Genomic DNA, 144,179 nt, shown 5'->3' with positions numbered 1-144,179 from the left:
GAGTGGTGAGAACGTCTGTGCGACGTTCGAAAGAACGTAGGTTCGACACAGCTCCAGAGCACGCGGCTGTGTCTCGGCAAAGACACTTAATGGCAAGCCAAAATAAGGGGAGCAGCTGACTCGAAGACTATATGTCACTTCTCTGCTTCCTGTCGTCTGTTGTATCGCATCTGTGATCGCAGTGTGCTGTATGTTATCGCAATGAGCACAAATAAAAACACCATTATTATTATTATATTTCATTGCAAAACTTGTTCTTCTGTTTTAGGCCACAGCATTCTCAAAGTGTATGCACACATTATTTGAGATGATGACTCGTCTTGCTGAAAAAAAACTCTTCTTCTTTGGTCTTCTCAAATGTGTTGCATAATACACTGTTAATAAAAGTACAAATAAACTCTTAACGAACACCTTTACTACCCAGATGCTTAGTTCTATGTCTTCAAATATGTTATTTTTTCACTGTTACTTCACAGTTAATCTATTTCATTACAAAATCAATCAAATTTCTTCACCTTTCACTTCATCGTTTACCATCCAAGCAGCCATCAGTTACATTCTTTTGTAATCCCCACATTGAAGAGCGTGTATAGGTTATCGAAGAGCGTTTCTCTGGCTGTGTTTGACAAAATGCTCCGTTGTGTTTAGACGTTTAACTTTTCCTTGTTGGTATAATCTTTCTTGTGAACATTTTCTCTTCTTATCCTACACAGCCACATATTGGATGCTTGTATTCTAAATACTTTATTGGGCTTGTGCCTATATTTTTAAAGTTTTCTCTTTCTTCAGTTCTTGTTCTTATCGCTTGCTCTTTTTCTTCATTGTGTGCACTGTGCAGTAGGGTGTCCGATTTTTGGCGACGTTTCAGGAAATACAAACTTGGGTCATATTCTGAATGGATTATTAAAAATGAAGTTTTTTTTCATTATGACGTCATCTTGAGGTGCCACCAAACGAATTTATGCAATTTTGACTGTATCTCGAGAACGGTAAAAAATAGAGAGCTCAAACTTGTAGCTAAATAACCGGAAGGCTCGGCTTTCTATCTGCTTCCAATACGTTGTTAAGCGCTAACTGCAACAAAAAACGAGTTATTAAGAAAAAATTGCCTTTTGTTCATTTCCATCTAAAAATAGCATTCAACCGACTAATCTGATTTACGACTCTATTTGGCATCACTGTGCGACGCATAAAGTATTAGTCTTAAAAGCTGGTACTAGACCACTGAAGAGAATTATTGCACAGGCGCTTAAGAGCTGGCCTTTTGGTAAGAGTCCTCATAGGCCCATACAGACGAAGACCTAGCCAGTTTTTCTGCACTTTAAACTACTGCAGCCTAATTTATGTTGAAATGAAATAGATGATATTCATTTCAAGGTTCACTATGATATTCATCGTGTTTATATGCAGTAGTATGTCAACCAAGACTGCGATTTGTAGTCTATTGTTTATTTCCATTGGGTAGTTGTGTCTTGTGTTTGATGTTATATCACGTAGGTAGGTAGGCCTATAGGCTATAAAATATAAAGTTTTTTTGGATTTAGAGCTAAAATCTTTCCAGGATAAATCTGGTAAACTATTCACACTTTTAATATACATTTTATCAAATTTAGGAGTAGGGGAAAGGTGACCATAGTTGTGCAGGTTCCATAGTTGTGCATGTGCCATTTCCCACCATTTCATGCATGGTTCAATGGTTGATCAAACATGACACCACTTCTGTGATGCCTCTAAGTCAGGGGTTCTTAAACTGAGGTCCGTGGACCCCCAAGCGGTACGTGGACTAGTTTTTGGGGGTCCATTAGGGTGTTGCAGCCACCACATAAAATATAAATCTTAGTTTCACTATACTTACCTTTTTTTGTGGTATTGTGTTTAGATCAGTATACCACAAATATGAAGTTTCATAAATTTTCATCGACGTTTAACTTCACCGCCGAGGCCATTTTGAGGCCCACTGTTTGAATTTTTTCATGTTTTTTGCCACAAGAGGGCAGTGTATAAGTTTTGAAATATTGGGAGTATATTTGAAAGATGCCCTATGATGTTCAGAATTGTTAAAAAAAAGATGTCTAAATTCAAATAGAATATTAATTGAACTATCATAAACATAATTATTACAGAATTAAACGCTATAACTTAGAATGAAAATCTTTAACAAAACTGCTCTGCAAAATAACTGCCACTGCTCACTACTCTACGACTTCAGATGAACAATTGAAATGAAACCAGCAGTGAGACAGAACTACCAAAGGCACACACGCGCATACAATTATGACGTAACCAATTATGCAGGGTTTCGACCAGACAGCAGTTCAAATACATCACATTCGCCCTTCCAAAAAAAATGAGGATTAAAAGAGTGATGATGAATGAAATAAGAACGAGTACTACAGTATTAACGCAGCAGTATCTTAACTATTACAAGGGCTTACGAAATATACACCACGCAGGGTAGCCTACCACAAATAAAACACAAGGTTCGAGTTTTGTACGCTCAGCATTCAATGAGCCAGGAGTTCAACTCAATGAGGCACCAAGTCACTATTTCTGTCTGGTGCTTTTCTCTCTCTTTTGGAACGCCTCAGCGGCACATTCTCAGTGGTCTCGGTGGATAAATTCATTGAATTCTCAGATGTCTCAGAATCCGGGCCAGGAGGTATCAACAACTCTTTACTGACTTCATCTTCGGACGTAGGCTACTTTGTGGACAGTTTATGATGTTAGGTGGGCAGGGAGCTAAATCTTTCAATGAAACGGTAGATTCACGGCCATCTTTATAGCGAATCTCTGCAAAGTTCGGATTTACGTCAAGCATGGCCACCTAAAGATACGGCCTGATTTGTCACATTTTGCAGAAATTTCCAGGTTTTTCTAACTTTCGGCAAACGTTTAAATAATTTTTTCTAAAAATTAGATTTTTACGCTTTCTTTAGTCTTTTCCCCAGATGACACAATAGGTTTTAACACCCTCACATGTTGAAAAACAAAGAAAATTTGATTTCGAAGATTTTAGTCAGACTGTTAATTTTCAATAACAGTCTGATTTTGCGTTTTTCAACTTACTTTTTCTCATTTGCTACTGCTTCCCCAAGGCAACAAAAAGTTTTATATCATTAGGAAACCGCAAAAAGTAAAAACATCTCAAAAAATGTCAGTCAAGCACTAGCAGTAGCTGTAATCAAAATCTGCAAAATGTGACAAATCAGGCCGCATCTCCAGGTGGCCATGCGTCAAGTAATTCTACCTCATCGCATAAAAGATCACTTTTATTTCTAACAAACCGGCGCAACATGACCGGACCAGGGGAAAGTAGCCAAGTTGGCAAAGCTTTTCCCAACATTGATCTTCTGGGAAATCCAAAAAACCTTTCGTGTGGTGTTGCGTTGGTAGCAGTGCATAACAAGGATCTTATGGCATGCAAGGCATCAAGTAAGCTATCTGCCCACGATTCTTCAGATAATATTCTCGTTTTGAGAATGAGCTTGATTGTTCTCCACAAGGTTTGATTTAGACGTTCACACTGTGAGTTTCCTGTTGGATGGTACGGGGTCGTTCTGCTGGTTGCCACACCTCTTGTGTGCAGGTAATCTTTCAATTTAGTTGAAGTGAATGCGGTTCCTCTGTCGCTGTGGACGTAGCCGGGTAAACCAAAAATGCTGAACAATTGAGACAAGCAACAGATGATTGTTTTTGCTGAAGTGTTGCTACAAGCAAAAGCAAGTGGGAATCGACTATATTCGTCCACTATCACCAGCATATATGGAGATTTAGATGATTTTAGGGGACCTTTGAAGTCTACACTGATTCTTTCCCATGCTTGAGTAGCTTTAATGAGGTTGCCTTCTTCTTGTTTGTAGAACTGTGGTTTTACTTCAGCACAGGTGCGACATTGCTGACAGGCACGGCGGATATCTTCCATGGAGAAAGGTAAATTCTTTGACTTCACAAAGTGATTTAGCCTGATGATTCCTGGGTGTCCCAAGCAGCTGTGAATATCAGCAAGGCTCGTTAGTGATGCAGCAGCACCACGGTACTTCTTCTGACAATTTCTCGAAAGTGCATCAGGCACTACATTTTCAACTTCTGGACGATGGACAATGTCATATGAAAATTGTCCCAATTCAATCCGCCATAACTGAATCTTAGCGTTTTTAATTTTTCCTTTTAGTTTGGCATCAAACATAAAAGCGACGGATTTCTGATCAGTTACTAATGTAAATTTTTGCCCATGTAGATAGTGGAACCATTTTCTGACAGCTGCCATTATTGAAGAGGCTTCCATTTCCACTGAAGGATATCTTTTTTCGCTGGTTGATAACGTTCTAGACATGAAAGCCACAGGACGCCCTCTCTGGCTCAGTACGGCCGCTATGGCAAAGTCAGAAGCATCGCACTCTACTGTAAAATGAGAGCTTTCATCAATACTGCCTAGGCAAGCTGCGAGTAGGTCCTTCTTCAGGGTTTCATAAGATCGCAGGGCTTCAGCATTTAGTGGGAAACTCTTCGTTTCTGATAACAGATGAAGCTTGTCTGAAAATTTTGGAATCCATTTTGCATAGTATGCAAACATTCCAATTACACGACGCAGTTCCTTTTTGGTTGATAGGTGGAAGAAGTTCTACCAAAGGCTTCAACCTTTCTGGATCCGGTTGGATGAATCCATGCGACACATTGTATCCCAACAAGTTCGATTCCGTGGTTGAAATTACAGACTTCGCTTCGTTAAAAGTCAGTTGTTTTTCGCCTGCAGCAGCTAAAAACTTTTTGAGATTATCATCATGATTTTGCTGTGAATGTCCGGCAATTGTTATGTTGTCCAAGTATGCAAACGTACCTTTCAGTTTCTTTCTTTTATTAGGCCGTCGATTATCCGCTGGAATGTTGATACACCATTCGTGAGCCCAAAAGGAAGACGACTATATTGGTACAGTTTTCCATTTGCTTGGAATGCGGTATATTTGCGATCATCATTCGCTAGAGGTATTTGGTAATACGCAGATTTTAAATCAAGTGCACTGAACACTTTGAAATGGGATATTTCGTTGATTTGATCATTAATTCTAGGTAAAGGATAAGCGTCCAAGAGCGTAGATCTGCTTACCCTTTGTGAGTAATCGATCACCATTCTTTTCTTGTGTCGCTCGTCTTTTGTTACCAAGACTTGTGCCCTCCAGGGTGATGAAGATTTCTCAATAATACCATCTTTTAACAACTTCTGCACTTCTTCCTTTATGAATGTTTGATCAGCTTTGCTATATTGGCGAGACTTGACAGCAATTGGCCGGCACTTTGGTGACATGTTTTCAAATAAGCGTGGGGGTGACACTAAGGCTTGCGCAACTCCACAGTGTCTTTTACTGTTGACAACGATTGCTTCTTTAGATCCACCCATCTGAAACGTTACTTGCTTATGAAGTTTCAGGAAGTCTTGCCCCAAAACAATGTCTGCGCATAACTCATGCATTACTCCCAGGGAAAAACCATCATACTCTAAATCTGCGTATTTCAGTTTGGCATAGATTTTACCTTTCACTTGAGCAGAAAAGTTAGTAGAAGCCATACTGATTTTAATTGATAAGGAGATGGTGTAATTCCAAGCTCCGAAACAAACTTTTTGTTGATGAAACTTTCTGATGCTCCTGTATCCAATAGAGCTTGCGCTGAAGCATCGTTGATAAAAACTTGGACTGTTGTGCTTTTGAGACATGAAGGAGCTCCACAGACGAAACTGGACGTGAGACTTGGGAATGCAGTTGCTGCAGATTTGTCTTCTTCAGTTGGTTTCTTTTTGCTTTTGCAAACTTTAGCAAAGTGGCCGGTTTTACCCCAGTTATAGCATTCTGTCTTCTGAGCTGGGCAGTTGATTCTTCTGTGCATTGATCCACCACAGAAAAAGCATTTTCTAGGATTACGTTGTGATTTGGAAACGGGAGCTGCAAACGGTTCTTCCTCCTTGACGAGACAATCGGGAAGATTATCTGAACACTGTGGCGCTTCTGATGCCGTAACAGATGAACCAACATCATAGATACTTGAATTTTTCTGGGCAAGGTCTAAAGAGCGTGCTTTGCTGGACGCTGCTTGTAGAGTTAATTGACCTTCTTCTAAAAGGCGTTGTCTTATAAAACCTGACTTCAGCCCAGTGATAAAGGCATCACGAATTGAGACCTCTTTATGTTGTTCAGCAGAGACTTGTCTGAAGTAGCAGTCCTTTGATAAAATTCTCAAAGCCTGCAGAAATTTGTCTATAGATTCGCTTGTCTGTTGGCGACGAGTAGCTAAGAGATGTCTAGCAAATATTTCATTTTTGGCTTTAACATATGTAGCTTCAAGTACCGCGATGGCCTCGTCATAAGTTGCAACGTCCTCTATGTAGTTGAACACAGATGCTGACACGAGATTTTCAAGTATAGGCTACTCAGCTTGTCTAGAAGACGATTGGCTTCGACATCTATTATTCTGATGAAGTTACGGAATGTCTTTAGCCAGTGCTTAAAATCTGTGCTTGCTGTCAGTGAATGCGGGTCCACCTCTAAACGATCAGGTTTCAGGAACCTGTCCATATCAATGAATTAAATTGTGATGAATGTATTGATAAATATTCATACACTTTAAGAAGGTTTTAGTTCATTGAACCATCGCTATGTCTAAATTCAAATAGAATATTAATTGAACTATCATAAACATAATTATTACAAAATTAAACGCTATAACTTAGAATGAAAATCTTTAACAAAACTGCTCTGCAAAATAACTGCCACTGCTCACTACTCTACGACTTCAGATGAACAATTGAAATGAAACCAGCAGTGAGACAGAACTACCAAATGCACACACGCGCATACAATTATGACGTAACCAATTATGCAGGGTTTCGACCAGACAGCAGTTCAAATACATCACAACCCCCCATTTTTGTGGGTAAGGATTTTGATTTTAGCAATATTTTTTCAAAATGTTACCACTAGAGGGCGATAATTCTAATTTTGAACTATTTTTCTGTAAATAGGTGATATTGTTGCATTTCTTGACAGGGGCGTAGACAGGGGGGTGTAGGTGGTACTTTTGGACTCGGGCCCGGAATATATTTGAAGGGCCAGGATTTAAAATATTCCCTGCGACAGTAGCGCACCCAGAACAAAAATTAGGAGGGGCTAATTTAAAAATGTCGGCCGAGTGATTTGCGACAATAGTGACAGTGACAATAGGCCAATACCCATCCATTTGAATATTTAAAGGCACTCACGGCCCACAACCCACCGGTTGCCGATACATCAAGATATGTTCTCTCAATCAGATTACAAGTTGGCCTAGTGAACCCCATGCTAGTAGCACTTTCAGCATCCTCATTCCTACGTCTACTCTTGCAATCTTCTATAGATCTCGACTTTTTCCTCATGTATGACAAAATAGAATTAGCTTTCACACAAACAAGTGCGAAAACAGTTTGAAACAAAACATTAATTTTGTAAACAGTAAATTTGATGTGGACGTTTTTCCTACTTACAAAACATTAAAAATTAGTTCGTATTTTCAACTAAAGTCCCAGACGCTTTCGTGTCTCTGCTCAAATGTCGTACCGGTATACAGTTTGACATGTCCGTGTGATTCGGCATTGACGTAGGCTACGGTACATCGGTATGTCCACCAGGCATTTGACCACGAGAGCATCGGAACTTTAAAAGTGTCATCAAAGACCATATCATGGAGTGTTCTTTTAGTACAGATCGAAACTTCTCTGCTGGCTCATTTAAAATTTTACGCAAATGCAAGTCCCAATTTGACACCAAAATTCAGGAGGCAGTGTTAATCAAATGCTACAACTCAAATGTAAACAAACAATTAGGTTATTTGCTGGAGGCGTGTCTATTCTCCTCAACATTTACTTGATTTGATGTAGGTATCACGTTCTCTGTGGTGCGAATTTTTTTGTAGTTATTCATGTAGTTGCCTTTTTTCAATGTAATTTTACCTTCAAGAAGTTTAAATTTATTGCATTTTTATCAATATTTTCAGGTTTCTGATGAGGACTTAAGTTAAGCCGAAAACGTTCGACTGTTAAAACTATTTTTAAATATGTAAAATATATTGTTATAATGCTCAGCCCTGTTGTATTGTTGTGTCTTATTCATACATCCCCTGTAAGAAAAATGTAGAATGGAGACCATACAAAAACTTCGTTTTTGGTGGCCGGTTTGGGGAGGCTTGAGCCCCCTGAGCCCCATGCTGGGTGCGCTACAGCTCTGCGACTTCAAACATTATCAAGATCTTAATATAATCAGATCTAAAGCAGTGGCGTAGCCAAGGGGGGGGGGGGGTTGGGGGTTACAACCCCCCTTTGGCACGCGTGTGACGTCACAATATTAAGAATGATGCTTTCAGTCTCTTTATGCTTGAGAATGATGCTTTCAGTCTAAAAAATTGCCTAATTTTAAACAAAATTGCATTAAAAGAACGAGTTTTGCCATTACCAAACATCTCAGCCAGGAATTAGCAACAAGAAAACATAGAGACTTAGCTTTATTTCCGAAAAATGCCGAAGAAAACATGATCTTATTCTTTTGCTATGCCACCTGACAGCACCATTTTACAGGAATATTCATATCCACATTTTTGTTGAAAATGCTCTCAGAATGCACCAACTTCAAAGTAATTTTTCAAAATTCGACTTCGGCGAACACGCAGCACCCCCATTTCTAGAACTCACCAGCCGCCACTAGGTAGGTGGTCACAGCGGTAAACCATAATCTCTTCGTGGAAAAATTGTAACATAAGATTCCCAAATCCGTTCGTCTGTATGTAATGACCGAAAAGAAACACTCTCCAGGAAACGTCTATTCGAGAATTGTATTTCTGTAAAAATAGCCTCAAAGCTGTCGAAATTGGGGTGCAACGCGATACATCACTAAACACTTGTCACTACAGAACAGATTACTTGGATAAAAGACGGAAATTTTCGTCCAGCTGACAAGCACTAAGCAAACCAGTTAAACATGCGACCAACCTCTTCAAGCAACAATTTTAAAATGAATGACCAGAATTGATATCAATATCTCAAACTCACGTACGCAGTACTGTGACGTAATAGTGAAAGACATTGTCACGCAATTCAAACAAATGTTCAAAGGTGATGATGCAATATTTCATGTTTAAACAGGTTTGACACAAGTCTTACGAACGATGGTGAAATTTTGGCTCATTTTTAGGAAAAATTCCATGACGTAAGATTCAGTAGACCTGAACGGTTTTATATGACGTTTGATTAAATGAACAATTGTCTGGAACATAGCGGCCCCTAGTTATGACAGTCTGACATGGCATAACTAAAAAAGAATTGACGACAGTTGTGAGTCAATGAATAAAAACACATGATACACAAATTGTTTGAGTCACTCACGTTTAAGTTAATACGCAAATACAAAGGGCATGCAAAGAATGAACAGCAATACGAATAATACACGACGATTCATGAAATTGGTACCATAGGTAAGGGGAAGGTGGGGTAAAGCGGACCAACGGGGTAAAGTGGAACCCCGCCTTTTTTTGCTGTTAAAGTTTCACTATTGTGCGGATACCATTAAGTTTAGTAAAGCATGACGAAAAGTAGCTGCACACGCCATTATTCAAGGTTTCATGGTTTATAAGACACAAAAAAGCGCCGAAATTAGGCTACTTTTGGCACCCTCTGATCTATTGAAAGGTGTGTATGGTAACTTAAATTGTATCTTATGTACATAAGGTAGAAGTTTTTTTGAATAATAAAAATGAGCCTCACTATATCACGTACGCATGACGTAGATTCACTCTTGTTGCTGACTAGCTTAAATTTGACCAACAGTTAAATTAGTAGTAATGTAGAGGTGGGGTAAAGTGGACCAGTGGTGATCCACTTTACCCCGTCATAAATATTTTTTCTTGTTTATGATTTCTTGACCGAATTAGGTGCTGCTGTGTTACTTATAATCTTGTAGCTTGTTTTACACAACAGCTGTGTAGGCCTAATTAACACTCAAGTGGATAGTTGTGCTGATATGGTTGGTTGGTTATTGAATTTTTATCCTCGGACTGACAAAGCCTTGATAGGCTATTCCTGGTAGTTTCGCATAGCCTACTTGTAGAAGCTCTTGACGCAGGGCCGGTTAACGAGATTGGCTGAGTGAAGTTTCCGATTGCTGAGGTGTTGTTGCCTGAAATTATTGCATCCATTAAGTGCCGCAAAATGGAGAGCACTCCTGAAATGCGTTGCTCAAGCGCATACCCCGAGAGTCGAACCAGCGCCGCGTAATCTTGAGCCGGGCTCGTAACCACTGAGCTAACGGGGCGGAATATCCCACCAATCATGATCGAGTAGACGGGCTGGTTTTTAACTTAGTTATATTTTTGTTTTTCAGAATACCTCGTTATCACCAAAGGACATCCTGTGGGCGCATGAAGCCTGCGCTGGTTGCAATGAGAGGATGACAACTTTATCTGTGAACTCCGTTTTTAAAAAAATTCTTCAAAGTTTGATTCGTAATGGACTTATGAACTGCAGTTGTGAAGTTTCATAATGACTTCCCTAATGATGCTAGTTGTAAATAATTTGATTGCGTGGAAAAAAAATACGGAATTTGCTCAAAACTTACAACGGTCCAGTTTACCCCACATATGCGGGGTAAAGTGGACTATTGGAGGTAATTTTAAAATTAAAAAAATTTATATAAAAAAGCTGGCAGTCATCAAAAGTGCACTTTAAAAATTGTCGAAATATGTTAGAATTAACGCTCAAATAAAAAAAGTTAAATTTTTTGGCAAAATCAGTGAACTGTACTGAATTAACCCTTAGGTATTCCACTTTACCCCACCTTCCCCTACACGCTAAAATGACGCTATGTACAATGGTTGCGATAATAACCGACTGTTCTGAACTCAGACAAGTGTCGGCCACCGCAGACAAAACCAGGCTCAAACACTAACACTTAGGTGTTCTTTACGAGGGCGAGGAACGAAATATCTCTCAACACGTAGTCTACTTTCACTTTCCCCGTACTCTCATCATAGTTGCAGAGGACAACTTTGGCTCTACGAACCACAGGCTTCCCTTTCCTAATTTGTGGAACTACCTCATGCACCCTCCCAAGTTGATACTTCCCACGTTTACCAATGTCTTGGAGAGAACTCACCACTACAAGTTCACCAGGCTCCAAATTCTCGGCAATTTTTAGCCATTTTTTCCGGCCCTGAAGACCTGGCAAGTAAAAATCGATCCATTTGCTCCAAAACTGCTGAGAAAGTGACAAATTGAACCGATAATCTCTTTTCCCTTGATTCTTACGATAGCTGTTATTGATGAAAAGGCTCTACCGGTATATTATGAAGTAAGCGGGGAATTGAAAAAGGACAAGCATTCGAAATTTGACTAGCAAAACGAACGGACTGTATTTTAGAACAAGAAGGTTAAATTCACGACTGGGGAATGTCGCTCTTCTGACACCGGTCGCACTAAATTATATTGATTAGAGATATTTTTCAATTCCCGAATAGCAAATTTAAAACTTTGATTTAATAAAAAATGATTCATTCTATTTAATTCGTTTGCTTTTTTGTAGGAAGTCATACCCCTAGACTAGACAGCCAGAAGCCTAAATTATCCTTTTTACTATCCTTTTTAATTAGAGACAGAGAGCCTCAATATCCTTTTAATATATTCTTGTAAATTCTCCTTTTATTTCCTTTTTATAAACAAAAAATACGACAACTAGACAGCCAAACCCTACACTGGGGAACTAAGTTAAGCAAAACCCTACACTAGGGGCTTCAGACACGTAAAAACCCTACACTAAAGGGGACATAAGAAAGCTAAAAACCCTACACTGGGGGCTCGTCCGGGATATCTTTTAAATTATCCTTTTAAATTTTACTTTTATAAACAAAAAAATATAACAATTAGAACGTGAAAAACCCTACATTGGGGGTCGTCCAAACAAAGTAAAAACTTTTTGGTTGTGAAAAATTTTTAGGGTAGTCAAAAGATATAGAAGTTTATGAGATAGTTAGACAGTCTTAATATAATTAATTAAATTATAAAACCATTAAATAATATAAATGTTACCACATTTGGTGACCTTTGAACTTAAGTCTTGTTGAAAATGAATAAAAGCTTAATAAATAATTTGCGTCCCACTTTGGCGCCACTCAGACAAGTAAGTTTAGAAAGATTTTCTCCAAACTAGCTATGACAAATCTGGTAAGTACGCTATGCTACAATGTTTTATTTCTAAGGTAAAAAAGCACGTACTGATGACTATATTTTAAAATAATGTAACTTGATAATATTTCACACGTTGGTTCGCCAATAGATTTTGTCAGATTTTGTGTAGCCTACTGTACTTTTTAAGCGCAACGCCAGCAATTTATTGCTTGTCAAACATAACCGATTTTTTGTTGTTCGCTCATGGGAAGTAATTAAGAGAATTGTTCAGCGGCAGACCGCTCATTTAGACGCCGATGTCAACAATTTTATTTTCATACCGAAGCGCTATTTGCTACTTTTTATATTTTTAAATGATCACGTTAGAATAAATAGATTTACTAATTGACAACAAGTTGCCTTTTCAGGGAAACATAACCATGTAATTTTTTGTTGAAAAATCGCAGTGTCAAATGAAACTTGAATTTTTAGCTCATTTTAATATTCCTTTTATTTTTGCCTTACTCGGCATCACAGATTGCAGGACACCTCGTCCCAATCTTATTTTATACAGACGTGCAGGCACCGCTCTGCAAAGCGTTGTGGTTTCGCTCCCGAGCAACCATCGTAATTTTTGTGCGTCTTTTTACTCCGGCTAGGAGACACTTTGGTACCCTTATACGTTCTCAGCTGAAGCCATCAGTTCGTGTAACTCCATGGGGCAAAGGAAAGGGGAAATCATGCGAAGCCGCCTTCGCCATAGAGGTTGTTATCGTTCTTCCCATTTTTTTAGTATTATTAGGAGCTAACATGATTTGAGAAACTTTGTTTAGTTATTTTAGCCGCTGTTTTTCTTTTGTTTGGAATTGCAGTATATGCACAGTTATTTACCCTGAATATGGAACTTTGTGTGTAAAAGCTTGGTTGGCATTTGGCCATGTAAATTCTCTTATCTCTTGATAACGCAAAAGCGCTGCCACGTAGCTTACTTAGATCAATAAAACAGTACCATTCATCACACGTCGTTCAAACGTTGATTAACCACTAAAAAACATACTAGCCAGGCCTAACGATTTATCTCGGTATGTTCTATTGAACCATTACTGTTTCCTGTTACATACACCCTATTAGCCGTAAGCTTAGCCTACGCCATGACACTGTCATGTTACGTAGTATTCCCATTTATCCTATGTTATTATTTACCGCTTTTACATATCGTACTTTAAGCTACGCCATGTCTCACTGGCATTGTTCATTCACTGATATATCGTATCACCACCTGTTTTTCACTGCATTTTAATTACAATTTTAGGTGCTCATCATTTCACCTTGCCTACGTTAACTAAGCTATTCGTTCTCAACGACTTCGCTCATTCACTGACACTGCATCCCCTGTATTGTATCACATTGTACATACTTACAGTCTACCGATTTTTCCTGCCTGTTTTCACACTTGAACAGCTTCTAGAACCTCATAAGCTGGCATCTGCCGCCATGATTAAATCATGTCGCCTAGTGGTTTCAACAATTTTATGCTTTATTTTTTGTTATTGTGTTATACTACCGTCTACGTACTTTACTTATTATACCGTAATTATGTATCTTGCGGATGCTACTCTGTATCGAATTTTGCAGATGCACTACCTCACCGCATGGTTGCTGCTAGATGAGATGCGAGAGACCTTGAGAGACTACAGCACTACGACGGATGACACGACAGAGTTCTCTATCGCCACCACACGATGACTCTCATCAACTTACTTCCACGTGAGATGCCTCTATTCAGAGATGCCTTTACTTAAAGAAGCTCTGCGCAGACGACGTCAACTCGGCTAACCTCATAGCCGCCAACCTGCACCGAAGCTGCATAGTTACCTTTCAACATGGTCAATCCCATGTCCACTGCTACATTGCGACACCACGCGTAGTTGCATTGTTACGCACTCAAGCCTTCTTCACACAAGAAGCACTGTTGCTTGCGACACACCGACGTGCACCACAGTTGCACTGTCTATCCAGCATCCAGCTGCTCAAGACGTCTGCTTTACAGCTTGCGACCTTACAAGCTGACCACTCATTCATGTCGTGCTCACTGCTCATCATCCGTCAACAGACATAAACTGAACTGCTCATCAGCACTGCTTGTCATAGTCTCAAACTCAACATGCTTGAACTGTATAGCATAACTGGTCCTCAAAGACATTACTCTCATAAACGCCATCTTTGTCTAGCTAGTACAACCTTCGCGCACGCGACGCTATTTTATTATTATTATGGTTGTTTCTATGAGTGTTAAGCCTTATCTCCCCGGACGCGGGGCATGAACAATCAAGGACACTCACCTGCCTATATAGCCTACTATATTTGTGTATTTTATTTTTAAAATGATTCGTAATGCTTAATCAAGAATGACGCAGCAACGTAGCAGCTGCAACCCATAAATCCTCCTGAGCATGAGGTGAAACTGCATCCCTCCTGGACAAGAGGTAAAACTGTACCCAAGCCATTAGTTAAGCCACTGCTGCCTTGCCTAAATAAGCCAAAATGGCTCCCAGGGAACTTAAGACATCGCCTTATCTCTTATGATAAACGACTGTTACCCCTGTAACCGCAATTACTGTAGCCTATTACAGTCCTGCAATTATTGTATATCGTAGCCTACTAAGCCAAAATGGCTCCCAGGGAACTTAAGACATCGCCTTATCTCTTATGATAAACGACTGTTACCCCTGTAACCGCAATTACTGTAGCCTATTACAGCCCTGCAATTATTGTATATCGTAGCATACTAAGCCAAAATGGCTCCCAGGGAACTTAAGACATCGCCTTATCTCTTATGATAAACGACTGTTACCCCTCAACCGCAATTACTGTAGCCTATTACAGTCCTGCAATTATTGTATATCGTAGCCTACTAAGCCAAAATGGCTCCCAGGGAACTTAAGACATCGCCTTATCTCTTATGATAAACGACTGTTATCCCTGCAATCACGTTACCGACTACTTGTTAACTTATGTGTGCGTCCAATCTCCTCATCCCACGAAAGGAGGGGGGTCATGTGTCTTCCCCTAGCAATTGTTAGCCTACTGTGATGCTGAGCAATGACTGCTGAGCAATGACTGCAACTTTCAGGCAGTCACAGCAATTCAGTATAGACAGGCAGCGATACGAGATGCTTTCATCGCGGGAATATACTCGACTTCGATTCGTCAAAGACTACTCGAGGGCGAAAACCTGGAGCTGCAACATTTGTTTGACAAGGCGCGAGCCTTAGAAAGTGCTCGTAAGAACGCCGAGCAAATCGACAGTAGTCTTCAATCAACAGCATCAATTGTAAGCAATCCTCATGCTCGTTCTACCGCAACTGGAAAGTCTACAACTAATAACAGCGAGATGAGTATTGGTAGCGACATTGCAACAGCAGTGGCCGTCATGAAGTGCTTTTTCTGCGGAAACAAGAAGCATGCGCGCCGAAACTGTCCTGCCAAAGATGTTACGTGCTTTAAATGCGCCAAAAAAGGGCACTTTGCAAAAATGTGTCGCTCTAAGATCCCTGACACCGAAAGTACTTCAGCAGCATTGCTAGGTTCTAAAGTCATGGGAATTTCTTCCGGTCTCAAACTTGACAACAAAACTATACTTCGCATCAAGCTAAATGGTACACCTGTCAATGCTCTTTTGGATACTGGATCCACCAACAGTCATGTAAATGAAAACATTGCAAAGCGGTTAAAACTAAAGATTTTTGAACAATCGAACTGTGTTGGTCTTGCTGTAAAAGGTTTCACTTCTAATAGCCTGGGAACATGTAGTTCTTCAATCGAGTTAGTAGGAAGAACATACGAAGGCGTGTTATTGTCCGTACTACCAGGACTGTTGACAGATGTTGTGTTGGGTCAGGATTTCATGCAACAGCATGCAAGCGTCAACATCCATTTTGGAGGCGTTGAACCAGCCCTAGATCTTGGGGCCTTGCAACCACTGAAAACCTTGTCACAGCCGATGCTATTTGAACATTTGTCTTCTGATTGCCATCCAGTAATCACAAAGTCAAGAAGATATTCCACCTCCGACTGTGCTTTCATTAAACAAGAAATTACACGCCTCCTGGAAGAAGGAATTATAGAGCCAAGTTTTTCTTCATGGAGAGCCCAAATCGTGGTAGCAAACAATCCAAACCAAAAGAAACGATTATGTGTTGACTATAGCCAAACGATTAACAAATTTACTCAGTTAGACGGATACCCTTTACCTCGGATGCAGGATATCATAAATCAAGTTTCACAGTATGACATCTATTCAACGTTGGACTTGAAAAGCGCATATCACCAAATAGATTTGCCAGCAGCCGATAGGGATTATACTGCTTTTGAAGCAGACGGTCAACTCTTCCAATTTACAAGAATGCCTTTCGGTTTGAAAAATGCAGTCCCTTGCTTTCAGCGAATCATCAATGACATTATTACAAAGAACGATTGCAAAGGAACGTTTGCGTACCTCGACAGTGTTACGGTGGGAGGAAAAACGCAAGAAGAGCACGACAGAAACTTACAAAAGTTCCTCGATGTAGCAAAACAACACAATGTTACTTTTAATGAAAATAAATGCTCGTATTCCACAGATACTATAGACCTTTTAGGATACCGCATTTCAAAAGGAACTTTACAACCTGATCCGGACAGAGTGAAGCCACTCCTTGAACTTCCAGCTCCCCACAACACCAAGTCTTTGAAAAGAGCAATGGGTATGTTCGCATATTATGCACAGTGGGTACCTCAATTTTCTGATACTATAAAACCTCTTGTAGACACTAAAGTATTCCCGTTGTCTTCAACTGCTGTGCAAGCATTTATGCTTCTCAAAGAAAAGTTGGCAAAGGTCACGTTGGCGGTTATGGACGAAAATGCACCTTTTACTATCGAGACGGATGCGTCGGATATAGCGATTTCAGCAACGTTAAATCAAGACAAACGACCTGTTGCATTTTATTCACGAACCTTGAATCGTAGTGAAATTCGGCATTCCAGTGTGGAAAAGGAGGCAACCGCCATTATAGACGCCATCAGACACTGGAGTCATTTTCTGCAGGGCCGCCATTTTAACTTAATTACAAATCAAAAATCTGTAGCTTTTATGTACGACAACAAAAAGCATAGCAAGATCAAGAATAGCAAAGTCTTGAGATGGCGCATGGAACTTGCTGAGTACGATTACGACATAATTTACCGTGCGGGAAAGTATAATGCTGCTGCGGACACTCTTTCTAGAGCTTATTGCGCAAGCTTAACTGGTGGAGCACTGAGTGAAATACATGCGTCTCTTTGTCACCCAGGAGTGACTCGGCTCAATCACTTTGTGAAAACTAAAACTTGCCGTTTTCTTTGTCGGAAATACGACAAACAATCGCTAACTGCCGCGTCTGCGCCGAACTTAAACCTAAGTTTTATAAACCCATGCAAGCACACATGATAAAAGCAACACAGCCGTTTGAACGGCTAAATATCGACTTTAAAGGACCTCTGCCGTCGTGCTCTAAAAACAACTATATGCTGACAGTCGTTGACGAATTTTCTCGGTTTCCCTTTGCCTTTGCATGTCCTAACATGGAAGCTAGAACTGTAATTCAGTGTTTAAATCAATTGTTCACTATCTTTGGTTTACCATCCTATATCCACTCGGACCAAGGCAAAACTTTTCTATCTGCAGATTTAGTAAAATATCTGAACGATCGAGGAGTTTCAACTAGCAACACGTCAATATACAACCCTCGTGGCAACGGTCAGTGCGAGAGATACAACGGTATCATATGGAATGCAGTAAAACTCGCATTGAAATCTCGAGAACTCTCCATAAAACATTGGCATCAAATTCTCCCAGACGCTCTTCATTCTGTACGTTCATTATTATGTACATCCACAAATTGTACACCTCACGAGCGCATGTTCAACTTTCAACGCCGATCGTCCACTGGTACGGCTTTCCCCACGTGGCTCAGTCAACCCGGCCCAGTTTTGTTGCGACGTCATGTGAGGTCCAGCAAAAATGACCCCATAGTTGAAGAAGTCGAGTTGGTCCATGCAACGCCTAACTACGCTCAAGTTCGATTTCAAACAGGCAGAGAAGCCACAGTTTCTCTAAGAGACATTGCTCCTGCTGCTGCTGGAAATGAACAGAAACTGTATGAAAACTGTGTTGCTCCTGAAGACGTATCGGAGGAGGTCGTGGTTGACAGCGAACATTTCGACAACTCACCTATACAATCATCCTCACCAGATAAAAACAGTAACTTAGAACTTCAATCTCCTAAAAAGTGTTCAACCCCAGACAGTATGGTGGAACTGCGCCGCTCCAGCAGAGAACGACGCAAACCCGATTGGTTTCAAAGTACATAGAAAAACATTGTCGCATTAAGAACTATTCTATGAACCGATACTATGTTAATTCATAACAAGGGGGGAAGAATGTTGTGAAATCTCTTTTGTTGTTACGTATGACGTTTTAGTTTGGTGCCCGCATTCACCTCAAGGCGGCGGCGCACTGCAAATACTTGTTTCTGTTCTTAAAGTTCTTTCATTTCACAATGCATAGTTGGTGTAAGGTAGCGGATGTTTGAGGTAGTGGCTCTTGTGTTTAGAACAGTACATTTAGAGTTGTATTAACTATTGATTTGTTTCTTATAGTTTCTTCGCATTCTTAGTTTGTTAAACCTTACAATAAGGTTTTGTTATGTAGTTTATAACACCTACAATTGTCAATTTTCTTTGTAAAAAACATATCTTGTAACCACACACCTATATATTATTGCATCATGTATAACCGAGTTATTGTAATATTACTTATCTGTTATTTTTGCCGTAAGGAGGGAAGTGTGTAACATGTACCATGTTTTTAACTAACAAATTTATATTTTAACATTTAACCGAAATTTATCATTATTGCAAAATGCATTTCAATGCTGCAAATTCAAAACCTATCGTTCTCACAGAACATAAGTCAAGCTTCCTGTAACAAACGCCACTCACACAGAATCTAGCTCAACACATCTGTATTTCTAATGCGACATAACTATGAAACCGGTATAGCTTTTCCCTTGATTCTTACGATAGCTGTTATTGATGAAAAGGCTCTACCGGTATATTATGAAGTAAGCGGGGAATTGAAAAAGGACAAGCATTCGAAATTTGACTAGCAAAACGAACGGACTGTATTTTAGAACAAGAAGGTTAAATTCACGACTGGGGAATGTCGCTCTTCTGACACCGGTCGGACTAAATTATATTGATTAGAGATATTTTTCAATTCCCGAATAGCAAATTTAAAACTTTGATTTAATAAAAAATGATTCATTCTATTTAATTCGTTTGCTTTTTTGTAGGAAGTCATACCCCTAGACTAGACAGCCAGAAGCCTAAATTATCCTTTTTACTATCCTTTTTAATTAGAGACAGAGAGCCTCAATATCCTTTTAATATATTCTTGTAAATTCTCCTTTTATCTCCTTTTTATAAACAAAAAATACGACAACTAGACAGCCAAACCCTACACTGGGGAACTAAGTTAAGCAAAACCCTACACTAGGGGCTTCAGACACGTAAAAACCCTACACTAAAAGGGACATAAGAAAGCTAAAAACCCTACAATATCACAAAACAGTTCATCTGTCTCTAACAACTGGATGTTGAGTTTGACAAGGTCAGCACAAGTAGCTTTCTGACCAGCCAGGGTATCCATTTTAAACGACGCTTTATCGTACGGTTTAAGACCAAGTTCGCACACCAAATCACTCGAAACAAACGTCAACTGCGAACCAGGATCATGCTGACAATACACCAACTTCGATTTGCCAGTCATTGGATTCAAAACACGAGCAGCAGTAACGCGGTTAAAAGCTGCTTTAACATTTCCAATCTTAACATTACGCACAGGAACTCTGGCACCAGCATCATCTTTGCCAATCGAATCCAGAGAATCACGTGACGTCACATAAAAATCATGCAGAAGAAACTAGTGTTTCCTATCCTTGTTAGGCCCACACTTACGACAGTTATTTGCATGAACGCAATCCCTAACCATATGCTGGCGCAAACAATTCAAGCATTTGCCAGCTTTCACAATAACATCTCTCCGATCTTTAGGTGTCAAGCGCAAAAATTCTTTACAATTAGACAAAAAATGATATTCAACTTGACCACGTGACGAACAACAAATGCATGCCGGCATGTCTCTACGTCTGGCCACACCACCGCGCGGTGCGCCAACAGCAGTCGAGTACTGCGAACTCCCTGACATCACATCATCATGGGGTTTTACCGACGTCTGCCTAACCGGACATGAAGGCAATTTTCCTTTGCCAAACTTTTTAAAATGCTGCGACTCACCAGAATTGCCCATTAGCATAATGCTAAAATCAGTCGACTTACGCGTTTCCTCCCGTACAACAAAATCAAACAAACTCTGAAAAGTAGGCTCATTAGTGCCACCATACTGATCACCTAAAAAATCAAGATAACGCTGCTTAGCGTCAAACGGGAGTCGCTTAGCCAAATCCAAAACAAAACGCCCTTCCAATTTGTCACGCTGACCATAAGCTTGCGCGTAAAGCAGACACTGCGACAATTCATCTTTAAACTCTTTCAAATCACTGGAAAAGATCGAACTTTCTAATTTCCGGTTCGGCAAAAAGACCTCCACGAACCCCAAAATGCTGGGACAAGCGAGCTAACGACATTTCTATCCTGTCTTCTTCTGACAAGCCAGGAGTGTCGGAAACCAAATTAGCAATCGTTTGCGCAGCTGTTCTAACACAAGCTGCTTGTAACAAAGTCAAATGAGTTCCTTTAAAGGGCGAAACTGCCATTAAGGCCGTAAAACGATTTTTAAAGAAGATAAATGGCATATTATTACCATCGTAACCAATCAAGGCCGCCTTATCGAAAAACGTCCTACTATTTTGGTATTCAAAAAAGCTATCCTGTTGTTGAGAACTCGATTTAGCGGGAGAAGACAAGCTATATCACTTAAGGGGCTGAGGGGGCTCAGTCACATGCACAGCCCGATCACGATCCTCACACATGTTAAAATCAGGAGACGCGATACGCCTCTCACAACCACCCAAATTACGTGTAGCTGGGCGATCAAAAACTAGCGGCGCAGAAAACTGTGAAGGGGGCAAAGCATTACTGCTATCAGCGGCCCCGTGACCTGTACGCTCTGGGGGAAGAGTTCGGCTAAAATTCGCAGGCTTTGGCTTTAGATCCTTCGGAAGACCTTTAGCAGCGGCCCCGAGACCTCCTGAAACAGCTGGAAAACGTGTGGATTGCACTGGTCCACTCACGGACTGAACAGGCGTCTGGAAAAGGTTATGTAAATTAAACTGCGATTGATGTTCACTTCTGGAATGGCTAGAAGAGCCCTTTTTAGAACTACGCCGGGAGCCCACCTCTGATCGATATTCAGCCAAAGCTACCTCTTTACGTTGTTCAGCCCTCAACTGTGCGTCTTTGAGTGCGAACTCAGCAGCTCTCGCTTCAGCTTTCGCGGCAGCCTCAGCAGCTCTCGCTTCGGCCTCAGCTTGGATCTGGAGCTCCTTTCGTCTTAGCTGTAGGTTAATTTGTGCAACTATCCGAGACGAACTCCTAGACATCCTAGTGCTTACATTTGAGGCGCTATCCTCAGGATGTATGTCAGCATCCAACATATCTGAGAACTCACTTACTTTTTGTTCGAAGTTATTTTTTAACGAGTTAAATTCGGGATCTACCCTATCACGAAGTTCTGCCAAGATTGCAGAGTTAAAAATTTTACTCAAAAGAGCTTGGAAATGCCGTAAATCCTTTTCCAAAGTAGATAAGTGAGATCGAAAAATTAACAGTTCCTGCTTATCACTCAAAGAACCTAGGGCTACAGAAAGTTCCCCAATTTGAGTCAAAATATCCCTTCTAAGATGCCGGGCCTCTCGAACTGACTTAGCCTCATCGTTACTGGGTCCCTCCCCAGAATGGCCTGCCCGACCGCAAAGAACATCATCAGGCTTAAACTCATTCGAGTCTACGGCGGTCGAGTCCTTGTCGCCACCGATTGTAGACATATTAAATGTTGGGGCTAAATTAACAATTAAAAAAAAATTAAGTTACACAAACACACAAAATTATTACAGTAGTTATAAAAAATTAACTGCAATGACCGTAAAAAATATAAAAAGGAATTAAAATGCACAATACCGTAGTTGTACTGGTATATGAAGTCCTAAAGTTCCACAAAACTTGCTTGGATTCTTCGACTTGAATCTTCAAGCACAGATCGATTGTCTTTAATCTTTTATCTTGCCAATGAATGTCAATGTAGATTTTTCTTCAGAACCGACAAAGAAACGCCTTTAATTTTTAGCTTGAAGTTCTTCAGTACCAACTGAGAAGAAATGTCTTTAATTTTATTTTGTTTCTGCACCAAACACTAGACAGAGTAACGTCTTTTATTCTTTATGTGCTTCTAGTGCTTCTTGGCCTACCAGCTAACAAGTCACGTCCTTTATTTTTTATGGTCACAGTGATAAACCATAATCTCTTCGTGGGAAAATTGTAACATAAGATTCCCAAATCCGTTCGTCTGTATGTAATGACCGAAAAGAAACACTCTTCAGGAAACGTCTATTCGAGAATTGTATTTCTGTAAAAATAGCCTCAAAGCTGTCGAAAATGGGGTGCAACGCGATACACCACTAAAAACGTGTCACTACAGAACAGATTACTTGGATAAAAGACGGAAATTTTCGTCCAGCTGACAAGCACTAAGCAAACCAGTTAAACATGCGACCAACCTCTTCAAGCAACAATTTTAAAATGAATGACCAGAATAGATATCAATATCTCAAACTCACGTACGCAGTCAGGGGTGCCGGAAGTGGGGGGGCAGGGGGGGCGGATGCCCCCCTGCCCTCAATTTTTCTGCAGATGGAGGGGCAGGGGGGGCAATGGTGCCCTTTTAAAGTAATGTAAGTTACTGCACATTTTGCAATATAGCAATTTCTGCTATTCGCTTTTAGCATATTTATAATCTTTCATTTTTCCTCAAAATAATATTTACGGCACAAAATTTTGCAACTGCAACACAGTAGGCTACAGGCCTTAAAACTCGTTTTTTTTTCGGCCGGCTACGTAGCCTGCCGGGAGCTCCTTCTCGGCTGCCAAAGCTGCGTGATTGGAGGCCAAAATATAAAATAACGATAGCACAAGTAAATAAAATTAAACTGGCAACAATGCTAAAATGATCACATTAGCGTTGTTGAAGTCTGGGCCTGGGCGACGTCCTACAATAGAATCGTTGCATCACGCAGTAACTGCTTTATCGGGATTGTAATCCAGTACTGCGGGACCATCTAACGACACTCGCACGAGTGTCTCCAATGTAGCTGATTTTAAAGAAGTTCGCCACTCCCCTAGAATTCTTTTTAGCAACGAAAAATAACGTTCGACATGTGTTGACGATGACGGCAAGGTAATAAAAAAGTATTTCAATGATGTGAAAGACATTACTAAAAGAAGCATAATTTTTACGGATGTCAACTAACCTAGTTCTCCTTTTTAACAACGATTCAATGTCCGACAACATCAAATCGACATAAAAACGACAATATTGCCAGTCGATGTAAATTAGCACTCCGAATTAAGACTTTGTTAAAAAAAAACGCCGGGCCGATTGAGGAGGTAGCACCGGCGGTCATTCAAGCACTACTTTGCGGCCATGGCCGCAGGCTGCTTTAAGGCTTCACAGTAGGTTGCATGATTATAACATAGCATGATGCCCTTCTTTGTATACCGGACACTTGTAGGCTATCACATGGCCACCTAAAGATACGGCCTGATTTGTCACATTTTGCAGAAATTTTCATGTTTTTCTAACTTTGAGCGAACGTTTAAATAAATTTTTCTAAAAATTATATTCTTACGCTTTCTTTATTCTTTTCCCCAGATGACACAATAGGTTTGAACATTCTCACATGTTGAAAAACAAAGAAAATTTTATTTCGAAAATTTTAGTCAGACTGTTAATTTTCAATAACAGTCTGATTTTGCGTTTTTCAACTTACTTTTTCTCATTTACTACTGCTTCCTCAAGGCAACAAAAAAGTTTTATGTCATTTGGAAACCGCAAAAAGTAAAAACATCTCAAAAAATTTCAGTCAAGCACTAGCAGTAGCTGTAATCAAAATTTGCAAAATGTGACAAATCAGGCCGCATCTCCAGGTGGCCATGGCTATCATTACTCAATAGCCTACATAGCGAGCTGATAGATTAGCATTATCGCTATATCTTATCTTAAAACTTGAAAAAATTGGCGTTTTAGTAAACAAAAGTGCCCTTTTTTCGTAATCTTGCCCCCCCCCAGTCAAAAATCGTTCCGGCGCCCCTGTACGCAGTACTGTGACGTAATAGTGAAAGACATTGTCACGCAATTCAAACAAATGTTCAAAGGTGATAATGCAATATTTCATGTTTAAACAGGTTTGACACAAGTCTTACGAACGATGGTGCAATTTTGGCTCATTTTTAGGAAAAATTCCATCACGTAAGATTCAGTAGACCTGAACGGTTTTTATATGACGTTTGATTAGGTGAACAATTGTCTGGAACAGTAGGCACACATGGTATGTAACTGGGGAGCTGATCTCCTTAGCTCTATGGGACAAACAAGTCACTGTGGACGAAAAGGAAGCTTGGGCTGGAACTCGGCTGCGTTTAAATGCAAGTTTCCATGGCCAGGTTACAAACAAATTTGGCAATACAGTAGATACGGTAAGCCAGAGCTGCCAGACAGTGTTAATGAAAACTCATTGTCATTGTGCCCCAATGCAAATGCCAGCAGCAAAATGTTTTTGAACTTTTGCACATTCAACAACTTTTCTTGCCAAACACCCGAAAGAGAGGGAAATAGATGACGGCTATACTTCTGCTAATGGTATCATAAGTGCACTCAGAGTCTGTATGGTTCAGCAGAGAAGGGGGTAAAACTGGTATCCAACTTTCTTCATCTTGCAAAGCAAGAAAAAAATCTGCAAAACTATTCAAGTGGTGGAGGAGGATCGAAGAAAGATATCAAATCTTAGAAAACGTCGTTTATCAACACAATGAAGATGCACAACTGCCTTTGCGGAAATTGTGTTAACTAAGACTCACATTGCCTGTTTGGATTTATTGATATAGTGCATGCATGCATGCATGCAGTTTCTTTACAATTGAATAAATTTTGTTGTGCATAAGCCATGAAACCACAGACCAATAGAGTACGCGGACGAGAAAGCTTTTTCTATCGTAAGCGAGAAGTGACATTAGTAGTCTCGTTCCTTTGCTCGTCTTTGTCTAGCGCGCAATCGCAAGAAAAGCAAGTCTTTTGCAAGGTTCTTTACGCAGCGTAAGCTATGTTTTTGCTTTGGAATGAATATTGATTGGTTTTTGTCATTAGTTGACCTGTTTGATTTAGACAGGCTTAAGGCTTGGAAAGTGAGTTTTAAATAAGTCTTCAAAAGGCCTTTGTTTTAAATCGCTAAACAAGTAGGATAGGCTACGGTATTTTGCAACGTAAAAGTTTAGATAACATTGTGAAATAAAGACAGGCAAGACACAACAATACAGCAGGGTTGAGCATTATTGCAATATATTTTACATATTTACAAATAGTTTTAACAATCAAACTGTAAAATATATTGTTATAATATAGTGATAATGCTCAACCCTGTTGTATTGTTGTGTCTTGCCTGTCTTTGGTAGGCTACAAGAACGCAAACTCTCTCCCGAAACTGTATTGTGCCATAACGTGAACAAAAGACATTCAATTCAGTTGGTTTTGTTATAGAAGCATGGCAGCTAGCATGGTCTTCGGATAGGTTTTCTGTGTCTTAATTTTTTACCTGGAGTAGCCTGGTCAGGCAGTATTTATTGTATAAAGAGTTTCAGTTATTTTTAAGGTTGACTTGTTTCAGGGGGTGCAGCAGGTGCATTCTGGTGAATTTTTTGGCTAATACGATGGTAATGTGATTTGAAGTAGCCCTCCTGTCTACTGAACGGAAAGTTTGACTGTGGGCCTGGCCTATAGCTAGGGTAGGCATGCCCGAGTTATATGCCATGAAAAATGTCACATGTTGAAGTAAAGAATTACTTTGAAACATTTTTTTAAATATGCAGAGATTCTTATTAACCACTGCGCGTCGGCGTTTTCGCTAACCTACGCAGCGGCGTTTTTTTGGGGGGGAAAATTTTTGCCGGCTTTTGGGCTGTACCAAGGTCTTGTAAACCGATATAAAACTACTTCAAATGGCAGATATTGTTCTTCAAACAGTAAATCAGCCTCTTTTACATAGATTCAACGTATTCAGGCCTTCAATCAACGTAAAATGACTTGTTTAAAACCAGTTGTGAACAAACAAGCTTTCTTCAATTTTGAGACTCCTCAAAAGCATGTGAACTCATGTGAAACGATTTCCGCTGATTAATCTAGCCGTCGTGGAGTAATCAGCATTTTTTTACATGGATTCAACGTGTCCAGGCCTTGAATCAATGTGAAAAGGCTCATTGAATGTGAATAGCCAGTTTGAACAGACTTTTCTCGAAACTGCTTGTAAGCAGACCTTCTTTTCGCTGAGAAAACAGAATCATAACGATGATTTATTGAAGCCAAACTATTTCTGATATAGATAACAGAAGCTTCAGGGAATTCACCAAATCATACAAGCTGTATACGACCAATAACGCTGTTCCAACGTTAAGCAACAAAAAGTTGCGTCGTGCTTACCGTACTGAAAACCGCGCCTCGTCGATCAGCGCTTGCGGGGGCAAAGTGGTTGATATAAGCCAGTGGTTCCCAAACTTTTTTGAGCGCGACCCAAATATGAGTTTGGTGAACATCTCGCGACCCAAGACGCAGAAAATCTGTATAAACAATTTCAGCAGTCTATTCTGTTTTTGCAATGTTTGCCTGCTTCTTCTTCTTCTCTCGTTTGACTTGTAGTAGCTTAGATTGGCAATGCCTCATCGTGCAGCCATGATACGGTAGTTGGGTCCGGTTGTCAAATACGGTACCGATGTTTCCACTTGGAGGCCGTAAGATGGGACATTCGTGGAGTATGTGTAGCATTGTTTGTTCTACCGCTCCGCAGACACATATCGGCGTATTGTGCAACCCCCACCTAAACAGATTAGCTCCAGTGCAGCCAACGTCACATCTGATCCTGTTCACTGTGACCCATGCCTTTCTTGAGAGGTCTGCTCCAGGAGGGATGGAGAGTGCTGGTATAACTGAAAACTGGGGAGGGATATGTGGCAGCTCGTTCCATTCCTGGTCCCATGTCTCCATGCAGCTGAAGTTCTTATCCACAAGTTGTATAGCATATCGATGAAATGGGCGCCTTGATGACAGGCGTTGAAGTCTGATTGGTCCATATCTTTGGGAGTGACTGTGGAGAAGGTGTTGAGGATCGAGTCTTGCATGCAAAGCCAGTTTGTGAGAGGCTTCTTCCCTACGGACATGAGCAGGAGCAATGCCAGCCAAAGTTGGTAGATAAGCAGTAGGTGTGGGGCGGAGACACCCAGTGATGATGCGCAAGGTGTCGTTAATGCATACATCCATCTTTTTTGTGTTTCTGCTACGGTTCCACACAGCTGTGGCATATTTGGCTGAGCTGTAGACCAAGGCTAGTGCACTTGTACGCAAGGTTGATGCTCGGGCTCCCCATCCTGTTCCTGCAAGGCTTCTCAAGAAGTTATTTCTCGAGGTAACCTTGGCACGGAGTGACTCGATGTGGGGTCTGTAGGCCAACTGCCAGTCAAGTTTTACTCCAAGGTAAGTTGGGTTTGCAGTATAATATGGTAAAGGATTTCCGTTTAGCGAGACAGACATTTGACGCTGGGATTCCCGATTATTTAAATGCCTGCTATAAACAAGACACAGACAACCAGTTGTAGAGTGGTAGCTCCTCTTGCTCAGAGGGTAAGTAAAAGTGCTGGATTCGTTGGAGAGTCAAACCGGTTTGGCTTCAGTGCCTCTTCTTGGTGCTTAAAAATAGCCTACGCACATTTTTTTGCACATGTCGGATGTCTCTTCTTGTTCTTCTTTGTATTCGTTTGACAACATTTTATAACACAGCCTAAGTAGCGGCTTTCCTGCAACCAGGGTCGCAGATAAAAATTAACTTCAAATTAAAAAAATAGTTCAGAAATCTTAAATTGTCAACTTAGAGAATAATCTACGTTTAACGTGATTTCTTGAAGGAAGTGACTTGAATGCCGGTAAAACTGTTGGCCATAATTGATTGATAGAAGAGAAGCCATATAAAAGTGTATATAAAAGTGCCATATAAAAGATGCAATGATACTGTCGATGTTGGGATTAAAACAACTCAATAGAAGAAAAAAAAGTTTCTTTATAAATTAATTTACAAACAGTCCTATTTTGGCAGATTTATATCGTCTCTGCACGACCCATTTTCTGACCCTTCGCGACCCATGTTTGGGTCGCGACCCATACTTTGGGAACCACTGGCATTGAAATGAAAGAGAAATAAATTGCCAGCGATTAACCAGCTTAGTGGCTGAGTGGTTTCGCCTTCGGCTCTGGTGCTGGTAGATCTGAGATCGATTCCAGGTCGGGTCAAACCGAAGACTTGAAAAACGGTACCGAGTGTGTTCTATCCTGCATAGCGCAGTGAGAATGAATCGGGTAATAATGTGATAACATCGTAAACCTGATACAAATTAAAAATGAGCCCTGTCGCTAAAAGACCTTAGCTGTTGTAGAGCGACAATAAATAAAACCATAACATTATTATTATTGCCAGCGATCATGCTACGATACACATAGAAGCATACAAACTGGTATGGTAACCTAGTGGCAAGGGCGGACTGGAACTTCAAATTGGCCCTGCACTAAAAAGAAAAACCGAGTTAAATAATTTTATCGGCCAACATTGCGAAAGCAACTGCCCACAATTGTGATTAAGCGGCACATTTTGGCCAATAAGCACCCATTTCAGCATTTTACTAATTGGATGTCATTTTACTCACTGGTGGCATCCAGTTTAGATTAGGTGCTCCGACACAACTGATAGGATTAAGTTTTTCTATGTGACTTTCAGGGTCTGAAAGACACATATGAACAATTTTACATATAATAATTAGTAGTATGTACATTTTATTTCTTTCAGGCTAATACTTTACTGCAAGTAAAATTTCATACTCTACTTTGAAAACAACACCTTCCTTCTGAGACTATGGGGTTTAAATGTTATGTGCCTGGTTGCAAGGCTGGTTACTTCTCTACTATGAAAGTTGATACCACTAAAACAACATTATTTGGATTTACCAAAGATGCAGCATTACGAGAAAGTTGGGTTAAAGCTATTCCTCGTAAGGATTGGATTGTGTCAGATACACATAAAGTGTGTGCAAAACATTTCACGAAGAGGATTTTATACCGGTTTCTTCAGATATTTGCAAGAATAGACGTCTTGCCAGAGACACGCAAGAGTTAACACTTTGCTCCTCAAAGGGAGGCCGGATTTGGCCCCCCCCTCATATTTCCTTTAATTATTTGAAGCACAGTAACGCCATGCACTTGGTTTTTCTTGACTTTTCCTAAAATTGCCAGGCGGATCTGATGATATTAAATTTGATGCTAAAAGTTGTGTAGTTTTCTTGTAAATTCAAGATTTTGGTGAATTTTTGCTATTTCTAGCTAACTTCCAGCAAAGCGTGAAATGGATTACATTGCGATGACAAGCCATAAGCTCATAATTGCTTCGTGCATCGATATGCGCGAGCAGAGAGAAGCATTCTCTTGCTTTCTTTTGTTTGGTTTGACCTCAATAATACAAAGCGCGTTATTTCTTATGCTACAAAGAAAAGCCAGTGATCGCAAAGCTGTTAATTAGAAACAATAATAGCAAACGTTTTTTGCGTTATCAGCTCTACAAAGAAGAATAGCAATCCACGATCAAAATAGTAGACTATGGAGGCCACAAACTATTCAAAACAGTTGTTTCAAGCAGATAATATTCATTGACGAATAAAAAACGTTACAATAAGAAATCTTCTCTTGGATAAAGACACGAAAACTTGGTTTCGAAATAAACGTTCTATGGAAATGCTCTCATTGACAAAACTTGCAATTGAGGAAATGTATCACTGCAAATGCTTTTGGGAGAAGCCGGAGAAATAGCGTTTTTGCAAACAGTAATTGTGAGATACTCAAAATTATGAGATAGGCTTCATTTACACGTAGCAGCTAACTCGATGGCGTCCCTTCACTGATTTATGTCGCCTACTTGTTGTTATGTCCTGTATTTTTGTTTCACAGTGCACTGTGTTTTGTTCCAAAGAGCGCAAAATAAAGATGATAATGCTTCATCTACATTACAAAATATTTTGTAATGTAGGCCTACAAACAAAATGTACAATGTACACAATGTACATTACAAAATATTTTGTACTGTAGACGAGGCATAAAGTTAGGCGTCACATAAGACAAACAACAAATCAGCTTTCTTCATCATTGATTCAACATCTGAATACGTTGCGCCAATGTATAAGAGGCCGGCTATTGTGAAGACCCGCCATTTAGGCTATAAACGATCCGATTATACCAAAAGTGGGACAAACTAGTGGATCAAAGAATGAATAAACAATGCTGAGAAAACTAAATCTAAGTGACGAACAATACCGATGTCTTCATTTATCTTGGAAAAATGCTGCCCAAACTTATCAACAAAAAATACCGTAAATAACGGCAAGGATCCCGAAAGCAGAATTTGCTCAACTTTGGCATGAATTTAGTCAGACATCTAATAATTCCACACATACAATAACGGGCTCTCAACTGCTGTAAGATAACACGATGGTTCTGGTTCTGGGCGATTTGTGTAACAGTTTAGGGGAAGACACTACTTGAAATGATGCACCACACAAAAGATTTTCAATGAAGACTGAGTCTAAAAACCGGTGTGGATTGTGCTGCACAATGACTTCAAGTTCAGGACAGACAAGGCACAAAAATATCACGATAAAAATAAAGACCTTGTGGGAGATTTTCGAGAATCATAACACGATGCAAATACCAAAAACGCATGGTTTGCATGCTGCTCTAAGCTGGCCGGCAACCACAAAGGTAGACAATACAGGCAGTTTATAATTCGATAACAGCGCAATAAACATTATAAATACGTAAACCGACAATTTTCTTTTACAAACGTTTTACGTCTAATAGTAAATTTTCCCTCAACAATTTTTTGTGAAGCACTTGCAAACCACGGTTTTATAAAATAATTCATCATTATTATTTTTTACTTCTCGGATATTGTAAAACGTCATCAGCAAAATCACAAAAAAAATTTCATTACTTCAATGTAGTAGGCCTAAGAATTTCTTATAGAATTGTAGCCACGTTGTTTCAACAAAGAAGCCATTTTTTAGCAATATAGAGTTATAGAAAATAATTTGCAATCATGCAAATGGTTGGAAAGAATCTAGGAAGTCTTCTCACAATCTGGCACAAAATGATTATGTTTATTGTATCTCTGTAAAATGTTTTACGACAAACTTTGAAGCTTCGTTATAATCATTTTTATCTTTGAAGTCAAAAGTTATTTTTTTTTTTTTGGCCAGAAACATAATCACTGCCTTGCTGATGTTGTCGATATTACGCGTATTTTTAGTGCTTCAAACAATAAGGACCCAGTCAGCAATCCAGTCCTTTTACATTGATTCAACATTTGTAAACGTTAAATTTATGTAGATTTGCTGACTGTGGGTTATTTCACATTTCCTTTGTTTACGCACGTTCCTCAATTCGCTGTTGCATTATTTCGACGCTGGCGGCAATTCGCTGTTGCATTATTTCGAATTGATTGACACAATCTTCAATAAAAAGTGAGCTTCGAACTTAGCTTTGTTGATATAAATGCTGTATTTTTTGTGGATGTAATTTATGAGTCATGTTTATAAACACCCGTAAGCGAAATGACTTATGATGTGGCCTGCATGATATTTGTGATGCGACTTGACACAAATCCACAATTTCAAAAGCACCTAATTTGAACTTAGAAATTTCAGATAATTTCAACAACTTGTTCAACTGTCTTCTCTCTACTAAAAATATTCATACTACAAACTCAATTGTAGACCTAAATACACAAACGAAGATGTAAACAGCTATTCAAGCAGGCTAAGGTGTTACTTATGAGAAATTTGGTTCCATAAAACTAGAAGCTAGCCATGAGTTTGGGAATGCATTAGTTTAGGATAAAAATGTAAGACAACAAACGCAGTTTTGTTTTTTTTTCAAATTCGTGTAACAATGTTACTTTGATTGTAACTATTTTAGAATCAGTGAGTAGCTTACAATAAGATTTGCTCGCAAGTCGTAAATTCTAATCAATGCAATGATTCGGCACACCGCACACACACTTCGTGCGTTCGATCGAGCTCTTTGTTATTCAGAAGTTTGCATGAAATCGGATTAGCACGGTAATTAAATAGCGGCAAGTTAAATCAAAATTGTCGTTTTTGGGTACCTTTGCAAAAATTGAAATATCAAGTTTAACATATAAAATTTTAAAATAATGACTTTTCAAACTTATATACAAATGATTTGCTTTCACACCAGTGCAACTTCTGTTCAAATAGCATCAGCGGATAACACGTAACAGCTGATTGAATTTGATCCAAAAACGGCCCCCCCTTGAGCAGTTAACTTCCAAAAAAACGTTGAAAAGCAAAGGGTTAAAGCGCTTACGCATAAAGTCCACTGCTGTTTCAAAAGTATTTCCAGAATTGCCAGGATACATTTCGAAACCATCTTCTTCAGCCGTGCTACTTTTGTTAGTACTGCGCCAGCAAGGCGATATGTGGAAAATGAAAGAATCCGGCAGCAAAATCAGCGCTTGCTTCAGCAAGACGTTTTTGATAACTTTGCATCACTTACAGCCAAACTGAAAGATGCGCATCTTCATCTACCTTCTGGATTTGTAACTGTTTTTAAAGAAACCACAGTTGTCTTTCATTATGTAAAATATGCTGAGGATTTTGCAAGTGCCCCCAGCTGCTTGGATCTGTTATAGTGACTGAGAGCTTGAAAGTTGCTGCATTTGTTTCTTTGGCTGTAGTGCCACCACATTTGTATAGGCATTTTCTGCAGTCTCAATCATTGAAAACCACCTCTAAATTGGCGAATATTCTAGCTTTCTGCAAATCTATTATGGATAAACAAGGTTCTAAAAATACCAGCAATCGTATAAATTTTGTCAGCATTGCTGTATCTGCATTACAAAACTATCTATCAGCGGAGACACTGCCTGACTGCGGAGATAATGGCCATTCAGATGCATCACTAATTCTGTTTATATGTGAACAGCTTAACCTGCTTCTAATGGCAAAACAAGGACGCCGTTACTCCAGCAACTTAATAACTGTGTCTTACATTTGGCAGCTGACGAGCACTTCTTTGTACAAGATATTAAAGAATTTTTTTATTTTGCCTTCTATAAGACGACTTCAACAGCTTTCTGTTTCAAACACTGTGAATGGTGGACAAATTGATGTGCAGTACATAAAGCAACGCACTGCTTCCCTACGGAACGAAGAGCGAATTGTCACTTTGATGATAGATGAGGTTTATACAGTGCAAAGAATAGAGTACAGTAATGGAGCCTTTGTTGGACTTACTGAAGATGGGACTTCTGCAAAGACGGTTCTCACATTTATGGTGCAGTCAAAATGTGGAAAATATAAGGACAGGCCTCGAAATTCACGGCGGACACGGCGGACATGTCCGCCGTCACAGCATGTGATGTCCGCGGGAAGTACCCTCTAGATCGGTCATATTTGTCCGCCGAGAAATATCGCAGAAACTGGCGATACAAATCGTCATTGCATAGCACGAACAACTGTTGCAAGAATATAATTTGCGCTGGGAATGCGAAATTATCGCATTCCAAGCGCGCATCTAGAAAAAGTTAATACTGTATCTCTTATCTTCCATTCAAGCAGAAAAACTTTCGAATTTTACGTTGCTTCAACGATTGATGACATTGAATCAGCGTAACAGAGGTGAATTCTTAGCTAAGAATTGATGGGAGTACCGGTACTTCTACACTAATCACGCGCAACTTAGTTCAAGTCTTATGTCACAATGTCTGGCTTTGATCTCCGAGTAATATTGATAATGCAAGGTTGGTTACAAAGTTAGATTATAAGAGTATAGGCTACTACAGCAAGATGCCGCAAAACTTAAGTTTTGGTATTACAGTAAGAAAGAAGAGGCCCAGGGAAATTTCTGAAAGTGAGAATGAGGGCGATGAACCTACTACTAGGAATTTTAGTGGTGATAGACGCATATATTAAAGGAACAACAAATGTAAGGATTAGCTCTGTCAAAGATCACAACACATCGTTTACCCCAAGCCATCAATTTCCAGTCATCAAGGCCATCGACAATATGAGTGACAAAAAAAAAAATCAAAATTAAGAGGTTGTTTAAAATCGCATATTTTATCGCTAAAGAAGAGCTCGCATTTACGCTTTTCCCTCAACTAGCCGGTCTGGAGAAAAGACACGGAAAAGATCTCGGTATCACGTATCTTAACGACAAGCAGTGATCTCGTGGAGATTGGCGCACGTCTTTGAAGATCGATGTTATTGAAGCTCTAATCATGCGCATATGTTTGAATGGCCTTGACTGCGCTGATTATAACTCCGAGCCTGCCGTGGTCTCGTGGAATACTGATACCGGTACTATTTTGGAGAGGCGACCGCATCACGGAGAGGGGAAAAAATAATTGTGCTTTTTCTAATGTTTTGTTTATTCTTTTCGTCACTTTCGCTCACATAACACGCAAAAATAAACCTAAAGAAAAAAGCCTAGTGAAACTTTGCACATCAGAAAATAGTAGCGTTACGCGTTAGTGTAGAAGTTTTGCGACTTGTGCCCAGAGCATTGTGACGCAAGAAGCCACACGACCTCGTTCGGTGGAAGTTAATCAGTTATGCGGCTGATTATTTTTTTTATTATTTATTTGCATCAGACACAAAAAGTCCATAGAATTTAAATTTTTAACAATCATCATATTATCATCATCATCATATTTAGTAGCTACACGGCGTCAAGCGCACGTTGTTGGTCTGATGAAAGCCTTTCAGAGTGACTTCGCTGAAATTTTAAAAAGCCTAAACTGTAGCTATGGTTCTCAAATGGCGAAGACTTATCAAGATAAAGGGATTAAGAATGACGATCGACGTTAAAACTGGTGTGTCCGCCGTAAGACTTAATTTGTCCGCCGAGATAGCTGCTCAGACCGGACACGTTTGTCCGCCGTCAACAAAAACGAATTTCGAGGCCTGTAAGGATGTCATCTGCTTGATACCTGTCAACAAATTGGACACTAAGTTGCAGCGCTTCTGGTTCAACAAGATAATGGTGGCACTGCATGACATTTTGGTCGTGATAGCTGTATCTGTTGACAATCATGTTTGTAATAGGTATGTAAATTAATTAGGCCTACTGTATATATAATAGTTAATAATATAATAGGTACATTAACTTTGTTGGTTGAACTACAATGCATGTGAATTAAGTAGACTAGACCAGTGGACAACATTAAAATATTATCAAATATCCTCTATGGTATGAACTTTTGAACGGGTAATTCCATCTTTGATTTAGATTTTTTTTTAATTTGACATTAAATATGTGCCATAATTGTTTGATTTTTTGAACAAGGAAAAAAATTAAGATTTCTATTGTATGGTTTTTGCGGATGCTAAATTGTTGCGGCAGTTTTATTTTTTCTACAACTTCCTCAATTGTTATGTACCGTATAGTAGCCTATAGTACCAATATAACCGTAATAGTTGTGCTTTGCTGCTATTTTACAGTATATTATTTGTTTGAACAATCTGTCATGGGTTGTATTAATTAGACTGTCACAATTTACTAGTGCTGTTGATAAAGTACCGTTACTAAATGGAAAATGGTAGGAGGGTGCACATTTTAAAGATACATGTAATGTAACATCTAACCATCAATGGTTGGATGCATCCGTCGTCGCATGGTGTATACCTTGACTGGTAAGAAACAGTGGTTGTGGAGCACTAATTGCAATTCATTTGTTTTAGGAAGATGTTCATGGACTTGTGTGGAGGCAAACTTTCACACAGTATTGTCCACCCAACAAAGCCGGACGAACGCCTCTTTCTACTTTTTGATTTTACCCACAATTTCAAAAACATATTCAACAATTTTGTCAACAAAAATCGCACGCATATTCCTACTGCTGGTCATGAGAACATTCTTGGAGAAATCTGCACACCACTGTTTGATCACGTGAAAAGATTGTATTCTATAGAAGAGCACAAAACATTAAAGATTGCTCACACACTGAAAAAAGCATCTTTAAATCCAAGCAATCTTGCAAAGATGCGCCTGCCACACTGTCAAGTAACCGTAAAATTCGCAAATTGACAGGAAAAGGTTCTGTTAGAAAAGAATCTTTGTAATGCCTTTTGTTGTTTTCTGTTTTATTTTTGTATGTTGGAAGAATTTTTGGCTGTAGCGCCTGTTTTGAAAGTTATAAGCTTTCGATTTCTTGCAGTAAGTTGTCTACTGCTGGTCTACTTATGCTGTTTATTGACAAGAGGTTCATCCTCTGATGTTTCTACATACTTTACTTTTGTCGCGTCTTACCCCTACCTGGTATTTTTTGAACATTTTTTTGTCTAAATATTCCCCGATAAACTTCAAACAAAGTCAGAAGATATCAGCTTCTTGCATGAACCGTTTTTACGTGGTAAAACATTTATCGCAAAAGGAGGGCCAGTATGCGCGCCGGGTGGGTAGCCTATGTATTAACCTCCGATGAACCTTTTATGTTTTACCAATTTACAACGTCCAGGCTGCTATTATTATGCGTTTAATATACTTTTGTGTTGCTTTGTGAAGCACCATAGAGCTACCATAAATGCTGTGTTTTCCACTGTGTAGATCTGGTTGCAATACTGCATGACATCATTGACTTAGGATCTATGCTGTGATATCCATTTGTTTAGTCACGGTTATTGTCCTACTACTATGCTTAGTACTGGCATGATTTACCTATACCAGTATCAAGTTATTGATGCCTTTTGTTTTTGGTGTATAAAACGTCTTAGTTTTTGTTTACCATACTGTCACTTGTCAGGTTTGGTAGTTTATCAAGCATGAATCTTGCTTTGTTGGGTTTAATGTTGTTAAGAAACTGATCTTTTTAAGATCTTCTTACGTTGATTTAACGTTTAGTGACATTGAATTGATGGGAAATATGACGATTAGCTGTTAGGTTTGTATAGCGTACACTTCTGAAACATAGATCAAGCTTTACTGCAAGCTATACTGTACATGGATTTCATTGTACATATTAAATTTTACGTTGAAATTACGAAAATAAACGTTTAATTAACGTTGATATAAGTCTAATTTGTATTCACCTGGTGACCATTATGCTCAAAACCAGGTGTAGAAGAAAGAATTGCTTTGGTTTTACTCAAATACTATTTTGACTAAGTAGGACTACTAATGACAGGGCAAAAAAAGCTTTCGCGTCCGCCTGTGCATGAAACTGTATTCTTCAGATAGCACAGCTCGAGAAATGCAACTTTACAGAAGAATTGTTGGATATGCTGAAGAATTGTTGGATAGGACTGAAGAATTGTTGGATATGCTAGAGATGAGAGAGACCATAGACCAACTGGCAAGGGCAAATGGAGTAAGATGGTATGGACATGTGATAAGGAGGGAGGAAGGAAGTTTTCTTAGAAAGGCACTAGATCTAAAGGTGGATGGGAAGAGGAAACGCGGTCGTCCAAGAAGAACGTGGAAACAACAAGTGAAGGATGAGTTTAAAAAAGTCGGACTGAAGGAGGAAGATGCAAGGGACAGGGTGAAATGGAGAAAAGGGATTAAGACAATTGCTGCGCGGAAACAATCGGCCACCCCCACTAGTGGAGAACAAACCGACGATGGATTATGATGATGATGATGACAGAAACTTTTTACAGAAAAATAGTTCAAAATTAGAATTACCGCCCTCTAGTGGTAATATTTTGAAAAAATATTCCTAAAATCAAATTCCTTACCCACGAAAATGGGGGGTGCATGCAAGTTTCATAACAATATGATCAGTGGTTTTTAAGATATTTTAATGTTTCTTTTCACCTCTAGGGGCAGTATTGTGAAAAAATTAGTGACAAAACTTGAATATTTTTTGATATAGCCTACTTACGACATTTCTCCAAATTTTTTTTTAACAATTTAGAACATCATTTATACACTGCCCTGTAGTGGGAAAAAAACATGAAAAAATTCAAAAATAGGCCTCAAAATGGCCTCGGCGGTGGAGGTAAACGTCGATGAAAATTTATGAAACTTCATATTTGTGGTCTACTGATCTAAACACAGTAGCCTACCACAAAAAAGGTAAGCCAAATCCGAGAGGGTCGGGGCGCCTACAACACCCTAGGGTCCATGAAGGTCCAATGGAAATCTTAGTGTATAATTTCAAAAATGGAATAAATTTTTCAAAAGAAAAGAGATTAATAAGTTCAAACAAAGCTGATGATTTTTAGTTTGGTGTTTGCAGATAATTGTTATCGCATTGCACTGTTTTTTGTCACACTCACATACGTTTATTACGTCACTTTCCACATTGTTGTTTTTGCCGCTATTTGAACATTGCAAAATTTTATCAGTTGCAGCAGGGTTACCAGATTGGCCTTTTTAAGGCCAAATTTCTCGAATTTGGCTTTTTTTAGAGTCTGTTGGCCTTAGAAATTTTACATTTGGCCTTTTTCTAGATTTGGCCTTTTTTTTAAATTATTTTTCAAAATGTATAGGCCTAATAATCAATATTTTCCATATATCGTAACCTTACCAGATGAAAACCATATTCACCATTGTTCAATGCATGTTCTATAGGCCTACTGTCTTGTTCAATACTCGTAATGTGACGCCGGCGCCGAGTCAGTCTGCGCTCATTCTCTAAGCCAGCTAGTGGTGCCAGATGTCACCACTGCAGCGGATTAAAACTCATCCTCTACAGTTCTTTTATACAATTGTTATTCTTCGGGCTACTTTCAGAAATATTTTTTCTACAATTTATTAAAATCCGCTATCAATAAATATGAATAGCCTATAATAGATATTACTTTGATAGAAACAGGTAAATATCCATTTGGCCTTTTTTACCGTTCCATCGCTTTAAAAAAAATGTCAAAAACCAACCGTTAGGCTACATGGATATACAATATACATGCCAACATGCGTACCTTAAGTGCTCATTACAAAGGATAACGTACCTTTACAGTACGGTACTGAATAGTGTATATCATCGTATCGTACTTCTTAATCTTTGTTCTCTTCAATAGTATCAAATTGTCCTGTTTTTGTATGTTCTACATAATAATTGTTGCAATTCGGTGGTGGTATTCAAGTTTATTCCCGTTATTTCAGGAAAGCTTTCGCAAGTGCTGTAGCCTATTCTAGCACACAATCACATATTAGTGGTTGGTTAATTGTTGGTCGCTGGTTTGAGTCTTCAACCTCGGCTTACTCAGTCTGAGAATGGAGATTCAAACCAAAAGCAGAACTTTGTTTCTCAATCTCAGTGGCAAACCTTTTTTATTCATTGAAGTAGTGTGCCTGCCTCTGCACATTATAGTGTGTATGAATGTGTAGTTAGATTTACTGTTATGGGGTGCTGACTGACTAGATGACTGCATGTGGTCTTTCGCTACCATCCTGATTGCGCCATAATCTAACCAACAGTTGTACAATGCATTGTTTTGACAATTACATTTACTCTGCTTGTTTGTTAATATATGGTACTGTTGAAACAAAATAACTTGACTTGACTTATCTAATATTTTCCTTGTTTGGCCCATTTTTGTATTGCTGATATTCAAAAAAAAATCCAAGCTCGGATTCTGGCACATTGAGTCACGACTTACAATGCTTATTGGAAGTGGCTATTTTTCCACACTTAATGCCATGGTTACAATCAGGTGTTGCCAGAGTTAGGATTAAAGTTAGGAAGGGTTAAGTTAAGGGTTAGAGTTGCCCAGGACTAAAACAAATTTCCAAAATACAAGTTTTTGTTATCAACAGCTTTAAATTTTTCTCAAATTAAGGCAAAATTCCTTATCTGGCAATACTGTTGAGGCTATTATTACACTATATAGTGTAAATATAGCCACAGCCATGCTTATTTTATCTTGTTTGAGTTTGGCTTATTTTTGGCCTTTTTTCTACCTATTTGGCCTCAAGTTGGCCTCTTTTTTTGGTGAATTTGGCCTTTTTTGCAAATTTCAATCTGGCAACCCTGAGTTGCAGGCTTGCAGCTAAGCTATTTAGACGCAGTGAATGGCGTACCTATGCAAAATGACGCCCATGGCAAAGTTTAAATGTGCGCCATTTTTAACAATGTAAGTTAAATATCGCATACAAGTGTTTTATGAATAAATCACGATGAAAATAAATGTGTTAATGCCGTTTTATTATGTTCAAATGCAGTACGGTAACGTGAGATTGTTTCGTCGTGCAAGTTTTGGTTTGTCTGCGGAGCTAATCAATTTGATAGAATGTTGCGCTTTGTGCCTTCTTTCCAAGCTATTTCCGACATAAAAACTAGCTAATGCGGCTTCCCTTTCTATTTCATCTGACGATGTATACTGTAGCAGTGTAGCCTACTACCAAGTGAAGTATTGGACATAATCGGACATAAGTTTGGTATGACCTTCTAGTTACTACTGTTTGCAAATATCGTTGGTTTGTCGTATGCACTAACGTACGCAGGGGGGCATTAGGCCATGCCCTCCCCCTTTAAAAATGTTTTAGTAGTTAACGACGTAGATTAAGGCATTTAATATGTTTTAGATTGCACTGTCAAAGCAATTAACAATGTTGTTCTATAGACTAAGCCAGTGGTTCTCAACAGGGACGGTAGGCTACCGCCCTCCAGGGGACGTTTTGATTTTGCAGGGGGGGGCGGTATGATTACCTCGGTTTAAGGGAGGCGTTTTGATCATTTGGGGGCATTCTGGTTTATCCCATCTACAGACCAGCGTAACGATGTCGTCACATCATTGTCTGGAAAATCTACTCTACATGCTCGCACGATAGCCAAACAATTTCTCTTACACCAGGGTGGTCCAAGACTGCAAACATGAAGGGCCACATTAGGGTCTGAGAAATACTTCACGGGCCGCATAGTGAGAAACTTACTGTTCGCAGGCTATAAACATTAACAAATCTTGTCGCTGACAAAATACAGTTGCAGTGAAAGGACTGAGTTTTCTGTTCTGATCGACCTAATGTTTTGCTGCACACCTAACTCACTTTTTAATCTCTGCTTGCGACTCAAAAAGGAATTTTCAGCCAGTAAAAGATACGATACATAACACGTCAACAAATTAGCAAACCAAAACAATTTATTGTTTTTTGCTTTTGCATATAGTGTCGATCCCTGGTTTAAATTCAGTGGTCGACAGACGTAAGATGGCATCCAGGGTTTCATCAGCCATTCTGTTCCGTGTGTCGCTTTTTAATCGCTTCATAACGGAGAAAGTGCCTTCATAACGGAGAAAGTGCTAGCAACAAAAGCAAAATATCAACGCACGTTTGTGTCGTCACAAGCCGACATTGTTCCCTCATAGTTACCCATTGACCCGATCATGCGCGACTTATTTAGGGTTGTGGCAAATGTAATATATTTATAAAACGTAGGTGTATTTTTAAACCTTAGATTTAGCACTGATAATTCCGGCATGCACAAAGTGTTCGCGGGCCGCATGCGGCCCGCGTGCCAGGGTTTGGACCACCCTGTCTTACACCATCGTCACATTTGATTGACCAACCGTTTTGTTCACAAACGCTCATCATCATTTTGTTCCTTCCTCGTCTGGAGGGTTGGATACAATGCGCCATTGTTCTCGACCATGAGCTGTGCGTACTGCACATTCATAAGTTAATTTTGTCCATTTTGTGATGTTTGTTGTCCAAATCATTCTTGGTCTGCCTTTACTTCTTTTACCGTTTATCTTCCCTTCTATTAATGATCTTTGTAATGAATTTTGCCTTATTGTGTGTCCGAAATACTTCAATTTTCTTCTTTTGACTGTTTGTAAGAGCATTTTGCTTGAATTGAATTTGGAGAGTACTTCATCGTTAGTGATTTTTTGTTTCCATGAAATTTTTAACATTTGCCTGTATGTCCAGAGCTCGAAGGCATCGATCCGTTTCTCCATTTTTTGTGATATTGTCCAAGTTTCAGAACTGTATAATAGGGTCGACCAGATATAGCATTTTAAGATCCTGAGACGAGTTGATAAATTTAAACGTTGATTGGTTAAAATATTTTTCATTTTTCCAAATGTAGTTCTTGCAATTTCTATCCGTCTAAGAATTTCATGGTCACACCTCCCATCTTCAGTTATTAAATGACCAAGATATGAAAAAGATTTTACTTTTTGTATAATTTTATTGTCAATTATAATTTGGAGTACTGTGGTGTCTGGTGATTTTGAGATTATCATTGATTTGGTCTTTTTAGCGTTAATTTTCATATTAAATTCTTTACCAATTGAGTTAACATTGTCCAATATTTCTTGAAGATCTTCTTGTGATTCAGCCAACAGAACAGTATCATCAGCATAGCGTAAATTTGTTACATTCAAGCCACCAACTTTTACTCCTTTCATATCATCAATGTATCGAAAAATCATTTCTGTATATAAATTAAAAAGACATGGAGAAAGTACACATCCTTGGCGTACTCCACGCTTGATATCAATCCCTTTAGATAAATCTTTTTCCATGCGAATAAATGCTTTTTGATTCCAGTACAAATTAATAATAAAACGTAAGTCTTTGCCATTCATACCAATATTGGACAAACAATGAATCAGTTTCTCATGGTTAACTCTATCAAATGCTTTCTGATAATCAATAAAACATGCATATACATCTTTATTTACTGCATTGTAACTCTCACAAATTGTTCTGAAGTTAAGTATACCCTCTCGTGTTCCTTTACCAGTTATAAATCCACTTTGCGTCATGCTAACCTCATTCTCAATAGATTTTCGATTTCTTAATAAAATTATTCTCAACAAAATTTTCAGTACATGACTGATCAAACTTAATGTTCTAAAGTCACTGCAGTTCTTTGCTTTGGATTTCTTTGGTAGTCTGACAAAAACAGTTTCATTCATTTCTTTAGGTATAAATCCAGTCATATATATTTCATTACATAATTTGTGTATGCGTTTTAAACTTATGCCATTGAGTGCTTTTAGCATTTCTGGATAAATGTTATCCTTTCCTGCAGCTTTATTACATTTCAGATCTTGAATGGCTTTCTCAACTTCAGATATCAATACTTCTTCTCCTTCGTTATTGGTAATTTCAGGCATACATGTTCTATCATCATCATATAATTCTGTTACATACTCTTCCCATCTACTCTTTATATCCTCTTCCTGAAATAACATTTTTCCTCCACTATCCATGATGCAGCTGTTTGCTTGTTCAACTTTCTTCAAACATGTTAGTTGTTTAACTTTATTGTGTAATTCAAGTGACTTATGAGATGCTTCTAGATGTTCTATTTCACTGCATTGAGTTTCCCACCACCTTTGTTTAGCATCTTTGCATAATTGGGATATTTCCTTATTTAAAGCTTTATATTTCTTGTGATTATTGAATTTGTTTTTCTTTCTCTGTTGCATTAAGTCAAGTATCTTCTCAGTAATCCAAGGCTGTTTAATATTTTTCCTCTTTGATGGTAGAATATTGGCAGCTGCATCATTTAAGGTTTCTTTAATTTCATTCCAACTTCTATCTATAGTTTCTTGTGTGATTACTTGAGGAATTTCTGTTTGCTGTAATAATTCAAATTTATTGTTTACTGTAATACTGAATTTTTCTCGATATTGTTCATTTTTAAGCATGTTCATGTCCATATGTTCTGACATATTTGTTCTTTTCACTCTTTTTAGCTTTATTTGGATTTTCATAACAACTGGATTGTGGTCAGACATTATGTCACATCCTGGATACGTTTTAACTTGTCTTACTGCATTTCTGAACCTATGGTTTATCATAACATAGTCAATTTGATTCCGAAATTGATAACCTGGACTTTGCCATGTATACAACCGCCTAGCAGGATGTTGAAAAAGAGTGTTCGCTATTACTAAATCATTAAGTTTACAAAACTCCAGCAACCTTCTTCCACGTTCATTTAAATTGCCAAATCCATAACGACCAGTTGTGGGATATTCATGATGATCACCCACTATTGCATTAAAATCGCCCATTACTATATTAACTTCTCCACTTTTAGTATATTTAAGTACATCCTTTATTGACTCATAAAACAACTCAATCTCTTCATCGGTATGTTCTTGGGTTGGTGCATAGATTTGTAATATATTTACATTAAATGGTGCTGCAGACAATTTAATCATCATAACTCTGTTAGAAATTGGCCAAAATCCAATGACTGAGTTAGCTATTTCTTTTTTCATTATCATACCGACGCCGTACATATGCTGTTCTCCTCCTGAATATACAAAAACAAATCTATCTTCTGTCACTTTACCATCACCTATCCATCTAGTTTCACTTATCCCAATTAAATCAAAGTTCATGACCGACATCTCTTGTTTTAAATTTTCGTATCGACCTGCTTTATAAAGGGTTCTTACATTCCATGTTCCTATCTTGAGTGCCCTTTTTCTAGTATTCAGCAGTCTACCATCAGACTTATGCCTTCCAGAGGGATTTGGGCATAAGCCATCATCACGAGCAGCTGTGCACATAGAAGAGGTTCCTCCTTCCCTGTAGCTTTTAGGGGACTTCACAGCAGGGGGCCCTGATCAGTCTCCATGACTCATTTTCGTTTTAATAGCTAACATTGTTTACTATGGAATATATACTTGGTAAGGCTCCAATCTTTTCCAAGGTGACCAGCCACTGTACTCTAAACGTCAAAAGTGTGCCTAAACGGGTCACATCGTTTTGCTATCATGCCTTCCAAGCCATTGACTACTTATGGTTCTTCTGCCTTTTCAGCCATTCTAGACTTTATGCACTTAAAGGGATTGACTTCCCTGCCATGTTAAAGCTGTTCTAACATGCGCCTCATTTAGTTTAGCCAGCATTATGCCGTTACCAGGGTGTGGCCGTTGGTGTGCATTACCAACTTCGTGGAGCCATAAATGAGACTTGGGGTTTATATGAAGGACCAATGTTACCATTACTCTCATATGAGAAAATGGAAGAACTAGAGGTGCTACTTTTCACACAAACCCCCATAAACCCCCACAAACGCTATCTATTTATAATTTAAATTCAGTAATTTTTCAGTATATCACAAAATCTGGTGAGTTCCATTATGACGTAACAACTACTACTAGTATACTGTTTTCACGCTCGTAAATATATATTTGTTTTTTGTAAATAATCGTTTTTGTTGGGGGGCGGTAAAATATCGCCAGTTTATAAAGGGAGCGTTGGGCCAAAAAAGGTTGAGAAACACTGGACTAAGCCAATACGAAATACATGGCCCAATCCACCTACCCCACCCCAGGTAGGCCAATGTAGAATAGCGTTCTGTACGCCTATTATAGTGAGAAAAAAATGGATAAAGTCTAAACTAAAACCATACTGGGATATTAAGAAGACGTCTGGGATATCAATGGCCAGTGGCGTAGTCAAGGGGGGGTTTGGGGGTTACAACCCCCCTTTGGCACGCGTGTGACGTCACGATATTGAGAATCATGCTTTCAGTCTCTTTATGCTTGGGAATGATGCTTTCAGTCTAAAAAAAACTTGCCTAATTTTAAACAAAACTGCATTAAAAGAGCGAGTTTTGCCAATACCAAACATTCAAACATCTCAGCCAGGAATCAGCAACAAGAAAACATAGAGACTTAGCTTTATTTCCGAAAAATGCCGAAGAAAACATGATCTTATCCTTTTGCTATGCCACCTGACAGCACCATTTTACAGGAATATTCATACCCACATTTTTGTTGAAAATGCTCTCAGAATGCACCAAATTCATAGTAATTTTTCAAAATTTTCTGGGGGAGGCCTCCCAGACCCCCCGCCGCTGGGTTTCCTCTTAGACGAAAACGCCGTCGGGATTCGCCCGCCGGTCGTCAACACCCCCCTTTCAAAATCCCTGGCTACGCTACTGTCAATGGTCCCCCCCTTGAGAAAATCCTGCGTACGCCACTGGTCGTATGTATCGTTAATGTCAATTGTTTGCTATAGTGTCTCATACTGGTCACGTTTCAAATATAGATTAGGCCCTACCGCTACAAACCAACTAAAGCGCGTCGATCTACTTGTCTCTCAAACAAAGGGTTTAACAAACCATGACAAAATTTTCCACACGTTGGGCCACACATAGATCTATTTGGAACAGTTTTAATTACTTTGATAAATCCGGTGACAAAGCAGCATTATTGAAACATTATGCGAAACTCCACAATATTGAACTCAAAAAGAAACCAGCTCTGGCAGACTGCTTTGTCGTTACTTTCGCCGAACAACCCAGCAAACATTATTTAGACATCGCTGAAGATAAATGGTTACATACAATCAAAGCCACCATAAACATACAGAAATTGATTCGACCAACCACTTAAATCCCATGTCATAAGCAACCTCCGACCCCTGTGGTGTAGATTCTTCAACTTTGCCCATTTAAACGTATTCTTTTTTGACGCTTTGTCTATGTAAGCTTATAGGAATGGACTGAAATTAAATTGCGTTTTTCTTTGTATTCGTCTTGTTGAACTGTTGTAATTTACTAGATGGATGCCCATTTACACTTATTCTTTATTGACGCTTTATCGATATAAACTTACGGCAATGGACTGAAACTAAATTGCGTTTTTTCTTTGTATTCGCCTTCTTAAACTGTTGTAATTTACTAGACGGATGATCAGGTTAATGTATTTCTTGAATTTTGTACCAGTATATTGTTGGAAATCGTGGAGAACACCAGTTAAGATTTAGGCTTGCAGGTTTTGATGTTAATATTATGTAACCACCTATTTAAAATATAATTTTTATGCGTGTTGATAACATCGGAGTTTGCTTTATTTGTTCGTTTTACGTATTTTTCAAAATTTCTTCTTTTTTTACATGTGCTAGCTGAAGATGCTATTACTATAGCGAAATCGATTCTTAACTTAATAAATTACACTAAGAGGTTAGATTGTTGTGCAAGTGCCAGCATTTGATGAATGCAAATTAACGGTACCATTGTATAAAATATTCATAAGGACTACAACATCTGAGATTGGGATATATAGGCTACGTTATATAGATTATAGGATATATAATCTACCAAAACGCGCTAGTTCTTATGCTTGACCCGCCATCTCCTAGACTGCTCCAAAATCAGCAAGAGAAAAGTCGAGACAGGCAGATCAGCTTGAGGCAGCCAATAACCTTTAATTTACATCCACAGATCACCATCTACCGCGGTGGGTCCCTTCGGTCGTAGTGAGTCCCTCGCCTCCCTGGTAGGTATCTTCCATGTAAGTATGGTGTGCCTGCTGAGTGTTTGGGTGTGTGGACGGCTCCCGGAGCGGACGCACTAATGATGAGACAGGAAACAAATCCATTTCATATGGAAAATTGTAAACCTGCAAGATGTAGTGGTATCCATCTTAAACTTTGAACGTTGCGCAAAAAATGAAAAAAAAAAAAATATATATACATGTTGGCATTTTCTATTTTCATGCTCTAAACATGACAATCCTCACCACATAACTTAGAATCTCTACTGTTATCTTTGTCCATCATGCTCCTTTTTTCTGTTGCCTCATTGTTTCTATCATTATTCGCAGGTTTACCGGAAGTCGCTTTCTCTTCGCCTTGTGGTGCATTATCTTGTGAAGAACCTGCTTGACTTTTCAGCTTCTGCTGCTTGCAACTTTCGTCTCTTTCGCCCTTCAGCCCCACTTTCCTTTTTCTTTGTATTGGTTTGTTTTATGGTTTGCTTTTATAATTATTTGGAATTAAAAATGGAAAGTAAAAGTTAAGTTAAGAAAATAGGCTTGGTCTATAATTATAATATACAGGCCTACATGGACAAAGTGTTTTCATAGTCATTTACGTATAGGCCTACTTAAAACTCATCTCTATAGATGGCTGTCGGCTGCGGAGCCGAGTGGTGAGAGCCCTGGAGCGGCAATCGAAAGGGCGCCGGTTCGACACCGCTCAAGAGACTACGGCTGTGTCTTTGGCAGGACACTTAGGGTCGAATGCACCAACAGTGATTAAACTGCAATTGACTTAATCTTGAATTAAACTACAATTAAGTGAGACTTTCGTATGCACCAACACCAAGGGCTGTTTAATCCATGATCAAACTGTGATTAACTAGGCGAGTTAAGTAACAGAGTTAATACAGCTCCAGAGTAGGTTTAAAGCTTGATTAACTTACCAGAAAAGGTTTCTAGTACTGGTATTGTATAAGCTCTTGGTAATTGCAACATCAGGCTGCACCTTCTGAACTAGGGAAGGTGTGATGTGTGGGTGGATTAGAATGACCAAAATGTAATTGTAAAGGGTTCTTCACTTTTCATGGACAGCAACTGATTTAAAATTGTACCATAGTTGAGATTATGGGTTGCTTACCAAAATTTGGCTATTGTAGCCAGGGGCGCCGGAACAATTTTTGACTGGGGGGGGGCAAGATTATGAAAAAAGGGCATTTTTGCTCCTGAAAGGCACATTTTTTTTTAAGTTTTAACATAAGATATAGCGATAATGCTCATCTATCAGTTTACTATCGAGTAATGATGCAAGCAGTGGCGTAGCCAAATCAACTTGGGGTTACAACATGCGGTTGGGGGTTACAACCCCCCTCCTCTTTGGCACGAGTGTGACGTCACGATATTGAGAATGATGCTTTCAGTCTAAAAAAAATTGCCTAATTTTAAACAAAATTGCATTAAAAGAGCAAGTTTTGCCAATACCAAACATCTCAGCCAGGAATTAGCAACAAGAAAACATAGAGACTTTAGCTTTATTTCCGAAAAATGCCGAAGAAAACATGATCTTATCCTTTTGCTATGCCACCAGACACCACCATTTTACAGGAATATTTGTAGCCTAACCACATTTTTGTTGAAAATGCTCTCAGAATGCACCAAATTCATAGTAATTTTTCAAATTTTTTTGGGGGAGGCCCCCCAGACCCCCCACCGCTGGGTCGTCAAAACCCCCCCTTTCAAAATTCCTGGCTACGCTACTGGATGCAAGTGTCCGGTATACAAAGAAGGGCATCATGCTATGTTATAATGATGTAACCTACTGTGTTGCAGAATATTGTGCCGTGAATATTAGTTTGAGGCAAAAATGGAAGGTCATAATTAGGTTAAAAGCGAATAGCAGAAATTGTTATATTGCAATATGTGCAGTAGGGTGCAGTGAAAAAAGAAAATTTTGATTGCATATTGCATAGCCTAATGCAAGGCTACTCAACTGGCGGACCGCGGGCCGAATCCGGACCTTCTGGAGTTCTGGGTGTTGGTGGACCTTGAGCTTTTGGAAGAGTAACTTTATTGCCACGTTCCAGGGCTTCCTTAAACAGATTTCTACTCGGAGGAAGCAATTTTTACTGTGATTATTCTAGTTGCTGGGGTGCTTTGACTCCCAGACTCCCCAAAACTTTCTCAGAAATCCAATTCGAGTTACATTTTACCTAAAAAACGTGGTTTGGTACAGATAATTTAACTTTCGTGGTTGCGTGTGAAATAACTTATTCACCGGACCGCTAAAAATATTCAACTTATCAAACTGGACCTTTGGATTAGATGAGTAACCCTGGGCCTGGCCTAATGCATAATTATGATTCATTTGAAAGTACTAATTCGAATCATAACGTTTTAAACTCTTTGTTGAAATTGTGGGAAGGAATATAATCTGTCCAGCTCGAACATAAATGAAGTAAGGTGCTCAAGAAAGATTCCACCGATGCTCTTCAAATCAAATTCTTCTTCTTCCAAAAATGCGTTTAAAGCAGGAAAAGCAGCTATCTTTCCACTTTCCATTCGATGCATGCACATTTTCATTTTACCTTTAAATGCGACAATGTCTTCCGATACATCCAAAAAAAAATTATTTCTTCCCTGCATGGTAGTGTTCAGTCAGCTCTCTGTCTACCGAAAAAAAAAATGAAAGTTTTACCGTTGGGGTCCATTGGACCCCAAATTTCAAAGTACTTGTTTTGGACAAAAAAAAATCAGCTCCGATAATGAAATGAAAGCTCAGTAGGAAAAAACGTAACAGACTACAAAAATCATAACTTATAAACGCTTTAGAAAAACCAAAAATACTCGAAACTTAACAAAGAAGTCATACAGTAGCCCATGCACAAACCAAACTGATAAGGAATTGGCCTATTTTTGAGCAATGCTCAAACTATTGAGAGATTTGGCTAAAAAGCGAATATTAGGCCTACATATTAGTTCACAAGAAATATTGTGAGTTTATATATTATCGCAATTCATTGCAAATGAATTGCGAATGTTCTCGGCAAACGTTGAGTTTGTAAGTAGTAAAGAATTGTCTGCATTTTTGGTCTTTCGCAAAGATAGCATCTCGCCTTATTTGATTTTGGCGTTTGATCTTCAACAGCAGCTGTTTCTTTTATTTTGTTGCGGATTTAGATGACTGTCTTGTTGATATTGAAGTCGAAACTGGTAATCCAGCAAGCTCTTTTCCTAGTTGGATCTAAAATTTTCTTCTCTTTCATGCATGCATGCTTCAATCTTGTGCTGCTATTTTCGCCTTGCAATAATTGATGCCATATCACAAAAGCATTGACAGTACTGAGTGATATCGATCATGTTGTAAAATAGAGCTATCGGCTATCTTCTCGTCATTCTTTTGGAAGTTCTGTCAATAGTGTCGACTCCTCTTTTAGTGCTGTTGTAATACAAGATTACTTCGAATGCAGCAGGCTTGGGGTCCGTTGGACCCCACGGTACAAGATGCTATTATTTTTTTCTATGCTACCAACTTTTGTTTGAGATCAATAATTGTTATGTTGTCCAAAAGATCAAGCAAAGCTGTGAAAAGTCAAAGTATATCAATATCGCATCTGCTATATGTCCTGAGAAATTGCAGAGCGAAATTTGTTTTGGGGTCCATTGGACCCCATGGTAGACAGAGGATTAAATGGCTGAAAAAATCAGATAACAGCAATTTGGCAATCCACTCGTCGCTGAATCGCTTGGCAAGTTTATGATTCTGCTCTTTTAAAAAAGCACCGATTTCATTGCGTAGGCTAGCCACTCTCTGTAACACTTTTCCGCGTGACAGCCAACGGATGTTCGAATGAAATAAAAGCCCAGTGTGCGAATATGCGTAATTAAACAAACAATTCCGTTGAGTTACGTCAGAGTTGCATTAAAACACCTATTGCTTACATATATGATCTTAGTTGATGTGCTCGCGGACTCACCCAGAGCCTTCCGCGGACTCATTTGAGTCCGCGGACTCGGGTTGGGAAACACTGGGTTAGGCCTACTTATTTTTGGTCATCAACGCTCTTACTAGTAGGTTACTGTAGTCTTAACTGGATTTTTGGAAACAAACTGGGTGTAGAAATTGTAAGTAGCCTACAGTACCCAAAAGCAACGATTAAATGTGAGAAAATGATAGTTTCTTCACAAAATAATAGAAAGACTATAGTAGACCTTTGGGTTGTTAGGCTACACAGTAACTCGCCTTTTATGATGGTTATTGTCAAAGTGGATTTTTTTTCGCAGATTTATTTTCTTTTCTCGTAAATTTAATAACGCACGATAATCATATTTGAAGTTCTTTCAAACAGACTTAGACTATTACTAAAGAAATTTTGTTTGAAATATTGTTTGCAGAAACTATTTCTGTCTTTTTACTAAATAGCCAACAACTTAAAATTTTGGCTAATTATATTACGAATGTAAGGTTCAAATATAATTTTCTTGTGCAGAGTAGGATACCACAGACAGGCTATAGGTTATTTTGTATACATTTAATCTTTACTCAAATACAAGAAAGGCAACGCTGCTCAAATAGGCCTGTATCTGACGGTAACGACTATAACATCACACGCCCAGGGTGAAAGGGAAAATTGAATTGAGTCCTCTCTTTGTCATGAGTTATCATGGGGGGGGACAGGTTATACCTGGGACTGGTATATAAGTCCCCCCCACCCCCCTTGGTAACTCATGACAAAGACAGGACTCAATTCAATTTTCTCTTTCGCCCTGGACGTGTGATGTTCTAGTCTTTTCCGTATCTGACGGGCATCCATTGAGACTTGAGAGCTAGCTGGCTGTAACTACCGACATGTATAGACAAGCCCTCCGTCGTAGTAAGATTTGTTTTGTCAATTAGACAATAGACTGAATTTCCGTCACAGAGACTTTTTGATTGTGACGATTGTACGATAAGCGTCTTTCTCCGCTTCAGAGTATCGTAAGCGTAGAAACTTCCATAAAAGACTACAAAGAAAATTGATTTGAGAGACGCCACCACAATGACAATTGAGCTGAACCATTCAAACTATATAGTGTGCACTGTTGGTAGTTTGTTGCTTGGCGACATAAGCCTACTATATTACTTAATTATACGCCCAGTCCATGTCAACGTGCGAGCTTCTAACTTGACTAGATGCCGATCTGTTACGCTTGCTAGCAGCCAGAATCGCTAAAATACGTTGATAGTTTGAGTAGTAGTTGATGAATATAGTGTTTGTGTATGTTTTGAGTTATCTGGACTATTTTTAGGCTGCAACACAAATTTTGAACTAGATTTTTGCCCTTGTGTTGAATTGAAAACCTAAAAAACATCTGGCAACACTAGTAACAGGAAATAAGTCATTAAAAAAATAAAGCTAAGTTTTACAGTGATTTGAGATTCCGTAATCACACTTTGATATGTTGATCAGTGACGTTCGGTGGCTTAAACCATTGGGAAAGCAACTTGGAAATATGTTGCAGCAAGGTAGTAGGCACGAGGGGCGTAACCGTCGGGCGAAGCCCGAAGGCGTGTTGCCGAAGGCAACACTTCCAGCGGGGGGTCTGGGGGGCCTCCCCCAGAAAATTTTGAAAAACACTTCCAATTTGGTGCGCTCTGAGAGCATTTCCAAAACAAAATCTTCGGACTTTCCCAGCCCGAGGATAAAGATTCAATCAATCAATCAAACTGGGACTAGTCTAGAATGTTGGCTGCTTTTTTAGACTGAGCACAAAAACTTATTGTCAATGTCATCTGTAAGCATTTACAACATGCATTGGACTGGTGCACTAGTAAAGAGCAAATAATTAGCCTATAAATTAAGCTAGTCCATTCTTGAAGAACACAAGTATGTTTGCTCTGAACTTGTGATGTCAGTCTATTGACCCAAAGAATTTAAAAAACACTTGTGCTGTTTCAGTACTGGTTGGTTAATGTACCCTTTGGAATTGCATGTCTTATTGTAGAATCTATGTTTTTTTTGTTAAGAGAACCAGCTTTATTTTCAGCGTACTCAGTAGCCTATAGTTACAAGCCCGAAAATCACTCATGCGTAGAGGCTGTATTCCTTTCGCCTGTTGAGATACGCATTGACGTCACTGGGAAAGCAAGTTTAACCATAACACCAGATAACACATCTGATTGGCTAAGCAGCTGGTGTCGTTTTGCAAAACGATTGAGGATTGGATAAAACGAAGGCGTTTTTCAATGTAAGGTAAGCACTTTTGAAAGTTGATTTCCCTGGAGCTTCAGTGATGGTTTCTGACAAAAGCGTTTGCGTTAATTGGCATTTATAGGCAAGAAATGCGGTTTGGTGAGGACTTAGATACTCACAAGAGTTACGAGTAATTCTAGTCACGAACACAGTAATTTTCAAGTTAAAATAGACTTGATAAAAATAATAAGAAGTTAAACCTAGAATTCAGTCATTATATTTTGCATAGTTTTCGCTCAGGTAAGCACTGCTTTCCTTGCTTTCCCTCACCGATCGTCACTGAATTGTTGATTGATTGAATCTTTATCCTCGGACTGAGAAAGCTTCTTTGAGAGGTTAATTCTAACTATGTCGCACTTGTAGCGGCATTAAACCACTGACGCAGGCCGGTGGTCACCGAGTTTTGACAGAGCGAAGTTTCCGATTGGTTTTAGTGGATTATTCTATTCACTTGGTACCGCTGAGTGCTCAAGCGCACAAGCCGAGAGTCGAACTAGCTTGATCTTACAGATTTTTCGTTCGTAAAGTCAGGCGCTTCAACAACTGAGCTATCCGGGCGTGGGCTACATGGAATTTGGATTGTCATAACTATTGTTTCAAAAAGATTAAGTACTTTTTAGCTTAAATTTAGAGTAAAAAATTAAAATATCATAATATAGGCCTTCAGTCATCATTGTACTATAGGTTCGCACGTGACTAGGCCTGTGTATTATACTAAGGTCGTTATTTTTTGTTGTTGCCAGACACCACTAGACAAAATTGCCAACAAAAGATAAGTTTTGATTATGGGAATCTCCCATGTTGTGTGTGCGCGTGTGTGTGTGTGGGTGCGTGTGTGAGTGACAAAACGCGGATAAATAGCGCCTCTTTGGCAATCAACAGGGTCGGCGCGATCATTGAACATAGCCTACAATGAAAAAATACGTTTACTAAACGTTTAACAAAAAAAAAGGGCAAACAGGAACATCTTACATGGCCTGAAGTTGCTATCAAAACTCTTAACTTGTCAATCTTTCAGATACAAGAAAATTACAGTATCATCAACAGTGGTAGATCGACAACAAATGATTATTTGCAGTTAACGAATTAAGCTGTTTCCACATTGATTCCACATCTGCAGACGTTGAATCAGTTAAGAAAAATCTAACATATTGGTTGAATTAATATTGGGTTTGTTAACATTTTCAATAATTTTTGCATGACGCAAACATGACGTAATTGGTAGATCATGGAGCCTATTCAGGGGTGCCGGAACGGTTTTTGACTGGGGGAGCAGGATTATGAAAAAAGGGCACTTTTGTTGCTAAAAGGCCAATTTTTTAAAGTTTTAAGATAAGATATAGCGATAATGCTCATCCATCAGTTCATTATTGAGTAATGATACAAGTGTCCGGTATACAAAGAACAATGGCAAGGAAGGGCATCATGCTATGTTATAATGATGTATAGGCTAACCTACTGTGATACAGAATTTTGTGTCGTGAATATTATATTTCGTCGTCATTATAATAAATACTATGTATGCTGTTACCTAGTCTTGATGGCTGCCATGGCTGAAAGATATCAATACCGGGTAGTCATCGTTTGATAACGTTAATTTTTACTGGTTGGTTGTCTGATCAAAATGAGCTCGTATTTTCATTTTGCTTTTGCGTTGCTGCTATTTGTAGGCTATGCCTCTTATTTTTCTACTTTCTTTGTGCTGTTTCTTTTGTAATTCGAATATGGATATGGGCAATGGGCATTCTTGTCTGATACAAATAAATAATTAAAAATAAATTTAGGAAAAACATGTATTTGCTTATCAACCGTTGCATTCACTCCTCAAATCGCTTTATATCAGACCTGATGTTATCTGATTGTTTGTATCATTCTGAATAAGTTACTTTCAATTCTTCTAACTTGTAACACTACCGTACCATTGTAGTATGTAAACTTGTAACAGTAGATAGCCTGCTTAGTGAGAGTTTAAACTGACGACATCCAAAGTTGCTCTCTGTGACCTTTGTGCATTTGCAGTTTGTGTATTATTTTGTTGTTTTGTTTTGGATATGGACAGCTTTGTCTGACACAAATAAATAATAAGTAAATAAAAATAATTTGAGGCAGAAATGAAAGATTATAATTAGGCTAAAAGCGAATAGCTGAAATTGTTATATCGTATCGCAAAATGTGCAGTATAGCTTACATGACCTTAAAAGGGCACCATTGCCCCCCCTGCCCCCCATCCACAGAAAAATTGAGGGCAGGAGAGGCATCCGCCCAACGTTCACAACGTCACTCAAAGTTGACAAAATCTCAGCTACGATGACGAGACGAAGGGCTTCCCTCTGAGCATGAAGCTTGGTTGAAATCTTCCTTAGGGAAGATTCAGTCCTTGATGAGTATTCTTATAGTTGACCAGGACGAGGGAAGCTCGTTCTGAGTAGTTGCTCAATTTCTAATCAAACATAAAAATTAATAAACATGATCGGTAAAGTTAGCAAATGTATGCTTAGGAATGTGAAGTTTGACATTGCTTGCTTTATGTTTATTTAAATTGCAAAACAGTAACAGTGTTGTGTGAGAGAGCCGTCACGTATTTGCAAGAATTAATACTAACGCAACATCGATCTTCAATCAAATTCATGTATACATGCTGTCAGAAATTATGAAACCATTTAAATTTTTTAGAATATTTGACGTTTACAAACATTCTTTTATGATTGGGGGTATCACGAACTTGATTTGTTATATGTTAATGGACGCAGTGTGTTACTGTTTAGGGGTTAGCTGTTTACTTTTTAAAATACGTAGGCCTAACACAAAATTAATTTGTGAAAGTAGAATACCGTTATAAGCTTTCTCAGAACAAGCCAAATGCTCGGATTGGTTCTTGTTGTTGCGTGGGTAGGCTACGTCACAAAAGCTTCATGTCTATTACCGGTATTGGTGTTGAATGGTCACTTGCAACACTCATAAAAAAGTAGACCATGGTGCTGGATACTTTGACTCTTCGTTTCATTTCAACAACGATTCGTACTTTCATAGGAAACGATTCATACTTTTAAAGGAATATCAGTGGCACACATTCGCCTTCATTGATATTTGATAAGAAGGTACATTTCTTGGAAAGTGGGCTATTTCGTTCGTATTGAAAACTGAACTTACAGCTTCCATTAGTTTTAACACAGTAACTGCCGAGATTTTTCACAACTTAAAAAGACCATGCGGTTACTTGAAGTTGTGACCGCTGTTTCAAAATATTGATTTTATTTATTACCTACAACATGCCAGTCCATAGTTTGTTTTTTTTTAAACAGACGAAATATCATTTACTTGTAAACGAAAACATCGAACATGATTGAGTACTTCTAGTATAGAGTAAAATCTACAGCAAAAAATATCTATCCTAACAATTGAATTATTTTACTAAGGAGTAAGGATTGACCTCCTTCTGATGCCAAAGTAGAATGATTCCTTGTTTGTAGAAGTCTAACTTACAGCAAAAAAGAGGCCAAAGAAGCAAATTGCACAACAACAGAATACAAAGTAAAACAGAGGTCAAAAGTGACAGTTTGATATTTATAGTAATTAACGTAAGTATAAGCTACCACACAAACTCTAGATTAATTAAGCTTTTATCTTGCATTGCTTGGAAGTTATTCGGTGTAATCAACATGCGAATGTATTTCACAGAGAAGTTGACTGTCCAGTCGGCGATGGGTTAGCCACACGCAGTGCCGGTCTTAGGGTATTTCGGGCCCTGTGCGGAATATGCTTTGCGGGCCCCCAATGACAATGATCCAATTCAATAGCGTAGCTAGGTATTTTGAAAGGGGAGGAGGGTGGTTTGACGGTCAGCGGGCGTTGCCTGATGGTGTGTTCGCCGAAGGCGACACCCAGCGGCTGGGGGTCAGGGAGGACTTCCCGCAGAAAATTTTGAACAATTATTAATCTGGGGCATTCTGAGGGCATGTTCAACAAAAATTTGCGTATGAATACTACGGTAAAATGGTGCTGTCCGCTGTCAACAAAATCGAATTTCAATCTATTTCGTCCCCTGAAAAGATCAAGAGAAATTTTGAAATGTTTGCGGCAACTCCGATCAGCGACTTCGGCTCCGTTGTTTTTTTCTCTCGATCTTTTCAGGGTATGAAATGTTCAGGGAACGAAATAGGTTGTGTCTCTATGTTTTCTTGTTGCTAATTCTTTTGTTGAATTTTTCCATTGGAAATGACAAAAATTACTGCATTTTCTGAGTAAATTGCGGGCCCCCTAATTTGCGAGCCCTGTGCGATCGCACGGTTTGCACACCCCAAAGACCGGCACTGCCACACGTATACGGAGTGGTGTCTTAGCCACACGTATACACGGAGTGGTGACTTTCCTTGCTGCAAAAGTGCGCTCCGCCGTCAGTGCGTAGTTGAGTCGTCAACAAGGGGATTTCCCTCCAAAACCACCTGAACGTATACATAAAAACTCAATCCTGTGCTTTGTGGACTTACATGTGCGGTTGGTTGTGGAATGCGTTGGTTTCAGACAGTGGAGAGAAACTGACAAGTAAAGAAATCAATAATGAACTCGATAGACCTGTATTTTGTAACAAATAGCCCAAGATGGCTTCAGCTGAAATGCATACTCAGGCGTTGGAACGTCTAGTAGCCTACTGTAGTAAATCTAATAAAAATTAGAGCCCAAAATGTTGATACTAAACTAATGTTTAGCAAACATTTCGAAAAATAATAGTAATGATATGGTTTTATTTATTATCGCTTTACAATAGTTAAGGTTTTTTAGCGACAGAGCTCATTTTTTATATCAGGTTTACGGTATCATCACATTATTACCAGAATTATTCTCTCTGTGTTGTGCAAGACAGAACACAACCGGAATCGATCTCAGATCTACCAGCACCAGAGCTCGCTCGGTCATTGAGCTGGTTTTCGAAAACTGAACTGTCTTCATTTTCAGTGCTACGAATGTAAGCAATGCCTTGTGCCCTAACTCTTAATAATTGCGGCTGACGTCACAAGGATGATTTTGTTTAAACTCCTTCATGTAATTTTAGCCCTTGTGGCGTGAGCCGCAATTCGATTCAAAACTTAGGGATTGCTCACATTTATAGCAATGAAGATGAAAATAGTTTAGTTTTCGAAACGTTTGCTGTATAGGCTATGTGTTTAGTATTTGCATTTTGGGCTTTTTAGTTTTTGATTAGATTAACCAGGCCTTATTTTAATCTCTTTTTACGTTGAAGAACCGGCTCGGTGGTTTAGTGGTTAGTGCGTCCGCTTCTGAATTGGTAGGCATGGGTTCGATACCTTGTCGGGTAATACCAAAGATTTTTTTAAAATGGTACTGAATCTAATTTCTGCTTGGCACTGAGCAACGGAATGGATTCAGGTAATGATGTATTCAGTTGCTGCGCCCAGAGATGGGCAAGATCACCAGTATTGGTGATCTTGAAGATCAAGATCACCAAGAATAGGTGATCTTGAAGATCAAGATCACCAAACTAAGTGATCTTGAAGATCAAGATCGTGATCTTGAAGATCAAGATCACTTTCAAGATCACTTTTTGTGTACTTGAAAAAAAATGAAGTTTTTGGTCAATGATGTTGCAAAAAATAGTTACTATACTGTATATAAGCAACCCGGGTAAAGGTATATAGTTGGTATTGCCATAGATATCTTATATATAGATATGCAACTCAGTGGTGCGTAACGATGTTTGAAGGCTAACAGCGTAGCTATGGCTGTATGCATTGACTTCAAACTTGGCACAGCAAAACAACTTTATTTTTAATATATTTTTTTGGTTTTTGTTTAAATAAAACTTTCTTCGTTTTCAAGTTGACGTATGGATTGCTTGTGATGACGTCACATTCTCGTTCCGCATGGACTGCTTTATGGAGATTCTGGCGATTGAAAACAAATCACAGAGGGTACCTCGATTATAAAATACCCATTGTCTGGCATTGTAGGCATTGTCGGGCATTGTCAGGCATTGTCGGCTTTTTGGGGGGTCGTGGAGCATTTTCAGGGGTTGTCGAACATTTTCAGGGGTTTCAGGTATTGTACAGTAGGCTAACTACTTTCAGGCATTGTTGGGAATTTCTAAGCATTGTGTAGGATTTACAGGCATTGTCGATCATTATCAGTGGTTGACAGGCTTGTGAGGCATTGTCGAACATTTTTAGGCATTATCGAACATATTCAGGGATTGTCGAGCATTTTCAGGGGTTGTCAGGCATTGTAGAGTAGCTACTTTTAGGCATTGTTGGGAATTTCCAGGCATTGTCTAGGATTTCCAGGCATTGTCGATCAATATCAGTGTTTGACAGGTTTGGCAGTCATTATGGAACATTTTCAGGCATTGCTGAACATTTTCAGGGATTGTCGAGCATTTTCAGGGGTTGTCAGGCATTGTAGAGTAGCTACTTTCAGACATTTGTTGGGAATTTCCAGGCATTGTCTAGGATTTCCAGGTATTGTCGATCAATATCAGTGTTTGACAGGTTTGGTAGTCATTATGGAACATTTTCAGGGATTGTCGAGCATTTTCAGGGGTTGTCAGGCATTGTAGAGTAGCTACTTTCAGGCATTGTTGGGAATTTCCAGGCATTGTCTAGGATTTCCAGGCATTGTTGATCATTATTAGTGGTTGATGGGTTTGTCAGGCATTGTCGAACATTTTCAGGGGTTGTCTAGCATTTTCAGGGGTAGTCAGGCATTCTAGATTAAGCTACTTTCAGGCATTGTTGGGCATTTCCTAGCATGTCTAGGATTTCCAGGCATTGTCGATCATTATTGGTTTTTGACACGTTTGTAAGGCATTGTCGAACATTTTCATGCATTTTTATTCCCAGCTCTGCATGCGCAGCAGAATGATCCCTTTCTATTTTGCGTAGGTTGTAAACGTATTTACGGTATACACAAACACAGCAGCGTTTAAATGACCTGGCTATCATTAGTATCGACAATGCCTGACAAACCTGTCAAAACCTGGTAATGATCGACAACCCAAGAAAACGTTCGACAATGCCTAACAAACCTATCTACCACTGAATATGTTCGACAATGCCTGGAAATCCTAGACAATGCCTGAAGATGTCCGACAATCAGTGGCGTAGCTAGGGGGGGAAGGAGGGGCGGACCGCCCCGGGCGGCACTTTCAGACTACGATATTTGATTTTGATTATAATTTGATAAAAAACGCCGGATTTAACAGATGGGGGGCCCGGGGCACTTTTAGATCAGGGGCCCCCGTGAAAAAAAATTCGCCTATGGCGCAAAACACTCCCTCGACGTCTACAGTAGCATCAATCCAGCACTGCACAGCATTTTGCAGAAACCACCAAAACTAAAAGACAAAAATAACACAAAATTACATTTTTTTCCCTTTAAAAGTCGGGGGTCCGGGGTACCTGCACCCTCTGCCACCCCTAAATCCTAGACAATGCCTTGAAATTACCGACAATGCCTGAAAGTAGCTACTCTACAATGCCTGACAACCTCTGAAAATGCCTGACAACCCCTGAAAATGTTCGACAATCCCTGAAAATGTTCGACAATGCCTGAAAATGTTCCATAATGACTACCAAACCTGTCAACCACTGATATTGATCAACAATGCCTGGAAATCCTTGACAATGCCTGGAAATTCCCAACAATGCTTGAAAGTAGCTACTCTACAATGCCTGACAACTCCTGAAAATCCTCGACAACCCCTGAAAATGTTTGGTAATGCCTGAAAATGTTCTATAATGCCTAACAAACCCGTCAACCACTGATAATGATCGACAATGCCTGGAAATCCTAGACAATGCCTAAAAGTAGCTATTCTACAATGCCTGACAACCCCTGAAAATGCTTGAAAATTTCCGACAATGCCTAACAACAAGCCTGTCAACCATTGATAAGTAGGTAAAGACCTTTTTTGGAGCTGTAGTTCCAGGACAAGCTGAAGTTTTATTCAATTAATCTACTGAGTGTTACCAAAATGAAAGTTACTGCTGGCTACCGAAAGCTGTGCTATAGCATTTGGTAGCCTAGTTATGGTGTGTACCAAACATTAAAATTGTCTTGGTTTGGCGGTTGGATCCGTGATGCTAATGAAGCTGTCTCAGCAGGGGGGAGGATGCCCCCTACCCTCAAATTTTCTCTGGATGGGGGGCAATGGTGCCCTTTTAAGGTCATGTAAGCTACTGCACATTTTGCAATATAGGCTAACAACTTCTGCTATTCGCTTTTAGCCAAATTATAGGGCCTATAGCCTACAGTAGGCCCACACAAATTATCCCGTGGACACATTTTATACTTTGCAGCAGATTGTGATGCTATGAATGTGAAATTTACCTTTCGTTTCTTGTTCAAGTTATTGCAATTATTCATCTGTCTCACATTTCGACTTTCATGGCTAATAGCGGGAAAACGAACGAGTTGCCCAGCATTATCGCTACCGTATATCTCACCCTAAAATCGTTCCGGCGCCCCTCTATCTCAGGTTTGTAAACTGCCTACAACAAGCTTTAATGAGTCACTGGAAATAAGCTTAAATGATAGTTCCAACGATCATGAAACAGAAGTTGCATAACCTACGTGAAGAAAGATTATTGTCTTGATTTTTCATAGTAGGCTATTCTGTGAAAACTTGAAATATACGCCAAACAAAATATTCCAAAGGAGCTCAAAAGCCGCCACTCGCCAAGCCCAAACCGTACAATAATAGCCTACCATAGATACGCTAGCCAAGCTGGCAACCTTGATTGTTGATTGTGTCCATAAAGTCAGTCGAGCGTGACGATAATTCCACGATTGCTGAGTTGCATATCTATATGTAAGATATCTATGGTATTGCTAACTTTTACTTTTAACTACTCGATCGCTGGCCTAAGAATTGTAATGAGTTAGTGACTGTTGCTATTAGGCCTATCAATTGTTGACGTAGTTTGCGTAGAATCGCAACGTCACCCCAAGGCCGAGGTTAATTACAATAGTAGCCTACTGAAAAAGCAATTAGTTTTATGCTTTTTATTTATAGTAAATAAATAATAATAAAGTTTAACTGCATCATTTTTTACCAAATTTTTGTCTGGTTTATGTTGGAGTTTTTATTCGTGTTACTAAGTTGTTTTAACTTTCACTGTGTTATGTCAATGTTTATTGCACCATTTACCCATCTGGCAACCTTGATACTGTTGTCTGCTATCAAAAAAGTTCCAGAGGTTTGCGGTCAAACAAACCGCTCCATACTCAGACCGTAAACAAGTCTTGGTCTGGTTGATTTGCTGCAATAAACCACTTTACATGACCAAAGTCGGCTAGAGTCCAGATTTTTTAACACCGCCATTCTACACTTTTGAAACATCTAAAATTGGGTCAAAGAAAGCAACCATTTCTTTAAAATTCACACATCGAAATTGTGAACAAAGTTAAATCATTTTTTATTATACGTCAACATAAAGTACACGGAAGTTGACTTATTTATTATGACCAACACCGAAAACTTTTTCAATTTTGAAATGGCAACACTGACCAGATTAGATGGAGATTTTAAATCGTCTTTTGTTCGACACATACCAGATTAGCAGTGGCTTAATGTTAGTAGTCGCCACTAACTACTTTGTACAGTACAAGTTTTAAAAAAATGCCTCTATCTAGGAAGTAAACTTTAATTTTAAAGTGATCTTGATCTTATTGTTCTTCAAGATCAAGATCACACAAAAAAAAGTGATCTTAGATCAAGATCAAGATCACCAAAAAAAAAGTGATCTTCAAGATCACGATCTTGATCTTCAAGATCACTTGTGATCTTCAAGATCAAGATCACGCCCATCTCTGGTTGCGCCTCTATACGGCTGCATTGACATTGTCTGCTTTGTGAAGCGCTGAGGAGCAACGCATTCTGCGATGGATACAGCGCTATATCAAAACAAACATTATTATTATTAGGAAAGTTAATGAAATATCATTTGCAAACACATCAAACTACAAAAAAAAAAAAACGTTTCGCTCAAAGTTTGGTATTGGGCTATAAGTCGGCAGCAGTGGCCGAGTGGTTAGCGCGTTGGGCTCGCAGTCGAGAGCCTGCATGTTCGACTTCAGCCACCCGCACTTGCTGTTGTTTCTCTGGGCAAGAAACTTTACGATAATTTCCTCTACCCAGTGTGATCGATTTCGAGTAATGGGTAGTACCAAATTTAAGTCATAAGTAGAGTAGACAACCGGAAACAGACATTGCCGTCGGCTGCAGCGTGGGTCAGATGTACGTCGGAAGGGGCACACCGATGAATAACGCTCAAGTCCGCTTTCCCGCAATGCAGGATAAAGATATGAAAAACAAAACAAACAATTTGCATAAAATCTAATTGCTTGTCAAATGCCTGTAGTTTACATCTCATGTGATGATCTGTTTCCCACCGTATAATTTACTCGTAATCATTCCTGTATCATCTGTTCAGTTTGTGCTTTTCAGTCCAGAGTGTCGTTACAGTTATAGTGCAAAGTTAAATTTATCTTAAGATTTTTCATTTTATGTACTTATATTGCAGATTTAATTCCTGATGAGGACACACGTACGTGTCGAAAACGTTTGAGTTTATTTTAAATATGTTATATATTTTGTGAGTAAAAAAGTATGTTAAACCCGCTAAGGATACTCTGTTTTATTTCTCTATTTGCATAAAAAATAAAACCAAAATAGCTAGATCAAACCTTTTCGGCTTCCACGTAGCCTACAGTAGCTGTTATGAGAAAGTTTGAAAAGACAGTAAATATGACAGTTGGAAATTTTGTTTGCCTACTTTTAAAACAGTACAGAAGAGTGTAACTCGAAGTTTGTTTTTTATTTGTTTTTATTATCTAACAATAACAACACAGATAACAAGCACAAAGGATAACAATATGTAAGATAGACGTATTATGCTCATCAGTAGGCTTGCCTTACGTCCCGATTTTAAGGCCTTGTCCCGTTGTCTCACCCGGTCAACCAGTTTGTCCCGGAATTTTCCATTTGAGATTTAAAAAAAAAAATTCGTTTGACTTCCTTCTTCAAAACTAATGGCACCGATGCTGCGCTGGCTATAGCTGCAAGTAAGACAACTTTTGCTGATCATACCGCTACCCATGGACAAAGTTTTAAAAGTTCAGATTGCACTTCCAAGTTGTTTTCAAAACTGTTCGAGCCTAAATTTTGTTTAGGCAAAACAAAGTAGGAATCTATAGTTGTTAACGTTATTGCCCCCATGTCCACTGACGAACTTCGCCAGGGATTGGAGCAAGTTAACTTCGCCACTGTTACAACTGATGCTTCCAACAGGAAAGAAGTAAAACTTGTTTCCATTGTAATTCGCTACTTTCTACCTGAAACTGGCATTAAAGTGAAGCTATTGAAATTCAAATCTGTTCCTGGAGAAACTGCTGCAATACTAAGCTAGGGCAATACTACCTGCTCTCGGTTCTTGACCGTACAGGACTCAAAGAGAAACTGATTGGATTTTGTGAGGACAACTGCAATACGAATTTTGGAGGTACCAGATTAAATGAAGAGGACAAACTAATGTTTTTTTTAAGTTAAGAAAAACCTTAAACGGAATCTTGTTGGCATTGGATGTGCAGTTCATATCGTCCACAACTGCCTTCGGCATGCTGTTGATGCTTTGCCAGTGTGCGTCGAAAGCTTCGTTGTTAAAATTTACAAATTCTTTTAAATTTATACTGTTCGAGTTTCGGAACTTAAAGTTTTACAAATTTGTTGATGTTGAGTACAAAAGAGTTTTGCAACACGACAACACCAGGTTTTTATCCTTACTGCCTGCTTTACAACGGGTTCTTGAAATGTTTGAAACTTTGAAGAGCTATACGGTACTATCGTACAAGCACGTTGCCTAACCATCAATTGAAGAACCAGCCCAAGAACTCTATCTCACATTTATGCATGGAGAGTTGAAGTAGTAGCCTACTTTAATAAGATTATTCTGAAGATGGAAAGTCAAAAGACTAGTGCTGTAGATGTAGCAAATATTTTCATGTAGTTAAAGTTGAACTTACATGAAAAAAAAGGTAAATAACTTTGTCCCATACCAAGCAAAGTGTCTTTTGGAAAAGCTTGAGGAAGAAGGAGAAATATATGCAAGGGTGTTTCTTACAGAAGTTCGAGATTTTTACGAGAAATGTGAATCATAACTGAATAGATAGTTATAGCTATGCTATGAAGATGTGATACCTCATCTTTGGATGAACTTAAGTGAAGACTTATCCTGGCCACTTGTACGTGAGTCTGCGAATAATATCAACAAAATGTTTCATAAGCAAGTGATCAACATCGACTTCCTTTTCGATGCGTACGTTTTGGTAAAGAAATACATGTCTGAGAGTGAGAGGGAAGAATCGAGGCAAAATGCAACGACATGTCTTGAGCAAAAATGGATCCAATTAATGTTCCAAACTTTTATTAATGAAAACATAACCATTCCAAACTTTCAAAAACTTATCGAGTATGTGCTTTGTTTGCCTGGGACATCAGCACCAGTTGAGCGAATTTTTTTAATTATGAACAATATGTGGTCTGATGACAGAGGCCAAATGCTAGAACAGAATGTCAAAGCTCTCCTCACTTGCAAAATTAATGTTGATTTGACATGTAGTGAATTTTATGAAAAGATAAAATCAAACACTGTAATTTTGAAAAAGGTGCTTAGCACAGAAAAATATCATTAAGACTGATTCATTTGCTTATTAATATTATTAAGTTCTTTTGTTTTCGTTGGTGAAATGGGCCTACATATATTGGTAATTTGTCCATATTAGGCCGAATTAATTAGTTGCATTAAATTCTTTTGTACTAGGCCTACTATAAGTTCATTTAAAGTTTTCGATATGCTTCCCAGATTTTGTATTTCTAAAAAATGGCAAGCCTACTCATCAGTATTATAGGCCTATCAACGAAGTGACTGTAAGCTCGTACAAGTTTAAGCCTACTCTCTCACTCATAAAAGACAGCAGAATGCACAGCTAGGCGTGAGAAAATACGACGTCACGTGAGGCGCAAAGATCACATGATCACTGGTAGACTGAGCGAAAACGCGCGAAATTGAACTGATGAGAAACACGTAGCAAAAGAGACTAGCCTCAAGCTTGTGAGTGTTCATCTAGATTCTAGGGCTTTATTGCTTTAACTTTTTATTCTTTGTAAAGTTCCAAATAATTTACTCTAGCTGAAAACTCAGGTTCTCGTCGGGGTATAAGTCTAAATTTGTCCATTGAGGCGTGGTTTTTACATGGTGTAATAAAATGGGCTAATGTAGATTGTTGGTTGATAGCGGTTTTATTAGTATCCTTTGCTATTCAGGTGTCGTCTGGAAGTTTTTAAAGTTAAGTGGCCTACTTTTGCATATGGAAGCTGATTCAAATATAAAAGTTTCACTCTCTCAAAGTGACATTAGAGAACTTGATGTTATCACAAACTCAAATTCAGTGATTGGAAAATGTGGAGGCGAAAGGAGTTTGGAAGAAAAAAAAGACTTTTTTCAGGTGATAATTTTTGTAGTAAGTCTCAAATTTTTACTCTCTCAATTTTATCGTTGCTTCTGAGGTTTTTCCAACTGTTAAATTGCTTAAGTACAAGCTTGTTCTAACCTTTAAGGCCGCAGATCTTTGTCAAATGGCCTCAAGGGAGGCATTTTCTGTACCAAATCGAACTTACTTGACCACGTTTGTATGATTTTATTATTTCAGTTGATTTCAAAAAATTTTGAGCATCGTGAGTTTTTCCATACATATTGCCATATTGATTAACAAATCTGAAATGTAATAGATTAGCAAAACATCTGATCACTTTATTGTTACTTTTCTTACATCAAAAGTAGTTTAGAGTGTTTGGTGTAGCGTGGTTTGCTAAAGTTGATGCCAACTTGAATACAGTTAACTTTTGCAGCACAAAGATGCAGTAAGAGTCGAAATTGAACAAAAGAAACTTCTACACGACGTTAACCAGGTTGTCGTCGATGTAGATCGAGGAGATGTGAAGAATAAGCAAAAAAATTGGCTCGTTTTTGAAATATTCAGCCAATTGGTTGATATTTGCAAGGAATGGTATTCTCAGAATCGCATTATTTGCTTATTCGTAGCTACTTGTTTGGTGTTTGGTGGTAAGTTCCTCAAAACCACAGCTTTGTACAGTAGATAACACTGATCATGGAAAGTTACATAAAAGGACACTAAGATCCTAGCAGCTGGTATTTGATACACTTTTTGTAGATTGTATTCGAAATTTGCGTTGAATGATGCAGGATGATAAATTTATGTTGCATAATTTTGAAACTAAGATGATTCGTTTTTTTTTGCTCCACAATGATTGTAGGATAATTAAGCTTACTTCTGTGTTTATAAGCTACGTATATTTAAGCTATGTAATCCAATGATTCTTTTGTAAATATGTAGCTTTCATTTTTGAAATTATGTTCTCTGTTTGTTTTTCTTTTTGTAATAATAATTTTGTTTACATAATCGTTTGCATGCAAAATGAAGCTACAAAAAATGAAACTGTTATCCTACTGCCAATTCTACTGTTTACGTTTTTCATTTTTTAGGAGTCACTGCGTACATGGCAGCTGCTTTAATAATCAATTTTGAACGAGCTTTACCACTGCTAGTCATATGGTGCTGCTTGGTTGGGTTTAAACTTTATGCTTTCGTTTGTAATATCTTCGGAAGGAAAATTTCATCCTTTTTCCAATCGGAAGTCGAAATCATAAAGAAAAATACTTTTTGGTTGAAATGGTAAGTTTAAGTATTCATCACCAATTACTGTACTGCATTATATCAAACAGAAACTTTTATATTTTGGTCACATTATGAAAAGAACATGACCGGCAAAAGGCGTCATGCATGGTTTGGTCAGCGGAGGAGAGACAAGGGTTCTCCCAAAACAAGATGACTTGATACTGTGACGAATGACAGCTGGACGGGTATGGAAGAGCTGAAGGAGGTTGTGAGAAATCGAGAACTGTGGAGAAAGAAGGTTTATAGAGTGACCGAGAGGCTGAACCGACTGAACGGATGATGATGATGAATATATTCGTTACATTTGTAGGATTTGTAGAAAGTGAACATTGTGATGGTTTCAAACGTGGTGTCGAAGCAGGCCCTTGGCTGTTCATCTTTTATGTACAGTGTGGTTAGTAGGTCACTTTTTATTATGCTTGCTCCCTTCAGCTGCATGTGGTTATTTTAATGAGTTTTGCATAGATAATGATTTCTATATTTGTAGCAGACATACCAAACATGATTGAAAATTTTTCTCTACTTAGTGGTGTAATATAAAATTATCCTCCAAGGCATTTCGAAATTTCATTGTGAGATAAAGGTGCGGCTATATGACAAGTCCTATAGCCAGTGCTACTATAGAGTGAGGTTTATCGCTGCATCACTCATTCCTCATGGCTAAATTTGAAAAAATAAGCATGTGATGATATTTTCCATTTTTCATGCATTTAGTTTGTGCAAGTTACGTGAAAAGGTTACGCATGCTGCACCTGGATAGACGACATATGGCAACAGACTGGTTTAAATCTTTATCCTCAAACTGAGAAAGTCTCTGATTATTCCTGGAAGTTTTGCATTCTTGTAGAGGCTTTTATCCACCTACGTAAGCTCGGTTACTGAGGTTGACAGAGTGAAGTTTCTAATTGTTGAAGTTGAGCTATTTCATCCACTACTGGACGCTGAATGGAAAGCAGTCTTGAAATACGTCACTCAAGCGCACACTCCGAGAGCTGAACCAGTAACTTTTAATCGTGAGTTTTCTTCGTGTATAAAGTTGCCTAACCAATTGAGCTCATTGTTATACAGAAAATTGTTATATTTCTTTCTAACAGGGTTTTTGTTTCACTTTTTGTTATTGGGTTGTTAGTTTGGATTGCACTGGATACTTTAAAACGACCGAATCAACTTATTTCCGGAGCAGGATATTTGATATTCCTGTTCTGTCTCTTTCTTTCTTCCACGCATCCTTCCAAGGTATGGATAAAACAGTTTGTTTACTGCTACAGTACTTTCACTTATTCTTTGCCGAGATTTTCTCAGTTATTGATCTAGAATACTTATTCATAAAAAAAGTTTTAAACATTGGCTAGCCTAACTTGTTTTGTAACAGTTGGTATTGGCGTCATACTTTTAATCTGCAAGTAGGCTACATAGATTTATTGAAATTTATATTTGAAACTTCTTAGTAAAATCTGCCTAAAACTTGCGGGTCATTATTACATAAAATTATTTTTTTTACTTTGTTTAGATAGTTTAAAACTTATATACGGTCTGTTTCCTTAATACTATGTTGTTTTATAGCTATTAGATGTCTTTCAACATTTGTATTCTATACACTTCATTGTAGTCGATTTGAATAAAAGGCCTAATCGTGTAAAGAAAGCACTAAGCTGGTATCCTACGTAACCTAATAGCAACGCAAACACAATTGTAGACAACAAATATATTTGATCCAATGACTTGAAAATGTTCTATAAATATACAGTATAAAGATGCTTTGTACTCTAGGTGAAATGGAAAACTGTGTTGTGGGGACTATTCATTCAAATATGCTTTGCCTTAGTTATTCTAAGAACAACAGCTGGATTTAAAGCATTTAATTGGTTTGGAGAATTGGTTCAAACTTTCATGAATTTTACTGACGCTGGTATCATATTTGTGTTTGGAAAAGGATATGCGGAGCATTACTTTGCTTTCAAGGTAGTCCAGATTAAAACAATTAATTAGGCCTGATAGTCTGTAACAGATTTAGTGGTGCGATACTGATGAGTCCAACCTCATGGACAAAACAAGTGTCCATCGCTGTCAATTTTTGCTACAACTGGCTACCAAGAAACCAATAACTAAACCTGGAGTATTTGTTGACTAAGATCATTATGACTCAGATCATTAGTTGACGAGTACATTATAAAGTACTCGTCATTGCACACTCGTCATTGTACACTCGTCATTGCACACTCGTCATTGCACATGGCTCGGGAACTGTGTTTCGAAAGCTCGTGGCAAACCGTTACCACCACAGCGAACCCGCAGCATAACGCTAAAACAAGTCGTTTGTGCATAAACACTTGTGAAATAAACAACAATCACATTGCTAAACGCGAAACTGAGTCTATTATAAAGTACATTTATGTAGCTATTCATGGCCCGGACCTTTTATAACATCCAGTTTCCGTCACAGTAGTATTAAACTTTATCTTACAGAATCCCAAACCTACTAACAGTTTTAGGAACTGTTTGCAAAGTATTGAAGTAGCCATTGCTCTTGTTTTTTATTCTGGTTACTTAGGTTTGAGTCCTGTATCAAACATACACAAGTTTGTTCATGTCAAAGTCGTGTGCATACTCTCATTAATAACACTGGTCTACAAAAAAAGAATTTTTTTTTGCTCCATGAACTTTGAAGACTGATTTAGAGTAATTTTGGGGTGCTGAATCCGAATCTGACCTCAGATTTATCCTATCACGTCAGGTTTGTGAAATATGATAACAACAAATTGTTACTTTCGTCACACATGAAAGATTTGGCGTTGCGTTTATCACCAACATATGCAGTGCTGTAACGAAAGGTTAGTGTTAGACAGGCCAAAACAGCCTAAATATGGTTACTGAACAAGCATTGCCATAGGCCTGCTTAAATCTTTGTGGTTTCATGCAAAACATTGACGGGGGAGGGGGTCAGTTACACTTATAGCCTCCCTTTTAGCTTGTTATTACTGCCTTGTTAATAATGTTGCTTAGAAAACAAATTGGTATCAAAATTATAATTGGTAGGTGTATTTCAGCTGCTTATGCACCACATGGCCTGGATTTCTGGATCTTGCACAATGTGTATGTGCAATAAACGCAACGTCAAATCTTCCACTTTTGACAAAAGTAACAATATGCTGTTATCATATCTCACAAACCTGACGTGATAGCATAAATCTGAGGTCAGATTCGGATTCCGCGCCCCAAAATTACTCTAAATCAGTTTTCAAAGTTTAAAAAGCAAAAGTTGTGTAGACCAGTGAATTGAATGAGAAAGAACTTGGTTATTGTTTGATAACATGTCGCTGTACCACTTTATTTTCCCACTAACCTTGAACTTTCTTAACGTTTTGGATACCCTTTACTTTTTACTAAAGCAAACTATTAATTGAAACTAGTTAGGTACAAACTAATACAAAAAAATGCCTAAACTAAAGTTCCATATACGTTTTAATATAGCACAAGAAAATACTATAAAGCTTGGAAAAATGTTTCAGTAAATATATGTTTTGCCACAGAAAGAAAACGTGTACGCTAAGATGATATGTTGTAAACTTTACTACAAATCTACATTATTCATCGGAAAATGACACCCAAATTGTGAATAAATCTCGAAATGCATTTGCAACGTTACAGGTTCTTCCAATCGTAATTTTCTTCAGCGCTTTTGTTTCTGTCATGTATTACTTTGGGGTTGTTCAATGGATTTTACACAGGCTTGCATGGCTGATGCAGATTTCTCTCGGAACATCAGCCACTGAAACAATGGTGGCAGCAGGTAAGAAGTTAGATTAATGTGATTTAGGAGACCTAAAATGTGTCGTACTTAAGTAAGTCGTAAGTCGTACTTAAAGTAAAGAGGAGGCACCACAATGGAAATGTATAAGTGGCTTCTATATAGTTTATTAGGTCTGATTTTGGTCCAATGCCAAAAATATAGCATGAATGGACCCTAAATCTATTTGATCTCCGAAAAAAGGCTCAAAAATAAATTCTAGAAATGATTTACGAAGCTAAAAAGTTTCTTAAGGGACACAATCCTTCTTTTGAGACGTGTAATTATTGTGATTATTCATTATTGTAACGTCACACAAATCTCAGATGGGGTGACACCCAGCCATTTAGAACCCAAGTTACACAACTTGGGTATAACAAGTTTTACCCTGCGAGAGGTTTTCAGCCCTTACGCGTAAGCACAAGAAATTTCAAATATTGTAAAATTAGAATATAAATTCGGGCCCAAATGTTTTTCAAGCTTAATTTTGGACCCGGGTTAAGTCCCAGACAATATTTAACCCAGTTTGCTATTATCTGGGACTTAACCGGGGTATGTTACATTTTTAGAGTATTGTAGTTCAGTCAAACTGCTTTGTGAGCTTCGAAAGTTATGAAATTCAGTTTGCCAGTTTTTTGAGTTTTCTACAAAAGCATTTAATGAAATTAGTACTTTGTGCAATAAAACACTTCGTTCAATAAGGCAGAAAATAATGATTTCAAACATTGTACAGGAAATATATTCATCAGTCAAACCGAAGCTCCTCTTTTGATCAAACCGTTCATAGAAGATCTCACGTCATCGGAATTATTCGCAGTCATGGTTTGTGGGTTCGCAACTGTGGCTGGGTCAACACTGGGAGCTTATCTAAGCTTTGGTGTAAGTTTGCGGTTTTGAAAAATATTTTCTTATTGTTGATTATTTTAAATCAGGGTCTCTTCACCAGAGGTGAACAGTGAACACACCACTATCTGATGCGAGGTCTGTTTCCATGGAATCTTTCGTTTACAATGTTTTTCCTCAGTTTGATCGAAAAACAAAGACGGTTCTCATGTTTTCCTTACAGGAGTTGATTTGTGCTACGACTTCCAAGAATCTGCAAATTTCTTCAAGCATTTTTTTTTCTTTTTTTCTCGCGAAACGCCCAGAGTTCAAGATGGTTACCACTACATCTTCTTCAAGATGGATGCCATCTTGTTCAAACAGTGGCGGATCCGAAGTAGCGGCTGCGACGAGGAGGGGCAATCGTCCCTTTTAAAACATCCTTAATTTGCGGTGTATATCCAAAATCGGGTTAATGTGGACTTACACATGATTGCGTTTTGTTAAAATCGCCCTCTCCTAAAGCTACTTGCTGGGTCCGCTCCTGTGTTCAAGTTCAACTGTGCTCAATGACTTTGATATTTCTCACCTAAAGACACGCACTTTAAACAGAATCAATATGTTTGTAGCTAGTCTATTTTGTTACTAAACAAAAACTTTGTGTTACACATTGAGGAACATCATTTTGAAATAATACTAAGTATTTTGCAATATTCAAAATGGTGATTAGAGCAAAAGAGTTAAGTTATCATTAAAAAACAAAAACTTTATTTTTACACGAGTCAGTTTAATCATACACAGCTAAACAATCGATTGCAAATAGCTGTTAGCTAAGATCATCTTCATTTAAGCTTATTCAAATGGATAGCAACTTTAATTATATTTGAATAAGCTGACATAGCTGCAAGCAGACTGAAAACGATTTTTTAGCTGTTTATGATTGAACTGACTCGTGTGAAAATAAACTTGTTTGTGTTACAAGACTTGTAGCTGAGTCATTCATATCAAGCATTGTTGTAGGTTTGACAGCTGTCAGAAGATATTTTATTTTTTGAAGGTGTTGGTAAACATATTTTATAGATTGATGCTGTATATCTGATTACGGCATGTGTCATGTCCTCTCCTTGTGCATTAGCTGTGGCAAAACTAGTGATGCCAGAGACTCAACAGTCAAAATTTATGACTACCAGAGGACTTACTTTAGATGGGGGGTAAGTTTTTTATAATTTTTTTCCACAAAACGTTGATAAAGGTAAAAAGTATAAGAATTCATTTAGACATATAATCTCGCTCCAATGACATTAAACTTTTAACAATTTCTCTAGGTGGCGATGGTGGGCTTAAAAATATTTGACTCACTAACGTGGGCCTTTAAAAAATTCAGTTGATGAAGCTGTTCATAGAAACAGTGTAGCTACTGCAGCTAATGTAGTCAGAACGTGGTTTCAAGAAACTTCATGCAAGTTCCAGAAGAATCATTTAAGTTTTTGCAAAAATTATTTCAAAGATGTTTTGATTTCATGATGAAATGCACAGGCTGCTGCTGCTACTTCAAATTACATTAGAAATCGACTTGATGCTATATGGTCTGATTTTTTCTCAATTGTCCACATTGTGTTATGAAAAGTTCAACCTATAACTTTATGAAACTTTTTCTTACTGTAAATAGGCTACTTGTCCGCTTAGTTGATTTTCTACTCCAAGTTTCTTGTAGCCTATAGCCTATAGCAGGGGTTCTCAACCGTGGCCCTCGGCCCCCCAAGAGGGCCACAGAGCGTTCTCAGGGAGGCCACGATAAAAGGCTTCATTGATGAATTATAACATGTATTTGACAAAAACGTAGAATTGTGGCACACAAAGCACTCATGTAGATGTTAGTATTGTAAAGCTAGTTGAAAGCACGTTTTTTCATCGTATGTTCTATCTCACTGCATGTTGCATCATCTTTTGTGATTGTAACGTAACAATCAAGGATACGCTTAATTTATTGGCGTAGTCTATTACGAAAAAGAAAGCATTAAATCATTTAATCACTTGTTAACTGTTTTCAATGATTTCGTTTCGTTCGTTGTTCTTTAAACAAATACATTGTAATTTCACTCAAAGGAGCCACGGTCTTTTAGAGCCACAGTCTGGGGGCCATGACTCAGAAAAGGTTGAGAACCACTGGCCTATAGTGTTTCGAGTTTAAATGATTTGTCTGTAGGCCTAATGCAGACTACATTTGTCTGTAGGAGTGTAGGCCTATTGCAGAGTACGTTTCTTTTTTAGGAAACCTTAAATGTATAAACATATCTAGTTACTTATGTTTTTTTCCATTGCTTGTTGTAGTGATGCAAGAAATATGTTTGACGCTGCAGCTCAAGGGGCCTCAACTGCTATATTCTTAACACTAAACATCGGAGGCAATTTGATTGTCTTTCTTTCGCTGCTGGCTTTGTCGAATGCCATATTGAGTTGGTTTGGAAGTTTGGTTGATTTTCCCCAATTCAGCTTTGAGGTACGGTACTTGCGAGAAATTTGTTTTTTGCATTACTTTACCACTGAAAGTAAATCAACGCTTTATTTAACAAACAATCTGACGAACAAACTACAAATGACTGCAAAAAAAGATAAAAACAAAAAGCCTACATTGAAAATTGTTTCTGAAAAACTGAGGATCTGAGCACGTAGCCTATCTGCAGCACTTACCTTTTTCAAAATATATGTGGGACACTTTTCTCTTTCGTTGTTTGGCATGAAAGCTAACGGAATAGCTTATAGAAATATAGTGCTAACTATTGGCAGGGTTGGAAGGAACGACTAGTTTTCACTATTCGATAGCGTTATTTGTTGCTTTCTGTATATCGAATGCTTATACCCATTCTATTTAAAAATTAATATGAAATGCGCGTTACTCACTGCTTTTTTATGCAAGCAACGAAATCATTATTCGTTTTCACTAATCGATATTTAGGAGAACTGCTGAATCATTTTTTGTTGTTCACTTACTTCGTCGTCAAAACTAATTTACGAGATTTAGTTTTCGGATTAATATCCGACCTAGTCCCCTTCCGGTTTTCGAACTTTAAAAGATTAAGGAAAACTTTGCGGCAAAGTTAAAGTTAAACTGCTAGTTTTGTTTCATCTGTGCTGTTAGTAATTACTAATTATTTATTATTTTTATTTTAATTGTTTTTAGTAATTGCTATTCATTGCTTTTTTTAAGTATCGATAGCGGGAGGTCATTGCTTTTTTGGGCACTATCGAATAGGGGAATAGTCATTGCTTTTTGACTAACGACTTCCAACCCTGACTATTGAGTATTAATTTATTGTGGAATTTTCTTTTCAGTTTATTTGTTCCTACGTTTTTGTTCCTGTAACCTTCCTGATGGGAATAGAATGGGAAGATTGCTTCAAGGTATTTTTGAAATGATGTTTTAGATGGCCTATGTGCTGAACTGCTATTATTCTCATCATTATTTTATTTCTTCAAAGTTCTTTATTTGTTTCAGTCTGCTGAATTGCTTGGTGTTGGAACATTTCTCAACGAATTTATCGCTTATGACTCATTGGCAGAATTGATTAAAGCAAGAGACTCCGGTATTATTCCAAGAGTTGATCCAATGTCAGGATCCGTTAATTGGATAAGTGAAAGATCTGAAGCTATCATGACCTACGCCCTGTGTGGATTTGCAAGCGTTGGATCCATTGGAGTCATGCTGGGTGGATTAGGTAAGGTCTTGTGCAGCTGCGGAGTTTTCACTTTTCTGTCCTATTGTCACCAATTATGACATTGCAGCAATCATGATTGTAACGAAAGATTAAAAATAGCTTACATTCTATCTCTCTACAGACAAATGAGATTAATTTAGTGTTGGTTTAACGTTTATTAAAAGTCATCATCATGTATAGAAACTTTCCAGATACCAACAGCAATGTCTCATCATTTCATTTTTTGTCAACGTGCTTGGGACAAAAAAAAGACAGTCGTCTAGGTTATACTAGCTACAATGAATGATATAGCTTACCAGCACCTAAATGAAATCTGCCGATATGTTAGCCAATAATTAGTTGAGCCAAATGAGCCAAATGAGATTCTACGGTCTCAAGCACTGTGCGTACGTGGATATATTTGTATCGATGCGGCTATAACCGATGCGGCTTTTGATGAACTCTGTAGATCAGTGGTTTTCAATTTTTTTGATGGAACGGAACCCAATGAAACATTCCAAAAGCTCGAGGAACCCCTGTTCAATAATTTAATTGCCTTATGCAATTAAATATAGTTCCAAGGCTCTACATATATAATAACAAAACAAAATGATCTCTAACACGTTCACGGCGATTTGACCCACCGGTGTACAAGTAGTCAAGTACAAACGATTAAACTGTCTGAAAGAACTCCTTGAAGAGAAGAAAACATGTCGAAGCGGGAAAGCAGTGAAAATTTGAAATTTGGCGGGAAAGCAGGAAGTTAAAGGTATAATAATAATTTATTTGCATCAGACAAAGCTGTCCATATCTAAAACAAAACAACCAAATAATACACAAACTGCAAATGCACAAATAACGAACAACAACAACGAAATAACATCAAAAACTGTATAATCGCACCACAAGAAAACAACAAAAATTCGGGATTGCAGCGAACGTGTTAAAGTGTAGCAAATTTATTAATAGTGGCAAACCTAATCAATATTTGATTATATTTAAACAATATGCATATAATAATAAAATAGACTCTCGGATTTGATGTAAACTTGCGGAACCCCTAGACTTACTGGCGGAACCTTAGGGTTCCGCGGAACCCTGGTTGAAAACCACTGGTGTAGATATTAGGTTTATAAATTTTTCCAACGTTTCCTACGTCGTGCAGTGTCCCAAACTGTTCTTTTCGCCTAATAGATTTATTTTATTTTCTATGCGCAGAGATGGGCAAGATCACCAGTTTCAAGATCACTTTTTCTAAACTTCAAAAAATGTAGTTTTTGATCAATAATGTTGCATAAAACCCAAATTTTACTATAACCAACCAGATTAAAAATATAGTGGTGTAGCTAACTATTGTTTTTAATTGCTCGATCATTGGCCTAAAAATTGTAATAAGTTAGTCAGTACCGGATTAAGGGTCTGCTGGCCTGTAGGCACATTTTATAAGTGGCCCGAAAATCAGGGTTGCCAACTAAAAAATTATAATTATCAGTGTTACCAAATCATTGTCACAAAGATCGTTGTTGCAACTATAACACAGGGTACCGTGCAAAAACTTGGTCATATATGCCTAATTAAATAGCACCTTTGCACGTTTTTGCGATTGAAAACTCGTTAACTAGTTTTTGGAGGTCAATCTTACGGAGTAAATCGCTTTCAATATACAAAAGTGCCAGTGTACTAAGACGTTGTTGACACATTGTTGATCGTTTAACGTCTTTAATTCGTTTCAGTTGTGAAAACGAGCGTTCCCCCGAGCAATTCGTAGCCATTAAAGACAAGTACATTCTAAGTGCTATTTTAGTGTTCGGAAATGCATTATAAACACCAGTAGGCTAGTGTGCAGCATTTTAAATATCTTTTGGGCACTTCCTGTTGCTGTTGTTTCATCGCGTCTTTGCTCTTTATACCAGCACATAAACTGACAAAATTCTGATGGGAAGTCGGAAGACAGGTCCTTTGAATACACACCAACCAGACCTGCAACAGCAACATCGATGTCTTCAACAGGCATGGAGTCGTACTCAGTCAAAACTCCAAACCTCTGCAGCACCATGGAATATGCATCGATACGTTTCTGTGGTGCACTCTTCAGTTGGTCGATGATCACATAAAACGTGTTGATTGTAAATTTTTGCTGGCCGGACATTCCTTCCACACCATCTGTAGCAGCTCCATCACTGACATGCTTCTGCCGCTTTGGTGCTCGCCGACTTTCAGATTTATATATGCTGCTGCCACAGCGATCACGTGCCTGCTGCTCATAACAGTCAAAATTCTCTCTGCACTCATCCAAGAATTTATTCAAGCTTCAGCAGACCAATGGCTAGTGTCAGATCGATAGTGGAACTTTGAAACAACTTGCTACTAGTATTGAAGCGCTGCAAAATATTGTTCCAAAGTATGCACATTAGGGCAACTTCAAGGGTGTTCACTGTTCATGTGTTTGGCCAATGCACCTGCTTCATTTCGTGTGCTGCCATTCTGAGTAGCATCCCCAGAGATTTTCTGGAGAGCACTTTGAAACTTATGGTACCCAATGGTTTCTTGTGCATCAAAAGTGCTCTGCGGGCAGCACAAAATATGTCCGCGGGCCGCATGCGGCCTGCGTTTGGGTTAGACCACCCTGCTCTAAATCACAACATTAGGCTAGAAAGTTTATATCAATAATCAACTAACAACTTACATTTTTTCTTCTTAGAAGCATAAAACGTCCGATAAGAAACGGTTCACAAGTCACAGCTTCAATTGCACCATAAAACTAGTCCATGGAAAATTTTTGCGATTTTTGCGAAATTACGATTTTTGCATTGCGTTTGGGTTAGACCACCCTGCTCTAAATCACAACATTAGGCTAGAAAGTTCATATCAATAATCAACTAACAACTTAGCCTACATTTTTCTTAGAAGCATAAAACGTCCGATAAGAAACGGTTCACAAGTCACAGCTTCAATTGCACCATAAAACTAGTCTATGGAAAATTTTTGCGATTTTTGCAAAATTACGATTTTTGCAACCTTTAATTCATCTGGAAAAACAGAGCTATTAAGATGAATACTTATTAGTTTAGAAAATAATTATTTTGAAAACATGACTAAATTTTTAGCCTACTGATTTTAAAGTGGCCTGGATTTTTGACTGGCCTTGTAGGCACGTGCCTACTTTGCCTAATGGTTAATCCGGCACTGAAGTTAGTGAATGTTGTAATTAGGCCTACATTACCGAAAAGTCACAATATTTTCAATTGGTTTTATGCTTTTTATTTAAAAAAAAAAACCTTTGAACTGCATCATTTTTCACCAAATTTTTATCTGGTTTATTTGGGAAGCTTTTATTGATGTTACTAAGTATTTCCAACTTCCACCGGATTATATCAATATTTATTGCACCGTTTACCCATCTGGCAACATTAGATTATAAAGGTGTTCTGCTATCAAAATCGTTCAGAGGTCTGAGGTCAGATAAACCTCTCCAAAAATATTGCAAAAGCTATACAAAAAAGAGGCGACACATGTTTTCACATTTCATACATTTTTGATACTCAGACCCTAAACAATTTTCAGTCTGGTAAATTTGCTGCAATAGGTCACATTACATGACCGAAGGCGACTATGCAGTGCCGTCCAGTATTTTAGCACCACCATTTTAAACTTTTAAACATCTAAAATTGAGTCAAAGCGAGCAAACGTTTTTTTTATAAAATTCACAACACAGAGCTGTGAACAAAATTGAGTTATTTTTTATCATACGTCAACAGAAAGTATATAAGGAATTTGACTTATTTATTGACCAACTCAGAAAACTTTTTAATTTTGAAATTGCAACACTGACCAAATTATTATTGGCATGATTTTAGTCATCAAGATCACTTGTGACATTCAAGATCAAAATCATGCCCATCTCTGGCTGTGCGTAATATAATTTATATTTTCTGCAGGAAGCCTTGCACCTAGCAGAAGAGGTGATATGGCAAACATGATTGTGAAAGCTCTTTTGGTCGCAACTGCTGTGAATGTATTAAATGCCTGTGTAGCTGGTAAGACTGAAAATTGGATATGTAAAAATTCATTGAATAGCATCAACTCACGATTCACTGATGTCTTACCAAAAACAAAATCGAAGCTCTTTAAACTCTAGTCGAGTTTATCATACGTTAGTTTTTGGGATGGCCTATCGAAGGGATGTGTTGCTATGGTGAGAGCAACTTATCAATGACAAGTAAGCAGGAATGATCTTTACAAGTTGGCAACACTTCATATCTTAGTCGAAAGTCGAGTAGGCCTATGAGCTTGTGAACACTTGCACCTAACCTGGGTGTCAAACAACCCAGTATGGGAAACTTTGACAAAAATAACTGAATATTACTCACGAAACTATTTTATTAGTATCACATGGCCAGCAACATTGTGTGTCGCCTAACCTTACTCTTACAAGTTGATGAAAAGTAACTTTTAATTTTGATAAAGCTCTGTTTATCTTCAGGCTTTTTATACGAGCCGAAGCCAATTGTTTGTGACAACATCTTGGCCACTACAAACTGGAACTATTCGGTTCCATCCAGATTATATGAATGCTGTTCTGCTGCTTTACGTCGGTAAGTAGCATACCATGCTGAAGCCGTTGACTGGGTTGTTTTAGTTTTTAAAATAACAAAGCAAACTTCTGCGTTTTTTTATTATTTACGATAAGCTCTAATAATGTTCCAATAAGGCCATATAGTAAAGCTGCTAAAATAATACATTACAACCAGATATTTTAACCACAATAACATAAAATATTTTTTTTTAAGTTTTTACATACATAAATATTTTTATACATGACGTGCAATAAGCCTCGATAGGGCCCCAGGTTGCATCTTGAAGAATTAAAAGTAGTTTATTTCGCTCTTGACTGTGCTTAAATAACTAGCCTAGTTGATTAAATATTAATGACTATTGACTAAAGTGGTACTTTGTTTAAAGGGACAACTCCAATGTGACTTGCAATTGCTGCAACTACAATTGGAATGGGACGACGTTCTATCTGAACTGTTCGATGGCTATTTGCTAACATTAGTACATTTCTTGCAAATGTCAGTTACCAGCATTGACGTGTAATTTGACATATTTATATTCATATTGCATAGTCTTACAGTATTTTAACTTTAGCTTTAAGCAAGATATTATGCAATGATCCAGCTAAAACGAAAAATTCTAAGGGGATAAAAGCAACTATTGGGGTGACAAATATTTTAATGTTAACAATAAAGAGTAGTCTAGCGACTAAATGCAGCTTTATGAAACGTCATTCAACATATAATAAAACAATGTCATATTAAAAACATTTTGTTGGGAAGGGGAGCATAGCACATAGTCCTGTTGATAGCAAATTTAAGTCGCTGTGAAAGCTCTCTGTTTTTGCAAACAGCATTTGTAACTGTAATCGCACGTTGTCTGTGTTGTTTTGAATATGTTTGCCGTCGAACAAAGGCTTTTGCCCAACTTGCGGTCTATTAACTTGTGTCTGCTCTTTTACATTTATCGTGTTAGGTGAGTTAATTATTTAGTTTATTCGTTATATTTAACTAATCATAAACACATATTTTACGTTCACTAAAATGTAGGCTTGTCAACTTGTGATTTAAAGTTTAGTTTCAAAAAATCAAAATGTGTTTGAATTTAGAATTATGATGAAATTTTACTGCCTGTCTTCGAACATTTCCAAATCTTTACAATTCCACTAAAGGCAAGTAGCTTTATTCTGATGTGGCCTTTTGTGGTATTCATGTTCTACTATAACACAACCTGTTATTTTTATAGCGTTATTGCATGTGTAATACAGGCTTCGTGTTCATTCAGTGTCGTTTTGAAAGTGACCTAACTAGAAGTTGCACAATATAACGGGTCTCAAAATTTATATTGCAAAACTTGTTCTTCTGTTTTAGGCCACAGCATTCTCAAAGTGTATGCACACATTATTTGAGATGATGACTCGTCTTGCTGAAAAAAAAACTCTTCTTCTTTGGTCTTGTCAAATGTGTTGCATAATACACTGTTAATAAAAGTACAAAGAAATTCTTAACGAACACCTTTACTACCCAGATGCTCAGTTCTATGTCTCCAAATATGTTATTTTTTCACTGTTACTTCACAGTTAATCTATTTCATCACAAAATCAATCAAATTCCTTCACCTTCCACTTCATCTTTTACCATCCAAGCAGCCATCAGTTACATTCTTTTGTTATCCCCACATCAAGGAGCGTACAGATTATTAAAGAGTGTCTTTCTTGCTGTTTTTGACAAAATAGTCTGTTGTGTTTAGACGTTTAACTTTTCCTTGCTTGTGTAATGTTCTTTCCAGTGAACATTTTCTCTTCTATCCTACACAGCAGCTACGTGTTGCATGCTTGTAGTCTTCAAAGTACTTTTATTGTTAAGGCTTGTGCCTATATTTCTAAAGTTTTCTCTTTCTTCAGTTCTTGTTCTTATAGCTTGCTTTTTTTGTTAACTGTGTGCACTGTGTAGTATAGGGTGTCCCATTTTCGGCAGTGTTTCAGGAAAAATAAGGTTGAGTCATATTCTGAATGGATTTTCAACGCTGAATTAAAAAATAAAGTTATTTTTTTCATTATGACGTCATCTTGAAGTGCCACCAAACGGATTTATGCTATTTTGACTGTATCTCGAGAACGGTGAAAAATAGAGAGCTCAAACTTGTAGCTAAATAACCGGAAGGCTCGGTTTTCTATCTGCTTTCAATACGTTGTTAAGCGCTAACTGCAACAAAAAACGAGTTATTAAGAAAAAATTGCCTTTTGTTCATTTCCGTGTAAAAAGTAGCATTCTACCGACAATCTGATTTACTGAGTGATATGGGAGATGTTGCTTAAATTGCTGCCTGATAAGCAAAAAGCAAGAAGAAGATCTGATTTTCGACTATATTTGACAATCACTGTGCGTCGTGTGCGACGCATAATCTGGCAAAATCTCTACCAATTATGACGTAATGATAACATATCGGTGTTGGCATAAAGTCCAATTCCCATTGTTGTAAGTTGTACGATTGAAGAGCAGCCGGAAGTGTTGGTGGAACCAGGGGAAGATACAATAGGATAGAACAAAATACTACGTTTGAAATTACGAAATAAACGAAGCGACAGATCACAAGGAAAAATATTCATCCAAGGCTTCGGAGCAAAGATCATGTGACCAAGACTACTTGTACAATGTACACTGGAGGATCAACGTTTCACTTCCTTGCTACAGCAGACCCACCAATTGACTCCCGAAATTCTGAAAAGGTTGGAACATCAAAATCATCTGTGCATCGTGAAAAGAAAAGATTTTTTCTTGAACGTTTAGAAAAAGTTAATCTTGAATTAAGTTCTGTTGATACTTGGAAACCGTGATATGTCTAAAAAATTATAGATGGTAACTTATTGAAAGTTGAAAGATATGTTTTCGTAAGTCAGTATTTCAACGAAGATATCGAAACAAAAATGATGAAGCTCGTGCACGTCAGGTCATTTTCGAAGAAAAGTTTTGTTATTGCGGAAGAACTGTTCCAGGCTATAATTGAAGACATTAACCAAGAATCACTTTCTTGTGTAAATTCGGTTATGGCTGATTCGACCGCACTTAATACTGTATAAAAGACTGGTGTTGACAAGTGGCGAAAGAAATATTTTGCTTCTTTGTGCTTAGAATGCCGCAATGTCTTGTCATTCAAATGATTGGCAACTTTTGTTATCATATATAAAATGTCAGACAGTTGTCAAACTAATCTTTATAAGTTGTCAAACTAATCTTTATAAAAGACAATTCTTCTGTTTTTGATCAAATCAAACTGTAATAAATCATTGATGAACATAAATATTTAAACATTTAATTTTTGTAATTGAGACATGCAATTAATTACATTTGGAAGCATAGCAATTGTAACTTAATTTGAAAATTTCAGAAAAAGGAATCTAAAATTTTGGCAATGCAATTATAATTGCTATGCAATTGAAATGAAGCTACAGTAATTAATCTAACTCCGGCAGCTGATGATAAATGCGATGATGTAATTGTGATTTAATACGATAGATTTTATTAATCCGGTAGGCGGTAATGACGTTTGTGATGTTTAAAGTTCAAAGGAATAATGCAGAACTAGGTCTAACTCAAAGAGGAACTTTTAAAAATCTACAAGCTGCCAAACTCCTTGCAGAAATACAGTAACAACAAATGTTATTGATACTCAGTAGCGCTGACAGGAAAGTTCAGGGGTACTTTTGGACCCGGGCCCGAGATGATTTTGATTGATTGATTGAATGTTTATCCTCGGACTGGGAAAGCTTCTTACAGAGCTTAATCCTGGCAGTTTCGCATACTTGTAGAGGCTTTGAATCACTAACGCAGGCCCGGTCACTGAGATTGACAAAGTGAAGTTTCCAATTGTTAAGTCTTGTTGCCGGGAAATTTTTCCATCCATTAGATGCCGCTGAATGGAGAGCAATCCTTAACGTGCGTTGCTCAAGCGCACACCCCGAGAGTCGAACCAGCGCCGCTTGATCTTGAAGTTTCTTCTTTCCAGAAGTCACGCGCTAACCAACTGAGCTATCGGGGCGGCTATATATTTTAGAGGCCCACAACCTTTGTCAAGGGGTCCGGGAAGCAACTTTGTAAAAGGTACCATAAAAAAATCCCCTACATCGAGATTCAACAATAGTTTGACCAATCGGAGCGGTGCTGATCAGTGGAGCGTGAGATTGCGATTTTCACTAATCAAGGTTAGTGTTTCCAAATTTGGTACTTTGTTTATCAATTTAGAAACAATTTGGTATCCATTCATTAAGTGTGGTTGGCGGCACTGCTTAAAGCTTAGAATGCTGATTAGTCAGTCCCAGTGGCCACTGGTCAGCCGTTCTTGAATGGCAGTTGAAAATATGAAGCAAATCGGTATAGCCTACCAACAACTAAACTTCACACTTAGGCTAAATTGGAAAGTGCTGATTGTACCTTAACGTTTCAAAAAATACCAGGTATTGCAGATTCCTTTCTACTAGTTTGTCTCTCAGTCATATGTTTCAATGAACATAACCTAGCTTAAAACTGTCTGACAAAGGATTTGAACTACAACATGCCTGTTCGTACATAAAGCATCACTAGGCTAGTAGCTATAGCCTATCACCAAATTACACATTTTCTTTATGTTTTTATAAAAGGCCTACAACTTGTTCACTGGGAAAATGTAAAAGCTATAGGCCTAATCCTATCCTATGCAGCCTACCGTACATTAGGATTAATGTGTTCTTTAGTTTGTCTATTGGGAATATTTTAATAACAACTGCTACTTTGAATGATTTCATAACATTAATATTCATGTCGATTTCTACTTCATTGGGTTATCGATAATTACTCCATATGTGTGAGAAAATTAGCCTACTGTAAAAAAATCTGTCTTTATACAAAATATTTTAATGGTCATTAATTATGAATTATATTATTATTAGAAATTATATTAGAAATTATATTATGAACCAACTGAGCTATCGGGGCGGCTATATATTTTAGAGGCCCACAACCTTTGTCAAGGGGTCCGGGAACTCGAAAAAAATACCTTAGCTAATTATTCATACACATACTATCGTATTGATTATATTATCAGTTCTTGGTTGACTTCCGAAGTTTTGCGTTTGGGCAACACATTTTGCACAGGCCAGGTGGGTGTAGAGAGCGACAGTGTCTACAAGCATACAAAGCTGCCATCAGTAACGCAACGAACAAGATTTTTCAGTCAAAATGATAATTTTATGGTTTGTTTACCTCACCAAAACCTATGAAAATCATTAGGTAGCCTATATGCCAGTTGAAATGTGTGAAGTAGACTAACTTTGTAGTAAAGTTTAAGTTTTTTTTTTATGCAAAGTACGTAAATTGGAAGCACTTTATGATAACAAATATACAATAAACATTGCTAAACTAAAAAAAGAATGCTCAATGCCAAGTATAAAGCTAACCAGAGCTTTTCTGGGTGTAGTATTAATTATTTGTCATGATAATAAATGTTTATCAGTTGGCACCAACAAAAAATATGGATGAACTTTTTAAAGTTTATTACTTTTAACAAGAACATCTTTTTTCTCCAAGTCGTCTTTATGTTCTTACCGATGCAGGCCCGTAACCAGCCGGGGGCCAGGGGAGGCCTCGCCCCCCCTGGCAAAATCCCAACATTCTTGAGCAACAGCTGCAATTATAATGATTTTTGCCCATTTTCCCGTTGCACAGCTCCAACTGGCCCAATTAACTACAATTGTTTTGTTTATTTAACAGCTATGATGATTAAACAATTTCGCCCCCCCCCCCTAACTCCTCCTTTGGCAACCTCAACAGGTTCAATTCAACCAAGGCCAACACTTGTTAGGTTGGTAAAAAAATTGTCAGAAACTGTGTAAAATAAAAATGTTTTGGGAAAGAATGATAACCTAACAAAGAGGGAATGGATTTCCAGCAGGCCTAAAAACCGGTACAAATTAGGCTATACTTAATTCTTACAATTCTTAAATACTTACCATACTTAATTCATACTTAATTCATACCCATTACTTACCATACTTAATTCTAAGGGTCAGTGATAACCAATCTGTGCAGTAATAAACCAAATTTGTGCAGTTAAGCAGTGTTTATTTTTTTTCTTCAATCCAATCAGTGTGAATAAATTTTGTTTCTAGTTTTCTGATCTGTGAAGTGTTCAACCTTGCAGCAGATATTGCTACATTTGAATCTAGCACTGCCGTTTGTGAGTGTGGATTCTCAGTGTTAACAAGGGCTGACGCTCCCACTAGACGGAGCATGTTACAACCAAGACAGGCAAACTTAGTGCTTATGGCCTTTGAACATTCTGTATCGAAATCTATCGATTTAGACTTGTTTGTGAGACGGCTTGCATCCAAACATCCGCGACTGCAATTGCAATAGACTAGCTCACGGTTGTATAGGCGGAATGTAATCATATATATCAAAATCCTCGGCACTAGCTTCTTTGAGCCAGTAAAAGTTTTTGCTCGTAACAAGTAGGCTACCGCTATTTATACAACAAGTCAACAATTGCTTTGTTATGTTGGTCATTGTAATATGGTTGCCGTGATAAGAGACCAGTGTTGGTCTTAACCAGTGGCGTAGCCAAAGGGGGGGGGGGGGGGGTTACAACCCCCCTTTGGCACGCGTGTGACGTCACGATATTGAGAATCATGCTTTCAGTCTCTTTATGATTGAGCATGATGCTTTCAGTCTAAAAAAATTTGCCTAATTTTAAACAAAACTGCATTAAAAGAGCGAGTTGTGCCAATACCTAACATTCAAACATCTCAGCCAGGAATTAGCAACAAGAAAACATAGAGACTTAGCTTTATTTCCGAAAAATGCTGAAGAAAACATGATCTTATCCTTTTGCTATGCCACCTGACAGCACCATTTTACAGGAATATTCATACCCACATTTTTGTTGAATATGCTCTCAGAATGCACCAAATTCAAAGTAATTTTTCAAAATTGTCTGGGTGAGGCCCCCCAGACCCCCCGTCGCTGGGTGTCGTCATAGGCGAACACGCCGTCGGGCTTCGCCCGCCGGTCGTTAAAACCTCTCCTTTCAAAATTCCTGGCTACGCTACTGGTCTTAACACTAAACTGACATATTGCAATTTTTGTGGATACCGGTGTTTAAGAGATTAAAATGCCAAAATCATTCAAATTTTTTCGGCCCCCCCTAACGAAAAGTTGGCCCCCCCCCTTGCTCTGCGGTCTGGCTACGGCCCTGTACCGATGATGCGCATATTGTCGTCTCAACAATACTTACAATCGTCATACGTCAAATGTGCAGTTGAGGAGTTGAAAAGATTTGAGAAGTAGGCTTTTTCAGTTTTAAAAGATAAATACTTTCTTGTTTTCTGCTTTGCTACTTTTCAGAATTCATTTGAAAACATTACACGTCACAGCAGTTTTCAATGAATATAAAATAATTGTCTGGGTAAACTTTACGCCTCAGGTATAACCAAATTTTACATTTACAAGTTTTTACAGGAAAAAGACACGATGCTGTGATAGAAAAGAGCGTAGGTGGTTATCTTACATGTAAATTACAATTGACTGGATGTTCGATAGATTATATTGGGATAGTTTTCATTAAAGCATTTCTAAAAAAGTTTGTTAGATTCATATGCTCAATATAAATAGGCTACCACAAATGTTAAAAAGCTTTTCAACTAACAGTGCGTAGTCTAATATAGGCTACTGTAGAATTTATTTCATAAGAATACTCCTGCTGTAATAAGTAGCCTACATAAAGTGACTATTCTGGCTAGAAAAAAAGTCCTTAAGAGCGCATGGGCGGTATATCATGTAGTATGGTAAGTGGCAGGTCTGAAGGATTACAAATTGTAAAGAACTATTGTTCTGATCTACATTTGTAAACACCAACTACTCGATACGATAAATACATTTAACACCAGATGATTAATTACCACTGGCATGATATTTAAAAGTTTGACATTAGTAGAAAAGAGACATTATTGCATGTGGTAGTTGATTTGAATAAGCATGCCGGTGCTCAACGTGCGGCGAACAGATTTGTCATGTTCTGAAAGGCTAATCGTCATTAGAATTTAAATCCAAAAGAAGCTAAACCGGTATTTGAAGAAACCAACTAAGCCATCGTGTTTTTGTGCAGTGTCGCAGTCTTCAGACAAAAATTGTTAATTGCTTTACAATAACGTGTCACAGTGATGTTGTCTTAATATCTTGTAATGTCGTGGGCTATCTGTTTTCTATTGGTTCGTTTCAGACTTTTTTCTTGAAGTAAAAAGTTTTAAAAAAGGATGAAGGAGATGTTCAACTATTGGGCAGTGCCTTGAAGGCAAAAATAAAAAGTACAACTGCATATTCACTTAGGTTATGTGTAATACGTAGACCTAGTGCAAGTGTCAGGAAGTTGAATAAAAAACAACAGAAAAATCCAGCGAAGTTGAAAGAACTCAGAATGTGGTAGCCTACTGTGGACATTTTAAAAGATATGGTCTTCAAAACTTTTTGATAGCTAATGAAACTAGTAGGCTATTAATAGTGACAAATACAATGTGAATACTACTCTAAAGATGAAGCTTTTGAGTATACCTATTCCTCTAAATTAGAAAATAATGTAAACTAAATAACAAAATGATGATGCCCAGCACTGGTTGACAGCGGTATTTTCAGATGTGGAAAGCGATTAAAAATCAATGGGAGCAGACCAACCTTTTTCCAGATATTAAAGCAGACTATTATAAGTAGGCTAACTATTCATCAAGTATAAAATATTTTATCACAGAGCGAAAACAGCTTGATCACCAAGTTATACTTTGAGTGCTATTTTTTTATTTCCTTGTCTGTCTTTCAACTTTAGCCTACGGCCCCATTTTACTTTTCAGGAAGGTAAATGGTTAATGACACTTAATGATACTTTGTGATACCACAATAATTTGGCTACATGAAACAATTTAAATTTCAATTCTTTGTTTTGCCGTTTTACACAAGCGTCAAGCGGTGGCTTGCATTTGGAATCGAGAGATCTGGTGTTCAAATCTCTGCGATTAATAAATTGATCGTTGCTGAGCGATCGAAGACTACTAACGATCATTCTGCAACGATCATTCTGCTAAAAGCAAAACTCAATCTATTGCAGTTCATAAGATCTTAAACAAAAATTTAACTCTGATATGACAAAGTTTATATTCTTCCAGTAAATTTAGTAAATTAGTTATGAAATTGTATTAATTGTAAAATTATAAATAAAAAGTCAACAAATTCAAGCTCATCGATAGACCTACATCAGTAGTGTTGACCGTTGGTCCAGGAGGTATTTTTAGACCCGAACCGGCATAATTTTAGGGGCTCACAATCTTTTCAAGGGGCCCGGAAGTTTGAAGAAGCCAGATCGATATAATTTTTTCTTAAAAGTGTCTTGACTTAAGACCCAAGGATCTCATTGGTACTGGGCTTCTATTCTCACAACGGTCCTGCTACAAGTGTTTTCCACCACTTGAAACGGTTATTGGTTTTGGACAAACCAGCGATTTACATGTTATAATTTATTCTATGATGTTCTTGGTGTTTGTAAATATTTATAGTCGGACTGACAAAGCCTTTGATAGGTTATTCCTGGTAGTTTCGCATACTTGTAGAGGCTCTTGACGCAGGGCCTGTTACCGAGATTAACAAAGTACCGAGAGCAACTCACTCGGTTGGTTGGTTTTGAATCTTTATCCTCGGACTGACAAAGCCTTTGATAGGCTATTCTTGGTAGTTTCGCATACTTGTAGAGGCTCTTGACGCAGGGCCTGTTACCGAGACTGGCAGAGTGAAATTTTCATTTGTTAAAGTTTTGTTGGAGGGGAATTATTCCATGCATTAGGTGCCGCTGAGTGGAGAGCAGTCTTTAGAATGCGTTGCTCAAGCGCATACCCCGAGAGTCGAACCAGCACTTGAAGTTAGTTGTTCGTTCATAAAGTCAGGGGCTAAACAACTGAGCTATCGGGGCGGACGAATTTAGGGCATTGATGAAAGGATTGATGATGAAACACCTACATTCTGATATAAGAAACGCTCAAATTTTACAAAAAAATGAACTGGATTAAATATGTCTACAAATCTTCTCTAAAAATTTTGTAAAAGAAGTCTGATTTTATAAAAAGAAATTACAATTGCTAATTTTGTATTGCATGTAACCTTCCTACATTACGAAATATATGGCGCGATTTCATAAGTTTTCTGATTCTGATTGATCTTTTACGTAGGTAGTATTTGGTTAAAAGTCTCTTCAAATGTCTTGACTCAGACACAAAGCATTTGAGACATAGTTCATCAAAACAAAATTACTTAAAGACATAATTTATACAAGAACCTGCGCAATGCTGGTTTGAAAGTGAGATTGATACATTTCATGTTATTAAATTAACATGGCTTCTGGAAATGAACATTCTTAGGTATTACATCTGAGGCACTACTAGCAACAGCAAGAGCATGCTTTACATAGCATCAATGTAACGTTTGGATTGTAACATTTGGTACGATTGTGATCAAGGTATGTAATGAAAAGATAACCAGATTGTTTGCTCTTTCAAAGCAGGTGAAAGAATTGCATTGTTGTGTCATTTGTGGTACAGACTGGTGCGGTGTACGCAAGTAACACTGCCAAGGGCTATGCTTGCCATCAATTGGTGGAATGATATTTTGGCTTTGTTTCAAGTGGCAGAAATGATAGCAACGTGAAATTGTAAATAAATGGTTTTAAAGTGTATGTTTAGGGTATGTGTTCTGTGGTTTGGGCTAGAATCATAAGCAAACAAAAAAAGCAACAATACGGTATTTAGCACAGTGCTCTTCAGGGGTTCCGCGGAACATGTAGTGAGTTCCGTGAGAATTCCTCGTACAGTATTTCTAGAGAATTTGATTTCTTGTTTCAGTATATTGATGCGTTATTCAGAATTTTTAGATCACCCTGTCGCACTCACATTCTAAGTTCGACAGGTGGTTAATCAAATGGTTTAATGCAATCAATAGACAAAAAAAATGGTAGGTGTTGTTATGTTATTATGTTCTTCTTCATTGCTATATGTTATTCAAAAGCGTTATTGCGTTATTATTTTTGTTAGTGGGGGTTCCTTGACAAATGCAAAACTAAATCTGGGGTTTCACATGGACAAATGAAGTTAAAGAGCGCTGGTTCAGCATGATATAAATAAAAACAAAATTGCGAACCTTTTCGGGTTTACATTATTCTAGCCCTTGTCAATTTTGCTTTTTGTATTCTTTGATATCATGCTTTTGCTTGGTTTTGTTTTTTTTGCGGTTTCAAAAATTTCAATTCAATTTGTGTTGGGCTAGAATGGTTCAAAAGTGTCTGCATTCATTACCATGACGTATTGTGCTTTTCTTCAATATGTGGATTTTCGTGTAAACAAGGTACAGATCAATGAATTACAAAGACAAAATAGTTTTTATTGCGTTGATATTTTAGAAGAATGTTCAAAATCCAATTTGATGGAGGATTAAACACCGGCAACGATTGTGTGTTACGTAATAAATTTATACTAATTGGTTCCATCATGAAAAACTTATTACAGAGCTGTCAGAAATTATGAAACTTCATAGAACAATTGTTGATACTAAGGTTTTCGAAACCCTACGGCTTACATGCCATATCGTATATCAATGAGCGCTGCGTGTTCAGCATAATAAAGCCGAATTAGGCCTAAGTACTTTTTATAGAACTTCATTGCGCCGCTTATGAACTAGGCTTATAAAAGTGACAACCCAAACATTTCTTTTGCTGGTAAACGCTTTAAATAACCATTTTTCACTATAGTACCACAAAAAACAAACAAATAGATACTGTTATTGCATCACAGCTTTTTCTGAACCAAAATAAAAGGCTATATTAATAAAGAAGCATTTTTCCAAACGGTGACAACTTTTGCTATCACTTTCATATCAGCATAATCACAACAAAAAAGTTACAAACGATTGACTACATCAATAAACTCTTCTGAATTTACTGCCTTTACTAATATTGCATATTATATGATATACAAGGTTTTCAATATATCCAGTACAAAATATGTGTATTAAAGTGAAATACAAAGAAAAATTCAAATAGTCTCCACAATTTTTGACATCATTGTACTGTAGCTGCATTAGCCAACTTCAACAGCTAAAAGTAATTTTCTTAAATTTACCTGCGAGAAAGTCTCTTAGCTTATTTAATAAATAACACTAATAATAATACAAAAAAGTGCTAAATGCCAAGCAGAGCAAATTAGCCTACATCAAATATAGTTATTACTTTCTAAAACTTCTACAGCAGTAGTTTCCAACCTGGGGTCCGCGGACCCCTTGAGACATTTCTTGAACAATTCATTCATTTTCTTATTTGAGCAACTGTTTCTGATATTTGCCGCACGAGTCATAGCGGCAATGCAATATGACACAGTACAGCAGTTGAGTAGCATAATTATTACAATAGTCAATAGTATGATAATTTAGTTTCAGGCAAAATTTAGGTAGGAGTGCGCAGAATTAATAATTTGTCTAAAGGGGTCCGTGACAACAAAAAGGTTGGAAACCACTGCTCTACAGCCTGTTTCACCCTAAAGGGGGGATCATTAGAAAGTGTTTTTTTTTTGTTTTTTTTAAATCAGAAAGTTCTTTTTCAAATAAAATCTAATCTTCTGATCTTCTCTTCTATTTAAATAAAGATGTTTTGATGATCTCCCTTTTAGGGTGAAACAGGCTGTAGTGGTTGTAGAAAGTAATAACTATATTTAGTGTCATAGCTTATTTATATTGTGTTGTTTGTTTATATTTATTATTATGGCTTCATGTAACGAAAGTTTTTGGCTGAAGCAAAACGAAAACTTTCACAAAAAAATTTAATTTGAAACGAAACGAAATATTTTGGATGAGCAGTTTGTTAGTTATAGTATTGACTTTAAATCATCAATCAAAGCTACCATAACGTGCGCTATATTGAAGTCACTACTGATTACTGAAAGTAAATTTAGATTTCCAACCCAATATTCAACAATCAACGGCCAACTGTTCAGAAAATTTAACAAAAGACTAATTCTAGTTTGACGATAGACCAATTCTACATCTAATATAGAAATTAAAAGTTGAACCATAGGCATACGAAGCCGAGCAACGTGATCAAGTTTAACATCTTCAAGTTTATTACATTTACATAAACATAAAACTACGCAACAAATTAAGTATCGAACGTTTTCGACATCACAAGATGTCCTCTTCAGGAATAATATACATACAAATTAACTACATCTGAAAAAAATACAATGGTTAACTAAATCTATAAACAGGAAAATACAAAAACTGCACAGTACTTCTGACTAGCTCAAACTCAACGATAGGTTCCACGAGAATCAAAGGTAACTGCATCAAAAGGTGTTGAACAGATCACATGATATGGTAGAAAGGCAAGGTGCGAAAGTTGCAGTGCAGTTTACTTGTCTTTGATGTCTTTGAAAGTTTGACGTCTTTGAAAGTTGCAATACAATTCTACTTGTCTTTGATGAAATCAATCTGTAAAAATCATAGATGAACATAAATATTGAAAAAGTCAATTTTTGTGGTGGAAGCATATAATTAATTACATTTAAAAGTAATCATAATTTGAAAATTTTAGAACGATATAATTGTAATAAAATTGAAAATTTTAATGCTGTAATTGTAATTGCAATGTAATTGAATTGATAAATGTGTAATTGTTTGAACTCTGCACTGGAGCATCCATGTTTCTTTTTTTTTCTGGAAATTTCACAAAAACTTGCTCGTCAAAGTACAAATGGAGAGTAGACACGCATTTATCGTGCCGCAGACCGCAGCTTTACAAAAAATGTTTATGCACAAATTACAAAACAAACAAAATTCTTGAGGCAGCATAGCCGGCATAAACAACCAAATGGTTAAACCAGTAGAAAAATTCCACTAACTGTAGAGTTGTATAAGCCTGTTCTAGAATATGCTTTACACATATCATGGGAGTATATTGTTTTTCCAGTACATAAAAAATAGCAGATTATTATTATTAATGAAAAAATTTGATTTAATTATAAAATAAATATGAGCTTTATTAATGAAATTTTATTCTAACTGTTTTCAGATTTTTGGCCAGCAGTGCATTTTTTGTTTGTTTAAAATGAAAATTCCAATAATTTGTGTGATTATGAACTGTGCCCTTTTGTCTACTTTTCAAGTTAGTGAAGGTAACATTAACCTCTGTAGATAACAAATTGTTTGACTCGTTCACCTTTTAACAAGTGATCTATTTTGGTAACTGTGCTTGTATCATTTATTCACGATGAATACAATATTACCTTACGTAACCTACGAGAATAGAGAATAATATATTTAGATCTTTTTTTATTCAGTTATTTTTGTAATTTGACAAACAAAAGGAGCTTTGACATTATTATTATGTATAGGCCTACATATAGCAAGGTATGTTTTACAGTTACTTTTATTCGAAGTTTAAAAAACATACATTGGCACTTTGTAATGCTTTAGGAACAAACTTAATGTAGGTGATAATGGCAGCTTACTACTCGCGAAAGTTATTAATTATTATTCTTCAGGCGATATCTTTATTGTAACAACACTTCCGTATCAATATCAACTTTTATCAACATCTGTTATTATATAAACATTACATCAATAACAAGAGCAAAATGGTTGGAACATTTTGTCAATCTAATCAGAAAGTAAAAGCCCAGTTGAATTTAATCTCTTACAACTGAGTTTAATAGCATGAGTTTACTAAATTTTGGGCTCTTTATTTTTTATTACATCAATATCTCTTAATTGCATTAAAACAAATATGTTTTAGGGATAGTTCAAGTAAGCTCATTCTCTCTTCTACGTGGATGGTATACTCCTGGAAATGGTTTCCAATACAAATTAACAAGAAAACCTCTAAATTATGCTAATGCACAGGCAGAATGCCAGGGCTGGGGAGGCAGTTTGGCTCAACATGGTATTCGCGACAGATTTTACTATCCGTGAGTATGATGGAGTTGGCCAAATACAGAATGGAGCAAAACAAATTTGTAACATCCTTGATGATATTGAAGAGATTAAATGGCATGTTTTGTTTAATGTGAGACAATTTTCTATGTAAAATACACAACCACGTGTCACTAAGATAAGATAAGAAAAATAAAGAAAATGAGAAAGACAACAGTGTGGCATTAGAATACCAACATGCGGCTATTTTAGTCGCTAAACTATTGATTTTGCTTTTAGTTCTTTCTTTATAACCATTAAATAATCAAAATAGACGTCGTCTTTCTACAAAGTAATCACTTTTACAGAAAACTAGCTGGCAAATTTTTGCTGCCAGTTTGGATTGGTCTGGAAGACAGAAGACACGACGGACGATTTCATTGGACCGATGAGGTATTGAGATGCAAATGCAAGCTTATAAGTTTAAACTTAAATTTTTGCACGATATAAACATAAATTCTAATTACAAAAAGGCAATAAAAATCTTAAAATAATTATCTTTTTCTAGCCAATTTTTTCTTTAATCAACATTACTCTACTACAGTGTAAGTTTAAAGTCAGTTTACTTTTAGCTTTTAAGATGCATATGTGTTCAAATCCAATACGACTTGTACGGTATTTGCTCCAATATTAGTCCATTGTAAAACCATAAAAATAAAATTATGCTTGCAGAGGCCAATAACTCATGGATGGAATAATGCTTGGGCTTTTCTTCAACCTAACTATCGAGCTGACGAAGACTGCGTCATCATGACCAGTCAGCCTTGTGAATATTTCAAAAAAGGCCTTCATGACGTGCAATGCAATCGGGAATATGTTGGCTTGTGCGAGCGAAGCATAGGTAACTTTAAAGATTAGACCTGTTCGTTGAACAGGTATCCGTTTTGTTTCAATCCTCCTCGCGTAGGTTTAAACTGACAGCGAAAAAGGAAGAATTCCAAGCATCCTGATTCCGATAGGAGTCCATATTTTGGGTTAATCTGATAATAAAGAACCTAGTTAATTATTATTTGACTATTCTACCAAAAAACTAGACTCCTGTCAGCATTCGTATGCTAGGAATCTTTTTAATGTGCTGTCAGTTTAAACTATACTGATATAGGAGGATGATATGGATTAAGGCATAATGTCGCCTTTTGGCGGATGTGTAGGCTGCTATCCTTTATAATATCCTGAAAGGTGATAAACCGCTTTTATTTCAACGTTTCGATTATATCGTATACGTTGGGCAAAGCGTCGGGATAAAATTGGATTATCTAAGTCTTTTATATATCTCGTAAAACATAATACCTTATAAATTACTCATGTTAAATGGTTTACTTTGAACACTGCATGCATGATCAAACTTTAAAAGAAAAATCAGTCTTTTGATCACACAAAGTAGTTGTTATGTTGTTTTTCAGGTAATCCACCTCAATATAAATCGACTATAATTGACGATACAGAGTACGCACTTATTACTGCGGAAACAAGGTACCGCTTTGCCAAAAAGCAGTGCCAATCCTGGGGAGGACAACTGGCTGAGAATCCTGTCACAAACCCAAATATAGCAGAGTAAGAAAAAGTTGTTATGTTGTGGCTTGTACATTTAGTACAAACCTTAACAGCACAAGTTTTCTCACCAGGGTCAGAACATCAATGTATAGGTTTTCTGAAGTTACACCCCTGATGTGAGACAGCTTGATGCAAATTTTACTAGGCTACTTGAAATACCAAACAATGCAAGAAAATAAAAAGTACATGGACGGAATGAACTTGAGCAGAGTAAGAGAATAAGTTTTTCTCTGTCTTTATTTTGTTCCCCATTCGGCTGCAAGGGCCAGGGATGAGAATGGTTGACTGACAACCGAAAGAACTTGAGTTCGAAACCTATAGTGAACATGGGTAATATACACTTACTGGAATATTTGCAGGTGATGAAATTGGGTTTTCCGTTTTCGTAGTCTACTGAATTATTTTCTCTTTGTTTAAACTAAATTTTAAACCACTGAGCATTGTCGTATCTGCTGAAACCTTTAAACATGATTCAGGTATTTGCTTGCATTGAGCGTAAGGTGTAAAGTTGAGTGAAAGTGGCCAACCTTTTCAAAAGAAAACCTTTTATTTTTAGAGTAGATTTTACATACGGTAAGGAAATAAAAAGAGTTTAATGAAAACAATATTCTGAAACCCTTGGAGACTGAGACATTTGAAGAATGATTATTTTTTAAATACATTTCTATACGTTGCAGGCAAAGCAACCAGTTTGGACTTTTAGCTTGTCTATCTTGTAAGATACGAAAGTAAAAATATATGTTTTTGTAATGTCCATCAGAACAAATTCTTGTAATTTGTCAAGTAACCCAGAAAATTATATTTTTTAGCAAAACTTTGCACTTTAATACAAACAAAACGGATAAGGAGGCTATTTCGGCTACAAAAGATTGTTTTCTTGAAGCCGTCACTGCGAACTCGCGGTCGCAGACTAAACTCTACTTCAACTTCGACAAGCAATCATGAGCCTTTTAACAGATCGACGTATTATTCGTTGTGTTTCATGATTTGCTATTAAAGCGATTTTTAAAACAATCATTTATATTTGCTACGGCTTTAAATATTTGACGTAGTCTAACACATTCGCATGAACAAGTGTTGTTCGAAATTTGTTGCTTGAGGTATTGTATAAGCAGCATACTTCTTTGTTTTCTTTGTTTAAACAACACAAATATTAATCTAAGTTACCATACGCATGAAATTATGGTTATCAACGATTTTATCTCAAATTCTTATCTGATTACGCAGCAACAGGTTGAAGCCCACCAGGCATATTGTGGTCATAGAGTTTACCAGGACGTTTGAGTAGAATTTTGGAATGTATTTTTTGCGTATATTTTGATTTAGCTTACGTTTGTACTTGGCGAAGTATTTTTTTTAACGTAAAAGTACCTTAATCCATGAAAGAGTAGTTTTACAGCTCTGACACATGTTACAACCGCAAGCTAAATTTTAAGTAAAATGTATTACAATAGTTAACCGGATTATGATGTGATTATAAATTTTATTATTGAGATTCTTTGTCTTCTCAGACAAAATAAATTATAATGTAAACGTTGGTCTTATTAAATTACTTGAAGAAGTTAAACTTGACCTTGGTCAAGCTTGCTCAACATACTGTTTAATTAATCAAACACAAAAAAAATCACAAGAGTATGTGTTTTCTATACAAAGAACACGACAGCCTTATTCTAATGCTTAACCATACAACTTTCATACTCGGCCAAAATTTTCAAATCTGTTACTTTGACTAGAAACGCGAAAACCTTTAACCTTTAATCCCATGGCATCGCGCGAGAATGTACACAGTGTACAGCGGTACCAGGCTACAACTTCATGGCTCTAGAGCTCACAGTTCTCATGAATTAGACTTGCTACGGCCTACGACTCGTGTATGTTACAGTGTGTTGTATGCTAACAAAGTAACAGTCAACAATTTTTTTAAATGTAGGGTGGAGAAAGTTTTTCCTGTACTTTAAACTTAACTAGCCATTTCTTCTTTGAAATACCTTCGTGTCAAGCTGTCACTCAACAAACCAAACTGCTGTTTGTTATATGGGTGACCATCACAAGTTGCTTGCAGTCTAACAACCTACATCTTTGTTGTCAACGTTTCGTGTACTTTAGGTAGGCCTAATCAATCATGATCAAAATAACCGATCTTTGAAATCTGGATGACTATCTCAACTAGCCAGCAATTCAGCACATCTTTGTTTTGAAAATAACATGTGGGCTTACTCTAGTCATGTGATCAAATTGTTAGAACTTAAGATTTACCGTGCAGTGGTTGTGAAAATGACATAGCTGAAGAAAAGGGTTTCATGTTTCCTTTTATTGTGCAAATTTTTATCAAATAATAAAAAAAAAACTTTTCACGAGAAATTAGACTGCTCGATTACAGTAGATGAAACTGAAATCACTGTATTAAAATATACAAGTTAACTTGACTGAAATGTGAATACTTCAAAGCTTCATATGTAAGATTACTATACTGTGCCATAAATATGTCGTTATGTGGAAGACTGTCAGTCAAAGCTAACAATAAACTTTTTAACTTAATTATTTGCACAAATTTTTAACAAACTCTCATTTACAAATTACCTACATTACAGTTAAAAAAAAAATTCAGAAACGTATATCATTAAATTAATGATTAAAATAAACAATGCTGCAAGTGTTATAATATTTAAAGTTCATAAATCGAAGCCAATTGTTACGCAACAACCTTTACATCCAACAATTGCAAAAAATTTTGACTCAAACAGTAAGAAAAACAAAAGTGTTGCCAACCTAGTAAACGATATGTTAAAACTATGCTAGAAAGTTACCTAGCACCAAAACTAGTATTCAGTGAAAAATTAAATTAAGATGGTGATATCTGACATCCATGTTACATTGCATTTTAAATGGTTAAAGCATTTTTTTCTGTCTGGTCAACCTGCTGTGTTGAACTAAATGATGATAATATCTCCGTTGCTATTCCAGGATGCTAGTTGACACATTATATAACGACACCATCTTGCGCACTATAAATTCATGGGTGGGGATTACCGACGTCAAAAGCGAAGGAATTTTGGCGATGGAATCTGAGGTAAAAGTATTTATTAAATTTTCTTTTTTAGACATTTTTTTGTTATATAAGTTAGGATCGAAAAGTGCTTTTGCAAAGTAATTAGTTCAAAATTATATAACCACTAACGACTACTTTAGCTATCACCAGTTTTCGGTTGTTGACATTCTTTTAGATACGCTTCTCAACTCTTCTTCTCTTCGTGAAGTTGTTTATCAAGATTTCTTGGTCCATGTTTTTGTTTACATGAATAGTTACGTGGATATATAAAATACAATTCTAAACGATATGCCTACACTGAAAGTAACAGAAAACAATAAGTAGTAATGATTTGTAGGCACTTTAAGGTACACTGCTGTCCGAAGGACATAACGCAATCATGCGTGACGTATATGACATCACTGGCGTTTTACTCACAATTTTCGTTATAAACTCAATTGATTGCAGTCATTAAGGTCTTTCTTGCACTCAGCTCTGTTGCAGAAGAAAAAATAATATTAGTAGAGGGTGGAAATCGAACCCACATAAGCGAGATGAATATTCATTTGTCCTTTAACCCATTAGGTCACGCTGGTTGTGGCGATAGATTCGCTTAAATTTCTTTGTAATAAAATCTTTCGAAAAGAACGATCAGAATATCACGTGCTGAGTCACATGACTGAAATCAGCTAATTCGCATATACACAATTGCGTTATTGTTTTCGAAGAGTGGAATACGTTAAAGTGCTTACAGTAATAATTGAAATGTTGTCGTGCAGAAAGAACTTTCGTACGCGGACGTAAACTGGATGTCTGAGAGAAACTCACAAGAGGAAAATTGTGGAACTTTTAACCCTCATGTTCAAGGAAAGATTCTTTTGGAGCCTTGTGAAATTATGAGAACAATTTTGTGCGAAAAACCAATGCCACAGAAAGGTCTGCTTTTTTATATTGTTTTTTTTTTCTTTAAAAAATAAAAATAAAACAAAAATAATGTGTAGGCTACTGTACATAATACTGTAGATTTATAGCAAAGAAAATCCTACTTTAATTCTGATTGCTGGTTTTGCGCATGTTAACGAGAAATTTCTTTTATAAAAATTGTGATTAAACGAAGAGTAGCTTACATATGACAGGCCATTGCAGTAAAATTTAAGCAATTAAATTTCAAGCAAACGTCTTTCTACATAACATCTTGATAATCAAGATCTCCATTTGCAGGCCAAGAAAAACCTTCAAACTGCTTGGAGAATTTGGGTGACTGCGATCTTGGAAGGTATCAGAGTTGACTGATTTTCAAATCTGGAATTCGATTGATATTTAAAGACATCACATTTGAAACTCCGTAAATAAAACAAAGGATTTCTTTCTGACAACCAACACTGTAATGAGAACTCATTCGAACAGCGAGCAATATATCCTCTGAATACCTATAAGTAGACCTAATCGTTACAGTTACTGATTGTTGATGTAACTTTTTTTATTACTTAATTTTTATAATTAGCAGCTATCAAACCATAAATGGACATTGTCACAACATGTTGAACGCTGACAGAGGAAGAGAAAAAAGGCCTTTTAAACGAATGCTTCCTACTGTTTACGAAGATGGTGTAGGTACGAATTGTATGAAATGAAATTATCTCTTACGAAATTTTTGGGGTTTTAAACTTGATTGTTTATCGATAATAAACATTCTGATGCTATATGTGTATGGTTGTCATATCAAAGTGTAAGTGTAAAAGAAGAAACCTCTTCTCAGTAAATTACATCTGTATTTTAGATTCACCAAGAGGGGGATTTCCGTCACGTCTTCCGTCACCAAGAAAAATAATTCGAGAACTGAACGATAGCGTTGAAGCACCCTCATTATTTGCCAGCCACCATATGCCATTGTGGGGCCAATTACTTGCCCATGATCTCACTAAGCTAGGAGAGTTAAAAGGTTGGTATTGAAGTCACAACTCTATAAAGAATATATCCCAACTCAGTTAAATTTTATACAAAACGATGTGCGTCGATGTGTCTAAATAGGGGCTGAAAGTTACTATTAAACAATCATATGGGGAATTGGTTACCCATGGGTCATCATAAACAGTTATTGTATATTTTTCTTTTCAGTTGCTTCCAAGTGTAAAATTAAATTTTATTTTTGAATATCTGTGTTTATACACTCGATCTGCAATCAAAAGCATGCTTTTGGCCCGAATTATACTTTGTCTAAAAAAGTATGAGGCACTACTCTATTATTTGGGGTGGCTAATGTTTAGATTTTTAATTCGTACTACAGTGCATTCGGAGAGATATGCTGTAAATATGTTTTCAGTGGCCAAGCATAACTGAAAAATAAAATATCACCATTTCAATTCCAACGGTAAACATTACTCAAACATTATTTCATTTAAGACGAAAACGGAGCTCTTCTTCTTCCGTGCCCATGTGGAGATCCTAATCCTCATTGTTTCAACATTCCTATTCCCGATGGAGATCCCGTGAGGGAACAATTGGGATGCTACTCGTTTATTAGAGCGGAAAAAGTCCTTGACGTAAATTGTAAGGGTATAGGCCTAGTTTTACAGAGTTCCTAAAGCTGATAGTTATAAATTTGGTTTACTTTTTGTTTTATGCTTTTCGTATACTAAGTTCTAGAATTAAGCGCTCCCAAAGCTTTTCTGAAGCACAGAACAAGGTTCAAAAAATGATTAATAACTTTTTCTCCATACACATATCATTATAAGCTAATTTATAGCCTAAGGTATATTTCATTTTTCTGTAAATGAAAATTGTTCAAGTTCGTGATTTGTCTAAACTACAGCAATTTGATTTCCTCAGGTGCAAGTGATATTCGAGCGCAGGAAAATCGTGTGACATCTTATCTAGATGCTAGCAACGTGTATGGGAGTAATCAATTATTTTTTTCAAGCTTGAGAGCAGGTAGGTGCAGTCCTATTCAACTGACTTCGGTCACAATTTGGTGTGGGTGGTACGTCTTTACATACAGTAGGTTAGTACAATATCATAAATCCTGATGATACCATAATAAATGTCGCAATATTGTTTCTGAAATATGCGGTTTCTACTTCTTTAATAGTGAGATCTTGCCTACCAGTAACATAAAAATTCTTTAGTAATTGTTTAAAGACTTTGCAGTTACTCTCTTTTATAACACGCCGAAACACGATTTATAGAGAACGGATTGTTGATGAATGGACACCATCGGACGAGCAGTCATTATAACCACCTTCCCCTTGGCACACAAGTTAGGTCTGAAATGCAAACCCAGTTTGAATGTGAAGCAATTCATTTTGACTTTACTGATTTACCTTGTATGGCTGGAGGTAAGTATTTCACAGACGTTCGTATGCGAGTTTATAGTTTGCCTATAATGATTTTCAGAAGATGCTTTTTTTCTTCTGAGTTTAAAGCAAAGTTCCAGAAGATGTATTTCATTGATAAACTCTCCACGGCTCTAAGTTTTATTTAAAAAAAATCAAAATAAACTTGAATTAAAATTTATGTTAATTAAAAAATTTCTATTCAAATAAAGTCAAATGTCACATTAAAAAATAATGTTTACATTCAAATTTTCAGGCGATATCAGGGTAAACGAGCACGCTGCCTTAGCTTCCGGCCATACGACTTGGATGCGAAAACACAATCAAATTGCTGAAACTCTGAAAACGTTAAATCCTCACTGGAATGGTGACAGAATTTTTTACGTAAGCTAATCTGTTTCAACCACATTTGTTACAACATTAATCATCACATTTGCAGTTATGATTTTTGCCTAAATTTTAAGCTAAAGATGGAAATGTATTTTAAGCTAGTGCACCCTGGTTAAATTAAAAAATGGAGTTTCCATCTTCATCATGCCTGTATTTTTATACCACATAAAATACGTCGTATTTCCCGTTAAGATAAAATTGTGATACTGTGACATAAGCATTGATATTGACTTATACTCTACAGCTAAAAAGCTAGTTGCTTTTATCTTTTACATAAAGAAAAAAATATTTTCTTTTCAATTAAGCCTAAACAATGGAAAAAATGGTTTTCTTTTGGCAGTTTAAAAATATTTTGCAACAAAGATATTGATTTAAACTTTTATAATATTTAGATGACAAGGAGCATTATTGCGGCTATTCATCAGCAAATTTCATACAACGAATTTTTCCCTATTCTTCTTGGAGAAGCAAATATGAAGAGGTTTGGGTTGAAGCTTACAAAGAGAGTAAGTTTTATTTGTATTTTCAATGTAAAATACTAAAACTAAACAGAAACATTAAAAAAGAAGCAAAAGGAAACAGTCATTTGTGAGTATGCTATTCATCTGATTACTGAGAAAGTACCTTTGACAGGTTATCCTGACAATGTCGCATAAACAAACAAAAAGGTAGTACAGCCAATTTTGTGTTTGTGTCTGTGTTTTGTTTATGACGTTTCTATTTTAAGTTTTATCATCACAAATATATGCTGATATGAGCTCATACGTTTGTTTTTCAAACATCTTTTTGTATTAGGGTTACTATTATGGGTTCGACTCCAGCTATGATTCCACGATAGACATCTCATTTGCAACAGCAGCGCTTCGATTGGGCCACACATTAATCAATGGAATTTTATCAAGACCCCGAGCTGATTACTCTGAAGATCCCAATGTCTCCCCCATCGATCTTGCTTCGCAGTAAGTTATAAATAAGCGTAACGTGAAAAAAGTCACTGATCCATAGGCTAGATCTTATCAAGATCTTTTGACTAACTTTGAGCTGTTAAAGTCAGCACTTGTTTTATTAACATACTGCCATAAAAGGTAGAAACCAGCATTAGCTTATGTAACTTTTTCAAAATCAGCATCTTTCTCTCTTCTTTATAAAAGCCAACTTTCTCAGTTTTGTCTTGTTGAGCAGCTGCTGTTTTCGAAGAAAAAAGCAAGAAAGGTTGAATGTGATTAGCACAATGCAACCTACCTGTAGGCTACGTGTAGATAATCGACTGTAGCTTTATAAAAAAGCGAAACTGTAGAATAAATAGTATGCGATTATTACAAGCTGATGCATTGTAAAAACGTTGGTTTGAAATGCGCTTATTGCTTTGTAAAGGTTTTTTGATCCTGTTCCTTTGTATGACAAAGCAGGCATGGGTTCAGTGCTAAGAGGAATGGTATCTGACCATGCTATGAAGTATGACCCGCAGTTTACTAATGCTTTGACAAACCATTTGTTCGCGAAAGCAGGTAAAGACTATTTAAGTTTCCGTAATTCCGATAACATGCTCAACTGATAAAACTTGTTTGCCTTCTTGATGACATTTCAAGTCTTTTTGTTCAGAAGATTATTAAGAGTTGTTGCTCTTCTGAAACTGTTTACTGTATTCAAAACTGTTGGAACTGTGAAAATTTCCAGCACTTGTTTCATCCCAAATGTAGGCTACTTACGAAGGCATAAGCTTACACTGACCTTGGAAAAATTCATTCATGTTTAAATATCAAGTTTGGTTTGAAAAACTATGTTTCAACTGTTGCTGATAAAGGACTATGCTTAAGATTAAGTTTGCAAAACTTGTACAAATTGTGTCTTTTAACTTTTAGGGGAGTTTGGCAGAGATTTGCCTTCCATAAATATTCAACGAGCAAGAGATCATGGAATTCCATCGTACATGGAACACAGACGATTTTGTGGCCTGTCTACAACGACTAACTGCAGACAAATGGAAGACATTCCATTGGCAGTTCGTAAGAAACTTTGCAGGATATACAAGTAAGTACTGACAAATACAACACATTAAAGTGAACAGTTGGCTGAGTGGTCTTCCTTTGATGAGAAGTTGGCTGAGTCATAGTTGGCTGAGTCATGAAAAGTTGGCTGAGTCATATCACTGTACATATAATCTATAGAAAAGGTCTGAAACTTAAATTGCTCTGAGGGCCAAATGAACACTTGTAAATTAACCCGAGGGCTGCAATACAAAATAACACAGTTAAAACGCAATAAAAAAAAGTAATAAGAACACACCTAGAACGGTAGATTGCAAGAAAAAGTAGTAAGAAGAGAGAGATAAAAAAAACACGGAACGAACGCAAAAAACGTAAACGAAACAAAAAAGAATGCAAACGAAACGACGGATTTGGAGAGTAGGCTAATAGTCTTGCAATCAACTTTCAAAAAGCGCGGGAAAAACTAAACCCTTGAAAAACTGATTTTAGCAAATACCAAGGTTACTGTTGTGATGATGACACAATAAGTGATTAGGCAATGTAATTGTGATGTAATAATGCAATTTTCTTGCACACAATAAAATGGCACGTAATAGTCTAGTGCAGTGGTTCCCAACCTGGGGTTCGCGGACCCCTTGGGGTCCGTGAGAAAACATTTGGGGGTCCGTGATTACCTTGATGAATTTTGGAAAAAAACGAAAAGCGATCTTTTTACTTTCATTTCTCTTTTTAAATGCAAATGTGTCAAACTCAAGCCCTCGAGAATAAACTGTACCGGTATGCATTAAAATAAATCTGCTGCTCCTCGCGTGGTTGTTACCCATTGCTTCTTGCACAGGTAGCCTACGCCTTAGCAGCAAAAACTTTACCAGCAAGTCTCAAAGAAATTCTGACAAATTGCGTGAAAGTCGTTAATTTCATCAAAAGCAGAGCTGTAAACCACCGTACTTTTAAAGCGCTCTGTCAAGAAGTAGGGTCAGATTACGAAGTACTTTTGTATCATTCTGAGCCTCTCTGAGGTACGTTGGTTATCTAGAGGAGAAGTTTTAAAACTACTGCAGCAGCTAAAAAATGAGATATCAACTCTTTCGAAAGCAAAAGGAAGTTCCCTCTCAAAATTGTTTGAGGGAAAAAGTTTTCTATACGGCATGGCCTTCTAGCCGATATTTTCGGTCATATTAACAACGTTAAGCTCGGCATTCAAGGACCAGGTGTGACATAAATAATTGATGCAGCTGAAAAACTGACAGCGTTTTTAGTCAAGTTGCCGGTTTGGAAACGCAGATTGGAAGCAGGTAATTACGCTAACTTTCCAATGTTAGAAGATCTTATCTTGATGGATGAAACGCAAAGAGAATGTACTCTTTTGATCTCTATGAGAGAAAAATTTTGCGCACACTTGGAAACCCTTCAAATCTCATTTCAACGTTATTTTAATTAAGAACACCTGCCGAACGAAGTTGAAACATGCATTTGAAATCCTTTTCTTTTTGACTTGAACAACATTAGCGATGACGATCTCAGTAAAGATGACCTAATTGATTTGAGATCAAAAGAGTAATTACGCATTGAATTTCATTCAAAAACTGTGGAAGAATTTTGGTGCTCACAACTGCTAACCTACCCATTCTTGGCAAAGCAAGCGATTATTGTTTTGTTACCATTCATAACCACTTACCTTTGCGAGGCAGGATTCTCAGCTCTTTTTACAATAAAAACTAAACATCGAAATCGCCTGGACGTTGAAGATGACATGCGTGTTGCATTGTCAAAAACTCAACCACAGTTCAGTCGTTTAGTTCAGGAAAGGCAACAACAGCCCTTTTATTAAATTTGCTTACGTTGAAAAAGTTTCGGCATGGTAGCCTACTTTGGGTCACCTTAATGTTCAAATACTGCTGACATTTCTTGAACAATTCATTCATTTTCTTATTTGAGCAACTGTTTAACCTGATATTTGCCGCAGGAGTCATAGCGGCAATGCAATATGACACAGCACAGAAGTTGAGTAGCATAATTATTACAATAGTTTAGCCAATAGTATGTTAATTGAGTTTCAGGAAAAATTTAGGTAGGGGTCCGCAGAATTAATAATTTGTCTAAAGGGGTTCGTGACAACAAAAAGGTTGGGAACCACTGGTCTAGTGCTAAAAATTCGTGTAAACTTTAATGGGCATGTTTAGATTTTTTTGAGCAATTTTAGATTGGATTTTATCTTTCTAAATCCATAAAAAAAAAATATACTGTAATTGTAAACAATAAATACTATTAATACTACAAAAAGTGCGCAATGCCAAGCAAAAAGCCAAGCAGAGCGAATTAAATCAAATATAGTTACTACTATCTAAATTCTGAAGTCTAAACCCTTGACAGTCTGTTTCACCTTAAAAGGAGGATCATCAGAAGGTCCTTATTAAAATATTCTATTTGAATAAAGACATGCTGATAATCCTCCTTTAGGGTGAAACAGGTTGATAGGGTTTAGAGAGTAATAACTATATTTGATCTACATCAAATGTAGTTATTACTATCTGAATCCTTAACAGCCTGTTTCACCTTTAACGGATCATCAGAAGGGTCTTATTCAAATAAAATAATATATTCGATGTACTGTATTTGTTAATCATTTTAAAGTTTAAAACAGCATCGCGGGCACGTGTTTGAGACCCTTGATCTGTAGCTTACCAACCGCAGCTGTGTTTTTATCTTCGGATACTTTGATATGAATTGCGAATCTTGATCAAGGCCATGTACTTAAAGTTGATAAAAATGTTAGAGGGAGTATATGCGTCTAAATAATAGAGCAAGTTAAAAATACTAGAAAAAATCTAAGAAACAAGTTTTCTAACCGTAGTGTCATTAAAACATTCAGCTCAACGGAAGATATCGACATATTTGTTGGCGGGATAGCTGAAGTACCGAGAGATCGACACCAAGGGGTCCCAGGACCAACATTCGCTTGCCTGATTGCATATCAGGCCAGGGATCTCAAAAAAGGAGACTCGTTTTGGTTCGAAAATGGTGGTACTGCAGCTAAGTTTACATTCAGTAAGTAAATTCAAGCAGAATACCTTCGCATGTATTCTGACGTTGCTTTGCAGTACATAGTCTATTACGTGTAACTTTAATGCGAATACTTTTTTCTTCTTTACAACAAATACTGTTTTGGGTGAAACTGATGCAATTTGGTGATTTTCTGAGTATGTTTATTTTATGACTTTGTTTTCAGGTCAGTTGGAAGCTATCAAAAAAGTTACCTTGGCCAGTGTAATTTGCGACGTGGGAGAGAATATATCAAGCATTCAACCAAGAGCTATGCTTCAGCACACCATGGAAGGAAATGGAAGAGTTCCATGTTCAAGAATAGAGAGTCTCAATCTTCTTCCGTTTCAAGAGATAGGATCAGGATTTATTGAAACTGAACCCGAGTTGAGAAATGCTGAAGAAGGTTTGTTAAAAGTTTGGTACAATAATGCTAATTGCAAAGATTGTCTGATTTAGTTTTACACACAAAAAAAAACATTTAGGAAAAACAATTGTTGCCGTACTTTCTTTGAAAATTCTTGGTTGGGTATGTTGTCTAATTGCTTTCCGTGCTTTGAAATACCGCATAGTTTCGTTGTCATAAATTAAGTTATAATTGGCTAATTATAATATTACAAATGCAATAAAACTCTTCTACTTCGTTTCACTTTGTGATTAAAATCAAGCAATTTTTAATCCAACGATAATTCATCATTCAAACGTTTCATAGCAGCTAAAACGTGAACAGGAAGGATGCATTAGTAAAATGTGTTAATAGCGTAAACACAGTTGCTTTCAAAGGTAAGATGCGGGTATTCGCTTTTGATAAATCAATCTGTTGGTCGCAATTAGGACAAAAAGACTTTCCTTATTCACAGAGTTTTTTAAAATTGATATTTTGCGTGACAAACACAAAAAATATGTTTTTCAAATGTGTTAGTGATGCATTTATATTATATAATTTGTTTGTTGTACAGTCTAATGATCATGCGCCACATTTGGTCGATTATAGTAAAGGTTAGGCAATGCAATTTCAAACAATTTTGGTGTAGTGTTTCACATGATATCTTATTAGGCCTATATTTTTTCTGCTTAACCAAAACGAACAATCTCCTTTTTGTAGATTTCGAATGGACCGCTTGGTTTCCTTATTCAATATCAAGTAAAAAGAAAATACCACTGAAACCAGCCCCTATATTGTTGCGTCACTTGCAAGTGTACAGGCCAGATGAAATATGCACAGATATCATTGGAACAGAAACAAGAACTGTGAATGGATATTATCAGATACGCTATAAATGCTATCCTGGATCTATAAAGGCAACAGACTTTCCTCCTGTCGATTCAGAAGAAGGTTTGTTGAAGACACGCAGTTTACGAATCATGCAACGTGGTTTGAACAACAAAACAAGTTGCCATTAGATTTTCTATACAATTTCTGAATAGATTTGATAAAGATACTTGTAGTGTTACAAATGAATGTTTTGTAGCCAAAACAACTTTCATGTTAGTCAGGAAAAAATATAACTTATTGCAGAAATGAACACGTTTAGATAACTAATTTATTTTCAGTGTCATTTTTTAAAAAAAGGAAGCGTTTTTTTTTGTGCGACGCATTTATCAAATAAGATTTTTCATACTCACACCCAACTACGTGCTATGAATGACTTGACATGAACAAATTTTCTGATATATTATGTAGCTAAAATTTTTTGTTGGTTGAAAAGCTCATCACTATCAGCTTTGGTACAGAGATAATTACTGAATACCGTTCTCACTATCGATTTAGCTAAAGTTAACTGTGAACTGTATTTATTATTTAGTGTATTGGACAAAATGGTCAAATCAAGCCACACCTGTTGCACCATATCATAACGAAGACGAAAGTATTGATGGAAGCAGTGCTTGTCTTTACCCTGTGGCTATTCAAGCACAGACTATAACTGGAGTAAATCCTTCACATGTTTTTTTTTTTATTAATGTCAAATATATTTCCAACACTCTGCACATTTCTTTGCATTCAAGGAATCGTCGTTGAGTAAAAGAGTTTTTCGGTCGAACTGTAGCCTACACTACTTTTGTGAAATGATATAGGGCATGGTGTTTATTATGAGGATTTGAAAACGTATTGATGTAAAAATGTCATTGCACTGTTAAATGGATCATCATCGTTCTTCCACTATTCATTTTGCTTCTCCGATGCTTGACAAGTCAGCCCACTGTTGCTCATCATCTATCCAAGTTCGTCTCTTTCACCTACACCTCTTTCCTTCTATGCCTTCAACAACCATTGAATGGATAGATGTTATATAATAAGTTCTTTCAAGCTATAAACCTAACATTCATTCACTAGTGTAGTGAAGGCCATCTTGTGAAAAATTATACTTAAAAACTGCACTGACCACCAGTACTGTAGGCCTACTTTACCAAATTAAATATTATTTTGCTTTGAACTATGCTTTGAAGAAGCGAATGACGTAGATCATTAGTTTCTTCTAACCTGTCAACATTTAACATTCTTGTACTTTTTGCGTAGATACCCGCCAGGGAGACAGGAGACATATTTGAAGTATTCAGTCCTTGGCAGGGATTACTGTGCAAAGGAATTCACCAACCTTCTCGTCGTTGTAATAACTACAGAATTCGATTTCTATGTTTAAAAGGTACTTAAATCTATCATCACCCTTAAATATTAAAAGAAAGTTAATTAGTTTTTTTTAAACTTATTATATGAAACATTTTTTATATGGGTATAATATAAATAGCCTACAGGCTATAAACGACTGAACGGATGAAGAAGAAGACAGGCTATAAAACGGTCTTTTTAACAGTACTTGGCAATATTTTTTGTGCTTACCTATCATGGATATTTTCATAGATGCCATTATCTAAAAGTTATAGCCTAATAAAAGTTGTAAAATAATAAACTTTTCAAAAAATTACCTTATAAACTTTCGATTTTACCCCATCCGAGGTAATTTACTCCGATTTTTCGGTTACTGCATTATTGTAAACTGCGCTGTTAGATATGTTGTGCAAATCATTGGTAATTTTCAGTAAACTTCATTTTTAGAACTATACAGCGCTATTATTATTACGTTTATTGTTACGTTAATTTACGCGTGAAATTGTTTTTATTGTTTTCAGATTAATGGATGCAGCATGACTGTGAAAGAAACCTTTATCACATACATAAGATTCACCTGTATTTATTAATGGCAAGGAACTTAAATGAAGAAAATCTACAAACATTTACTTATTTTCACTATTTTTGAGCGGATTTTATTGTTGCACTATTCATTTTTATTGTAAAAAATCATGTAGTTAGCACAATCCTAGCTCGGGAGCTAAACTGGACCTTAGTTAAAATTTACATAAAAAATTGGATTGTAGGCGAATGAGTTGCTGGTGAACTTGAGGATGAAATATCATCAATGTTTTTATAAATAATTTGAAAAAAGGTTGTAATTATTTTTTTTAGTTTTGCAAATGAAAAGAAATTAGACATCATAAGAATTTAGGAAGATTGAATGTGAGCGGCCCATTTTACACTTATGCAAATATGAAAACCAGTTGGACTGCCTATGTTACTTCTCAACGGCTCATAGGCCTACAAAATATACCTAGTAAACCTATCTACTTATAGATAGAATCTTACCCTATAGAACGTTCAATTTAGACCCAGATAAAGCCCATTTAACACCCAGTTTGGCCCCTGCCTGCTCCCATACGGTATACTCTACTGTTAGGTAGTCTGTTCTGTGTAAAACTGTTTTTATTCATAAAATTATGTTAATAACTAAAAACAATTGTTTTTCTTTGATAAGTAGCCAACTTTATATAGTCAGAATATTTAGAACAATGAATTTCAATTATGTGTTTGACACCGTGAATCTGTTGAGTTTGCTGTAAGTTCAATAGAGAGTAGACAATGACATTGTTGATAATGCTGCAATAAAGATGTACGGCAACGCAATGCCACAAAGATTGCCATGATTTAAAATATGAAAACAAAAAATAAACGTTTTACCTTTCATCCATTTGTCTTCATCACTCTCAGTGTATAACAAAAGTTGTTAGGCCTATATATGTGGAAAGAATTTTGCATAACAAAAGCATTTTTTTATACGAGTGTGCCCCATGTAAAAATCGCAATCCTTCGAAGTATAGGCCAACGCCAAATCAATTAACCCTTTAAGGGACAATGGTACATATGTGTACCATAAAAGTTTTGGGCTTCCGCAACTAAAATAAACATTTTTTTGTTAATTTTACGTTTTTATGGTATTCTGCTACATTGATTGTTCAATATAAAATTATAATTTCGAAACTCTGGATTATTTTTCACACATTTCAAAGGTCGGTTTTTGAGCAGTTAGCGTAGTACCACGGTGACGTCTGTTCACGGTATGTTTGTGGAAACAACAAGCAGCAGTTTGCTCTATTTCATTCAGAAACATAAAGGATATTTGTTGTATTGTAATATATAAACGTTTTTACCATTGTTGAAAGTATTTTAGTATTGAAAAAAATCATATAAATTTTATGGTACATATATGTACCATTGTCCCTTAGGGGAAATATCAGATAACTTTTCAGATCTTATTGAGGTGCCTGTAGGCAGTGTGTTTTCGTGTTGTTGCTGATTAGTAGCTCTTTAATATCATCAAATGTTAATAGCCTATGTACAATTGTACATATATGCAAACATTGCACCACAAAAACACTCCAAAACAGAACAAGCCATATATGTATTGAGTGTAATGTCCACCTGTGCTATGTAAATGGTAGAAATTGCTTCTCATTGTGCCATGAGTGTGGCTAACTGTACTGAACTGTCACCATTTTACTTGGAAGATGTTTCTGTATGAATGTGGGAATTTCTGATTTCCATCATCATGTTATTTTGCATAGAAACAACACTTTTATAATAGAAGTGGTGAATATGGGGCTGAGTTGACCCCCTATATGTGTTGAGTGCAATGTCCACCTGTGCTTTGTAAATGGTAGAAGTTGCTCCTCATTGTACCATGAATGTGGCTAACTTTACTGAACTGTCACCATTACACTTGGAAGTTGGTTCTGTATGATTGTGGTAATTTCTGATTTCCATCATCAAGTTATATTACGTGGAAACAACATTTTCATAAAAAAAAGGGTGAATATGGGGCTGGGTTGACCCCCTAAATACCTAACATTGAATAGTCGTGTGGGTAAAATCTTTAAAATCACAAGACTGTAAAGCGAAAGTGCTTATGAAAAACAATAGGGCTCCTCATATGAAGCAACTATAATCAAAAGAGTTATCAATAAAATTTCCCCTAAGGGACAATGGTACACATATGTACCATACCGTTTTATAATAAACAAACAAACAAATTAAAAAAAAAATCCTAAATTCAATTTAAGTTGCCATTTTAAACTACAAAACATATTTATTTGGAAAAAAACTTTCTTAGAAATATTATATCCCTTAAAGGGTTAAAACATATACGCCAAATATCGCGATCAAATAAGTCAAAATATGTTTTACCTCTCAGCATGTGCGCTTTTGCAATGCATCAGGTGAATGGATAAATTGCATGCAATAGCAACCAGAAACTACAAATTGTTAGGTTTAGACACCATAGCCAAATCAGTGGCTGTGCAATTTGCAATTAAATATCAAGAGAAGATTGTCAATCCAATTATAAAAAATGGCAACAATAAAATAATAGATAGAGATAATTAGAGTTTATAGAGATAGAGATAAAGATACTTTACAGGTAGATGCAAGACCGGTTGCTGATGATCAAAATAGCCTTTACTGTCAAACAGCAGAGTTGACAGGGGAGTCTAGCGTTTGGACCCGAGTTGAATTTAAGGGCCCACAACCTTTCCAAGAGGCCCGGGATTTTTAAGAAACCACCGCGTATTCTTTGGATACAGTGCGTTTTTCTTATAAGTGTCTTGGTTTGAGTGTCTAGGGCCAAATAGATCACATTGATACCGGGCCCAGATTATTCTCTCAACGGCCCTGTTGTTGAATGCATACTGACATATAGCTTGTCTACTGTAGAGCCTGACCGTATATTCTACATGTAACAAGTGATTCGATTGATAATATTGTTCGTCAAACAAATTAAGCCAAGCAAGATTGTGCATTAGTCTTTCCTAGAATCATTCATTCCATTGTATCATTCCTAATCAAAGTTATCGCTGATCGGTTTGCCTGTAGGCGCGAAACAACTCTTTCAAAAGATTCTACTGAACGTTTATAGCGCTTCAATTTGAAACCGGTAAACGGAAGCTTCCAACAGACAGATTTGAGACAACACCAGTGGTCCAAGCCTTTACAAGTATGGTAAACTACAGTAAGCTAGATGGATTAAGCTCTAAGAATTCTCAGTCCGAGGTCAAAGATTCTCATAGAAATGCAAGATATGTGTAATAAACAAAACATCGAATTGACATTCCTATTGAAGACCACATATAAAAAAGCACATAGTATCGACACGCGTGGACATCAGACTATCTAGTTTCAATAAGCTAAGGTGTTTTGTTGTTTGGGCTGTTCTCTTCTGGCTAAACTGTTTGGTCAAACCTTGTAGGTTTTTTGTTTTGTTGAGATTTTTAAATGCGAGCAGAAACAGATATTTCCTTGAAAAGTTGTTGATAAAGAACGTGTAATTATAGCAATAATGGTGTTGCAAACACGATAGCGTTTTTTTCACTTTTCACGTTAATGTCGGTAAAGTTATTTTCAAGTTTAGTTAAATGTCTAATTATGTGGCAGAGGATTATCTTTGGGGCACCACTGTGTTTTGATCTATTGATGATTGGGCATATTCATAAAATAGTACTGTGGAGTGGGGCAAAAGAAAAAGCATTCAACAAAAATATCTTTTTGTTTTGAGACATGTGTCACATTTTGACTTAAAGTTTTTGAGAAAACAATTTGGGCCGGATACCAAAAAGATGACTGGCCTTCATACAACGCATCTTTATTTACTTGCTACAGATATGCACACATTTTACACATTCATATGGGGTTACATGAGAGGAAAAAAATACAAAGTGAGGAAAATACACGTATAGGAAAAAGACTACAAACATCTCAATCTTCCTTGTACAACAATTTACAAGCAACATCATAACATTTTGATCTTAAATAGACATCTGTATTTAGTAGCCTATTATTGTAAGAAAACAATGTAATTGTAACGAATATGCAGTGTTTTCGTAGTTTCTTAGTTCCCTGGAAAATTTGTGAGACCCAAAACTGATTTCGTGCCCAGGACCAAAAGTAGACCTACGCCATAGATCCTTTGTAATTCATATACCAAGTTTTAATAGGGCTAAAATTACAAGTAAACATTTGTAGTGGCAAAATTAGTGCCATGTTTGCAAAACAATGCATCAGTAGCAGATGTAGAGGTAGATACAATCACGTATACGGTACCCCACAAAAGTTGAACATGAAACAACACGATGAGGTTGTCAACCTCTTTGGAATCAGGTTTCTTAAGCCTCATCAGTTCAGTTCACTTTATTTTTATTTCTAATCATCACAACGAAAAAACAACATTGCTTATGCCAAACAAAGCAGAGGTCTACAAAAAGGTAAAGTGACAAAAGCTTGAATTCTTGTATTTTTTCATGCAATTTTGATTTTAGAATTTATGATCTCAAAATCCTGTCTCGAAATTCTGTAGTTTATACTCACAGAGTTAGATTTATTAATACGTGTCATGTTAAGCACCACAATCAAGAATATAAAAACTTATTGACAAATACGACGCACTTATCTAAAAGTCTCGAACCCTACTTTGAAAAGAAAAAGCTTTGATGGGGTAGAAGCACAAGCTGCTATTAAACAAAATTCATTTGAGTATTTACACATTGCCGATTAAAACCGAAAACAATATTACAAAATTTATAAACGGATACAACTTAAGCTACGCAAAAATATTTATATATGCAGCATTTTTGCAATAATATTTGCAAGACTGTTTTAGTAATAGCCTATTTCATTTCTTGTGTTGTCATTTGTAGCTATAACTTTGTAGATTCAAAATCACTTTTTTCTTCCAAATCTGTTTTTGGATGTTTTCCAAATTCCGGAAGAAACGGAATATACCGGGAAAACCTGTTGATGAAAATAAATGTTAGCATGATGTTAGTATTGGGTTGTAAAATTTAATCAAATTTAAAACTAAGACAGGAAATTTTATGTCAAGATGTAGCGTTTCAACATATTGTTGTAAAAAAGGCTTTGCTTACTGAATTTAACTACAAACAGTAGGCCTACACACAGTTTCGTTTTTTTTTTTGTTTTTTTTTGGCCTTCCGGCTTCCTCAGTGCAGTAGGTACACTGGTATGGCCATGGAGATAATAGCTCCATGTGACATTTTCTCATTTGTGGTACCTAAGTTCCTGCCAAAGTGTCAAACTACAAGCAGTGAGCTTTGCGCAATTCATAGCAAAGTTGAATTCATGTATATTGACAAAATTCTGATAGAATCATTTCAATGTCAATCAAAAATACCTGCAGCATCCTGTGGGAAAAGGCAAGCGATAACATTCGTCCTCTTCTTCCTGCAATGCTTTGTTATGTAGTCGTTCATCATGTTGTACATTCAACCATGCAGTCATCCCACGTTCTTTCTCAGTACCTGATAAGGATATCAGAATTCTCATCTGTACAGTTTCTACCAATAATATAATCCATGTGCTAAATTAATTACTTTATGTTTCGTTTAGAAACTACGAAGTGGAAATTGGAAATGTCAAAACGTTAGACTTAATCTAAATATACCTAACAACAATGGGATGTATAGTGCTGTATAATGACGTCAAAATACCAAAAAGTATGTTAAAAACAATATCATTCGAACTTGAACATTTTTACTGTACAGTGTACACACAGTACAGCGAACTGCGTGTAGGCCTACAGTAAAAAGAACCTATTTGAAATTTAAGAACAGCAATGATAGCTTCTCACTATTCAAAGAAAAATGCTGTCGTAGACATTGTAGCACCATAATTACAAACTATGAAAATAATTAAACTATATTATCTATCAAACACAAATTCATAAATCACATACGCAAACGAAAAAATGATTGGCTCATAATTTGCTTATAAGTATAACATCATTATTTCATCCAAATTACCGTAAAAAGTCTACATTTTATTGATTCTCTCTCTTTCATTCTTTCCTAAAATTAACGCTCCTTTGCTGACTCCTTTTGTCTCTGCCTGTCAGTGCTATTTTTGATATCATATACTTTTCTCTATTTCTTTTGCTATTCTGTTTCATCTACCAATCTATTTGATTTTATATAATTTTGGAGTTTAACGTCTATATTTGTATAGTATTGTGCTGCTATCCCCAGTTTCAACACCATACTCCGTATTGTATTATATCCTGTAAAATATCTGCATTCTTCATACGTTATTGTGCTGAACATATCAAAAGGATCTGTATCTGGATTCAATATCGTACCTGGTATTGTGTTATCGAAGAAGAAAGCAATAAATCCCCCCACCAGCATTGGAGTTTGTAGAAGAACTGTAATGATTTGGTCGCCTTCCACAGAATTCGTCTGAATAATTCCAGGATTTGCCTTCATCCATTCCGGAACAGTTAAACCCATGAACAAAGCTGTTCCAATAATAAAAAGATTTCTGCCAAAACAAATCAGTGAAACAGTAACAATCTGTAATGAAGTAAAACTACGTGTATTGCTGCAAGGTTCAATAAATTTTTTTACCAATGTCACATAAAAAAAGGCCTGTAAATTAAATCTTATACACTTATACAGTAGAAGTAAAATTTACTACAGGATTGAAATATGGTTAAACAGCAGAAAAACAATTTTCGTTTTTGTTAAACTAGTCTCGAGATTGATTCTTTACTTGAGGAAAGTTTTACCTTGTTGAATTCAAGTCCACATATTGTAAATTGCTTATTCCTACTGCAGATACCATTCCAAATGTTGCACATAAAATGCCTCCAACAACTGGATCAGGAATAGTGGAGCAGATGCTTCCGAACTTACTGAAAACTCCCAAAAATATCATAACACATCCGGCAACTTGCAGCACCTATAAAGTTTATTAAAAAACTTACATAAAAGTCCTTGGAAACTGAATACGTTCTTAAACGCTGCTTTTATTGTAACTTAACCGGTCCTACCAGTGGTTTAAAAACGTTATGAATGTGCCATTATCATGCTGTTTAATGAAATGGGCAATTAAATGTTGTTGTTTGTCATTTGCAAAAACTTGTAAGTAACTGGTGGCAATTTTTTTGGATTTCAAATTCCTTACACCTGGAAAGTACAATGTTTTTTTACAACTTGTTAGAAAATCCAGCAAAACATTAGCAAATTCATTCAAATATTAGAATTTTTTTTCAAATTTCTGCTTATTTCTACTAACTTACTCTTCTACTGCCAATACGGGTTATTCCAATAGCTGCAATATTTCCGCTATATGACGTCGTTGCTGTTCCAGTTCCAATAACACCTGCCAACATGCAACCATGGCCACCTAAAGATATGGCCTGATTTGTCACATTTTGCAGAAATTTCCAGGTTTTTCTAACTTTGGGCAAACGTTTAAATAAATTTTTCTAAAAATTAGATTTTTACACTTTCTTTATTCTTTTCCCCAGATGATACAATAAGTTTTAACATCCTTACATGTTGAAAAACAAAGAAAATTTGATTTCGAAGATTTTAGTCAGACTGTTAATTTTCAATAACAGTCTGATTTTGTGTTTTTCAACTTACTTTTTCTCATTTGCTACTGCTTCCCCAAGGCAACAAAAAGTTTTATGTCATTAGGAAACCGCAAAAAGTAAAAACATCTCAGAAAATGTCAGTCAAGCACTAGCAGTAGCTGTAATCAAAATATGCAAAATGTGACAAATCAGGCCGCACCTCCAGGTGGCCATGATGCAACCAATTCCTTCCACCAACACTCCTCTGGAGAGCAACGAAATTGTTAGAAAAGTGTTCAGTTTAGTTTTATTTCTGACTATAACAACAAAACAAAAGACTAAACACAGCTAATGTCTAGATAAAGGTGAGGTCAAGATGGTAGGCCATATTCAGTTGCTGAGCTTCGGAGATGAGAATTCTCATCACACTAAACCTTCGGCACCTACGAGAATAAATAAGAGAAAAGATCCTTTCTCTCGGCCGCCTTTCATTCAGAAACTATGCCTTCCCATTTCACTACATCCTGGGTAGAGGTGAGTCACGTGAGTGGTATTGGTGAACAGCCACCTTAACACTAGAATTACCAGGTCTTCTTTAATCTGTAATTGCCGCTTCGGATTAAGAGCTTTTGTTCTGAAATTCCTTGACTTTTAACAAGTTCAAACTCTCATTACCTGTTGATGGCATGTTTAGGAGGAATTGGGGCGCCTGAAAGCCGAGCGCAAGCGTAGTAGTCGCCGATAGACTCCACTAATCCGGCTATCACTCCTCCAAACATGCCCACGACTCCCCCTACTGTCACTATAGGCAATCCCCATTGGCCAGGATAAGGCCAGTGGAACCTAAACACAATTAACTAATTATAAAAACAAATTAAAGTAAAAAGAACATTCTGGATAAGCCTCAGCTCGATTATTTTACACGTCTTAAGAGTAAAGATGTTCCATACTTCTTTCCAAGGGTCTGGGATGAGAAGATAATGTGCTCATTGCACCAAGCCTTCAGCACTAACAAAAGTAGATGGCCCAGCTCCTTCCGCAACAACGCTCACCCAATTTACTGCACCGTGAGTAGAGACGAGCAGTTTTTCGAACAACTAGTTTCAGACAATTGTACCTCAAGGTCCTCTACTTTTAGGTTAAACAAAAATGTAATTGAAAGAATGTGGAGACCAAGAGTTGATCGGACGACATCGCTTTTTTCTTCGCGATATTGTGCGGTAGCTTGTACCTTCAATAATAACTAAATAGATTATATCTCTTGATTATTATACATTTTTGAATATACCGTATTTTACAAAAAAGTGAGACAAATGCAAGTTGTTTATTTCATATGTAAGCTAAAATAGTATTTCATCCAGCACAAGTTGGTATTTGTACATCATTTCAACGACTAGCAACGTTTGCAACGTTTTCGCCATTTTCAACGACTAGCAACATTTCAAGCAAAGTCCTTGAAATGATGTAAAAATAGCAATTTTGCTAACTGGATTAAACTCATTATACCAAGGTGAGTTGCCTATAACACTACTGCGAAAATCAGTTCTTGCTCGAAAGGAAGTGGAACTTCGGTCATTTGGAAATACATCAGTGACAGTAAAGATAAGACAAAGAATCCATCCACTCACTAAAGCAATCAATACCTGCATGGAAAAGAAGAAATGGTAGAATATGTATTGCAATGAAACTTCCACATTACGAATAAACTACAGTCTTAAGGGGGTTGTTGACATTTAAAGTGGTCAACGTAAGATGGAATATCGGTGACGACTAACATGCCAATTTTTTTTTATTTATTATTTTTTTGGCGGTTGTCGAACAGTGACGTGCGTATAGTGCGATAAGGACTTATATTTTTGTTTTTACAAAACTAGCGTAGCCTAATAACTAAAAAAAAGTTTCCTATGCATGAACATTTCATGCAAGCCTGTTGTTCAAAATTATGGCTTGTGCAATAATCTACTTATATAGCCTACTCTGTTTTTAAACAGTTCACAAAGATTGAAATCAAAGTGACTTACGATATTTGATTAAATCAGTACGAAGTTACACAAACAAAAACTACAGAACAAGTTGTCAAAATAAAATGTGCATACAAATGGCGAAGAGTTGAATTCTGACTAGTTCAGATTAATAAGCAGCCTAACAGTCTGTATTACCATTGGCAACACTAGGTTATCACAGACAAACATGATGAGCTACACTATAGTATCAATTACCAGATTATACTGTTATACCCAATTAACAGATTACAGTTTGTCCCAATAGGCTATGTAAACTTTGAAATTGTATAAATGCTCTCACCGGAAACATTTTAAAAAAGGGAACTTTGACGATATAGCATTTCCTTTTCTGTATAGAAAATAATGGAAATGGAATGCAAACATTTAGAAGATACTGCGAGCAAAGAGTCAGGACAGCGGCAGTGCTTGATTAAAAAAAAAAAAAATTTTAAAATCTGCTAGCAAACTTGACGAAGTACATATAGTTCTAAAGGTTATTATTTTATACATTACACTGTATTTGATAGATTACGTTAGGAATAAAACTACATAACTTACAAGTAACTTTTAAAATACATGGCCATTTAATCTTTTATATATTAATGCTGACCCAGGACAACAACACTTTTTTCATATTTGTTGTTAAAATCAACAAATGAGGCAAAGTGTAATTAGCGAAGTAAAGGTTGCCTACCAAAAACAATGGCTCTTAGCTCAGTGGTTACGCGCCCGGCTCAAGATCACGCGGCGCTCGTTCGACTCTCGGGGTGTGCGCTTGACCAACGCATTTCAGGACAAGCAATCCATTCAGAGGCATCCAGTGAATGGAATAATTCCCCACCAACAACCGGCCCTGCGTCATGAGCCTCTACAAGTATGCGAAACTACCAGGAATAACTTATCAAGGCTTTGTCAGTCCGAGGATAAAGATTCAAAAACCTAACCTAACAGTACGTTAGTGAGTAAAGTACTGTAAATCCATAACATGCAAAACACATTTTTGATTATTTTTCCATGAGCCACGCTAATTTAAATATCTTTAAATGCAGTGATGTACGCGCAAACAAAAAATATTGACGCCGTCAGCGTTAACGCAAACGTTCGAAAAACCATACGCCGTATGCGTCAACGCAACTTGTAAAAAAAGTTGGCGGCGTCAGCGTCAGCGCATACACTAGAGTAAACTCATTTTGTTTGCTATGTGACAAACATTCACACGGTATAAACCACTCGAAACAAACAAGTTTTATTTTGAATTTCCACGAAGAAACACAAGCATGTGAAAGTGTTCATCTGACATTTTGCTGTGTTTTGATTCCAACATGTCTTTGCCCATTGAAAACATTCTTTCAACTGCAGCTCTGGAAGGTATTGGCGTGTTGTAGGGAAAAAAAGACATTAAAAAGTATGCGTTGACGCTATGCGCTAAAGAACCGCGAAAACTTTACGGCGTAGCCTCAAGCGCAAACTATCCAAAAAAATGTGGCCGCAAGCGCTAGCGTAAACAAAAAGTCTACGCCGCAAGTATGCGACCTAGAATTTGCGGCGTATACGTAGCCTACATCTCTGTTTAAATGTAAATGATTGCATAATGTTTCTGGTTGATTCAGAACTGGGGAAATGTAAATGATACACTGTTTCCAAAAATACTTACAACATTGCTATTCCCCACTGAACAGATGCGTTATTTGCAGCAGGTGCAAACAACGATAATCCAATTAACGACACTACATAACTGGTGCAACAGTGAGAGGTCCCATATAACGAAGGATAAAACCGATTGTGCCAGTCAGGCCCAATATAATTTGCAAAAAGGAAGCAACAGTGATGGCTCCTTGTACCTGTTAAAATTTTATTTACGTAGCTTAACGTGATTACAGATGGAACCTAAATATATCCATATATTTTAATTTGGTTTCGTTTTCAGCAACAAAAATGCAATGCTTCTAGAAACCATTGAGCCACGACTATCTAAAATGACTTTAAAACCAGTTAGTGAAATGGACGAATAAATCTATTGCTTTGATAAACTGCATAGTTTGACTGACAATTTTAACTAGACTTCAATCAAAAATAAATTTCGACGTAATAGAACATAAATTGTACAATGTGCATTACCTGCCAAAAGTTGCAAGAAAGTTAGGTCTGATTTAATTTGTCCTCATCTTCAGCCGTTACTACAATTCGAGCAAATATTATGTCTTGTAGGTCAACGATTCGTTAAAACAACAGAAAAAATTCCAAAGCTTACACCATTCATTGATAATCGAAAGATTGAAATAACAAATCAATACTTCTGCTTGTGCGTAGCCTACACAGCGTTGTTGTGAATGCATAGCAGCCTATAGGCTGTTGGGTCGGAAAGCTTTGACGTGTTTGTAGCAGAAGTAGCCCTTCTGATTTTTGCTTTTATTTAAAGTTTATAGCCTTTTGTATTTCAATGGAGTCAAAAACAATGCCGACTCCTAAAAATAGTGCAGTCAAGGTCGTGGCATAAGTGGCATGAATAAGCTAAAGCAAGTAAAACATAAACATTCAAAACAAAGTTATGATTTGTGTAGATTTTTGTGCAAACTGCTTCATTGTCTGCGTATTAACTATTCTTAGAGAATGCGCAAGAGTTTCTTTTTTGCTAAAATGATGATGAAACTTTCATTTCTCCCGCACTGACACTTTGCACGCCTATTTTTATATTTCTATGCCTTCTTTAAACAGCACCATGATTAGAGAAACATTATTGCAAAACAAATTAGGCACTATCACTGAAAAATGGAGAACCATTTGTAAATTTCGCGGGGGGGGAGAAATGGTGCTCACACAGAATTGCACAATATCATATTGTATCACTGGATTTGCATATTGGCGTTTCCTGCCATTCAAGCAAAATGCTTTTTTATGAATGTTTATCTTATCAGTTTATTTTGATGAAATGACTATCTGAAGAACATTCATGGAAGCATAAGTATTATGAAAGTTTAAGAGCAAAGGAACATAGGCTAAGAAAACCGGTTATTAAGTTAAAAGCTGGGCTTGAAGTCGGATAAATTTAGTGTGCTCGTAGTCGGAGTCGGCCAATTATAAACTGAGGAGTCGGATTCATATATTTTTCGCTCGACGCCACAGCACTAGTTAAAAGGGACTTTTTATATATAAATGACATTGCAGATAGCTACAAGTTATCTCTAAGTAACATTAAATGTTACCTCACGCATTCTTCTTTGCCACAACTCAGGGCCATCTACAATTGTTCCGTCTGTGTCATTGTACAAAGTAACGCTGCTATTCATGAATCCAGGAGGAAGAGGATTCGGACATTGATTGTGAGGAAGAGAAAGGATCGCAAGGGTTGGTGGCAGCAAGCTAATTGGTCCACCTTGCATGATGGGTAGCCTGTTACAAGTATAATTAACATGACAAGAAATAACTTGACCCGTTTTTGTGCGTCAGCATAAAACGTGTTTTGTATAAAACAAAGGTCAGTCCAATCAATATGAAAGTAATGGGGGAAGAAAAAAAAGCTGTTTTGTAACAAAAGCGTAAATTTTTGTTAGATTTGATCCATCAATTTATTACATTTTTAAATGGTTTAAAGAAAACATTTTCTCTTCAATTAGCACATTTTTTATTATTAGAGGATTTTCTTAAATCAGCTACCTCTTTTCTACACATTTTCCAATGTTTTTTAGGTTAAAGTTGTGCTGGATTGTTAATATTTTGAATGTGAAATGTCAATCATCTTTGTGTAAGCTATTTATTGCACTGGTCTACAAAAACATAATTTGTTTCTGCTGTTTGGACCTTGAAAACTGGTTTAATGTAACTTTGGGGTGTTGAATCCGAATCTAAACTCAGATTTTTGCCATCACATCAGATTTTTAAGATATGATAACAAAATTACTTTGTTTTTGCCAAAAGTGGAAGATTAGACGTTACGTTTACCACCAACACATGCAGTGCTATGATCAATTAATCATATCAAATGCAATCACCTTGATCAAAAAAAGTTGTTTGAAGAAAAGTAATAATTCCTGACACAAAACAAAGAGTTCCGATCAAAAGTGCTCGAGCAACATCTCCTTCTTCATCGTTTGGAATGCAGAGATGAAGAGCAATGATGAGAGGAAGGCCTATTATTCCACTGACAGCCAGAAGATAATGCTAAGAATACAGTAAGATAATGATATACTTGAATAATGTTTAATTGTTATTTTTTTATCCAATCAGCAGTCCATGGTGATGGTTTTGAATGACAAAAGCTTTTAATTTAATGTGAAACGTTTTTTTCTGGTATTGGCTGATTGTTCTAGCTTAGAAGTTTAATGTTACAAAAATTGGACTTTACTCGAAAAGTCCAAAAAGAAGTTTGCTAGTTGTAGTCTAGTTGCCCCCTTAGCTCAGTAGTTAAGCTCCCGACTCAAGAATAGGTTCGGTTCTCGGGGTGAGCACTTGAGCAACGCACTTCAGGACTGCTTTTCATTCAGGGGTACCGAATGGATAGAATAATTCCTCGGCACAACACTTTAACTATTATCAAAAAAATCGCTCTGCCAATCTCGGTAACCGGCCATGCGTCAAAAGCCTCCGCAAGTATGCGAAACTACCAGGAATAACCTATCAAGGCTTTATCTGTCCGAGGATAAAGATTCAAAACCAACCAATTAAATTTTCAACTATGACTGAAAGACACTATTCGACATCCTAAAATTTCAATACGACGCAAAAATCTTTTCCGTTGGAAATAGGGCAAATAACTTAAGCTACACAATTCCAAGAATAAAAAACATTCTTAATTTTCACTTTCATTGACTTGCTCTGTGATCTTTTTACCTGCAATCCCAATAGGCTACACAACATGAATACCAGGGTGGTGTGTCTTCGATGCATGAATACCAGGGTGGTGTGTCTTCGATGCTGTAAAGCAACTTGTTCGTATTATCGTTTTCGTTCAAGTCAGTTGCATCCGCTGCGTTTTTTTCATGTTTGAATTTTACGGAAATTTTGTCATCGTCCTGGGCCATAACAACAATGAAATCTTGACGCATTGTGAATCAAATGCATTGCAAATGTAATTTCGCGTCGTAAGTCAGAAGAATAAATTATTTTCAAAGCTTTTAAAGATTTTGTTCCGATTTTTTTCAGTGATCCACTAATACGCAGCAAGCCTATGCATCCCCAATGACAGTGCTTTCACAATAAATCGTTTCGTTCGCACACAACAATTTTCACGGTTTTCATTTTTCATGAAAATATAACGTTGGAGCAACGGCTCGAAAAGATCAAAGCAACGTATAGGCTACATTTTCAAACAAGCATATCGTCAGACTAATAAAATAATGGCGTAACTCATTTTTTCTTGTTTTGAGATAATCGAAAAAAACTGTCCACACGGTTGTTTTTATCATATTTATTGTACAGTTAAACGAAAATAGCATGTCGATACAAGTACAATGAGCATGTATACTTTGATTTGCTTCATTTTGCATCCCATAATGTGCTGGGATGACTTAGGCCATTTTCCGAATGCACAGTCATGACTTAGGCCATTTGATATTTTGAGTTTATCAACATGAATTTTTTAACGGTGACACAATAACAGTAATAATACGACTAGAATTAACAGGAAAATCCCTAATAGCAACTCCAAGCTAACGATAGGAGTTATATTTCATGCTAGACTGCATATTTCGCCCAAAAACAGTTCAGAGTTGGCAAGACAAGCTGAATACATTATTATCAGTGATGAAGCAAATTATAAAAAAAGGAGTGGCACCCTGTTGGCATAACATGTTTCATAGATTGGAGATCATTGTATTTCCTCAATTTGATTGGAAGATGGCTTGAAAAAATAGAAATCGATGTAGTGTCACCTAAGTTTGGTTGTGACCGCTGTGGCAGATCCTCCCACTGTGCAGACTCACATAATGGGACCTTGTACAATACCTTTCCACTGCTTGCATGATTCAGGCCTCTAAGATCATGAACCGTGGGAGCTCCAGCTTTCTTTCCAGGCCTGATACTCAACAAGCATCATCCATCGATTTTCATAAAATTACTGTGTTGCATCCTCTGTACATTGTTGGGATGCGGTCTGATCCTGGCATTCTGGATGATAATTTCGTAATCTCTCGTCGTAAAAATGTCGTTTACCAATTTTCCCTCGATAGTACTGTGCATGCTATCGCACTTCCTTTGAGTGTTACCAGCCACGAGGTACTTCTGAGTAATAGCGATGCCATGCTTCCATTCAAGGGCCAGTAGGCACTAGAGACATTACAGTTTCTATTTTAACATCCACACCCATCACTCCAAATAACTATCTCCTCCAGACCGGGGCTTCCAGAAATTACCCGTTCGAAGTGATTAAACTTCAAGAAAGCGAATACTTCACAGCGAAAATCACCTTCTGTTTCATTCCAAATAGAGCAATAAGCATCTTTTGATTCAAGATTGAATAGTGTAAAATTGTGTGTCTGCAACTTGGTTTTATAGTACATACTTCTTGCCTTAGTTTTGGGACACAGAAGTACAGCCTGTAAATCCATTGTCCATACGGATTTTACTGTGCTAGCGGATTCTTTGTCTTTCATCTTCTCATCTCTAGCTTCATTCTTCAACTTGATCTGGTTATCGTATTGTTCCTTGGTAATATTAATGTGTTTGAATGAAGCACACACGTCGCACTGATCTCTACGTGGTATGAACAGAGCACCCGGCAGCCAGTTGCAACCAGTTCCCCTGAAGCTGCACGTTTCGATCTTATTGGACCGCAGTGGACGTGGAGCTGGCCAAGAGTGTGTGCGTAGCCCTCGCGTAGTTACGACCACCTTAAACAACCATACAAGCGAATGGCCTTTGTCTCAATTTGGACTTGGACCAAACAAAGCCCAATGGCGATGATATCATTGGTAACGGGGCCAGGCTTGGTAGAGTTGGAAGCCTCCATCCAGGTTTCACACATTGGCGGTAGATCTATGATGATCGTCTCCCAGTGCCTTTTGCCTACGTCTTTTTCCATCATAGACTGAGCCTCCAAAGCCACATACGACATCACCATCCAAAGCCAAATTCAATTTGAAGACAAACCAATACTCGGACACGAACTGGAGCCGACGATGAAGACGGAGAAGTTCTCATTATAAAATACTTCACTAAAATAGGCTGTGCTCAATGATCATATTCCTAATGATTCAGCAAGCTCTTTGTATTGTCGATGAAGTTGGATTATGGTAATTCCACGGTACAAGAATTTCTTCTTTCTGTACGTTGTGATCTTTCTGCAGTCATGGGCATGTACAGTAGTGGACAGTTGGACACTACATGTAGGCCTAATGGGAATCTACAGTAGGCAAGTCAATGAGAAATTTCGCCAAAAAGTGATTTTCCTCTTTTCCCATTTTACCACATTTACCTACACTTAAAAGTCAATTCAAACGTATTGAAATTTATCTTTTCCTATATTCTCCTCCCATGTCAGTGAAACTCAAGAATGATGGCGATGAACCAGCAATGAGCTTATAAAGTTGCTTAGTGTGATATTAATCTGAGAATTAATTAAGTATCCAACAATGACCTTCTACAAAAACCTGCCATGGGTGCAAGAAGACTCCAAGAAACGGTGCATTGAGAAGATCTGACCTGTATCACAGTGTGAGGTGATAAGTCGCACTACCAGAGTGCTAGGAAGATGAAGCTTCTCGAAGGAACAGAAAGAAAACAGATTGATTTAAGTAGGGTAGTTACTTGGAAATGGCCAAGATTACGATACATAGAATAGAAAAAAACATAATTATTTTGTGCTAAATTAATCGTCTAGACTTGTGATGAAGTGGAAGCTCAATTTCTGTACAATTTATATCGTCGTCTTCTGACCATCTGCTCTGTTGGCGGAAAGCTTTACTTTCAGCCAACGATTAAAAAGATTTGTAAAATGGCCTAAGTCATGCGTTTGAGTTAGGCCATTTGACATTTTTACGAAAATACTACTTTCTTGTTAACGTAGGCCTTAGAAAATTATGTGGCAGATGCGCTATATTTTAGTGACCTAAAAAACACGAATATCTCAATTTCGTCAAAAAGTGAGTTACGCCATTATTTTATTAGTCTGACGATATGAATGGTTGAAACAAAAATATTTTAGGCAAAACAGTTCTAAGATGATTTAGTTCGCCCCGATAGCTCAATTGGTTAGAGCGCGACTTCTGGAACGAAGAAACTTCAAGATCAAGCGGCGCTGGTTCGACTCTGTGGGTGTGCGCTTGAGCAACGCACGTTAAAGGACTGTTCTCCATTCAGCGGTATCTAGTGGATAGAATAATTCCCCGGCAACAAGACTTCAACAATCGGAAACTTCACTCTGTCTATCTCGTTGACCGGGCCTGCGGCAGTGAATCAAAGCCTCTACAAGTATGCGAAACTGCCAGGATTAAGCTCTGCAAGAAGCTTTCCCAGTCCGAAGATAAAGATTCAATCAATCAAAGTTAGTATACAGAAACATCTTCCCGTCTCTGATTATTATCAGGCTTCCCTGCCGAGACGCAACGATTCTGGGAAAAAGTAAAGGCACACTGTTAAATTATTGGCGACGCTTCGAATTTATTTAATACTCACCCGTTGAAATGAAGGGTTCTCCATATTGAGTTCTAAAGGTATAAACCAAAAATTGTGCTATTTGGTTAAAATACCATTGTGCTGTTTTTAAATTTTGCAGTAAAAATACAGCGAAATATTTTGTGAGTTTGCACTTGAAAACTTGCTTTTCAACTACGATGGTTAATCATGTCGGAAGAGGCGGAAAACTAGTATTAGGCCTATAGCATTTGTCAATGAGCCCGGCAACGAGTCGGCAAGGCAAAGCACCAGGAGGGGGCTCTGGAGGCCCTCCTCCATAAATTTTTGAAAAAATACCTCAAAATTGCGCATTCTTAGAGCACTTTCAGCCTAAATCAATGGTAAAACTTTTTCAAAAGATGCTGTAACACAGGTTGAAATATTTATCCAAAATATTTTGGGAGGGGCAATTGTCCCCTTTCTTCCCCTGAGTACTATACGCTCCTGCATCTGTCATAAAAAATGTAAGCCTAATAGGCAACACTTACTTGTGCACAGTGCCGGATTAACCATTAGGCAAAGTAGGCACGTGCCTACAAGGCCAGTCAAAAATCCAGGCCACTTTAAAATCAGTAGGCTAAAAATTTAGTCATGTTTTCAAAATAATTATTTTCTAAACTAATAAGTATTCATCTTAATAGCTCTGTTTTTCCAGATGAATTAAAGGTTGCAAAAATCGTAATTTCGCAAAAATCGCAAAAATTTTCCATAGACTAGTTTTATGGTGCAATTGAAGCTGTGACTTGTGAACCGTTTCTTATCGGACGTTTTATGCTTCTAAGAAAAATGTAGGCTAAGTTGTTAGTTGATTATTGATATGAACTTTCTAGCCTAATGTTGTGATTTAGAACATGGTGGTCTAACCCAAACGCGATGCAAAAATCGTAATTTCGCAAACATCGCAAAAATTTTCCATAGACTAGTTTTATGGTGCAATTGAAGCTGTGACTTGTGAACCGTTTCTTATCGGACGTTTTATGCTTCTAAGAAAAATGTAGGCTAAGTTGTTAGTTGATTATTGATATGAACTTTCTAGCCTAATGTTGTGATTTAGAGCAGGGTGGTCTAACCCAAACGCAATGCAAAAATCGTAATTTCGCAAAAATCGCAAAAATTTTCCATGGACTAGTTTTATGGTGCAATTGAAGCTGTGACTTGTGAACCGTTTCTTATCGGACGTTTTATGCTTCTAAGAAGAAAAAATGTAAGTTGTTAGTTGATTATTGATATAAACTTTCTAGCCTAATGTTGTGATTTAGAGCAGGGTGGTCTAACCCAAACGCAGGCCGCATGCGGCCCGCGGACATATTTTGTGCTGCCCGCAGAGCACTTTTGATGCACAAGAAACCATTGGGTACCATAAGTTTCAAAGTGCTCTCCAGAAAATCTCTGGGGATGCTACTCAGAATGGCAGCACACGAAATGAAGCAGGTGCATTGGCCAAACACATGAACAGTGAACACCCTTGAAGTTGCCCTAATGTGCATACTTTGGAACAATATTTTGCAGCGCTTCAATACTAGTAGCAAGTTGCTTCAAAGTTCCACTATCGATCTGACACTAGCCATTGGTCTGCTGAAGCTTGAATAAATTCTTGGATGAGTGCAGAGAGAATTTTGACTGTTATGAGCAGCAGGCACGTGATCGCTGTGGCAGCAGCATATATAAATCTGAAAGTCGGCGAGCACCAAAGCGGCAGAAGCATGTCAGTGATGGAGCTGCTACAGATGGTGTGGAAGGAATGTCCGGCCAGCAAAAATTTACAATCAACACGTTTTATGTGATCATCGACCAACTGAAGAGTGCACCACAGAAACGTATCGATGCATATTCCATGGTGCTGCAGAGGTTTGGAGTTTTGACTGAGTACGACTCCATGTCTGTTGAAGACATCGATGTTGCTGTTGCAGGTCTGGTTGGTGTGTATTCAAAGGACCTGTCTTCCGACTTCCCATCAGAATTTCGTCAGTTTATGTGCTGGTATAAAGAGCAAAGACGCGATGAAACAACAGCAACAGGAAGTGCCCAGAAGATATTTAAAATGCTGCACACTAGCCTACTGGTGTTTATAATGCATTTCCGAACACTAAAATAGCACTTAGAATGTACTTGTCTTTAATGGCTACGAATTGCTCGGGGGAACGCTCGTTTTCACAACTGAAACGAATTAAAGACGTTAAACGATCAACAATGTGTCAACAACGTCTTAGTACACTGGCACTTTTGTATATTGAAAGCGATTTACTCCGTAAGATTGACCTCCAAAAACTAGTTAACGAGTTTTCAATCGCAAAAACGTGCAAAGGTGCTATTTAATTAGGCATATATGACCAAGTTTTTGCACGGTACCCTGTGTTATAGTTGCAACAACGATCTTTGTGACAATGATTTGGCAACACTGATAATTCTAATTTTTTAGTTGGCAACCCTGATTTTCGGGCCACTTATAAAATGTGCCTACAGGCCAGCAGACCCTTAATCCGGTACTGCTTGTGCATCGCCAGTAGCAAGCTATGACAAGGGGTCAGCTCTTTTAATTGAAAATTGTGTGACGTCACAATAAAAAAACGTATTTGATTTGGCTCAACTAAAAAATAACGAAACTTCTCATGAACGGATTTGATTTGACACAAAATCAAGACTTGTAATTTTGGGTCTAAATGAAACAAATTGAAAACAGTAAAAAAAACTCCACGAGTCTACTGTAAGGTATAATTAAGCAGCTGTAACTTTGTTATCATTAGCCTTTGAACCTGAACATATTGAAGCCAACTAAACTACAAAGGGCAAATGATTTTTTTCAGAGGGCAAACGTAATCTTTCATGATCATCAGTCGCCATCTTCGCTTGGAGCAGACTGCTCGTCAGCATGTGTTAGTTGCTTCCAAGAGTGGCGGTTTTGATCTAAGTCGCCCAGTGTTGCCAAATTGAGACGGTCCATGCTTGAATGTTGTCTTGCCATCGTTTTGGTTGTCTACCGCGTTTTTTTTTCTCCTTCGACTTTGCCTTCTGCGCAGACTTTGATGATTCCAAATTTTGATCTTTTTTTGCGGCCGAACAGTTTAGCACAAACATAATCTATGAAATTATCATCTGTCATTTTTGAGATGAAAAAGAAAGCCGAACGAACATGATTATGACCAGAGTAGCCGAAAAGAAAGAAGTCTTGGACAGCAAAAAGTATCTTCTGACAGGTATTACTGTTAACCCAAAATAATACTTGACATGGACGACTAGGTCGTATCTTACCTGCAAGTATTGTAATGCAAATAATGCTATTTTCATTCAAGTTAACTCAACCATGACGAGTTAGATTAAAATTGATTTCTATTTACTACATTTTCTTTGAACTAAAAACTGACAACGGAACACAAGTTTGACTTCTGATAATTTTTATCAGAGCAAACAAAAGATCGATCTAAAACTTGTGGCTTTTCAATTTCAAAGACAAGTTTGGAATTCGGCAATAATCACAACATGGTGCATTGATAACTAGGCTACCTTCTAGAGAACTAAAAACTGCAAGTCTATAGCCTACTGGAAAATTATTTCCTTGCACTATGAAAACTGAAAGGTTTGAACAAACGTGGTCTACTGGCAAATGCTTTGGCGAATAGAACCTATAAATCAATCATGCCAACCATTCAGTTATTTCGCAACTTACCAAATGCAACTGAAATACTTTTTTTTCCGTTTTTACTCGGAAAAGCTTTTAATGGGTTAGGCTTCTTTTATTATTCTTCGAAATAAATGCCGCAAAGTTTAAACAGCTTAACGATGGTGGCCTAGAAGTTGTCGTTTTAAACTAAACGTGACGGATTAGTATCATAAAACACGCCAGTAGTTATTTTGAAAGTTTTAGAACGTGAAAATGTTTGAGCATGTCAGTTGCTGCTTTGGTAACAATTTGTTTTATTTTATCAGAAACAAAAGTTAAAAAAGATGAAACAAATTATTATCTGCTCACTACAGCAAAAATTGCTACGGTGCATCAAAGTTGTGTCAAAGTAACAATGCAATGCACTCAACCGTAACAATGCAAATCTTCTGCTGTCTCTGCTCTTTTGTTTGTCTCAACTGTTTCGGCGTGTGCTAAATTGCAGTGGCGTACCGTGACCACTTTGACAGGGTGTTCAGTGACGGCAAAGCAACAGCGGGGGGTCTGGGGGGCCTCCCCAAGAAAATTTTTAAAATTAACATTGAATTTGGTGCGTTCAGAGAGCATTTTCAGCACAAATTCTGAACATAAACAGAACTGACAAAAATAATGTTGTCGGAATGGAGAAGAATACAAAATAGATATTTATTTGACAGCGCATTGAATGAAAGACTTAATAATACCAAACATTAAGTTGCATTTCTAAAGTCACATACTTTAGTTCACTTTTTATTTCCGACCATCAAAACGAACAATATTACTTGCCATAACACAGCAGGAGTCTGAAAAAACGCGAAAGTTAAAGCGTGCTCGAGATTGATTGATTGAATCTTTATCCTCGGACTGGGAAAGCTTCTTGCAGAGCTTAATCCTGGCAGTTTCGCATACTTGTAGAGGCTTTGAATCACTGACGCAGGCCCGGTCACCGAGATTGACAGAGTGAAGTTTCCGATTGTTGAAGTCTTGTTGCCGGGGAACTATTCCATCCATTAGATGCCGCTGAATGGAAAGCAGTCCTTAACGTGCGTTGTTCAAGCGCACACCCTGAGAGTCGAACCAGCGCCGCTTGATCTTGAAGCTTCTTCGTTCCAGAAGTGACGCGCTAACCAATTGAGCTATCGGGGCTAATGACTGCTCCATATTCAAGCCACCTAACGGAGTGGAAGGTCTGCTTGTCATGGATGATGAAACTAAAGACTGGCTGCTCTCTAGTAGCCTTCCAGTGTAGTCCTGGAACATTGTGAAACTGGGGTGGTAAAGGATAGACCCTCGGCACCAGACGCTCACACGACGACGACTTATCTTTGCTTCACAAGAATTCGAGAGTAGGTACCGTACTTCCCAAACGCAAAAAACCTAATCGACCAAATCTGTGCAACAAGAGGCTCAGCTGCTGAAAATTGTAAAGGGTTGGAACTTTAAATACATTTGAGAGAACTACCCTAGCAATGTTCTGGATAAAAATCCAGCCAAAATACCCTGACCCCTCGATAACAGCACTAAAATTCTTATTAGCCTACCATTTCCAAGATCTCATCTACGCGAGGTTGGTTTTGTGTGGTGACACATACAAACTATTAGGCTACAAATACAAAATTAGAAAATAAGCTGAACATAACAAATACACTGTGAGTGTCATTGGCTAGGCTACCACAATCCCGAGATGTGGGGCAGCGTATTGCTGCAAACCACGTCCAGGGCTTTCACGGATGCAGCGTACCGATGATTAAATGAGTTGTAATGTATTTTCATGCATCAAAAATTTGTGTCTTCATTGAATGCTGATAAAAATAATGCTTGCTTTAAACCGGTCCGTAGTGGGAAAAAGGTTGCCGACCCCTGTTTTGATCAACAAAAATGTTCTTCAGAAACTTTTCGACCACAGAATAACGTGACTTGTGGCATTGACTTTGTAGCCTACTTTACGTACGCTTAAAATACATCTTGCTGGATGTGCCACACTTGAGTTATCAAATTTTGGTAAGATTAAGACTTTTAGCCGTGATATCATAACAGACTTATTTTATACAAAATATCACCATAACTATGAACGAAGTATGATAACAAGTTTTATCTTTTAATGAAGTCCTATTCTGTTGGCTGACACGATATTGTTGTGGCAACTACTGTACTTCCTAAAAGCAAAGATTAAGGAAAGGCATTGCAGTTAATACAAAATTTCGTGATAGGTACTTTTGTTGCTCGTCTTATCTCTACGAGTGGTATCTGTGTCGTGGTACTACATTTCTAATGAAAAAACTGCCTCAGCTTACATATAGGTCTTATGGCAGTTTTCTTAGCTCGGTAAAGTTTGATGACAATGCATTCACGTTATTTTGGTCTAGGTTAAAACCGGCTATAAAACTAGCTTAGCAAATCAGCTAAAAAAGCACACTACAACGATAACGACATTTCAACCAAACTGCCTAAAATGCGACAACCCAAATAATATCATAATCTTTTGGATTTATAGTCGAATAGGCACGTGTAGGCTATTGAGGGTTATAGTACGAAACAACAACATCTGTTTATTGTGTGGAGTTAGGATATTATTAGCCTATGGATTCCTCTAGTGTGGTCTAAACTTTTTATGTTTAATTTTCTGACAAGGGTTCTTTGCTACGCCGAAAACGTACAAGCTTGTTTAATGGCTGGTTAGGGTCAATCACCTGTTCATGGTGGCCTACATAGTAAATAAAATAGAGCTAGCCCCATTGCACTACGTGATTATTTTTATCTTCCCACTAACACGTCATTGTAAACTAGCAAAAAAGTTTTAAGATTAAGTTTTAATAGAAACCTGGCAATCTCGCCTGACGTTTGTTTTGCTTTTTTGGATTCATTTCAGTTCAGCAGGCCATAGCCCTAAGAAGGACCGTGGATATATCTCCTTAGTGCAGCGTACTGTTCACAAACATGAGAGAAATCAAGGGGTATAGTCGAAGGGGCGCCACTCCGCAATCGACGGCATACGTTTATGTGTCTTGCCTTTAAGACACAGCCACATGCTCTTGAGCGGCGTCGTACCGGCGGCAATATGCCGCACCTACTGGCAGTATCGGTGCTTTTCTGTCAAACCAGACCTTTGTATTTTAAACCTTATACAAAACTACTTATAAAAGATGTAGGCTTTCTGTGAGTTGCGATGGTGAAATAATATATCAATTTGCACAGTAGACTACATTAGGGTGTTCCATATTTTCAGCATTTTCGATTTCCAAAAGGTCTGGAGTCTGATGTGGTGGGGTATTGGATAAAAACTCGAAATGCAAAAATTTAGCTCATTATTATGTGGGGCACACACCCCTAGAACTTTCAAAAAACCATTTTTACGTATCCTGAAAACTACAGTAGGTATAGAGACAAAAAAGTAGTTGAAAGACAACATTTGTGAAAAGCTCACACAGTTGATTGACTCTGATATTTGATTGCGTGTAATTTTATATCATATTGGGAATACAATATACAGGTAGGCTATAGGTATAAGTTATATAACTGGTTTGTTTTTAAGCAATTACAAAAGTTTGTTATCTAGTTAGCTGTGTAATGTTTTGTTCATTGCAAATTGATCAAAATAACAAATATTGGAAAAGTGAATGCATGTGATCTCGCTCTACCAAGTTCCTAACAAACGTGGCTGATTAAAATCGTAGTTATGCAAGTTAGTCAAAAATTAATTTTTTTAAAATAACTTTTTTCTATTGCCGATACATCTTTAACTTCTTCAAAGTGATCATGGAAAATCGTCTTTTCTGTGCATTGCGACACTAATTTTGTCACTGTGTGACAAGTAGTTTTCAAAATAGGCTACGTAAAAATTGGAATTTTCGGAATTTTAAAGCCTGTGCAATATATCTTTATGACGTCACAATGAACTAAATTTTGGTTTTGAGTTTTTACCCAAACCCCAATCACATCAGATCCCCAGGCCTTCCGAAAATCCAAAATAGTGAAATTTGAAACACCCTATAATGCTACATGTTTCTTTGGTATTTTTGTAGGTACGGTAACCTATTCTTGATTGGGCGTATTAGGCTATACAGACAATGGGAAGTTTATTGGTGTGGCGCAGGCATGTTAGTCACTAAATGTAGAGGTACTATAAGCACCAACAAGCAATGAACAAAAATTTAAATTGGTATTTTTAAACTTCAAGTAAGAACAGTGACTTATTGAATGTGAAGCTCTCAAATATTAAAAAAAAAGTCTAGATAGGCACTTGTGTAGATGCAGAAAATAAAAACAATGCACATTTCAATAGGAACAGCAACAAAATTTGGATAAGCAAGATAAATTTAATGAAAACAAGACCATCATTAAAGTTTCTAAAGTTATCTTATGTCATGGATTCTTGTTTCTTTGGCTTATCGTTTGTGGCTAAAACTTTGTGGATCCAATCTCACCATCATCATTTTTTGGTATTTTTTAGATTTTCCAAATACGGGGAGAAATGGAATACAGTAGAATTCGCCTATAGTGACACTTGAAGGGACCGCGGAAAAAGTGTCACTACTGTATAAGCGAAGTGTCACTATAGACGAATGATGACGTCGTTGATAACGTCACTTGTGCAGTATCTGCGCATGCTCATCCCATGTTGGTTTAATTTAAACCCAGTCAGCAAATCAATCCTTTATGGTTCAACCTCTGCATACGTTAAATCAATGTAAAAAGATTGATTTGCTGGCTGGGAACTGGCGAATGCTGATAAGGACAAAATATGATTCCAACTTAAACTGGGAATACACCGTAAAGTGTCCTTATACGGAAATTTTTGAGCCCAAGGGACAGAAATGTGGTGTTACTGTAAGCAAAGTGTTCTTATACACGAAGTCACTATAGGCGAAGTCATTTCTATGCAAAACATATGGTTTGCAAACTGGACTTTGCAACAGGTGTCACTATAGGCCAAGTGTCACTATAGCCAAAGTCACTATAGGCGAATTCCACTGTATATCTTGAACAACTTTCCAAGTTATATTTTCTTTTCATCTTGTTCTTATTGGATTCTTGTTTCTTTTACCTTTCGTTTTTGGCTAAACCTTTGTAAATCCAATATCATCATTTTCTTTTGTTTCGTATTTTTTAGATTTTCCAAATTCGGGGAGAAACGGAATATATCTTGAAAACCTTTTGACAAAGAAAGTGCAGTAACCTAATGTTAGCAAAGTAAGATAATGATCTACAAACAACTGACTTTCAAACTGTGTGATGGAAAGTGTTTTGATATTTAAGTATAAGTTAGATAGCCTATATTCATGAAAATTTAGTTATAAAAATAAAATAAAATCAAAGAGGAAACAAGATAAAATAACTGTATTTTATTTTTCTTTACGCCATGCACCTCGTGAAACTTCAATTGTTGATGCACCAGTTTCAATTAAAAGGAAGATATGTCGGCGCATATTAAATTATACAGTACAGTTGAAAACAAAAAAGTTGTATTTCAGCAATACAGAAGTTAAAGTCAAAGAGTAAAAGATTTTGTTTTTTATGTAATTTGCAGGATAATAACAAAATATTTGATCGATGCACAGCAACTACTACTAAGATTTGAAAAATTCTGGTGCAAGTTTTCATATTTGTACTTCAAAAATACCTGCAACACCCTGTCGAAAACGGAAAACCATAACACTCGTCTTCTTTTGCTTGCAAGGTTTCGTCATCCATTTCCTGGTCATCCTGTGCTTTTCTCCAGGCTACTATTCCACGTTCTTTATCGGTCCCTGATTAATGTTTTAAATATAGTTATGATCACTAGATTCTAGAAAGTGAATACGTCATGCTATAAAGAAAGCCAAGTTGAAAAAAGCTCCAGGACCTGACTCTGTGTACACAAAAATCTTCTAGGGTTTAGACAATTTTGGTACAAAAAAGTTAACTGAAATCGCGAATGAGATTGACAACAGTGGAAAAATTATGGAGGACCTCTTAAAATCAGTCGTCATCACATTACCAAAGAAGCTCGGGCGATTGATTGCAAAATTCTATCTAATGAACTACATCGCACAATCAGTCTAATGAGTCATGACATCAAAATTCTTCTGACTATTGTACTCCATCGACTACGTAGATGTATCAATCCTGAAATCTCAGATGTGCAATGCGGATTTGTGAAAAACAAAGGAACTAGAAACGCCAAATTCCTAATCAGGTCACTTGCTGAGAGATCGATAGAACACAAGGAAGGCCTGTACCTCTGCCTTCTGGACATGCGCTACTTAAGGGGATATTTAACAGCTTAAACACAGGTGGTAAAGATCTCCGATTTCTCAGAAATCTCTACTGGGATCAATCAGCAGCAGTCCGGATAGATGGCGAGCTAAACAGATGGACACAAATTAAAAGAGGTGTTAGACAGGGGTGCTTAGTCTCACTTGATCTTTTCTCACTCTACGACGAAATGATCTTGCAACATCTAGATGGCAAAGAAGGCATCTCTGTAAGCGGACAACATTTCAACAACATAAGATACGCAAACGACACGGTACTAATTGCCACATCAAACTCCAGTTTACAAAACTTACTCGAAATAGTCATTAAGCAAAGCGAGAACCTTGGACTTAATTTGAATTCAACGAAAACTTTCTGCATGACTATCTCATCAAGGGAAATAGCTCCGGTATCCACAATCAAAATACAGAACACACCTGTCTCACAAGTAAATAACTTCTACTATCTGGGTTTAATAGCTACTTCGAATGGTCGATGCTGGAGCGATGTAAAACCAAGAATTCCACAATCCAAACAAGTTCATCAAAATAGCCAAAATACTAAAATCTAACTCAATCTTTCTAAACGCTACAATAAGAATTTTACATGTGTACGTTTGGTCAGTTCTGCTGTGTGACTGTGAGTCCTGGACTATATGCCCGCAGACAAAAAAGAAGATCATTAGTGCAGAAATTTGGTTCATACGGGGAATGATGGGAATTATTTGGATAGATAAGATTACTAATGAAGAAGTGTGGAAACGCTGGGTGTACCCCTGGCGTCCTCATCAGAACTAGCAAAAAAAGGCAAATGATATTTATCCGGCATGCCTACCACAAACGCGGAATTGAACATTCGGCAACGATGAGGCGACTTCCTGGTCGGAGGCACCGGGGCGTTCACGTTTGGAGATCTTCAAAAATCTTTCAACGAGGACAAACCAAGATTTTGTAAACTTAATAAGAACTACGTTCGATACTTAATTTGTTGAGTAGTTTTTGTGTTTCTACATGTAATAAACTTGAAGATGTTAAACTTAATCACGTTACTCGGCTTCGTATGCCTATGGTTCAACAAAACAAACTCTCTACGGAACCTTTATTAATAAGAACTATGAACAATCGATCGTCGTGGAGACTCACGGTAGCCGACGCCTTATTCAGGCATGGCCGATCATGATGATGATCACTAGGACGGTTATGATCACTAAGACGGTTATGATCACTAAAGCTGTTATGATCACTAAGGCGGTTATGATCACTAAGGCGGTTATGATCACTAAAGCTGTTATGATCACTGAGGCTGTTATGATCACTAAGGCTGTTATGATCACTGAGGCGGTTAGATCACTATAAGGCGGTTATGATCACTAAGGCTGTTATGATCACCAAGGCTGTTATGATCACTAATGCTGTTATGATCACTAAGGCGGTTATGATCACTAAGGCGGTTATGATCACTAAAGCTATTTTGATCACTGAGGCTGTTATGATCACTAAGGCTGTTATGATCACTGAGGCGGTTAGATCACTATAAGGCGGTTATGATCACTAAGGCTGTTATGATCACCAAGGCTGTTATGATCACTAATGCTGTTATGATCACTAAAGCTGTTATGGTCACTAAGGCGGTTATGATCACTAAATCCGGTATGATCACAAAGGCTGTTGTGATCACTAAGGCTTTTATGATCATTAAGGCGGTCATGATCACTAAAGCTGTTATGATCACTAAGGCAGTTATGATCACTAAGGCTGGTATGATCACTAAGGCTGATATGATCACTAAAGCCTTAGTGATCACTAAGGCTTTCGTGATCACTAAGGCGATTATCATCACTAAGGCTGTTATGATCACTAATGCAGTTATAATCACTAAAGCTGTTGTGATCACTAACGCTGCTATGATCACTAGCTTTATATTTAAGCAGTCGAGATTACCATCTTTTGCAGCTTAAAGAGTGTTGCATACAAATGCAGTTAAGTTATTATTTCATAGCGTTGCTACAAAGTGTATAGTGAGTAATATTGATAGAGTATTCCACCTGGTAATGCGTTATCGAAAAAGAAACCGATTAACCCTCCCACCAGCATTGGAGTTTGTAGAAGAACTGTAATGATTTGATCGACTTCTGCAGAATTCGTCTGAATAATTCCAGGGTTAGCTTTCATCCATTCCGGAACAGTCAAACCCATGAACAAAGCTGTTCCAATTATGAAAAGATTTCTGCCGAAATAAACAGAGAGGATCTGTTGTAAAATACGTTCGGTTCGTTGCCGCAAGGCGCAAAATGTTAGCAATAGCAGTTCGTATCCATAAAAATATTAAACAGTTTCTCTATTGCAGTTAATTTTATTTTGTGTAGCTAAACCAGTCGTTCAAACAAACCAAGATTCAATTTTACTGTATTATAACAAAGATGGATGTGTGCATAATCTACAAAAACTCTTGTCGGTTTAACGATCTCTATCTCAAACATGTAAAAGCAAAGTAAAGTATTTGACATCTGATTTGTTATTTCGTGAATTTCAACTAAGATAAAAACAACTCTGCTCTCACTTCTTTGAGAGTTTTCTACCAATTTCGTTGTAAAAGAGATTAAATATTTTGCTGCATAATTTTTACCTTGTTGAATTCAAGTCCACATATTGCAAATTGCTGATTCCCACAGCAGCGATCATTCCGAACGCGACACAAAACATCCCTCCAATGACTGGATCAGGAATAGTTGCAAAGATACTGCCAAACTTGCTAAGCACTCCCAAAAATATCATGAGACATCCTGCTACTTGTATCACCTAATAAGTTTACAATAACTATAAGTAATGATTTGTGAACAGCGGACATGTTCCGGAAAAAGCAGCAAGTTTACATTGCAGGCTAAGTAATGTCAATAATTGTATGAAATAAGTAACACTTAACCTATTTTATCGACGAGTTGATTAAAATTACATCAAATACAGATATTACATTCTAAAATCTCTACACCTGTATTTGATGTAATTTGCTCCGGTTGGCTTTTTTAGTTGACATTGAGCCTT

The 144,179-nt window shown here is 37.3% G+C and overlaps 5 protein-coding genes, 1 long non-coding RNA gene and 2 pseudogenes across 12 annotated transcripts in view; 4 read left to right on the top strand and 4 right to left on the bottom strand.

Moving 5' to 3' along the window:
• Window positions 1-1,017: 1,017 nt before the first annotated feature.
• On the bottom strand, window positions 1,018-6,566 carry LOC145766785 (uncharacterized). The gene is made up of 5 exons (XM_082578491.1): window positions 6,476-6,566; window positions 5,838-6,371; window positions 3,248-4,014; window positions 2,678-2,824; window positions 1,018-1,074 (listed from the first exon to the last, which is right to left on the bottom strand). The coding sequence occupies exons 1-5, from the start codon at window positions 6,564-6,566 to the stop codon at window positions 1,018-1,020; spliced, it is 1,596 nt and encodes a 531-aa protein (XP_082434617.1).
• Window positions 6,567-29,200: 22,634 nt separating this feature from the next.
• LOC145766784 (protein CFDP2-like) lies at window positions 29,201-45,061 on the bottom strand. Its single transcript, XM_082578490.1, has 2 exons — window positions 43,576-45,061; window positions 29,201-29,298 (listed from the first exon to the last, which is right to left on the bottom strand). Exons 1-2 carry the CDS (start codon window positions 45,059-45,061, stop codon window positions 29,201-29,203), a joined length of 1,584 nt encoding a protein of 527 aa, XP_082434616.1.
• Window positions 45,062-45,253: 192 nt separating this feature from the next.
• Window positions 45,254-48,249, top strand: LOC145765920 (uncharacterized). 2 transcript variants are annotated; one of them, XR_014288680.1, is made up of 3 exons: window positions 45,254-45,831; window positions 47,728-47,782; window positions 48,110-48,249. It is a non-coding gene; the product is annotated as an uncharacterized LOC145765920 (long non-coding RNA). The 2 variants fall into 2 exon arrangements; XR_014288679.1 differs by having other exon boundaries at window positions 47,728-47,797; window positions 48,110-48,223.
• Window positions 48,250-53,731: 5,482 nt separating this feature from the next.
• On the top strand, window positions 53,732-83,772 carry LOC145766924 (sodium/nucleoside cotransporter 1-like). 2 transcript variants are annotated; one of them, XR_014288728.1, is made up of 15 exons: window positions 53,732-53,991; window positions 67,325-67,506; window positions 67,910-68,123; window positions 68,565-68,754; window positions 69,852-69,993; window positions 70,528-70,719; window positions 72,406-72,547; window positions 73,278-73,423; window positions 74,447-74,577; window positions 75,698-75,866; window positions 76,700-76,768; window positions 76,863-77,082; window positions 81,000-81,280; window positions 81,545-81,656; window positions 82,024-82,033. XR_014288728.1 is itself a non-coding variant. In XM_082578632.1 (15 exons), exons 2-15 carry the CDS (start codon window positions 67,369-67,371, stop codon window positions 82,109-82,111), a joined length of 2,052 nt encoding a protein of 683 aa, XP_082434758.1. In that variant the 5' UTR covers window positions 53,732-53,991; window positions 67,325-67,368; the 3' UTR covers window positions 82,112-83,772. The 2 variants fall into 2 exon arrangements, 1 of the variants encoding a protein (XP_082434758.1); XM_082578632.1 differs by having other exon boundaries at window positions 81,000-81,098; window positions 82,024-83,772.
• Window positions 56,256-56,421, top strand: LOC145767715 (small nucleolar RNA U3; annotated as a pseudogene).
• Window positions 83,773-95,755: 11,983 nt separating the features above from the next.
• Window positions 95,756-115,033, top strand: LOC145766466 (immunomodulatory peroxidase-like). Of its 2 annotated transcripts, none has more exons than XM_082578184.1 (24): window positions 95,756-95,836; window positions 96,457-96,628; window positions 96,941-97,025; window positions 97,305-97,473; window positions 98,036-98,186; window positions 101,151-101,256; window positions 101,994-102,150; window positions 102,436-102,490; window positions 102,722-102,828; window positions 102,995-103,156; window positions 103,618-103,764; window positions 104,044-104,145; window positions 104,400-104,549; window positions 104,803-104,930; window positions 105,329-105,442; window positions 105,732-105,895; window positions 106,311-106,444; window positions 106,799-106,967; window positions 109,797-109,972; window positions 110,154-110,372; window positions 111,072-111,302; window positions 111,772-111,896; window positions 112,485-112,611; window positions 113,096-115,033. In XM_082578184.1, the coding sequence occupies exons 1-24, from the start codon at window positions 95,770-95,772 to the stop codon at window positions 113,098-113,100; spliced, it is 3,222 nt and encodes a 1,073-aa protein (XP_082434310.1). In that variant the 5' UTR covers window positions 95,756-95,769; the 3' UTR covers window positions 113,101-115,033. The 2 variants fall into 2 exon arrangements, with proteins under 2 accessions (XP_082434310.1, XP_082434309.1); XM_082578183.1 differs by having other exon boundaries at window positions 102,719-102,828.
• A 1,656-nt stretch (window positions 115,034-116,689) lies between these two features.
• LOC145766783 (solute carrier family 23 member 1-like) lies at window positions 116,690-129,794 on the bottom strand (annotated as a pseudogene). Its single transcript, XR_014288723.1, has 16 exons — window positions 129,744-129,794; window positions 129,164-129,298; window positions 127,539-127,669; window positions 127,488-127,503; window positions 126,661-126,818; window positions 125,864-126,059; window positions 124,315-124,501; window positions 122,962-123,085; window positions 122,164-122,300; window positions 121,333-121,500; window positions 120,900-120,922; window positions 120,379-120,485; window positions 119,866-120,038; window positions 119,437-119,618; window positions 118,477-118,603; window positions 116,690-118,076 (listed from the first exon to the last, which is right to left on the bottom strand). The product of XR_014288723.1 is annotated as a solute carrier family 23 member 1-like (transcript).
• A 9,169-nt stretch (window positions 129,795-138,963) lies between these two features.
• Window positions 138,964-144,179, bottom strand: part of LOC145766042 (solute carrier family 23 member 1-like) — a 13,617-nt gene continuing 8,401 nt past the window's right edge. For all 3 annotated transcript variants that reach the window (XM_082577694.1, XM_082577696.1, XM_082577695.1), the window contains 4 exons: window positions 143,764-143,936; window positions 143,183-143,364; window positions 140,525-140,651; window positions 138,964-140,055 (listed from right to left, as the gene is read on the bottom strand). In XM_082577694.1, the coding sequence (XP_082433820.1) occupies window positions 139,962-140,055; window positions 140,525-140,651; window positions 143,183-143,364; window positions 143,764-143,936 (576 nt within the window). In that variant the 3' untranslated portion in view covers window positions 138,964-139,961. The remainder of the gene's footprint in view (window positions 140,056-140,524; window positions 140,652-143,182; window positions 143,365-143,763; window positions 143,937-144,179) is intronic.

Source organism: Aplidium turbinatum, chromosome 3 (genome assembly GCF_918807975.1).
Source record: "Aplidium turbinatum chromosome 3, kaAplTurb1.1, whole genome shotgun sequence".
Lineage (NCBI taxonomy): Eukaryota > Metazoa > Chordata > Ascidiacea > Aplousobranchia > Polyclinidae > Aplidium > Aplidium turbinatum.
Note: the sequence above shows the minus strand (reverse complement) of the source record. Positions and strands in the feature narration are given on the sequence as shown.

Coding starts and splice junctions, on each gene's coding strand:
- LOC145766785 (XM_082578491.1), bottom strand. CDS start 6,566: ATGGACAGGTTCCTGAAACCTGATCGTTTAGAGGTGGACCCGCATTCA. Junction 6,372..6,475: donor GCACTGGCTAAAGACATTCC/GTAACTTCATCA, acceptor TCAACTACATAG/AGGACGTTGCAACTTATGAC. Junction 1,075..2,677: donor TACGTCCGAAGATGAAGTCA/GTAAAGAGTTGT, acceptor TTTTTGTTGCAG/TTAGCGCTTAACAACGTATT.
- LOC145766784 (XM_082578490.1), bottom strand. CDS start 45,061: ATGTGCACAGCTGCTCGTGATGATGGCTTATGCCCAAATCCCTCTGGA. Junction 29,299..43,575: donor AGCCATTCAAGATCTGAAAT/GTAATAAAGCTG, acceptor TGTGTCTTTCAG/ACCCTGAAAGTCACATAGAA.
- LOC145766924 (XM_082578632.1), top strand. CDS start 67,369: ATGGAAGCTGATTCAAATATAAAAGTTTCACTCTCTCAAAGTGACATT. Junction 68,124..68,564: donor TACTTGTTTGGTGTTTGGTG/GTAAGTTCCTCA, acceptor TTCATTTTTTAG/GAGTCACTGCGTACATGGCA. Junction 81,099..81,544: donor ATTAAATGCCTGTGTAGCTG/GTAAGACTGAAA, acceptor GTTTATCTTCAG/GCTTTTTATACGAGCCGAAG.
- LOC145766466 (XM_082578183.1), top strand. CDS start 95,770: ATGAAAATTCCAATAATTTGTGTGATTATGAACTGTGCCCTTTTGTCT. Junction 95,837..96,456: donor TACTTTTCAAGTTAGTGAAG/GTAACATTAACC, acceptor AATATGTTTTAG/GGATAGTTCAAGTAAGCTCA. Junction 102,829..102,994: donor TGTTTACGAAGATGGTGTAG/GTACGAATTGTA, acceptor TCTGTATTTTAG/ATTCACCAAGAGGGGGATTT.